Source organism: Henckelia pumila, chromosome 1 (assembly GCF_033568475.1).
Source record: "Henckelia pumila isolate YLH828 chromosome 1, ASM3356847v2, whole genome shotgun sequence".
Classification (NCBI taxonomy): domain Eukaryota; kingdom Viridiplantae; phylum Streptophyta; class Magnoliopsida; order Lamiales; family Gesneriaceae; genus Henckelia; species Henckelia pumila.
Window position 1 is genome coordinate 154,943,372 of NC_133120.1, and position 117,069 is coordinate 155,060,440.

Here is a 117,069-nt window from a genome sequence, read left to right on the forward strand (position 1 = left end):
CTCTCAAATCTATTTCAGGAAATCCAAGTAGACAATGATAATCAGGATGAAAGTGAAGACGAAGCTTCATCACCTAATAGAACACTTCAATCTCCTAAAGCAGAACTAGTGGGCCCAGTAGTTGAGGATCTTAACATTGATCAACCAGTTGATATTCACCAAACTCACACAGTTGTGGATATTGAAGAACAACTTCATGAAACTCAAGATCACCATATTCACTCTGAAGACACAGAGCATGACCAAGACAACATGACTAATCGAGATCCAGAGGCACAAGTGATTAGTGGAAATCAGTTTGATACTAGACTCAAATGGTCTAAAAAGCATCCACTCAGCTTAGTAATAGGTAATCCTACGACACCACTAAAGACTTGAGGACAAATGATTAAAGAACTTCTTCATTCAGCCTTTATATCCCAAGAAAAGCCCAAGAATGTTGAAGATGCTTTGGCTGACAGCTGTTGGATAGAGGCAACGCAAGAAGAGTTGAATCAGTTTACTAGAAATGCAGTCTAGGATCTTGTTCCAAGACCAACACATCAATCAGTAATTGGCACTCGATGGGTGTTTAGAAACAAGCTTAATGAAGAAGGAACTGTGGTAAGAAATAAAGCAAGACTAGTAGCTCAAGGATACAAGCAAGAAGAAGGAATTGACTATGACGAAACTTATGCACTAGTAGCTAGACTGGAAGCCATAAGAATATTCCTTGTGTATGCCTCTTTCAAAAACTTCAAAGTTTATCAAATAGACGTTAAAAGTGCCTTCTTGAATGGAAAACTTCAAGAAGAAGTCTTTGTTGAACAACCACCGGGGTTCACAAATCCTCAATTCCCGGTCATGTGTATCATCTAAACAAAGCTCTTTATGGACTGAAACAGGCTCCTAGAGCCTGATATGACACCTTAACCAAATTTCTTCTTGAACACAAGTTTACAATAGGCACATTTGACAAAACATTGTTCAAATTTACGAAAGATGATCATACTCTATTAGTTCAAATATATGTTGATGATATTATCTTTGGGTCAACTAACCCCAAACTTTGCACAAGATTTTCGAAGTTAATGCAGGAAAAATTCGAGATGAGCATGATGGATGAACTGAATTTCTTTCTTGGATTGCAAGTTCGTCAAATGGAAAATGGGACATTCATAAGCCAAACTAAGTACACCAAATAATTAATCAAAAAGTTTTGTATGGAAAACTGCACAGTTGCAACAACTCCCATGGGTGCATCAATCAAACTTGACAAAGACGAAGGGGGAATATCAGTTGATGCTACAATGTATCGAGGTCTAATAGTGAAACGATCCTAACTCTCTAAATATAAATAAATATGTGGAAATTTTTTTTTTTTTACACTTACTAAGTAAAAATATGTACATACATGCCCATACATATATGCACAGAATGAATAGATTTAAAAATAAATAACTTAAATAAAAATGCAACCTTTAATAAATTAAATATCTGAGTCAAACATTTAATAAAATACTGACATAAGCAAAATAAATAAAATTTGCATGCACTGAAAATATTTAAATAAAATGAGTAATAATATCCATCACTTAAAATAAATAAAATGTATGACATGATAAAAATTCAAAACATGACGTAGACTCAGACAACGGTCACGGGGTTACTGCATGTCCGCTCATAGGTCCTCGCCGCCGGTGGGTATTACGTCCTCCTCTACGTACTCACCTGCACCATATCAGTGTAGTGAGCCTAGAGGCCCAACATGCTAACATAACAAGGGTTTAAAATAATTTAAATCACTTTAATACTAATACATAACATATACATGAATGAGCATGCTTAAAAATTATCATGAACATAATATAAACTTAAATTAAACTTGAATATCATAATAATACATAAACATTGTTGAGCAAAGTATTTTCTAACATTGAAAGGTCGTCTCCATAGTGTAACCATACATACATTAAATACTGATCAGCGTGGTAAACCAACGTACGTGGCGGTGACGAATCACCTCTTAAATTGGCAGTAAACTGCCCTTCAATAGTTCACATATGGGGACGAATCCCCCTTAAATTGTCACACTACTTCAACTTCCAACATAAAATTATTTTCTTTTGCTCAACCTTAAACATTAAATCATGCATAAAAATTATTTCATGAATGCATGTACTTAAATAAAATGTGTGTCCTTCATATATATTTAATTTAATTTCATACTAACATATAAATATTAAAAATAACTTTCATGCATAAAAATAATTAAATATATATTCAGGACACATGCAATTTCTCATGGTTGTACTGAACTGCTGGCCCATTAACACTGAGACTGACCCATTAACATACTTAAGCCCATTAACACATTTCTAAGCCCAATAAATCAATTAAAGCCCATTAGCACATACTTGGCCCAATAACAACTTAATCTGGCCCAATGGGCCCAAAAGCCCAAAGACTGGCCCAATAACTTTCATGGGCTCCCAAGCCCATAAAAATTTATCGGGCTAACTTAATTTAATTTAATTCAGCCCAATAACAATTAAATTCAACTCAAATAATTAAATGAAACCCAATTAAATTTTTGGATTTAATTAGACCCATTTAACACTTAATTAAACTTAAAACTTAAAAATAAAAATACCCGAGCCCGACTCACTTAACCCAAACCCGGACCCAACTAACATAACCCATGACTTTCCAGACCCGACCCGACCCGGACCCAACTAACATAACCCATGACTTTCCAGACCCGACCCGACCCGGACCCAACAACCCAACCCGGATCCACCCAAAACCCTAGAACCAACTACAAAGATAAGTCACTAATAACCTTTAATTCTAATCACCCAAATAGATGTGCAACCTCTGGAACTCCTCGGTAAACCAACTACAAAGTCCATCGTAATATTCTCCCATTTCCATTTCGGAATAGGAAGAGGTCTAAGAAGTCCTGCTGGATGCTGATGCTCAGCCTTGACCTGCTGACAAGTCAAGCATTCTGACACAACTCTCCCGATGTCTCTCTTCATCCCGGGCCACCAATACAATAGCTGCAAATCTCGGTACATCTTCATACTTCCGGGGTGAATGGATTACGGAGATGTGTGAGCCTCTGCTAGAATCTCAGCTCTCAACTGATCGACGTTCGGTACCCACATCCTACCACGGTATTGAACAATTCCATCCACAACTGTATATAGAAGACCACCCTTGGCCTCATCTCTCTGTCTCCAACGCTGCAACTCCCCATCTGTAGGCTGTCCATCCCTGATCCGATCTCGCAGAACTGGCTGCATCGTCAACACTGACAAGCTCGGTGCATGACCACTCGAGTAAAACTCCAAATCAAACCTCTGAATCTCACTCTGCAGTGGTAACTGCACTGACAAACACGATACCACTGACGACTTCCGACTCAAAGCATCGGCCACTACATTAGCTTTACCTGGATGGTAGCTAATGTCACAGTCGTAATCCTTCACCAACTCCAACCATCTCCGTTGCCTCATGTTCAACTCCTTCTGAGTGAAGAAGTACTTGAGGCTCTTGTGATCAGTGAAAATCTTGCACTTCTCTCCATACAGATAGTGCCTCCAGATTTTCAAAGCGAAGACCACTGCTGCTAACTCCAAGTCATGTGTCGGGTAGTTCTGCTCATGAATCTTCAACTGCCTCGACGCATAAGCAATAACCTTACCACACTGCATAAGTACTGCGCCTAAACCTAGCTTAGACGCGTCGGTGTACACCACTAACTCCTCGTGTGGTACTGTCATCGCTAAAACCGGTGCAGTAGTGAGTGCTTCCTTCAGCTGATCGAAGCTCCTCTGACAGTCTGAACTCCAAATAAACTTCGCGTTCTTCTTGGTTAAGAAAGTCAAGGGTACTGCAATAGAGGAAAAACCTTTGATGAACTTCTTATAATATCCTGCCAAACCCAAGAAACTGCGAATCTCCGAAGCATTCCTCGGAATACCCCATTTCTGCACTACCTCGACCTTCGACTGATCCACTGCAATCCCATCTCTCGAAATAATGTGGCCAAGAAATGCCACCTGCTCGAGCCAAAACTCGCACTTGCTGAACTTGGCATACAAACGATGCTCCCTCAAAGTATGCAAGGCTGTCTGTAGATGCTGCCTATGCTCCTCAATGCTCCTAGATTAGATCAAGATATCATCAATGAAGACTATGATGAACTGATCAAGATACGGCTGAAAAACCCGGTTCATGAGATCCATGAAAACCGCTGGAGCATTGGTCATCCCAAATGGCATCACTAAGAACTCGTAATGCCCATAACGTGTCCGGAAAGCAGTCTTGGACACATCTGCATCTCTAACTCGCAGCTGATGATAACTAGATCGCAGGTCGATCTTGGAGAACACTGAAGCTCCCTGCAACTGATCAAATAAGTCCTCTATTCTCGGCAGTGGGTACTTATTCTTCACTATGACCCTGTTGAGCTCTCGATAATCGATGCACAATCTCATACTGCCATCCTTCTTCTTCACAAATAATACTGGAGCTCCCCATGGAGAAAAGCTAAGACGAACAAAGCCTTTCTCTAATAACTCCTGTATCTGCTCCTTCAACTCTTTCATCTCGGTAGGAGCAAGTCTGTATGGTGCCTTAGAGATAGGCACGGTGTCTGGCACTAAGTCGATGCTGAACTTCACATCTCTCACTGGTGGAATTCCTGCAACATCCTCCGAAAAGACGTCCGGAAAGTCACGAACCACCTCTATCTCTGATAATGATCTGCTAGATGGTTCTGAGGCCGCGACAATACTTTCTAGAAAACCTTGGCAACCCCGTTTCAACAGCTTCCTCGCCTGAATAAGAGATATCACCTGAGGAATATCACTGCTCTGAGATGCATGGAAGGTAAACGGGTCGCCTTCTGATGGTTTCACTGACACTGATCTCCGACGAAAGTCAATCGAAGCTCCATTGACTGTCAACCAGTCCATACCCAATATCAAATCAAATCCACTCAACGGCAAAACCACTACATCTGCGCGAATGGAGTGCCCCTGAAGCTCCAACTCCAGTTCTCGAATGACACTAGAGGTAGAAATAATCTGTCCTGACGACATAGTGACATCATAACCACTGTCAACAATCTCAGATGTGATGCCTATCCATCTGATAAACTCCAAGGAGATAAACGAATGCGTAGCCCCTGAATCTAGCAATGCAAACGTGGAGTTGCCTCCAACTAGAATTCTCCCTGCACGCAGAAGAATCCCAACAATTTCATACCACTACTAAACTTTCCCCCAAAGATAAGTCACTAATAACCTTTAATTCTAATCACAAGTAAAACATGCTTCTTATTCTAACATGCAGATAGAAAAATCCCAAATACAAATTATTTCACAAAGAAAAATCGAAATTCTTAACCAAAGGAAGAAATTATAAAATACTAGGGGTAAGATATACCGGTGATCAAGGAGGTATCTGGGTCTGCCTCCTCTGCCTGCACAACGAACACTCTACCAGTGGTGTTCTTCTTCCTCGGGCAATTAGCTATCTGGTGCTTTGGCTCTCTACAGTGGAAACAAACTCCTGCTCCCAGAAGACAAGGTCCCGAATGCATATTTTGACACTTCGGGCAAGTAGGAAAACCTCCAGTATTAGGGGCCTCGCCCCTCGGCTTCTGTGGCCTATGCTGCTGGTTCGGGCCCTTAAACGGCCCAGTATACTGCTTCTTCACAGGAGGCTGCGAAGATGGTCGCTGAAATCCAGACTGAATCTGTCTCTTCCCCTGCTGCTCTCGCTGTATCTCTCTCCTACCCTCCTCTGACCTCAGTGCTCTACTAACTGCCGCCTCATAAGTAGCGACGTCCATCATACGTACGTCATGCTTGATGTCCGCCTTCAGTCCCTCCACAAACTTCCTCATCTTCTCCGGTGGACTGTCTGAAATCAGAGGCACAAAATGACAGCCCCTCTCGAACTGTCTCACATACTCAACCACTGACCTGTCCCCCTGTCGGAGACTCATAAACTCCCGGATCATGCGACTGCGCACATCCTCCGTGAAATACTTGGCGTAGAAGAAACGCCTAAACTCCGCCCAAGTCAATGTAGGAAGATGTACTCCCCTGCCAGCACCCTCCCACCAAAGAGCTGCATCTCCCTTCATCATATAAGTCGCACAGTTCACCCTGTCCGCGTCAGTAATCCCCATGTATGCAAAGATGGACTCCAAAGAGCGAATCCACCCCTCAGCCACCAATGGATCGGTGGTACCAGTGAACTCTTTCGGTCCCTTCTTTTGGAACCGCTCAGCTACGTCCTCCTCGTGGGACAGTCTAGGACATGCAGCCTGCTGCTCCAACAGAGCAGTAATCCCTGCCATCATATTAGCATTGGCCTGCTCCAATGCTGTAAGTGGATCCTGGGGTGGAGGTGGAGATCCCCCACGTCTGTTCTCAGGTCTCGGAGGCATTCTGCACCACATATATCTCTACGTAAATCGCCATGCATAACTAAGTGTTTTAACATTAATGCTAACTTAAATTCTTAAAAGTAAATCATGCTATAAACAATTAAAATTTACAGACCGGTAGCGTGGATTTCTGAGCTCGCATAGCAGTAATGACCCCTCCAAGGACCGTGCTTTGATACCAACTGAAACGACCCTAACTCTCTAAATATAAATAAATATGCGGAAATTTTTTTTTTTTTTTAACACTTACTAAGTAAAAATATGTACATACATGCCCATACATATATGCACAGAATAAATAGATTTAAAAATAAATAACTTAAATAAAAATTCAACCTTTAATAAATTAAATATCTGAGTCAAACATTTAATAAAATACTGACATAAGAAAAATAAATAAAATTTGCATGCACTGAAAATAAAATGAGTAATAATATCCATCACTGAAAATAAATAAAATGTATGACATGATAAAAATATTCAAAACATGACGTAGACTCAGACAACGGTCACGAGATTACTGCATGTCCGCTCATAGGTCCTCGCCGTCGGTGGGTACTACGTCCTCTTCTACGTACTCACCTGCACTATATCAGTGTAGTGAGCCTAGAGGCCCAACATGCTAACATAACAAGGGTTTAAAATAATTTAAATCACTTTAATACTAATACATAACATATACATGAATGAGCATGCTTAAAAATTATCATGAACATAACATAAACTTGAATATCATAATAATACATAAACATTGTTGAGCAAAGTATTTTCTAACATCGAAAGGTCGTCTCCATAGTGTAACCATACATACATTAAATACTGATCAGCGTGGTAAACCAACGTACGTGGCGGTGACGAATCACCTCTTAAATTGGCAGTAAACTGCCCTTCAATAGTTCACATATGGGGATGAATCCCCCTTAAATTGTCACACTACTTCAACTTCCAACATAAAATTATTTTCTTTTGCTCAACCTTAAACATTAAATCATGCATAAAAATTATTTCATGAATGCATGTACTTAAATAAAATGTGTGTCCTTCATATATATTTAATTTAATTTCATATTAACATATAAATATTAAAAATAACTTTCATGCATAAAAATAATTAAATATATATTCAGGAACATGCAATTTCTCATGAGTTGTACTAAACTGCTGGCCCATTAACACTGAGACTGGCTCATTAACATACTTAAGCCCATTAACACATTTTTAAGCCCAATAAATCAATTAAAGCCCATTAGCACATACTTAACCCAATAACAACTTAATCTGGCCCAATGGGTCCAAAAGCCCAAAGACTGGCCCAATAACTTTCATGGGCTCCCAAGCCCATAAAAATTTATCGGGCTAACTTAATTTAATTTAATTCAGCCCAATAACAATTAAATTCAACTCAAATAATTAAATGAAACCCAATTAAATTTTTGGATTTAATTAGGCCCATTTAACACTTAATTAAACTTAAAACTTAAAAATAAAAATACCCGAGCCCGACTCACTTAACCCGAACCCGGACCCAACTAACATAACCCATGACTTTCCAGACCCGACCCGGACCCAACAACTCGACCCGGATCCACCCAAAACCCTAGAACCCGATCCCCCCCTCTTGTATAGCTCTCGGCCGCGAGCAGCAGCCACTCCATGGCTGCTGCCGGCCTGCTCCGGCCGCCCCTGGCCGGAGCTCCGCCGCCCAAACGTAGCCCACGTCTGGGCGGTCCTAACCTGACCACGACCCCAGCCCCATGCAGCCCCAGCCCTCATGCCGATCTCCCCTTCCTCTAAACCCTAAACTGTGCACCAATGAGACTCGATCTTGCACCAGCCCTTACCTGGGCTCGTTTGGCTCGAGCCACTCGAGCCACTCAAGCCTAGACCCACCTTAGACCTCTTACCAACCATAACCAGCAGCTAGAACAAGCCATGTCAAGGAAAAATCGTGAGATGAATGAACAACCGCATACACAAGCTTCAAACAACAAAACTGATCCTTAATCTGAAAATTTGAAGAAAAATCGATGCTACACCCAAAATACATGATATAAACTTATTTTCATGAAAAGTAGAAGAAAAACATGCCTTTCATCGATGTTTGAAGAGAAAAAAAATGAAGGTGACGATTTCGGGACGACGGGACGATGAACAACTCGAAGCTTCGAAGAAATCTCGGCTATGGAACCCTTGGAGATTGCTATCTGATGAAGAAGGCTGAAGAACAAGGAGGTGGCGGCTGAATGCTTTGGGTCGTGGGGTTTGGGGGTAGAATTAGGGTGTTTTTAATTAAAATAAAGTTTTGGAATAATTAAAAATATTAATAAGGCTTTTAATTATGAAATATATAACTTAAAAGCTCTAAATAATAATTAAAATCTGATAAAATCCCGAAATATATAATTAAGGGAATTTTAAAGATAATAAAAAGTCATTATTTTGGCTTATTTTGAATAAAAACGGACTCCTAAAAATATATAAAATTAAATACTGATAATTTTGAGGAAATAAAACTCAAAATAATATTTTTGGGCTCTAAAAATTCTCATGAAATAAATTGGATAGAAAGTTGTCATCTCGTCCGTCCACAGTCCCGTCTACGCGATAAAATAATTTAAATACTAAAAATCATAAAAATATCAAATTATGGGTTAAATGCTTGAAAATAAATCTTAAAACATGCACAAATAATTCACATCATAATTTAACCCATAAATCTAAAATTTTAAATAAATAAATTTCCTAATTATGCATGCGAATTTACGTATTAAAATATCGGGTGTTACAAATAGGGTCATTACTTTATTTAACAGCCAGTAGACCTGACATTGTTTTTGCAGTTTGTTTATGTGCAAGATTTCAATCAAATCCTAAGCAGTCCCACTTTATAGCTGGAAAAAGGATACTAAGGTATCTTAAGGGAACGCAAAATGTTGGTCTATGGTATGCTAAGCACAACTCCTTCAATCTAGTTGGATACTCAGATGCTGATTATGCTGGATGTAAACTGGATAGAAAAAGTACAAGTGGATCATGTCAATTCCTTGGGGATAGATTGATCTCATAGTTTAGCAAAAAACAAACATCCATTGCAACCTCCACAACAGAAGCTGAGTACTTGGCTGCAGGAAGTTGCTGTGCTCAACTGCTCTGGATTCAACAACAGTTGAGGGACTATGGAATTGAGGAACATGAATCACCAATCTTCTATGATAACACCAGCACAATTGCAATCACTTACAACCCCATTCTTCATTCAAGAACAAATTATATTGAAGTTAGACATCATTTTATCCGAGATCATGCACTCAAGAAGAATATCCGGCTGGAGCACATATCAACAGAGCAACAAACTGCAGACATCTTCACCAAAACACTCCCAGAATCTAAGTTTTTTTACTTTCGAAATATTTTAGGACTTATTGAATTAAATTAGAATCAGTTTATCCATTGCAACTTGTCTAAACAGTTTAGCATGACCTAAACTGAATTCTTCGCAAGGCTATTAAACTGACTTTCCGTTGATTTTCTTTGTTTGTTGCTTTAAGTTTCGATAGAACTTTTCTGCCTCAAAAGATACAAGCATACTTTCAGGGGGGAATACTGATAAACTCTTTTACAGTTTATATTCTAGTCTTGTAACAGACAAAATAAAAATATCAACATAATCAAACAAAATAACTTATTTTATTAATAAACTCATTTTACAATATCTATTTCTATTTCCACAGCCATTTTTAAAAGGCGAAGATGCTCCTCCAATGGGCCATCTTCCACCTCTTCCAGGCCATGGAAAAGGTTTACCACCCTTAATTTCTTCTTTAAAAGAAGGAGTTGTATGCCCTCACGACCAAGGACATACGCAAAGTCGTTTATTCCGAGCACTTGCATGTACTTCTCCAGATGTCGCAACTCTTCAGGATCAAGTGCATCTGGACCCCTAAACTGCATATGAATCAATTTTGCTCGCAGACGAGCAACCTTCTCCTCGATGAAATCTTCATGAGCAACTCTCCAATTCTCCATTCTTTTTACTTAAACTTAATGTTTACTTGCACTTCTTCATTTCTCTTATATATAGACTAACAGCTCAGATATCGAAGAGTTTCTCGCATTTATTACATTTTTTTTAGAATATCAAGAGTCTCTTACGTATAACTTTCTTGAAATAAGGCACTATTTATGACAAAATCTCTGAAATTTGATCTCATGTAATCATTATCTGATAACATAGATTTTCGTGCTTACTATTATTTCAGTTTATCCCTCTTTACTTAGTAGTTGCATCGACACAGTCTAGGTAAATCAGTTCATGAACAATTCAGTTTAGATAAAACAGTTTAGGTAAAGCAGTTTGAGTAAGAACAGTTTATGAACAAGCCTATAAACGAAATCTGTTTATAAAATATTCTTCCATTAATTATAAAACTTGTAGGTTACAATCACACATGCATATTTTCTCTCATTTTGAATTGCATATTATTCAATCATTTAATTGATTTAAATAATTGAATAAAAGGATGATCGATTGCCATGACCAATTTTTTAGGTGTATGCTAGGTTGTTTACATTTGGTTTTTATTATGCTGTTGGGTTTTATTAAAGGGCTTGTATTATGGCCCAATTTGATTTGTCATTTGTAACAAAAGTGAGCCTTGTTTATGGTCCATTCCCACCCTTAAAGTATGTATCCCTACTTGTCATCGAAATTTATTGTAAATTTATTATACTTAGTGGGAGATAGAGATTTGAAGATGATGGTGGGCCCAGCAGACATGATACAGACCGAAGAAATGTAAATTGGAATATCAATGTAATAGGATTGCAATGCATACTTGCATATAACCTAGGATTGGACTTAGACTCGTGATTGGCAACCATGGGTCGACTAGATCTAGGCATCGATCATCCTTTATTTAATATTTGATTTATTGTTGTATGCATGTTTAAACAAAATTGCATGAATCCTGCAAGCATACAAACTAATTAAATGATGAGACAATTTTTCAAAATTAAAATCTCTCATTTTAAATATGATTTAAAATTAATATCAAGTTTAACAAAAGGGGAAATTAAATATAGTTTATATTTTCCTACCTTTCATCAACTATCAATGCATGATGGATGCTACCCGCGGCCGTGGTCCGACATATATTATTGGGGGCCCGTTCGCCGGAAAGCTGTGCATTGAGTAGACAATCGTTGTAAGTTGGGTGGAACTCCCATGGGATCGACTCATATTATTAGGGGTCCACATGGAGACCGTCCATCACAACTTAATATTGATGGGTCAACTTGACATATCACTATAAACGGCATCATATTATTGGGCTCTTTATTGGATATGAGGTAAAAAACATGGAGGTTGCTCCATTAAAAATTGGGCTCTACCTTTTAAAGTTATAGTTGAAACATGGAGGTTGCTCCAGTAGCAATTGGGCTCTACCTTTTAAAGTTATAGTTGACTGATTTTATTCGGGACTATAATTTGTAAAATGAGCTCCATGTTCCCACTAAAGAATATGGTTTTCTCGTTTTCAATAGAGGGTGGTGAAATCGTTAAAATAGTGGGAGTGTAATTTATAAAATTAATTTCGTCTTATTTTATGTCTTAGTAAATTAATTAAACAATCAATGATTATTGTTTGTTATCTTTTCAGTATTTCATTATGATGAATTCGTGTAATCCACTGTTTTCTATTCTCGAACAAAACAAACTGACTGACGCAAACTATATGGAATGGTTCCGTAAGTTGAAGATTGTCTTGTGCTCAGAGAAGATTTTCTACGTGCTAAAAAAGGCTCCTCCGAAGGAAGCATCGGCTGATGTGAGTCCGGATGAGTTGTCCAAACTTGATAAATGGTGGGACCATGATATCAAGGCCAAATGCTACATGCAAGCTTCAATGTCTGATGAACTCCAAAGGCGATTTGAGGATGCCGTGAATTCTGCTGACATACACATGCACCTCAAGGATCTTTTTGGGGCTCAATCGAGGGCTGAGAGGTACTCCACTGTCAAAGAGTTGATGACGTGCATGCGAGAGAGGACTTCGGTCCGTGAGCATGGGGTACACATGATTTGGCTCATTGAAAAATTGGTGACCCTCGAGTTGGTGTTGGAGCACGAACTATGTGCGGACTTACTGCTTCTTTCTCTTTCTTCATCGTTTAACGGTTTTGTGGTGAACTTCAATATAAACAAGCTAGAGGACACCCTTGAAGATATGGTCAATATGCTTGTCAACTATGAGGCCACATTCAAGAAGGATAAGCCGGTTCTCTTGGTGGACAACTCTTCCTCTGCTAAGAAGGGGCCAAATACAAAGGGTAAGAAGCGTCTGCCCCACCCAAGAAAACGGGGCCCAGGAAGAAGTACAAGACCAAAGCTTCAAACATGGAAAAGTCTGAAGATGTTTGCCATCACTTCAAGAAACTCGGTCACTGGAAGCGTAACTGCAAGGAATATCTCGAGTAGTTGCGAACTTCAAAGGGTATGTTCTTTATTGAAATAAATGTCTCACTTAATACTACTTCTTGGGTATTGGATACCGGATGTGGATCTCACATTTGCAATGATTTGCAAGTGATGTCAAGAAGTCATAGGCTGAGGATGGGTGAGACCCAGTTGAGGCTCGGGAATGGTTCCACAGTTGAAGCAAAAGCTATGGGGGATGTTTGTTTAATTTTGCAGAACAATTTTAAGTTATTTTTTAGAGACGTTTTATTTGTGCCATATTTGGTTAAAAACATTATTTCTGTTTATATTCTTGATAGAGATAATTTTTCTTGCAATTTTGTGAATGTGATTTGCAATATTTACAAGAATGAATGTTTGATTGGATGTGAACAACTTGAAAATGATCTATATAACTTAAAATTAAAAGATGTTCCAGTTAATTATGTCGATAAACCGGTAACAACAATAAAAAGAAAAAACGATAGTAAAAACCCGGCAAACCTTTGGCACGCTAGGCTAGGTCATATTTCCTCACGAAGGATGAACAAGTTAGTGGGAGAGGGCATGTTTGATATGTCAGATATAAACTCTCTACCTAATTGTGAATCCTGTCTGAAAGGAAAAATGACTAAAACACCTTTTAAGAAAAAGCCTGAGCGTAGTCAAAATCTGTTGGATTTGATCCATACAGATGTTTGTGGCTCATTTAGTATTGGTACTAAATCTGGTAACGTCTACTTTATTACCTTTACTGTTGATTATTCTAGGTATGGGTATTTATATTTAATGAAATATAAGTCTGAATAATTTGAAAATTTCAAATAATTCAAGACTGAAGTAGAAAACCAGCTAGGTAAAAGTATTAAAGCACTTCAATCTGATCGAGATGGTGAATACTTGAGTACCGAGTTTTTAGACTATCTGAAATAAAATGGAATTCTTTCTCAGTGGACTCCTCCAGCCACACCTCAGCTTAATGGTGTAGCAGAGCGTTGTAATCGAACTCTGTTGGACATGGTTTGATCTATGATGACCTTCACTGAGCTCCCACCTTCGTTTGGGGGCTATGCACTTGAAACGGCGGTGGTGTTGTTAAACAATGTCCACACTAAAGCAGTGAATAAAACTCCATACGAATTATGGACTGGCAAAACTTCTAAGTATTCGTACTTGAGGATTTGGGGATGTCCTGCTTACGTGAAGCAGACAGTGGGAGACAAGTTGGATAGTCGATCCACCTTATGTTATTTTGTAGGGTATCCGAAGAATTCTATCGGATCTTACTTCTATCATCCTACTGAAACAAAAGTGTTTGTTTTTAGGAATGCCTCCTTCCCAGAGAAGGAGTTCTTACTTGATAGAAAAGGAAAAATGATGGAACTCAGAGAAGTTCGAGAAGAACCCGAGATACAAAATAACAACCCCACACCTCAAGAACCAATAAACGACACGTCACTTCTTAGAAAATCCGAAAGGGCTTCTAGACCTCCTGTTCGACTTAATATCCTACTTGTAGGGGATCAAAGTGAACCCGATATTAAATGTGATCCAAGAAACTTCAAGGAGGCAATTTCTGATGCCGATTCGAATTTATGGCTTGAAGCCTTGCAGTCTGAAATAAACTCCATGCATGCAAACCAAGTTCGGTCTTTAGTAGATCCTCCCAATGGAATTGTTCCTATAGGGTATAAATGGATCTACAAAAAAAAACTTGGGGCTGATGGTAAGGTACTGACATACAAGGCATGATTGGTCGCAAAAGGTTATACTCAAAGACAAGGTGTTGACTATGATGAAACTTTTTCACTAGTCGCAATGTTTAAGTCCATAAGAATCATAATTGCCATAGCAGCATGGTATGACTATGAGATATGACAAATGGATGTGAAGACTGTGTTCCTTAATGGAAACATTAAGGAACAGATCTATATAATGCAACCCGAGGGATTCACTTCCATGGGAAGCGAACATAAGATATGCAAGCTTCAAAGATCAATCTATGGTCTCAAACAGGCGTCAAGAAGTTGGAACCAGAAATTTGATGAAATAATAAAGGAATTTGGTTTCATCAAGAACCCGGAGGAACCGTGCGTGTACAAGAAAGTAGTTAAGGATGCTGTGACATTCTTAGTGCTTTATGTTGACGACATCCTACTCATTGGGAATGATGTAGGGATGCTGCAGTCAATAAAGATATGGTTATCAGGTAGATTTTCGATGAAGGACTTGGTTGAGGCATCCTATATTCTTGAAATACAAATCTATAGGGATAGATCTAAGAGAATGATAGGACTCACTCAAGCGACCTACATTGATACCATATTGAAGAGGTTCTCTATGGATGAGTCCAAGAGAGGACATCTACCTATGTGTCATGGAGTTTCTCTATCCAAGTCTATGTATCCCAAGACTGACGAAGAGATAGAGAAAATGACACACGTACCATATGCGTCAGCTATAGGTAGTATCATGTATGGGATGATATCTAATAGGCCTGATGTAGCCTTTGCTCTGAGTGTCACGAGCAGATATCAGGCCAATCCCGGCCAAATGCATTGGAAAGATGTGAAGGATATTCTTAAGTACTTGAAAAGGACTAAGAATATATTCATGGTTTATGGGGGAGAAGAATTGAAATTGGAAGGTTATACCGACTCTAGCTTCCAAAGCGATGTGGATGACTCGAAATCAACATCTGGTTTTGTATTCATGCTCAATGGTGGTGCTGTCTCTTGGAAGAGTTCCAAGCAAGACACCACAGCAGATTCCACCCTTGAGGCAGAATACATAGCAGCATCAGCTACTGCTAAAGAGGCGGTTTGGATGAGGAATTTCGTCCAAGAGTTGGGGGTGATTCCTGAAGCTGTTGGTTCAGTCCCGGTGTACTGCGACAACACTGTTACCGTTGCTCAGGCAAAGGAACCAAGGTCTCATCAAAGATCCAAACACATACTGAGGAAATACCACATCATCCGGGATATCGTGGAAAGAGGAGACATCACTGTCGAAAGAGTGGCATCTGCAGACAATATCTCTGATCCACTTACTAAGCCCTTGCCAGGACCCTTGTTTGACAAACATCGCGAAGCAATGGGACTACGTAGTATAACTAGTTGGATTTAGGGCAAGTGGGAGATTAAAAGAGTGGGTGCCCTTTTAGTCAACTTGTGGCTGAGGGCTATAATGACTCTTATTGTAAACAATCTTTGTTTAATGTAATTTACAGTCTTTATTGGCATTTGCTTTATCTTTTATCATATTGCTATGTTATGACGTACTATACAAAATTTAGATAAAGACCTTGAATATACTAGAGTGCATGTAAGATGCGATAGTAGATATGGATGACTATCATGAAACGCATCTTATAATCACTGTATATTCTAAAATGTTCCTAGTCGATTGATTGTTTGTAATGAGGATAAGGATCGCTTGAGTTTGAGACTAGCATTTGCGATGCCGAGTACCACGTTTCATTGGTATGGAACATGGAGATGTTCAAAGCATGCAAATGGATATTCATTGGATGAATGATCGAACTACCCTATTCGAACTTTCCAAGTGGTTCTCACTTATTGAGTGGATAAGTCCGTGGTTTTGGTTGTACACCATTAGTCCTTACTACTTGAAACATCATGGAGACTCTATATGCTAGTAGTGTACTTTGACTCGTTTACCGACTCCATGAGGGTCATCTAGTGTCGAGAGGGTACAGTTACGACACATATAGGAGTCAATGCTTTATTGTCAAGGATTCACCACACGCTTACGAGCGTGGATATCCTATGCGATCTGAGGAGATATTAGTGTGAAAAATCTCTGGCCAGAATACATGATGTGCTTTAGGTTACTTGGTTTCCTAGTTGCACATGCGATATCACTATTTGATCTTCAAGATATATTGCATAGTTATCGAATCTCGAACGAATCTCGATATACCAATGGTTGTTGATTCGATCGGGATATATGGATGAAGGGACCGTACCATACGCTAACCGAAACCCACTGGTTCTTGCAGGCACTATCAGTGATATCTAGGGAATCATGGGGCGATGTTGCTAGGCGATTTTACCATGATTCGATGGGCAAGTCGGAAATTGTTATTCCGAGTCACAAGGAGTTGTGAGTCCACGGCTAGCTGTGTCCCTGAACCATTGAGGGTCACACAAGTAATGGATTTCTAATCCCCATTGAGATAGTTAAATTTAATGAGTTAAATTTAGCGAACGAGAATTAGGACTTCTTATTGATGAATAGAGGGAGTGAGATTTTCTAAAATGACATGTGGATGCCATTTTTGGAAACCACTGATTCGGATTTAGAAAATTTATCTTGACTTTAAAATATGCAGAAAAGGTTTTTGTACACATTGGTAAAATTGGTTTATCAATTTGAGTCACGATGAATTTTATATTAATTTATGAGCATACAGGCTTTGCTTGTCAGACTTGAACTTATGACTAACGGGCCCTAAGTTGTTAGCAGCCCAGGTTATAAATAAGTTATTCTAGTACAGAAATTAGACAATAGAAGCTCATAATTTTTGAAACCTAGAGAGCCACTCTCCCTAGGGTTTCGAAAATCCCCTCCCATCACCTTCAAAAATACAGTCTGCAAATTTTCAAATTTTCAGTCTGGTTTGACAGATCAGATCTGTTAATCTCTCTTCGTATAAACTTCCGATAGACTTTTTAGTGCAGTCTGTTAGAGGGTTTAGATTTCTGTTCGTGGACCTGATTCAGGAGTTGATCGAGACATCAGTTCTTGAGATATACAAGAAGAGCAGATTTATCTGTTGGAGTCCATAACCTCAAGTTGAGACTTGAGAGGTAAAATTTAATTCTGTTTTATTTTACTTAATTGTTTTAATCATAAGGATCTGGCACCCATGATCTGGAATTGTTCTAGATTTGAAAATAAAAATTTTAAACTTTCGCTGCCATGTGTATCAGATCTGACAGATCCAAGAACGTGTTCCAACATACTAAACCAGGAATCCTCACAGAATGGCCATGGACCTGGCTTGGATACTTTAAGTTACGTACATACTCACATTTATATATAAATATATATATACTAATAATTTGTGAATTGGATTCTTATATTATTTGATTTTAATTTAATTTTTTTTGGTGTAATACTTGGTAGTGGCTCCACGGGCTGTACACAAAACATACTAGATCATAATGCTAACTTATGTTGAAGGTGTTTCAAGTTTATCGAGATTAATGTATAACTTTATTTTTTAGTGTTCATTGAATTTGAATTTGATTATTTTTAATTTTGAATGATTTATAATGTTAAAATATTGTACATTAATTTTATTTTCAAAATTTTTAATTTCAAGTGATTATAATATTAAAAATTATTGTTTTTAAATTTAATTTTTTTTGTTTTACAACTTAGAAAAGACAACGGTTTTTCACCGTTGTCTTTGCTCAAATATAACTGTTGTTTAAAGCCCGATTAATTAAAAAAAACACATTCAAAGAGAACGGTTTTAAACCATTGTCTTTGAAAAATGACAACAGATTTAAAATGTTGCAAAACCGTTGTCGTAAGCCTCAAAAGACAACTAATTTAAAATGTTGCAGAACCGTTGTTGTATGTCTTCAAAGACAACGAATATAAACTGTTGTCGTAGGGTGTACTTTCGACAACACTGAAAAGTACAACGGTTTTTTTGACCCATACAACAATGGATTATTGATAGTTACATTTTTATTGCATTTGTTAAAGTCATTTTGTTGTTGTTTTGCATTAGTTTACATGTTTTATTTATGCATTTTGTTCATTTTGCATGTTCCGTGTTTGCATGATCGATTTCCCGGTTTTTTGGTTAGGTTGTGCAATTTTGCGGATACTTGGAAGGTACTTTGGAGTCATGGAAATGATGGGAATTTCTGAAGATTTTCAGCCGCTCGATCCGCATCTCTTTACCGATCGAGCGGGCGCCTATTTTTGAAGACAGTAGATGTGAAGATTTTCAGCCGCTCGATCCGCAGACTTTTACCGTTTGAGCGGCGTACGTGTTTTGAAGTAAGTAACTTTGGGAATTTTGGCTCGCTCGATCCGAAGGATGTTGCCGATCGAGCGGACATCGCTATTCGGGAAAAATTTTATATTTTTGGAAAATTTGTTATTTTAGACTTTAGGCTTTATTAGACTCCTAATTCCGTTTTTGAAGATTATTATCAGACTTTTTGGGAGATTTCTTTGGAGGCTAGGTTTTGTTCTTCAATTTCTTTTCTAGTTTTCTTCTTTTCTTTGATTTTTTATTGATTTGGTCATGAATCGTTGTGGCTAAGTTTTAATACTTGGTTGAGGGAGACGAAACCTTGATATATTTTATTCATGAGATTTGATTTTTAGTGTTTAATCTTTATTAAGTATCAATCTTTAATCTGTTTAATTTTATGTTTGTATGCGAGATTTTAGGATTGGCCATCTTAGAATTTTGTATTGCGAGCGATAGCTAAATTAGAATTCAAATCCGTAATTGTTTGAATAAACTAATTTTCAAAGCAACTATGTTTGATATTTTCTGCTGTTGAATTTATTAAATTGTAGGATCAATTATTGACTAGGCTAAATACAACCGCTGGTGTTTGTGTTGTCTAGGTTCGTCAGTTTTACTAGTTTGAATGCTACCGTGGATTTAAATCTAGATTCTTGTTATCGGGTTAATTCATTGGTAAGGGTTAATTTAGAATGTTATTTTCTAATTAACTAAAATTATGGTGAAACAGGAATTGGATTTTCAGTGATGAATATTTAATAGGATTGATTATTTTTAGGGAATCGATGATTGAATGAATGAATATCAAGGGTGTAGTCAACCGAACCAAGTCTCGCCTCTTATTGAATTCTCCAGTTTAATTTTCATTCTTGCATGATAGTGATTTTATTTAATTTTAATTGTTTAAAAGTTTCAGTAGTTAATCTCAACTTCAAAACCCCTTTTTTATTTATTTAGAGCGCATAAAATTTACCTTTCCTCGTGGGAACGATCCCTACTCACACTACTACATTTTTAGTGATTATCTGATTGAGTTGGGTAATTTGGGCGTGACACGATTAAGCACAACCAAATTTTGGCACCGTTGCCGTGGAACGGTGTTAATTTTTTTGTGTTCATTTTCTTTTTGTCTTATTTTGTTTAATCTCACTCTCTTCTCTTTTCTGTGTTTCTAGTTCTCTCTAGTTCATGCTTTCAGGTGATTTTACTGAAGAAAACTTTCTCTACGATACGGAAATTGAAAGAACTTTGCATAGGCGAAGGAGAGAACTTCGTAGGCAACAACAAGAGGTAGCTGCTCGAGCTGCTTTTCCAGAAGAAGAGATGGCTGCTAATGCGAACCTGAGTCTTAGACAATTGGGCACTCCTGATCCCAATCAACAACCTTTATGCATTACTTTTCCTACATTAGAAAATAATGCAACTTTTGAGCTTAAGTCTGGATTAATTCACTTACTACCTTCCTTTCATGGTCTTGCAGGTGAGGATCCAAATAAACACTTGATGGAGTTTCAAGTAGTCTGCACGAGTATGAAATCCCATGGAGTGACAGAGGAGCAGATTCAGCTGAGAGATTTTCCTTTCTCTTTGAAGAGTGCTGCTAAGGATTGGCTATACTACTTGCCCTCTGGCTCCATCACAACTTGGACGGAGATGAAAAGAACCTTCCTGGAGAAATACTTTCCAGCCTATAGAGCTGCGAACATCCGGAAGGAAATCTATGGGATCAAGCAATACTCCGAGGAATCACTGCATGAATGCTGGGAGCGGTTCAAGAAGCTTTGTGCTAGCTGTCCGCAGCACCAGATAAGTGAAAATCAACTAATACAATTTTGCTATGAAGGTTTGTTACCTCATGACAGGAGTATGCTAGACGCAGCCAGTGGAGGAGTTTTTGTGGACAAAACTCCGGTACAAGCAAGAAATTTAATAGAGAGCATGGCTGCCAATTCTCAACAATTTGGCACCATCAGGAATGAGCATCCACCAAGGAAGAAGAACGAGGTAAATGTCTCTTCCCTTGAACAGCAATTAATTGAATTGACGACTCTTGTGCGTCAGATGGCTGTAGGGAATGGACAGACTGCAAAGGCATGTGGGATTTGTGCTGCAGTGGGGCACGCTACTGATACGTGTCCCACACTTCAAGAAGATTCAGTCGAACAGGTCAATGCTACTGGAGGATTTCCTGGACCACCCCAGAGGAAATATGATCCCTACTCCAACACATACAATCCTGGTTGGAAGGATCATCCAAATCTAAGATATGAGAATCCTCAAGAAAATCAATCGGGACCTCAAGCACCACCGCAAAATCAAGCTTATAGGCCACCATATCCTCAACAACAACAGCGACCTCAGATACCAACACCAGGTGAGTTTCTCGAAAATATTGTTAAGGACCTTGCCACTAACACTGTAGCTTTTCAACAGGAAACAAGAGCAAGTATCCAAAACTTGAACACCCAGATGGGACAGCTCGCCACCTCCATCAACAAGCTAGAAGCACAGCATTCCAACACCTTGCCATCACAAACAATTCCAAACCCAAGAGAAAACACAAGTGTAATCACTCTAAGGAATGGGAAGGAATTGAAGATCAAAGAAAAAGAAATGGAGGCCTCGGCCAAGGAGAAACCGCAAGAAGAGCCGAAGGCGACTGATGGAGAAGCATCCAAGGAGGAAGAGCCAAGAGGTAAGTTTCCTCCACTTTCTGAATATAAGCCTGTTGCCCCTTTTCCCTTAGCACTTAAAGAGTCTAGAAAAGATGAAGGGATAAAGGATCTATATGAGACTTTTCGTAGATGTGAGGTGAATATTCCGCTATTAGATGCTATTAAGCAGGTGCCTCGATACGCGAAGTTCTTGAAAGAACTGTGAACAACGAAGAGGAAACAGACACTGAAGGGTTGTCAAATAGTGGAACTCGGTGAGAACATATCTACTGTGATCCAAAGAAAATTGCCCGCAAAATGTAAGGATCCAGGTATGTTTTCTATCCCATGCACTAGAGGGAATGTTAGAATTGAGAAGGCCATGTTAGATCTAGGAGCATCAATCAATGTTATGCCTTATTCCATCTATTCATCCTTGAAACTTGGCCCACTGAACAAAACTGGAATTGTTATTCAGTTAGCTGATAGGTCTAATGCATACCCTAGGGGAGTAGTAGAAGATGTGTTAGCGCAAGTCAATGAATTGGTGTTTCCTGCAGATTTTTATGTGCTAGACATGGAAAACGGTGATCATACTAGTCCTATTTTGTTAGGCAGACCATTTTTGAAAACTTCCATGACAAAAATTGATGTTCACAGTGGCACACTTACTATGGAATTCGATGGCGAGGTTGTGAAATTCAATATTTATGATGCCATGAAATTTCCTGATAGTGATGATTGTGTATTTTCTGTTGATATTGTGGATTACTTGGCACAAGATTATTGTGAGCATGCAGGAAAAGATGAGCTAGAGGTAGCTATTACAGCACCCATTATGCAGACGGAAGATGGGATTCAATGCAGTCAAGAAGTGGAAGAGATTGAGAAAATTCTGAATAGTTCGCCTGAGCTACCTCGGTCAGGTAATGTCTCTTACTTATCTTTGCCAATCTCTAATACTAGGCGTCTTTCATCTGTTTTGCAGGCACCAGTGGTCGAACTAAAGACGTTTCTAAACCATCTGAAGTATGTTTTCCTTGGTGAAGGAGAAACACTACCGGTTATCATCTCCAACAGTTTGGAAGTCGATCAAGAGGAGCAGTTAGTCAAAGTATTGCAAGAGCACAAGACTGCTATTGGATGGACTATAGAAGACATCAAGGGAATTAGCTCTTCCACATGTATGCACCGAATATTGATGGAGGAAGGAGCAAACCCCTCACGTCAACCACAACGCAAACGGAATCCACCGATGATGGAGGTGGTAAAGGCTGAAATTCTGAAACTGCTTGAAGTTGGGGTTATCTATCCAATTTCTGACAGTCAGTGGGTCAGTCCGGTTTAAGTGGTACCCAAGAAAACCGGAATTACTGTGGTAAAGAATAAGGATGACGAGATGGTTCCCACCCGTATTCAAAATGGGTGGAGGGTTTGTATTGACTATAGGAAGCTGAATGCCGGAACCCGAAAGGACCACTTTCCTTTACCCTTTATTGATCAAATGATTGAAAGGATAGCATGTCATTCTTACTATTGTTTTCTTGATGGATATTCTGGTTATTTTTAGATTGCTATCGCACCGGAGGACCAGGACAAAACGACATTCACTTGCCCGTTTGGCACATTTGCATATCGACGGATGCCCTTTGGACTTTGCAATGCACCGGCCACTTTTCAACGGTGTATGGTTAGTATTTTTTCGGACTTTATTGAGCATATCTTAGAAGTTTTTATGGATGACTTCACTGTCTATGGTGATTCATTCGAAAACTGTCTGTCTAACCTTGCGCTTGTCCTTAAGAGGTGTGTCGAAACCAACCTAGTTTTAAATTCTGAAAAATGTCATTTTATGGTTGGGCAAGGTGTGGTGTTAGGTCATGTTGTGTCATCTAAGGGAATAGAGGTAGATAGGGCTAAAATTGATATCATTCAGTCTCTCTCTTATCCCACATGTGTGCGGGAAGTGCGTTCTTTTCTTGGCCATGCAGGTTTTTACAGGAGGTACATTCAAGATTTCGCCAAGATCGCATCCCCCATGTGCAAGCTATTAAAAAAAGAGGTGTCATTTGAGTTTAATGAGTCTTGCAAATCATCCTTTGACAAATTGAAGAACTCCTTGACATCTGCACCAATAATCCAGCCACCGGATTGGAGCAAGCCCTTCGAGATTATGTGTTACGCCAGTGACTATGAAGTTTGCGCTGTTTTAGGCCAAAAAGTTGGGAAAGCATCGCATGCTATTTATTACGCTTCTCATATCCTGAACGATGCCCAACGGAACTACTTCACCACTGAAAAGGAGCTTTTAGCTGTTGTTTTTGCATTAGAAAAATTTCGCTCTTATTTACTTGGTGCTAAAGTTATTGTTTACTCTGATCATGCAGCTCTTCGTTTTCTGATGGCGAAGAAAGAGGCAAAACCAAGGCTGATCCGATGGATACTACTTATGAGCGAATTTGATGTGGAAATCAAAGACAAAAGAGGGACCGAGAATCAAGTTGCTGACCACTTGAGTCGCCTAGTTCATGTTGATGAGGAACTGAATTTGCGAGAAGAATTTCCTAATGAGCAATTATTTTCAGCGAACGCCGAATTACCATGGTACGCAAATATTGTGAATTATTTGGTTACTAATGGTTTCCCTTTTGAATTTTCCAAGGCGCAAAGGGACAAAGTGCGAAGTGATGCGAAGTATTATGTGTGGGATGATCCATACTTGTGGAAACACTGCGCTGATCAAGTTATACGTCGATGTGTCCCAGCGAGCGAGGTAATCCCTATCCTCACGTTTTGTCATTCTTATGCATGTGGTGGCCACTTTGGGGCGAAAAGGACATCAAGGAAGGTGTTGGACAGCGGATTTTTCTGGCCTTCCTTATTTCGAGACGCTTACCTGTTCTGTAAGTCGTGCGCTCAATGCCAAAAGATAGGTAACATCTCTCAACGAAAGGAGATTCCCCAACAACTATTCTAGTTTGTGAGATCTTCGATGTGTGGGGCATCTACTTCATGCGACCCTTTCCGAGTTCATATGGTTATATTTATATATTACTTGCTGTGGATTATGTCTCGAAGTGGGTGGAAGCAAAGGCCACCCGTACTGACGATTCTCAAGTTGTTGCAGAGTTTATCAAGCATAACATTTTCTCTAGGTTTGGAATTCCGAGAGCCCTCATCAGTGATAGAGGTACACACTTCTGCAACCGAACTATGGCGAGTTTGCTTAAAAAGTACATGTGACGCACAGGATCTCCACTGCATATCATCCACAATCCAACGGTCAAGCTGAGGTATCAAACAGAGAGATCAAATCTATCCTAGAAAAGACCGTGAATCCTACAAGAAAGAATTGGAGCTCGTGTTTGGATGATGCCTTGTGGGCGTATAGAACCGCATTTAAGTCACCGATTGGAATGTCTCCATATCGGCTAATTTTTGGGAAACCATGCCATCTGCCAGTGGAATTGGAGCATAGAGCCTATTGGGCCATCAAACACTTTAACATGCAGATGGATGAGAGCGGCGAGCACCGAAAGCTGCAGTTGCAAGAATTGGAAGAGATCCGAAATGATGCCTATGCTAGCTCCAAGATTTACAAGGACAAAAAAAAGGCCTTCCACGACAAGATGATCTCTAGACGGAACTTCGAAGTCGGTCAGAAAGTTTTGATCTATCATTCACGACTTTGGTTGTTTTCAGGTAAGTTACGTTCGCGTTGGAATGGACCGTTTGTTGTAACTAATGTCTTTTCTCATGGTGCAGTCAAAATTCAAAGTTTGGACACATCCAAAACATTCAAGGTAAATGGCCACCGGCTTAAGCACTACTATGAAGGAGTCTAAGTGAACGTCGGAGGGGACGAGCATGATATCACTCTAGATGCTCCGCCAAATGTCGACTAAATCACGGCATGCAGTCGAGCTATAGACTGACTGCAAATTTAGCGCTGACTGGAAGGCAACCCAGTGTTTCTTTCCCTTTTGATTTTACTCGTTTTTATATTTTTGCTTTATTTTCGTTTCTTTTTCCTTTGTTTTAATTTTATTTCCCAGTTTTTCTTGTTTGTTCGAAATTTTGAAAAAGCCAAAAATATTTTATTATTATTATTTTTTTTGGCTCGCTCGATCGGCAAAATTTTACCGATCGAGCGAGCACTCTTTTACTTCGAGGCAGTGGTTTGCTATTTTTTCTCTCGCTCGATCCGCAACATCTTGCCGATCGAGCGAGAGTGTTTTACTTCGGGACAGTAAGTTGATTTATTTTTCCTCGCTCGATCTGCAACATCTTGTCGATCGAGCGAGAGCTCTTTTGTTCAGGCAGTGAGTTGGAAATTTTATTGTCGCTCGATCTGCAACATTTTGCCGATCGAGCGACAGCTTGTTTACTCTAATTAAAATGCAGAACCCCGCCTCCCCCTATCTTTCTCTCTTTTCCAATCTTTCAAATCCCTAAACCCCCAATACCTTTTCTACCAATTTATCTCCTTAAATTCATCATTCTTTCTCTTAATCTGCAGGAATTAGTCGAGGGAAGGACCACCGCACTCCGGTCGCCATCATCTCCGATCATCTTCTCCAGCCTTCTCCTTTGTCGAAAATCTCACGATCGACGCCCCATCTTCTCGCACATCGCCATCATCTCCGATCATCCCCTTAGTTCATTTGCAGGGCTTTCTAATGCTCCATCTTCCTCCTCGGTTCTGTTTAGACGCAAAATATTCTCGGAGGCACCGAATTCTTTTCGCACGCCAAGTGTTTGGAGTATTGAATCCTTTACTCTCAGCGTCATCTTCATACTTTCCATGGTACCTAAACGCATGCGCGTTCAAGGCGAGTCCTCTTCTCGAGCCGCCGATCGATCTTATGCTGACTTCACCGGGCTCTTTGTCAATGACGCCGCTCGTGATCGTTACATCACCACCAAGGTAAATCGTTCTCCCATTCCTGAACGCGGCTTTGAGTTAGAATTGAGCTATCCTGATATTGTTAGGACTATTCAAGAGCGGGGTTGGACAAAATTCTGCAAGCCACCTCCTCCAGCTGTAGTACCGATTGTTCATGAATTTTATGCGAATGCACCAGAAAGGACGGATAGCAAGGCGGTTGTTAGGGGGAAACTGATCTCTTTTTTGCCCCATGAGTTGAATGTTTTGTTTGAAATCCCGGAGGTGGACGATTCTCTCTATCAAAGCCTGCAAGCCGGCCCGGATTTGGATGAGTTGCTTGAACAACTGGCATACCCTGGAGCTACATGGGTTGACCCAGTTTCCGTCATGAACTTCAAGGAGCATTTCTTACGTGTACTTCCTGCTTCTTGGTATGGTTTTGTGATTCGGCGTCTGATGTCGGTATTACATTCAAGCGAGGTCAGTCTTGAGAGCGCTATCCTCCTTTATGCGCTTGATATAGGAGCACCAATTAATGTGGGGCGTGTTATCCATAGCGAGATACACCGGTCGATCCATAATGTCACAGTGGGCCTCTACTTTCCCATGATTATCTATTTTCTATGCATACGCGCCGGAGTTGTTATTCGTAATGATGAAGAGTGGTTGCAGCCTCAGCGACCACTCGACTCCGCTTTCATCGAAGCCAAGAGGGCATATCGTGTTAAGAATTTTATGAGGGACGACCACTTTCAACAACCGCCAGACCCCCCAAGGCCGCCTCTACCTCCTCGTTGCTCCCAAGCCGATGCCATCCTTGAGCTCACTGCCTACGCCCATCATCAGGATGCATATAATACGGTGGCGGCTCATAATTTGCAAGCTGTGGATGCTTTATTGCGAAATCTCACATTGCACTTTGGTCTTGATCCAAATGTCGTTCCGGCTGCTCTGCCGTATCCGCCGCCTTTCTCGTTCCAATATGCTGCTCCTGTCCTTCCTTCGGAGACTGAAGAGGACAATGCCGCCGACCTTTAAACCAGGGGAGATCCGTTTTTGTTTTTGCATTTCATTGTGTTTTAGTTGTTTGCCTGAGTTTTGTGTTGTCTTGCATTGAGGACAATGTTTTGTTTAAGTGTGGGGGGTGCATTCTTGCATTGCATTTCATTGCATTGTTGTTTTTGTTGCGTTGTTGCATTTAGTTCATTTTAGGATTTTAGCATTCTGTTGCATTTTGTATTGAGTTGAGAAAGAAACGGGTAGCCTGGCCAATGATGAAGCTTTGTTTGTGAATTACATGTCTATCTGACAAGTTTTTGCACTGATGGAACTCAGTAGACGAGTGAACTCTTACATACTCTGTGAATTATACTCAAATCTGAATTTTGAAACATACAAACATGGATAGGATTGAGGCATTGTTTGGATTATTTGGGCCTAAATTTTCTTGAATCTTTTGTCCTTAGATGTCCTTTTAGCTTTCACATATATATGAGCACATGAGGTGCATATTTCTGAATTTTGTGCAAAATCATCGTTTACTGTTGATGATTTCTCTTCTTTGCACTGATGAATATTTGTGTGAGTTGATTGTGAATTGAGACATGTCTAGAACTTGTTCAAACACCCCTCGAGGTGAAATACGGGTAAACTGTGGCTTAGGAGTGATGTAGGCAATTTTTCTGAATTCGTTTGAGCTTTTCAAGCCACCCACTTTATTAATTATCCCTAGTACCTTGTTTGAGCCTGATTGAAAAATGAATGGCATGCGTGCAAACGTGTGGTAAACCCTCATTCGGTATTATTTTAAGGTCCTACAACTACTACCCATAGCCTAAACATTGTTTCCTACCTTTAAGGGAGTGAGTTAAATGTTAAAATTATTTTATGCTCCTGCGTTGAATGGTTAATATGGAATGGTGTGATGATAGCTTGAAAGAAAAGAAAAAAATAGTAGTGAATAGGGGATGGAAAAAAATAAATGATGAAATAAAGTGGTGAAAAAAAAAGGAAAATTTAATGGTGAAAAGCATTAGAAAAGAAAAAATGGAGATCAATGAAGTGAAAAGCGGTGTGAGAACTGAATAAAAAGGAGTGAACTCTAAAGATAGACATAATTTACTCCCTCTTTGAATTCTTTTCCTTGTTCGTAACTATAAGGCAAGCCTACATTATAAGCCAATTAAGACCTATTGATCGAGTCACAGTCGCCCAATATACTAGTGGAGAGGGGTTGCGAGAATTTTGCCTATGGACTGTCGATTGATTGACATTATTGATGAGTATGAATTTTTCATCAAAACACGTACACACCAGATTTCTTTGTGTTTAACCGATTGTGAGTGTGTTGATTTGATTTATATTCATTGTAATCCTGTGAAACCATAAAAATTCATCATGATCTATGAATGTGTGAATTGGATTTGGAGGCGAGTGTTTTGAACTTGAGTTGTGGGGTTTATAAGTTTATGAGGTGAAATCAGTCTGGTTTTAAAATTTTCAAAACAATGTGAGTTGGAGGGATGAATGTGAAAAGTTTGAAAAATTAACTGAGGCCAGAGTTCCGTAGTATTTCTTGATTCTTGTTTGCATATTCTGTTTTGCATGACTTACTCGAGGGCGAGTAAGGATTAAGTGCGGGGGAGTTTGATAGTTACATTTTTATTGCATTTGTTAAAGTCATTTTTTTATTGTTTTGCATTAGTTTACATGTTTTATTTATGCATTTTTGTTCATTTTTCATGTTCCGTGTTTGCATGATCGATTTCCTGGTTTTGTGGTTAGGTTGTGCAATTTTGCGGATACTTGGAAGGTACTTTGGAGTCATGGAAATGATGGGAATTTCTGAAGATTTTCAGCCGCTCGATCCGCATCTCTTTACCGATCGAGTGGGCGCCTATTTTTGAAGACAGTAGATGTGAAGATTTTCAGCCACTCGATCAGCAGACTTTTACCGTTCGAGCGGCGTACGTGTTTTGAAGTCAGTAACTTTGGGAATTTTGGCTCGCTCGATCCGCAGGATGTTGTCGATCGAGCGGACATCGCTATTCGGGAAAAATTTTATATTTTTGAAAACTTTGTTATTTTAGACTCTAGGCTTTATTAGACTCCTAATTCCGTTTTTGAAGATTATTATCAGACTTTTTGGGAGATTTCTTTGGAGGCTAGGTTTTGTTCTTCAATTTCTTTTCTAGTTTTCTTCTTTTTCTTTGAATTTTTATTGATTTGGTCATGAATCGTTGTGGCTAAGTTTTAATACTTGGTTGAGGGAGACGAAACCTTGATATATTTTATTCATGAGATTTGATTTTCAGTGTTTAATCTTTATTAAGTATCAATCTTTGATCTGTTTAATTTTATGTTTGTATGCGAGATTTTAGGATTGGCCATCTTAGAATTTTGTATTGCGAGCGATGCTAAATTAGAATTCAAACCCGTAATTGTTTGAATAAACTAATTTGCGAAGCAACTACGTTTGATATTTTCTGCTGTTGAATTTATTAAATTGTAGGATCAATTATTGACTAGGCTAAATACAACCGCTGGTGTTTGTGTTGCCTAGGTTCTTCAGTTTTACTAGTTTGAATGTTACCGTGGATTTAAATCTAGATTGCTGTTATCGGGTTAATTCATTGGTAAGGGTTAATTTAGAATGTTGTTTTCTAATTAACTAAAATAACGGTGAAACATGAATTGGATTTTCAGTGACGAATATTTAATAGGATTGATTATTTTTAGGGAATCGATGATTGAATGAATGAATATCAAGGTTGTAGTCAACCGATACCAAGTCTCGCCTCTTATTGAATTCTCCAGTTTAATTTTCATTCTTGCATGATAGTGATTTTATTTAATTTTAATTGTTTAAAAGTTTCAATAGTTAATCTCAACTTCAAACCCCCCCCCCCCCTTTTATTTATTTAGAGCGCATTAAATTTACCTTTCCTCATGGGAACGATCCCTACTCACACTATTACATTTTTAGTGATCTGATTGAGTTGGGTAATTTGGGCGTGACACGATTAAGCGCAACCAATTATATCCGTTGTCGTTTGCCTTTTTTCTTGTAGTGTGCATTATTGAGTAAGGTAACTGATTGACATCTTTATCTATCTTCCAACTCCTTGACTTTTAGTCACCGGTATGTCACAACCGGCACCTTCTTGCACATTCCGGAAGATTCTAATGCATGGGGCAAGGTAAATGTTGTGCGTATTCTAGAAGTCTCTACAATATTCAAGATATAGGCTTATGTAGAACTCTCTAGAATACACTTGTATATAAATGACTTGTATAGAAACTTGTAGAAAGTAGACTCTAGATTGGTGTAGATGGAAGAATCTAGAATCATGCAGATTGTAGGAAGCTCAACTATAAAAGGGTGCAAGCCTCATTTGTAAACCACCAAGTTGGAAATCAATACAAAGCATTCTCAAAGCTCTCTTGTGTTTTTGCTCAAACACTTACACACACATTGGTGCAACAAAGGCTGCTTTGCTAGTACTCGCGAGGGGCGTAGTCAAGGAGCAAAGGCCGCACGTGATCTTAGAAGGGCTAAGTCCGTGATAGGTAGCTCCCTTTCCAAGTACTGAAGTCTTGCATTCTTTTTCCCATCAATTGAGTTGTTACCTATCCACTACCTATGATAGCCTGTAACATTAGTTATGGTCACTAACCAATATTATAACTCATCCTTACTTCTTGATTGGAAAGCCAGCTTGGAAGACACTTAATCAACAAATATAATGAACTAAATCAACAAAGTCCATAGCATTCAATTAAATGAGAAGGAAGATGAAAAATTTCTGTCTTGGAATTGAATGAATTTTTTTTTAAATACTCACAAATATGAACCTGTAGTGTACGAAATTTGGTGTGAAAATACTGTGTGGTGTGAAAATGAAAAATCCTCAAAGTTACTTGTACGTTTTGATAGGCCAATTTGGATTTCTCTCCTTAGCAGTGCATCGGTTGAATTTATTAAAGAGAACAAAAATATCGTTAAGTATTGTTTCGACATACACAAATACCTCTCCCCAGTTAGGGCTCAGTACAACATCGGCTGTTGCTCATTCGTCGTCGTGACAGCATGCATGGAGACACTGTTGAGAAAACACAAGATTGTACTGAAGGACTGGGCGAAGGCGTATTATTTGGACTTCACAGAAGGCAACGATAACATATTTAAAGAATTTAGTGGTTATCCATGTGCTGCTGATATGGAAGTTAACACGGTGGGTGGTTGTCCATAGGAATTGGTCTTGCGATACTGCCAAAAGATCGGACTTGCTGCTACTTCCGCATGTTATAACGGAAGAGAACGAAATTTGTTTCATAACTTTGATGAACGGGTAAGATTTTTTATTATATTACACAAAAAAGTAGAGTTAATTAAATTTTGTTTATGTTAACAGCCACAGGTAAAAAGATATAAGATTTTCGCTTTCTCTGAAATACCAGCCGAAATTGCCATCTCATTTATAGAAAAAGGAATACCTTCCACTGGAGCCTTTATCAATACAAAAAGGTATTAGCTATTATTTTTATTATTTTATATATATATTCTCTTTTTATTTCATTATTTGATAATTGTTTGTATACTGTATACGATGGACCGAATGAGTTTGACATAGGAAACACCTTGGCGGGCAATCACGCGGTATTATAACAATCAAAAATGGAATTGAATAACAACAACTCATTATTCTAAACAGCCATGACGATGAATTTGGACATCGAGGAATTCTGATTGTACCATTTGACTGCGTCCACACTTTCAGAAAGTTTTGGTATGTTGAGGTTGACAGGGACATAGCCTGATCAGGTATGAGTAGGTTTTGTCTTTACATTGGAAAGTCAGATGTTATGTTCATTAGTTAATGAGGACTGTGATTAAGTGTGGAACAAGATTAAGTGTTCACATATGACAAAAAGGTACGTGTATATTTAGTACTACAACACAATTCGGTACAGATGATTAGATATTTTCATTTTGTTTTGTCTTATACTTGGGTCGAGTTATTTAAAGGTTTATATTACTACAAGAGAAACGCGAATTAGAGACCAAAATATCGGTCTGTATTTGGTGTCTCTATTTACAATTAGATATCGAAATTTTTGATGCGTCATGCCAACAAAATCAGTCTCTACTTTAAAGACAAATTTTATGATATCAATCTCTAATATAGAGACGGATGCCAAAATATTGGTCTATAATTTAGAGACTGATAACGTATCATAATCGAATTTGATGTGTTTTATGAAAATAAAAATAATTATACATATAACCTTTATATGATTATTTTTGACTTTATTTTCCTAAAATAATTTTTTTTTTTTTACATATTTCAATCCTATGATTAAGGAGATGAAAATTTTATTTTCAATGAACTATTTTTGAAATTATATAAGCAATTTTTTTAATATATTTTAAATTAATTTAGTTTTTTTACATATATATAAAATAATTTTTATATTATGAGTGTGCTCAAATACTAGTTATCATTCCCTCTAAAAATGTGTCCAAATTAGTAAAATATGTTATCGTTTGACAAATTGTCAAGAACCAATGCTTTATCGAAACACCAATAACGCAAGGTTCGTCGTGTGATTTATCTAATTATTCTGGTAATGTTTACCTAATGCACACCAAATAATAGTAGTTCCTAGTTTCATCATCATTAAAAAGAATGAGTAAAATTCATTATGACATACGAACTATTGATAAAATATCAAATTGGTACATGCAATAAAAAAATGGATTAATTGGTATCCGATCCAACTAAAAAGTTGATTTTATCCTTTAGTAAAATTGTTTTTAGGTTTAATTATTTTTATTACATCAACTAAGTGTATATTTTATTTTAAAATAATTTTTATTTATTAAAAGTGTAAAACAAATTTATGTTAATTTTAAAATTATAAGAAATAAGTATCTTACTATTTTTATAATATATTTATATGTACTTATTAATATATTATTTATTCAAATATAATATAATTTTAAAATATTAATAAATATATAATAAAATGATATTTTTTCTATTTATTTAAATAATTATCCACTCTTTTTTTAAAAAAATTGATATAAAAATTATATATTAATAAATCATACTCAATAAATAAATCTACATGACTAAAATATATTTAATACCGATAAAAATATTACAAAATAAATATTTATTTATTTATGTTTAAATTTAAACACGAGTAAAAAAATACAAACTTAAAAATTATTGTTAAATTAATTGTACAAATTTTATCATAATATAATTTTAAATAAATATGATATATTTAAAATTAATCAATAAATAACTTTAAAAATAAAATTATATACCTAATAAAATTTTATTAATATTTTGGGTCACTTGACTAAATTTATGCCTTCTTGATTAGTGTTCATCATGAAAAGTGAAAACCCACGAAGTTTAGACATTGTCTATTTATAGACGTATGTATACATAATAAAATACAAGTTCTTTTTGTGAAACTTGGATATCTAACTTTAAACTGATTTATTTTATCAATAAGAAATAACTAAAGCTTATCCACATCATAAACTGAGAATTAATTGAAGTCATGAACACGCGAGACAAGCGAAGCCACCTACCAAAACACAAAGGTCTCCTTTTTGTTCTTTTATTTTTTTGAATAAAACACAAAGGTTTCCTTAATTTCCCGAAAAAAACATACACAATACAAGAAAGAAATTTCTCGATTCATATTAAATGAGCCCTGAAATAATCGGCCACTTTCTCCCGATGAGGTAGATGTTCCTTCACATAGCTAAGAGTTCTCATACTCGTCTATCCATTTACACACATTCGGGAACTCTTTGTTTGTTATGAGTTTGAGTCCCACCAATTCAACGATAAACACCGAATACCTTCACTTCTGCCATTGTATTCCTATTCCTAGTCCTATATAGATAGATTTCTTGGTGATTCTGTGTAGTTGGTGGTTGTTTTTAACTGAGAGCTTCTTCTTATAGAGAAATTTGACTTTTTGACTAAAGAAAATTGATAGAAATCGTATTATAATTGTAAAATAAAATCAGTTGGTGTTGTCTACAGTGTTACAACACCAAAGACAATACAGTGCAATGGAAAATAAATACGTAAAATAAACAACAATAAATAACACAAAAAATTACTTTTGCACGAGTTTAAAAACTCGTGCGGATGCCTTAGGGATAAATTTCAATAGAAAAAGTAATATCAGTTTTACAAAACAATACTAGTGATTTTATAAAAAAATCAATGAATCTTAAATTTCTCAACAAATTGAGAAATCAAATTTGTATCCTAAATAAATGAGAGTAAAACTGATTGCAACTCCCGTAGCCTAAATTTGAAAAAACAAAAAAAATATCTTCATTCAACACTGTTCCCACAGTGTTGTCTCCGATGTCTTCAACAGTAACGACAGCACGAGGACATGTAGTAACGACGACTACAAAATTGCTTCAAAATCTTCGAATTCTTCAATGTGATTTTATCTAAAAGCTTCTGAATTCTGCTATGAAGTTCACGTTTGTTTGTACGTAGAATCTTTTATTTATAGATGAGAGTCCAAGACATGAAATGATTTCTTTGTAGAGTCCTACACAAATAAAAAATAGTCTTTGTTAGGAATAAAAATCTTTTAAATATAATTAATAATATATTGATAATATTTGATAACAATAATACACAACAATTTTTTATCAAGATAATAATTAATCTAGGTAAATATCTATCCATTTATTTTTATAATAATATAGAATATTTAAACCTAGCATATCTCTGTCTAGAAGGTGAAACACTTGGTTCAAATCTTTTCACGATTAGGCAAGATATTTCAAGAAATTAATATTCCTTTCAATCTTCCATTTTTTGCCTTTTTGGACAAAATCAGCACAAACAATTCAAACATAAACTCCCTCTGAGTTTAAAACACTTTTCCCCTTGAATTGTAAATCTCCCCCTTAAGGTGTTGTCCCTCGTATTGGCAACACCAAGGATAACATGAAACTTGACTTAGGAATTCTATAATTCATATATCAGAGCATAAGTAGAGTAGAAGTGGTTAACCTAGTTAGAGCAAATTATAACAGTTAAAACACACAACTAGATCAAAACAAAACAGAAAATTAACGCAAAAATGAGATAAGAAAAAAATATGGGGTGACACCAATCAATCTAAAATTGATCGTTATTAGATCCCTCCTGATCTTCAGTGTCCTCATCCTCGTCGTCCTTATTGTGCATTCTATTCCCCTTTTTGGCCAGAAATGCCAAGTCTTGTATGACAGTTAGCTAACAAAGCTCCATAAAAGTCCAAGTCCTCCTAGGCTTGGGAAATCTTTTTTTCAGAATGAGCCATGAAAGCCTGAATGATAGTGAGAGAGAAATCTAGAGTGGATTGTTGAGGCACAGTTTCTTCAGGTTCTTCAGTGTTTCTTTCGTGTCCTGGAGAATTATCTAAGGTAGTGAATTTTTATCTCAGTTATTTCAGATAGCTTCCTTTGTGTTTCATCAGGGGTAGAAGGGGTGGACTTCCCAATTATACGGGCCTGACAAATACAAACAGATCTGGGCTAATGTATTTAATTAGGCTGCAACACGTAGAGATCATTCCTTTTGTTATAGATTCTTGGTGTTGACCATAGCATGATATGCATTCAGTATTCAAGTTCTCTAACTTGGAATTATATATGTTTATGCTCTGTGTCACAAAATCTTGTATAGTTAAGCAGTTGGCATGCGTTTATCAATCTACTGTACAGGCTTACACGAATGAATTGGAGCTGGAAGTAGCCCATTTTCTGGAACAACAGCAACAGGTATATAATATTGTCATCAAATTAAATTCTTGCATTAGACCTTTTCATGAAACGTATCTTTTGATCAATATTTTATATTATCGAATTATGACACTGGGTTAAGTATGAAAATATCACCTTTGTCTTTGTAGATTCCTCTATTCACTTGTACCTAATACCTCTACTGTAATTTGAATATCACATCTACGTTATCTTTTCTTTATGCCTTTTGAATGTCTAGGGATTAATGGAGTTTCTCTTCTGTTTTTTTCTCACTTAGATTGTGATTAAATTTCTGGGTTCTTCTTGTTTACTACTGTTTACACTACTTTTGATATGAATTTTCTTGGCAGTGATGTATTCAACTTTGGGTATTAACGTAATTTTATGTTTGGATGATGCAGTTTCCACCCCAATTATACACCGCAGTGGTAAGAAAAATCATAGTAGTATTACTGCCCGTTCAAGGATTGCTCGGCCTTGCTAGTGGACGAGCGGTGTGGGACGAATGAGGTTATAATGGAATCCGAATGCCCTTATTATAATGGATGATTCCCTTTTCATTTTTTGTCATGCAATTCTTTATTCCCTCATGTCTTAAATATGCATGTGGTGCTTCTTACTTAGAAATTAAAATTCTTGTTCGCTCTGAAAGATGAGGAATCCAAATTATAAACGTGATCACCAGAAAGCTCGTGGGCTAAGTGCATGGAAACGTGATAATTTCGTAATTCGTAGTTCATTTGATAATTCCAATCGCTTAGTGATAGTTTCGTCATTTGTAGTTCATGTTCTTTTACTGATAAATATGTGTTTGTTTTTACTTTTTATTTTAATCTATTCATATTTGTTTTATGTTTGTTTTTATTTTTAATAATTTACAATATGGAGATACAAATTAAAAGAAAAGAGATTGTTGCGGCTTTTATGAAAGCTTGGGACGCTAACATGTGCTGAAGGAAGGAATCAAAGTTTTTCGAGATTAATACATAATTTTTTCCAAGTGTTCATTAATTTAGAATTCGATTATTTTTATATTTGAATGATTTCTAATATTGGAAGACTCTATATTAAATTTTATTTTACAAATTTTTGAATTTTGAATGATTTATAATATTTAAAATTTGTAAATTAAATTTTTTTTATTTGGACAAAGACAACGCTTTTTTTAAGCGTTGTCTTTTATAGATACAAGGACGCTTAAAAAGCTTTGTATTTTCCAGAAACGACAACGCTTTTTATAAAAGAAGCGTTGTTTTCTTTAGATACGATAACGCTTTTTAAGCGTTGTCTTTTCCAGAAATGACAACGTTTTTTCCGTGTTGTCTTTGAGCATATATGGTCTTTTACAACACTGGCTACGACAAAGCTTTTTCGGGGACATTAACAACGCGAAAAAAGCGTTGTCTTTAGCCGTTTTTTTGTAGTATAAAATTGAAAGTGCTCCCAATCCCCATAGAAAATGACACAAACGCTTGTGGTCGAGTCACCACAGTGGAGTTTGTAGAAAGCATTCAATTGCGCACAACTGTTTTGTGTAAGATAGATTAACTAGTTCAGTCTCCTTTTATCCAGTTTAGCTTGTGAACTAGTAAGCCAGCTTTAGTTGACTTGTCCAATAGAGTAGCTTTTGTTCAGTTGTAAACAAGTTAAGTTGCCTGATGATTTTGCATGTGTAATTTTCCAACACAATTTTTCAACATTGCTCTTCCTCATCGAGGTAGTAAGCAAAACTCTCGACATCAACCCGGAGGTGTGTCTCTAATTCTAGCAGTTCACGCTTGTCTTCCTCCAAGCACACCTTATGTCCTCTAGGTTAGTATAACTCTCTTACTATCTGCTCAATGTAGTTAGCCTGGTCATTTATGTTCTACATCCAAACATGAAAGGAAAGTTAAGTTTACTTAATCACGGATCATAATATAGACAATCAGTTAATAGAATGAACTAAATCAGCAAAGTTTATAGTATATTCAATGAGAGGAGAAGGAAGATGAAAAACTTTTCTGTCTTGGAATTGCATGCATTTGATAGGTCAATTCACTTTTTCTTTGATAGGTCATCAATTCACGTTAATCTCTTTATAAATGCATTGAGGGAGTTCACTTTGAGGATGAAAAGATAGAGAGTATATTTTTGACCTACATGAGTACTTATCGCATGTACGAAATCAATACGACGCTGGCGCTTGTGGATTCGTGGTCGTGGCTGCTTGCATGGAAACACTTCACAGAAAACATAATCTTCTGCTCAAGAATTGGACCCGACCTTACTACTCTGACTATACGGAAGTCTATTGTGATGTCCCGTATTTTATTCGTTTAATGAAAATAGTTGCGAAAAATGGATGGGAAATTTTTTTTCGAAACTTAAAACAATTCAGGGAGTGTATAACACCAACTCTAAAAGAATTTAAAATCTAAATCTATAATAATAAAACTCATGACTGAACGTTCACAAAGTCAAAGAAATACCGATGCAACCCTACGACAATAATTATCTAAAATACGACACGTCAAAAACTACTAATAACATTTAAATGGAATAAGGGAATGTGAGTTCAATTGATTAATTATATACCTAAAATACATTTAAAAATAATCGAGGAATCTACACAACGATATCAAACTGAAATAAATATTTAAAAGATACATATTTGAAATTCTCAGAACTCAATAAAAAGACTGACAATAAAATGATCAAATCTAAAACCTTTTTTAAATTTAAATATAAATAATTTGACAACAATATAACATAAACATAAGAAAATCTTAAAACATCGGAGAATTGAACCTACTGTGCCTTGCAATGTCGTCGCCTCGAGACTCTTCAGACAATCTACCTGAGCTTTTAAACTAAAACATCATAATATATCTGCATTATTCAAGTATAGTGAGTCTAAAGACTCACCAAGATTAAAAACATGCATATAGATAACGTAATAGCTTCAAAATACTTTAAACGTAAATTGAATTGAACATACATAACATGATACCTTGAACTTGAAGAATTTTAACGTAAAACATCATGGTACTTTAAACGTAAAATCTTAAACATGAACTTCAAAACTCTTTAAAATATGTGAGGAACTTAATCATGGACACCTACATACATAACTTTAAAACTTTGGAATAACTTCATGCATGTCTCAAAACATTACTCTTTACATATGCACTTAAAACCTCGTGAATAGGATGAACTTGACAATACCACATAACATGAACATAATCATAAAACCTTATCATTTTGGGTGATGAAATATGTAAAATTGTGGCAACCATCATAATGGGCACATTCATCTTTCTTTCATGTTGATCAACAATCATATGGCATTACGCCTCGTAACATTCGTTCATTCATTTTCGGAGGCCCCTTCGGAGCTCATCCCAGAGTACCTAACCCGTACGTTGAACCGTATTTGGGAGGGCCCCTTCGGAGCCCAAACCGGAGTACCGTTCTCGTATTGTCACCACAAAGACACATAAGACATCAAAATATTTTCGTGCATCAACATATCATATCTTCATGTTTCATCATAACATTAATTATTTATGCTTCATCATCTTTCATTTCATCATCATATCATCGTATCATCATAAAATATCATTCATTATGAAGCATTATTGAAACATCGTAATTTTCATCTTAGCTTTCATTTCATGAACATAAACTTTACTCGATAACTTCATACATGTCATAAATGATAAAAATCATAGTTTCATATTGAACATATGTTTCATGAATGAAACTTAGACATGTACATGCATCACATAACGTAATCGATCTACGTAAGTCGTTATTTTCGTTCTTGACTTAAAACTTGAAACTTTTTACATTGAAACTCTTAAATATATTTTAGCCTTAAAAGATCATAACCATGAATTTAGGATTCAAAATAAGAGATGAAGAAAAACTTGGGCATCTTGACCGGTGCAAGGGCGCAGAAAAATGGTGCCCTTGCACCACTACTTGTGCTGGGGCACCTAAAAGTGGCGCCTCTGCACTTCAGTTGCTGCCCAAAATTTTGGGCAGAGGCGCAAAGAGAAAGAAAATGTGATTTTTGAGCTTTTCTTGATCTATTTCTTTTCCGATTCATATATGCTCAATCACAACATGAAAATTTTGATTTATATACTTGAAAAACTTCAAAACTTAAAAGGATTAGATCAAACAACAATCTTCCAAAACTTCAATCAAAACAACTCATTTTCTTGAACTTCAAACATAAACTTCCTTTACCCAAAATCCTAACTTATTTTGCATCAAAAGCTTTAAAACACCACAAGATTTCAAGATATCCAACTATACAAAACATCTATCAAGAATTAGCCAAGAAAGACATATGTTTCACGATTGCAACACAAATAAATCATGCTCTTGAAAATCATGCATAAACATTTCATAAACTTAAATTTTCATATAAAAAATATACATATATCTTGAATGGTGGTTTAAAATTATTTAAAAAAACTTGTACTTTCTTACATATACACATCTATCACATATCAAAATATTCACGATCTTGAAAAATGGTTTCCAAAACATGTAAATTGTAGCCTATATACTCTTCAAAATACTTAAAGATCTAAACATATATCATCATAAAACTTTTGATAATTATTTTTATCAAAATACATAATAACTTGAATGGGTTTCAAAAATTTTAAAACTTGAACTTGTCATTGATCTTTGAAGAACAAGATTAACTTGGACCTTGGTGGAGATCTAGCCATATTCAAACGGAATCGAGACATGCTAAAAAGGAAGCCGAAAGAAGATGAAATCCAAGAATTGGTTCAGCTGCTCCTAATCTCGAAATAAAACTTTTACATGGTGAGAAGACACCAAGAATCAAAGGCAATCTAAGAAGAAAAATGGAATAGAAAATTTGTGCAGAAACATCTTAACAAAAGGCTTTGAACTAGGCTGAAATGACAATCAAAATCCGTGATTCATGATTCAAATCAAAGCTACGGATGTAAGGAAGACAACCCTTCAAGCGGATTGAAGTTCGGACACCGGATAAAGAAGTTATGATCTATTTACGACAGCTGCTCAAGGTTAGACGAGTTTGGAAGAAAATGGAGATCGGAAGGGAGAAGAAGAAAATGAAGAGGAAGATAATGGGGGGACAAGAACGTGTGATTGAGGGGGACAAAACAAAATGGTGGGGTTGGGGTAGATAGATAGGAATCTAGGCAGAAAGACTACACTAATTCTGATTAACACACCCCCAACTCAGTCAATTAAATTCTTACTCTCTACAAATAAAATAGAATCATATCAATATTATACTCAAAATACTCGTAGAATTATTTTCTACGATATCGATCATAGGATAGACTCATTTTTCTCAGTTCAAAACAAATTCTATTAAAATTATTTAACACAAAAAATAAAACATATATTTTAATGCATGAAACATCAACTTTTAAATCATTTACACAACTCATACAAGTATTTAATTGAAAATAAACTTTAAAATATATAATAAAATACAATAACTTAAAATTCATTTAATAATCATGAATATATTTATGGATTTTTCGAATATTACACCTACGATCACATATTTAAAAAATTTAAACATTTGACCGACGCTGCTTATTGGGAAATTCAAACTAAAGGCGGTTGTCCTTTTATATACATCTTGAAATACGTTCAAAAAAAGGACTTCCCGCGACATAAGCTTGCTATAATGCAAGAGAGAGAAATTCTATGCAAATTTTTTATTATTGGGTAAGATTTTTAAATTATTTTAACCAAAAAAAATAGAGCTAATTGAATTTTAATTAACAGCTCCAAAGACATCGGATTTTAACTCACAGTGAAATAGAAGCTGTGAATGTGATTTCATTTGTAGAAAGTGGGATTCAGTGATTGCCACCGTGGCCTTCCACCTGAGCCTTGGTGGGGCCAGTAAGGTATTGGTTGATTATTTGTATTACTTTTTATATATACTAGCATGTGTGTGTGTCTATATATATATATATATATATATATATATATATATATTTCTTATTTCATTTATATGTTAAATATTTGTAGGCTATATATTAAGCACCCAATGATGATGAAAAAAAAAATGACAATCATCACCAATTACGCAGTTTTAGTGGTTGGAACCATTAAAACAAGAAAATGGAGTTGAAAAACAATACGTCATTATTCAAAAATAGGGGTGTCAATTCGGATGGATGGATCGGATCGGGTTGAAGAAAATAATTCTAAAAATTCCCTCAACCCGAACCCGAATCAACCCGAAAACGCCCAACCCAAACCCGGCTAACCCGATCAACCTGAACCAACCCGATTTTAATTTTTTATTTTTAAGAAAATAATTAAATAAAAATTCTAAACACACAATAATAATACTAATAATAATAATAATATTTAATTTAATCACATAAACAAAATCTAAGCTTATATAATTTAAATTTGAACTTTTAATTTTAAAAAATTTGAAGTATACCTATTACAAAAAATTAAAAAAAATATTTTAAAAAATAAAAATTGTACAAAATAAACATTAAATGACGAAAATATATTATATAAATATATAATTTTTTTTTTTGAAACATACAACTTATAAAAAAAAGTAGTAAATCTACTTTAATTTTATATAAAAATAATAATAATTAAAAGTTTCGGATCATTTCGGGCCAATTCGGGTTGACCCGAACCCAACCTGAAGTCGATTAATATTTTCGGGTTAGTTTTCAAGTCGATTCGATTCGACCCAAACCTAAATACCCCCAACACTAACCTGATATTTTTCGGGTTAAGTCGTGTCGAGGTGGCAGATTGGGTTGAGTTTCGGCGCGCAATTCAAAACAGTCACGACACGACATATGGATGTAATGGATTTCTGGTAGTACCATTTCATTGTGTCAATATTTTCATTAAGTTTTGGTTTGTTGTGGTTGACAGCTCAACGAAGATCCTCTAACCTGATTAGGTATGAGTAACTTTTGTCTTTATATTGGAAAGTCATTTGTTATATTCATAGATTAAAAAAATTATAGCTTGAAGATTGTCTTTGTTTAGAACTCATATATTCTATTTGTTGTTGTGTTGAGCGGTGGATAGAGATTCGTAATCTTAAAAAGTTGAGAAATTTGTTTGCAAATTCAGTAATGAGGACCGTAATTTTCACCTATTTGACTTCGATGATGATGTTCATCGGAGCATATATGTTCGATGAATGTTCCAGTTTTCGTCACCTCTTTTATTTTACTTCAACTCCTTACTTTTAATGAAATATTTTACATTCTTTTTACATTTTGGGCAAAATTTTCTTACCTGGCTTTTTTTTTTGGGGGCAAATTTGCAAGGAGTGAAAGGGGCATCTCAAGGTTTACCAGCTAACTTTAGATTCGAAGACGATCATCAAGAAAGCACAAGTCTCATTGAAGGTGCTCTGATAAGTTTCTTATTTCTGTTTTGTAGTCGGTGAAACTTGGAATTGAGTTGTACATTCAAACTTGAGATTTGCAGTCATGGATTCCCTTCCCGCGGATTCTTTATTTGGTTGTCTGTTCTTTTTGGCAAGTGACTCGCTATGGCAGCCCATCTGAGAGATGAAAATACAACAAATTTGTAAGATTTACTGATTAATTAATGGTGAATCAATAAATTCAAAAGTGGAACAAGAGTAAGTGTTCACATGCATATATATGACAAAAAGGTACGTGGATATTTAGTACTACAGCCCAATTCAACACAATTCGGTATAGATAATTAGATATTGATTGATTACTCATTTTGTTCGTCCAATACTTGGGTACGATTGTTTTCTCGGGGTCGACGTTTATAGTATTGAATTAAATTATAATGGATTTGCTGCATATGGGTTCCTAAAATCCAGAAACCATTCATCCAACCCTTTTATCAAATATTTTTTGCTTTCTACTTTCGAAGATACAAAGGTAACTGCATAAGGAAAAAATATATTTTAATCCAATATACTTCCGTAAAAGGCTCTTGTTTTTCCACGAGTATTTGATAGGAATGAATTTTTAATTAAAATATATTTGATAAAATAGGATTTCAAAACGGATCGATATTTGATAGGAATGAAATTTTTATTAAATTGATCGGATTTGAATATTTGATAGGACGTGAGTATTAAAAAAAATTATATTTTTATATAACTTATTCATGGATTTCAAGTTTTTCTTTGTAAATTTTACAAAATATTATTTATCTAAAAATTTAATATGTGTAGAAATGATCAGTGACACCCGTAAAAAAGTTATTTTTTGGTTTAAAATTGTGGAGAAAAGTTATAAAAGTTTTGTTTTGAGAAGATAATTATGTGTCATGGTAGATCCCATAATAAAGTTGGGAATTTGGTTCAGGGATGCGGGTATCCTAACTAACTCTGTGTTTGGAACCCAGTATTTTCTCTGGATTTGTAATATATTTGATAAAATAGGATTTCAAAACGGAGTGATATTTGATAGAAACAAAATTATTTTGAAATTTGTCGGATTTCATGGGATTTTAGTATTGAAAATATCAGTTTTTTTAAATAAAATTATATTTTTATATAACTTATTAATAAAATTCAAGTTTTATTTGCAAATTTTACAAATTATCATTTATCTAAATTTATATTATCAATCCAAACTATTACTATATATCAAATCCAAATCCAAATCCAATTTTAATTCCAAGTCTCATTCTTATCAATCAAAACAATCTGAGTCGCACATAAGTCGCCGGGCCGCACTACACAAGAACGGCCAACATAAAGAATCTTTATTGGAGCTTTTTGGTAGTAGTCTTGACTCATGACCAACAACCATCAGTTGTAAAGAAATTACTACTAGCTATCAAATAATCCAAAACTCAATAATTATTCTATCTTATAAATCTTGGGAATTGAAAATGACATCTTCGCTTAGATACCGATCATAGATCAAATGTACATCAGATATCATATCCGATAATAATGATGTAATTTAAATATTCAAAATCGTATAACTCAAACATTATATTTCGACCTCTCTACATATCCATCCCCATTATTTTCGCTCTCTTTTCTTATGCGCATGTGCACAAGCCATGGAGCTAAACACATTGGTATAATAACAGATAACTCATCAGCATAGTTGTCAAGGGCGCAAAGCGCACCGAGGCGACAAGGGCCCTAGAGCCTGAGCCGCAAGGCGAGGCGCGCGCTTGACCGAAGCAAGGCGCACATTTTTTTATTTTTTAAAAAAAATATATTATCTTAGAATAAATATCTTAAAATATCAAATAATTAAGTAACAATGTCACACAAAACAAAATAATAAGAAACATGATTAGAATTCTTCATCATCCCAATCAAGTTCATCTTCCCATAGCTCCAGTCAGGATCTTTTCGGTTGTCCAAATTTTTGGGGGTCTGACATTAATCTGGAGAAAAAATTGCAACCATGAATATGTATATTATATCATAATTTCAGTTATTATATATATATATATATATATATATATATATATATATATATATATATATATATATATATAATAATTAATAACAGTTCAGATTATTTATATAATAATTACTTGATTATTTGGAGTTGAAGCCTTCAGTGATTGCTGTCTTCTGCTTCTTAATCTTAATCGTTCAACTTGTTCCTGTCTAGTGTCTTCTTTTCTTACTCGATCGCATCTTCTGTTTTTGTTTTTGACTTTCTGCCGGTCATTTCTTCTGTTTCTGCCGCTCAACTGCTGGGTTTTTACTTTCTAGGATTGGGTTTGGGCTTTGGGTTTTGGGCTTTGGGTTTTTTGTTTAAAAAAAACAAAGCTTTGGCCCCTGTTTTACTAAGGCGCGCCTTAAGCACGCCTCGCCTTAGTGAATCGTTGCGCCTGGGATTCTCCCAGACACAATACCCTCGTCTGGTGGCGAGAGGCACTCGCCTTTGACAACTATGCTCATCAATACTAATTATTATTCGATGATAGTTCATGGTTGTGTTACATTAATAATCATTATTTTAATGTTGAGAGGTGAGAATAATTACATTAAATTTTAATGTAAAATGTGATTTGTCAATAAAACTTTAATGTATTATAATAACCTTTTTTCTACCAAATATTATTTATAATTGGGTCCCAATAATCATCACACATATGTCGACACCACCAAGATTAGTTTTCCATTACGTAAAACTGTACGAACAGCAGATGAATCCACTTTCGGATTCAATTTGGCGCCCAATTTTAATCAAACCACGGTTAGGTTAGAATAATAAATTCAAAGAAAAAAGCACAAATTAAAAACCAAACATATATCGCCATCTCTTACCTGGTTCGGCCATCGAAGATTACGAGTACGATTGTGTTCTCGGGGTCGACGTTTATAGAATTGAATTATAATGGATTTGCTGCATATGGGTTCCTAAAATCCAGAAAACTTTTATCAAATATTTTTTCCTTTCTATTTTCGAAGATACAAAGGTAACTGAATAAGGAAAGAATATATGTTACTCCAATATACTTTCGTAAAAAGCTCTTGTTTTTCCACGAGTATTTGATACTTGATAGGAATAAGGATGGCAATGGGGCGGGTCCACTACAAAAAAATTCGGCTTTTAGCATCGTTTTTAAGGGTCCTAAATCGTCGCTAAATTTAAAATAGCGACGATTTAGCGACGTTTTTTACAATCGTCCTTAATTCCTTCGTCGTTGGTTTTTAACGACTAAGTGTAAAAAAACGTCGCAATTAGCGACTACTAAAATTTATATTCGTCGCTATTTGCGACTATTTTTAAATTGTCTCTAACTACGACAAATATACATTTTTGTAGCTAATTGCGACGATCTTCATAAAATATTTCATCGCTAATAGTGACAATCTTCATGCATTAATTTCGTCGCTATTAGCGACGAAATTTAAAATATTACGTCGCTAATTGCGACATGTTTCATATTTATTTCGTCCCTAACAGCGACGCTTTTTTAAATATTACGTCGTTAATTGCGACATGTGTCATAAATGGACTTTAACTGTGTTCTCATCTAAAAACTGTTTGTTTCTGCACTTATTACTGTTGCATGGACAACACATTTCACCATCCGATAAACAATAAGGATGTCTTTTAGCAAATTCTATGAATGACTCTAAACCGTCAAAGAACTCATTTCTTATGTAACCATTGTGTAAACGATTGTACATCCAATCACGACTATTATCCTCCATCAAATTAAAATTTCCTATCCAAAAACAAAATTAGATATAACTCTCATTACAAACAATATCAACAAGTTTATGAACGAATACAGTTAGTAAATCAACTTTAAAAAATAATTAATAAATTAAATTCTAGCCAAGCATATATTACTAATTATATGCAATATAAACACAAATACACACATAATTAATTCTAAATTTAACTTTAAAATATATTAATAAATTAAAATCTAACCATGCATTAATAATTATAATAAACATATGGACATTGATATTTACACTCCATTTTTCGTTAAATACACTCCACATTTAAGTTTTATGACATAAATTGACAATTATATCTTTTTCTTCATTAGTCTATTTCAAGTATATATATTAATGATGAAATTAATTAATTTCTAAAGGCAAGTACAATATACATTCTATATTTAACAATTAAAATATTTTCATTCATTTACTATAATTTTCTATCATATATACATAATATTGGGGTGTAAAATTTGGAATAAAATAGGAATTTAAATAATTTTATTTATTACATAATATTAAAATAATTTTATTATTACATAATAATTTTTTCATATTTAGAAATAATTTAAACTATTGGGGTGTAAAAAATTTGGAATAAAATAAGAATTTAAATAAAACTTATTTTTTAAGTTTATATTATTTTATTTGTTTTAAAAAAAATGTCTAACGGTAAATTGTATAATTTTAATAAAATATTGGTAAAACCATTTTTTATTATAAAAAATACATACAAATATATTAAATATTTTTATTAGTTTTAAAATATAAATATATTTTACTTGAAAATTTAAATTTTTATATTTAAATAAACGGGATTATTTTTTCACTACTACATAAAATAAAACTAACATATGTACTAAGCGTTATATCTAGAACCAGTTAATTAATTTTTTAAATGCCTAGCTAATCATTAATTTATACAGGGTGTAATATTCTATAAATTTATTAATAGAATTTTAATTTCCCTAATGTCCATATTTGTCCGTTAATTAATTTTTTTAATGTCTTGCTAATTAATCATTAATTTAATTATCAATTGTGTTAATATTCTAACATAAAAATTATTAATAAAGTATAATTTCAAAAGTTTGGCATAAATCAATTTTGTTACTAAATTTATTATATCATTGTTATATGGTGATATAAGACCTCCACTACACAATCTAAGTCCATAATAAACATTCTAACACAACAATTACAATAAAACTGAACATATATACTAAATTATATATATATATATATATATGTATGTATCATATATATATATATATATATATATATATATATATATGTACCTCTATAAATGAAGATGGCAGATCCGGGAAGGGGCGGCGGCGGAGACCGCGACGGCGAATGCGGTGGCGGCGGCTGCAAAAAAATTATTTACAATTTTTGTATTTATACAAACATACAAATTAATTATACTACCTGCAATTAAAATGAATCATCCTTCAACACTTACCGCGGAGCAGCGAACGGCAGCGACAGGAGAAGACAAGAAAGTGCGGCGGCGGGAGGCCTTGCTTCGGGCGGCGACGAGCGGCCTTGCTTCGGGCGGCGACGAGCCGAGTTGGGAAACAAGTGAGGCGGCCGTGGGAAAAGATGCAAATGTAAGAAGGGAAACAAGTGAGGCGGCTAGGGTTGGAATTAATGTTAAAATTAGCGACGGGTGTAAGTTATATAGTCGCTATTAGCGACGACTTCGAATATTTGTGTCTCTATTAGCGACGAACAAGAATATTTGCGTCGCTAAATCCAGACACCGTCGCTATTAGGGACGGATAATATTTCGTCTCAAGTAGCGACGGTGTATATTATATTAGTCGCTAATTGCGATATTTTATTTAATAAGTTGGTATTAACGACAAAATTTAATTGCGTCGCTATTAGCGACATATATTTTAATTAGTCGTAAATAGAGACGGAATAATTCTTTAGTCGTAAATGCCGACTAATTTTTACATTGTCGTCCCTAATTTTAATGACAACTATTCGATGTTGTCTCTATTAGCGACGGAATTTTTAAATTAGTCGCTAATGTTGTTGTGTACAAAATTAACGACAACCTTTGTTGATAAAGTTCGTACTAAATAGCGACTAAAATTATATAATATGAACGTCGCATTTCTTTATCGCGACGTGTTTAAAAATTTCGTCGCTAAAATTAGCGACGACTATTTAATATTAGTCGTTAATTTGAATTAGCGACACCCGTCTTATAGTTAGTCGCTATTTAGCGACGGTTTTGAAAGATTCGTCGCGAAATTTAGGGACAAATTATAAAATTTCGTCGCTGTTCGGCGTGTTTTCTTGTAGTGGTCTAAACCCTGCCCCGCATTAAACCCGCCTAAGCGGGTCCACAAGCGGGTCCGGGCGGGTCTCGGGTTTGGTCAAACCCGCCCCAGACCCGCCCCGCCAAAGCATTATATATATAAAAATTTAAAATATTCCTGTATATATATAAATATAAAATATATATGTTATATTAATTATGATATGTTTAGTATAAAAATAAATCATTATAATGTTTTTTAGCTAATGAATATTAATTAATTACAAGTTAATAAATTTAAACTTGTGAGAATCATTTTTTTTGTCTTAAATATTATAAATCTATATTTGAAATTAAATTTAATGATATTTGTTAATTTTTAAAAAATTTTATTTTTTTTATTTTAATAAATTTAAAATTATTTAATTTATGGGGGGTCCAACGGGTCTAACTCAGATTGGACTCGCCGGGTTCGCGGGGCGAGGCGGGGCGGGTCCAAAGGGAGGCGGGGCGGGTCCCAGGTTTAGCCAAATCCGCCCTAGACCCGCCCCGTTGCCATTCCTAGACAAGAATGAAATTTTTATTAAAAATATATTTGATAAAATAAGATTTCAAAACGGATCGATATTTGATAGGAATGAAAATTTAATTAAATTGATCGGATTTGATAGGATCTGAGTATTAAAAAAATATTATATTTAATATAATTTATTCATAGATTTCAAGTCTTTCTTTGTAAATTTTACAAAATATTATTTATCTAAAAATTTAATATGTGTAGAAATGATTAGAGGGACCCGTAAAGAAGTTATTTTTTAGGTTTAGGGTTGTGGAGAAAAGTTATAAAAGTTTCTTTTTGAGATGATAATGATGTGTCATGGTAGATCTCATGATGAAGTTGAGAATTTGGTATAGAGATGCGGGTACCCTAACACTGTGTTTGGAACCCAGTATTTTCTTTGGATTTGTATTTAAATATATTTGATAAAATAGGATTTCAAAACGGATCGATATTTGATAGAAACGAAATTATTTTGAAATTTGTCGGATTTCATGAGATTTGAGTATTAAAAATATCAATTTTTTTAAACAAAATTATATTTTTATATAACTTATTAATAGATTTCAAGTTTTGTTTGCAAATTTTACAAATTATCATTTATCTAAAAATTTATATTATTAATCCAAACTATTACTATACATCAAAATCCAAATCCAAATTTAATTCCAATTTCAATTTTAATTCCAAGTCTCATTCTTATCAATCAAAACACTCTAAGTCGCACATAAATCGACGGCCGCACAACACAAGAACGGCCAACATAAAGAATCTTCATTGGAGCTTTTTGGTAGTAGTCTTGACTCTTGACCAACAACCATTCGCTATAAAGAAATTACTACTAGCTATCAAATTATCCAAAACTCAATAATTATTCTATCTTTTAACTCTTGGGAATTGAAAATGTCATCTTCGCTTAGATACCGATCATAGATCAAATGTACATCATTTATCATATCCGATCATAATGATATAATTTAAATATTCAAAATCGTATAACTCAAACATTACTTTCGCTCTCTCTTTTTATATGCATGTGCACAAGTCATGGAGCTAAACACATTGGTATAATAACAGATAACTCATCAGTAATTATTACTCGATGATTGGACAACATCAAACATTTTTTGCAACTCTAATTCCATCGACTAGTGGCAATTAAAAAAAAAAAAAGAACGAGAGATCAAATAAGTGAAGAAGGGAAGGTCTTGTGTTTCAACACATAATCGAATTGATGAAGTTCAGCTAAAAATCAAGCATTTCCATCACATTTTCATCCTCTTTTCCCACAACGTATTTTCCTCACTTTCACATTTCTCATCATAGTCATTCATTTAATTCAAATTTTAACATGCATTAATTCCCACAAATGTTGTTCATTAATAAAAACCAGAAAGGCCGGCAATGAGTTCTATCATTTGTATTATATAATTTAAATTTCAAGTTATTATTCAATAATTTTTAAAAAAATTAATAATCATCAAATTTTATTTTTTAAATTTAAATTAAAATATATTAATTTATATTCAACACCTCGGAGAATTAAGAAAAAATACATTTATATATTTTCATATAAAAATTATCATTAAAAAATAAATTAAATATTTATGAGCGAAAATTGTGGATTAAAGTATATATTATTCAATATAATAAAATATATATATATACTTCAATTGATTCACATCATGTTTCCAGAAATAGTGGAGTTTCTAACAATAAACTAATAAATATAATAATTTATAATTCATAATTTAATTAAACCATTAATAAACGAATTAAATAGAGGTAGATGGATACAGCTGAAAAAAAAAGTATTTAGAAATTAAGATCCAATTTTGCCCTAATACCAATCAACCCATAGGTAGCTACATATAAATTCAAAATCAATGTTTTCATAATTGGATTGGTAGTCGAACCATAAACTTTTAAAAATAGTTCACAGTGGAACCGGTTCGATCGAGCTGTCGGACCAAAATATTGTTTTATATAAAATAATAATATAATATAATAAATGATGTTTTAAATTCAAAAAACACAAATATGCATTTATATAGCAATATATATACTTACAAAAGTTTAAAATCTAAACAATATATAAATATATATATAAATGATCGAATTATGAAATCTAATTATTTATATATTTTATAAACAAAAATTATTAAAACAAAATAAACTCAAATACTATTTTACAAATATTTAAAACCAAATAATCATATACATGTAAACAAAAAATAGAAAATACATTTTTTATGGGAAATAAAATATCATTACATTTTTTTAAAAAAAATAGGTGAATTGATCGAACCAGCGTTGAACAGGTCAAGGCACGGTCGAAACGATTTTGGACCGAGTTTAACCGGTTCTGAACGAGTTAACAAATCAAAACACACTTTTTAGGTTTTGGACAGACTCCTGATCAGTTTACAGTAGAATAGGTTAAGTACTTAAAACGACGGATCCCGATTAAAAAAAAAAAACAATGTTCAAAACAGACCAGACAAAGAAGACCGTAATCTTAATTGGTGATTAGATGAAATATATTCTACATAATAAACATTATATAATAATTAAATATTTAATTCTAACAGCATTTGTGCCATGTTTGATACTTTTCAAAATCAAAAGGTGTCAAGATGGAGCAATTTTGGATTTATTTTTGAGATATTTTAATTAAATAAAAAATTTCATGAAGAGACGGATAAAACATTGCTATAATTTTATTTATTTATTATTATTATTTTTTTTTTTTTGGTTTACAAAAATAACCTCGACAATTCGACACAATTCCTCAATAAATGATAATAAGTGGGGATAAACCTAGAAAAAAACAAAAGGCCGAAGATACAACGGATGTAGTTAGTTTATAAAACGTTAATGAAATGCAATCTATTAAAATTAAATTGCATAAAATTTGAGTTCATAGCCAACTTAAAGACTAATTTACCAATAAGCAGCCGCACATAATATATTCATAAAATATAAATCTCAAAAGCATAGATACCATAAGAACATTGAAATAAAATTGTAGCATAACGTTAAGTACAACTGAAAGCATAATTATTAATATTTAAGTAAATTTAAAAGATTTTTTAATTTTTTTTGCTCGAGATAACAACGTCTCGAGTTACACTTAAATCTCATCTATAATGCGGGAAAATACGCAATTTGAATCAAGATTATAATTGTACTTTAAAAAAAAAAAAATTTACAAGTAGTTAGGCAGTGTTTGGTATAAGAAATTAAAGTGGATACGTTTGTGTGTGAGTTTTGGTGTAATCCAATGTTTTGTAATTTTTTTTTTTTTATTTATTAAAACAACCTAATTTATTTGAAAAGGACAAAGTGATATTATACTAAGTTAAATAAGGCTCCTTCCCCGTGCAGCATAGTTAGAGCAGTTAAATAAACAGTACTTTTTTCATCCTAGTATTACTCATTTTTGTCTTTATCATACTCATAAATTCCATGAATACCCTTTTCCTCCAATGGATATTTCCAAATTTTTCCATATTTGGTCGATGAATATACCATTTCGATATTTGGTCATTGAATATTTTCAAATTTTTATTTAAAAAAAATTAAAATTTTTATTTTCCATGATAAGATGAGTTAAACTAAATTTCTGACAATCAATATAAATGTTCTTTTATATTAAACATAATAATATAATATGAAAATTATTATATAAAATTAAATGAACAAAACAAGCCATGTAATCAAATAGTTTATCACTTATAATATTATATTTTTTTTGAATATTCAATATTATCTCTTTCTATAATTTTAAATTCAATAATATCTTATTTGTATTTTTAAATTTAATGATAATGTCTTTACTAGTTTCGAAAAGACTTTTGGACAAATAAATGCTATTATTTCTATTTTTATGAAATTTTTCTGCAATTACATATATATATATATAGATATAAATATAGATATCATATATCATCTCAAAGGAAGTTATAGTTTTTGAAAATTTGAATTTAACATTATCTTTTAAAAGAATTATGATGTTTTTAAATATGCTAATATATATTTTTTGACATTGTTTTAAATTTTTAGATCAAATAGTTTCACGTATAATATTATCTTATTTTTTTGAATATTCAATCTTATCGCCATCTTAAATTGAATAATATTTTGTTTTTTATTTTTAAATTTTATAATAGTTTTTTTTTAGTTGGAATAGTTTTATTATTTTAGGAAATATATTTTGGATGGAAAAATTCTTTTATTTCTATTTTAGGTTATTTTTCTATATATATATATATATTATTCAATAAAGTATAAAGTTTTTTTTAGCAAAAAATTTAAACCATTATTTAATCTTTATTTTTAAAAATCAAACCAAACACAATACTATTTTCAACATAAATTATCAATAATTATTTATCATATATTTTATTATTTATTTACCAATCATTCAATAATTTTATCAATTGAACCAAACACTGCATTAAAGTATAAACTCATATTTTTTTAAAGGTAAAGCATCTCGACCGCTCTTTCATCAAGGAAATTTCTACTGTCATATAATCCAACACTCAATAATCATTGTTATTGTCAATAAAACTTTTATGTATTATAATAACATTTTTCTACCAATATTATTTATAATCAATAAAGGAATGGATATGTGATGTTCACTTCCCAAACACGAATAAGCAACCTTGGCAATAACCTAAAGAGAAATGTTAACGCTTTGCACTAATAAACATCAACGAATAAACAACATTTCCGTCACTGTCAGATTCATTTTTCCTCACCAAAATGTGTGAAAATGGCTTCCTAAATAACACCAATTCTGGTTCGAATAAAACTTTACTTAAACCTTATCACGTTTAATCGAAAACGTAAATCGTGTTAAACCTAAGCTCATGGAAAATTGTGCTGCTGCCAAGAAAACTATAAAGTAGCTCAGAACTACATCAAATAAGCTTCTTCTTTTCAAAGAACGTTTTCAAATGCCATAGCTGCAGCCCTGCTACAGATAAGCAGATGAAAAGCGAAAGAATGCTCAACCAAGCCATTTTGGAATTCGTGGATACGTTGAGCTCCTGCATCTCCTTTTCCCTGCAATCGCGACACAAATGTTCAATATATCGTAGAAATATAAATAATACATCATAAATCAATGGTTGAGTGAAAAGGAAAGTGGAAATTTCTTCGAGGGTCTCGAAAGCACTAACCTTTCACGTAGAAAAAACATCTCCTCGTGGATGGATTGGACAACATCAAACATTTTCTGCAACTCTAATTCCATCGACTAGTGGCAAGCAAACAAAAATGAGAGATTAAATAAGTGAAGAAGGGAAGTTCTTATGTTTCAACACACAATCGAATTGGTGAAATTCAGTGAAAATAGTTCCCTAGATAAAATCAAGCATTTCCATTACAATGTCATTCTCTTTTCGCACAAAGTATTTTCCTCACTCTCACATTTCTCAACAGTCATTCATTTAATTCAAATTTTAATATGCATTAATTCCCACAAATGTTTTTCATTAATAAAAACCAGACAAGGCCATTGAGTTCTAACTAACAACCTGTCAGGACATATGCATAAAACATGACTCAAGAATATGATAAACCATGAGGAGAATCTAGGATGGATGAAACATGGCGACTTACTTCAATAGAACCTTTCTTGGCAACATTTGTCCAATCCTTGGCGGCAATACCAGATTTCCAGTCAAAGTCTACGGTGATGGTAGTTGAGGGTTTGTAATCAGCAGCAAAAAAGCAAGCCATGTAATCACCTGCCTCTGTGGCTTGAAATGCAAAATGACCTTCATGGACATGATCTGAATAGTGATAGCTGTTGCCATATGATGACGTCACCTACCATTTCGACAAAATTCTCGTAATTCACGTCTATCACCAAAAGAAAATGTCTGGAGAAAAATTCAATCAAATGCTGTTTTCTAAGCCAAAAAGCAACGAAAGAAACAACAAATTTGCCAACTAATTCTGAAAGTTGCTTATAAGGTCATGTCCTTGAAAATAAACTGCAAAACCAAAAGAACACCACAAAATAAAATGTTATTTCACAATCTAAGCATCATAGCCATATGAAGACATCACACATAATGAACATCCCCTAAATTTATTTACATTTATATGTTCCATTACAAATACTGGTAAATCTCCTTTTCTGCAATCATCATATAAAGATAAATGTACTGAAATCTGTAATATGAGAGTTAATAAACAAATAACAAAATGTTATAATAACAAAGTTAAAAGCGTGATAAAAGTGTAGGAAAGATTATCTATGTGGTTTGTTTGATCTAGAGCAAGCCCACTTTATTGAAAACAATATTATCAAATCGCCTTTAAATAATCCCTATACAACTGGCCTATAATACAAGACACAAATATCAGATTGGGATGCTGGAACATAAAAATGCCTGCCCGTACAATTGCAAAAGTATGGACACTTCAAGAGCATCATGGTGTTGTTAGAAATGGCGACACCTTTACAGAATGTTCCAATTAGCATTTAGCTGTCTGAAATTCTGCTAGTCTGCAATAACAATTCCTTTGGTAACCCCACAACCAAGACAGTTCAACATACCGCAGGTAAACAAATGAGCAAATTGTGAGTCAAAAAAATGATCGACTTTGCCCATGCCACTGCGGCAGTGCCCAAACACCTCACACAGTGTAAACTCTGATTGGATACTTAGATTCCTGCAGTGACTTGTTTAAGCAACATAAGACACTGTTCTGGAGCAAGTAGCAACAATTGTTTATGCTGGTTATCGAGGGGTAACTCACTCAACGAAAGACCCGAGCAAATGCAAGATGCTATGGACACCAAGTTTTTTGTTAGGACGGAGGCAGAGTATGAAGCAGTTTCAGTGTATGCAACATACAACAATCTTCTTCTGACAAGCCTCACTTGAAACTTGGATTCTGTTTCCATATATTGAGTTGACTATGGAGAGTTAGAGAACTGGTAAATGGTGAAGGTGATCCACTCGTACACCATTACATTCAAACCATATTTATAATTTGGTTAACTAAATTCAAGCAATACTGTGTGAAAGAATCTCTTGTATAATGAAGTTACCAAAGGAACAGTCTCGCTAGACAGTAGACATGCATTACAGGAGAGTACTTTCGTGGGAATTTCTCAACAAGTAAGATCAACATTTTAAGCAAACCCACAAATCCATCTAGTAATCTAACCCAGCAAGCAATTCCTACAAAGCGAAAGCTGAATCTTGAAGAACAAAAATCATATCTTTGGATAAATAGAACATACCCGGACGGTAATTTTGTGGGATTCAGGCAAAGGACGATCCTCACTGGGATTCACAACATGGTACTTTCCAACAGTCATGGAATTGGTCTTGATATCCTCGGCTATACATTTGGTGTGACCCGACTCCAGATCGAATCGTATCGATTCGGCCAAAATGCAAGAACCCAAAATCAAAACTAGGAAAAGACTCATTTTTTGGATTTGAATTTGAATATGCATATTTCGAAGTAATATATCAAAATAATCAAGGTTTCAAAAAGATAATCCTCTACAATGTTCTGGGATTTGTGATTCAAGGTGAAACTGTGGATTTGTATTAACTCTTTTTTATTTTTGGAAAAAGAATTGGATGGATTCTGGTCTGTGGAAACGTAGGCTGTGAGGGCAGAGAGCCTGTTGTTTTCTCGTATCTAAGCTCTGTGAAGAAGAAGGTTAAATTTCTTTAATCAGTTTATTTATTTGATTTTTTAAAAAATATTTATTAACTTTTTTTTTTACGGTAGAATATTTATTAAATTTCAATTAACTGTGAAATCAGAAAAATAAATTTACACTAATGTTCAAAAAAAAAATTACACTAAGGATATTTTTTTTTACCTAAAAAATTTTAATACTTTGTAATGTTTTATTTTTGTCGATAATTTGAAATTTATATTCTTATTTTTGTAAAATATCATTTTTAAATACAACCATATTTTTATTTATATTTAAAAATTTTATATTAGATAATATAACTTTTAAAATTTTGAATAGTTAATTCATTATTATTTTAATTCTAAAAAGAATATGAAAATTAATTAATATAATTCATGTATATGCACGAATCCACGTATATGCACGAATCGTCAATAAGATACGCTTATTATCCTTAGTCCATCATCAAACTAGATTATGCAAATCTTGATTATTTATTTTTTAAAAAACACATTCGGATTTTCTTTTTAAAATATCGAATATTTCAAAAAATAATTAGTTGATAGATTAATTTTAATTGAATTTACCTTAGTGTTTTTTAGTAGAGTGATTGTTTAAAATCACATATATGTTTACAAATTTTGACTTAATTTTTACATTTTTTCCGGTCGAGATTTAAAAATTTTGCTACGAACCCGATCCGACAAGTAAAAAATCGATCATAACATATCTCTTCTCAAAAAAAAAAAGAAAAAGATCATGACATATCGAGCTTGGTTAAAAATGATTTGAATCGAGCTAATCTCAAGATCATGGTTATATTTTATTTTAAATTAATGACACGTACGAATTATTTTTATACCAATTTATGCAGTTTTTCTATAAAATGTGTATTATTTATTGAGAAAGTGATAATATTTTAACTAGTATCCGGGAACCTATTTAGGCGCGCCTAACTACTTTTTTTTAAAAAAATAAATAAATAAAAATCTTTACCTAACCCTTATTTATATAAAAACTATGTGAACCAACTTATATTTAAAGATTCTCCAATAAACTATTGGTTACTTTAGTTATTATACATAAATCAAAGCGTGTTATTATTCTACAAATATTCTTTACATGATTGAAATCATTACTTTATGTGTTTTTGTGACAGAGTGAAATATTCGGTAAAATACATAAAACAAATTATGTATTTTAGGTCCCGTTTAGAGAATTAATTATAAAATATTGTTATAAAAGTGTTTTTTAAAATTTTTTACAAAATATTTTAAAAGTTTTTTTAAAAAAATATATGTTTTGGACAATAATTCTATAAAAAAATATTTTTACAATTAAAAAAATAGTATGTTTTGTTTTCCATAATTGTTTTCAATCCAAAAAACTTCACATCTCAACTTTTGTTGAAAAACTAAACTATAGTTGAAGAACACTCTTTTAAAAATATTTTCAAAAAAATTTTTACAAAAAATATTGTCCAAAAACATATTTAAAATTTTTTAACTATAAACACTAAAAATATTTGTCCAAACAATTCTTAATGAATAAAAAAATAATCATATATTATATATTTAGTGGGTCTATTGTGAAACCGTTATACATAAATTTTCTTGATATTTGATATGGAAAAAAAACATCCCTCTATGCGAATGACATATGGAGTAATTGATTTATGTCATTTATAGATAGTTGATTACTTTAACACATTTTCTTGATTCATAAAAATTTTTACATGTCTTCCATTTATTATGATATTTGATTCGTTACATACAAAAAACATTATTTTTATTATAAACATAAATCAATCGACTTATTTCAGAAACATAAAATTCGTGCGAACATGTTAGACGATACTTGCTAATCTTCGATAGTAAAAATTAAGCCAAGAATTTGAAATTAACGACCGTCTCTCCCGTGATTCTGATCTCTCTCTCTCTCTCTCTCTCTCTCTCTCTCTCTCTCACACAAACAGAGAGTTGAACGGAGGGAGAGTGTGAGTGTTGTTGTGTCATCATTTCCCCCAACAACAACGGGATTAGCCATCATTCTCCACACCCCAACTAGAAATCATTTGATGAAACACAGAGGAGAAATAGTTTGATTGTTTGTATGTTTTTTTTCCCATTTCTTGAGAATCACTCCTCATTAATTTCACTTCTGTCTTCCTCGTGAAATTCACCGTTATCTGTTTTAGATTTATCAGTTCATCCCTTTTTCATAGGAATCCCACCTCCACAAATCTTGTCGCGAAATTCCCCACGTATATATGGCTTTTTTCATTTAAAACATAGAAGTATATTTTTACTCGAAATTTTTGTGAATTGGGTTTTGTTCGTACTCCTTGATTTGCTAAAAATTTGAATCTTTGGCCAACCCACATTTCGAATTTAGTGATACGGGGAGGTGCACCGTGTTTTTGTGGTTAAAGACCACTTTTTGCGAAAAGAATTATTGTTACACTAGCTGCTTGAATCATCCGTGATGATTTCTTGGAGTCGGAAATGAGGGTTAAATGGAGGGCGTTAGATCGGAGAGATTTGTGGAAAAAGTGCCGCCATTACAGGGGCATGCTACGCCGAGGACGAGATTGCAAGTTTGGTTTATTAGGGTGTGTTCTAGCATTTTGATATGGACATGTTTGGTTCAACTTGTTACAGTTGGGGAGCTGTGGCACCCCCATTTGTTGGGGGGAATTCCGGGTTTCACGAAAATGTTGATTCGCGTTGAGGGATCATTGCCTTCTTCCCCCCAGCCTCTAGTTCCTGCCAGTGAGTAGTTTCTTTTAGGCCTAAATGGGTTGATTGTGGTTTTTGAGTTGGTGTATTGTTTGCTTGTTACTTGATTCTTTTGATTGAATCTGATTTGTGGTTCTTGTTTCTTGATTCTCTTTATGAATCTGATTAGTGATTGCTTTGCTATGTATGCAAGGACTGTAATGTAGAACTGTGTTGAGAGATTATTACATGTAGAACTATATTGTTGGTAGCCTGTTTTTGAAGAATCTGAATTCTTCATTAGCGTGTCTTCGCTTTTATGCAATCTTATGATTTTAGTTGTTTAGTTTAGTATTTGGTGGAGTGGTATAGATAGATTGTTTAGTTTTTTAATGGATGTGGTGAACATATCATGTTTGGATGCCATACTCGATACTTCTATGGTAATTATGAAATATGGTAGTGTCAGTGAAGCCTTTTTCCGGGTGTTAATTATTCTTCAATTATTCATCCCGAGCCTACCCGAAACAAGGAAGTGTTTTAGGTTGATGTTTTGGAAAATAAGGAACTGATGGACTATCACCAAATTAATAGTTTCTCGGTTCTTTTTGGATCTTGGGTTTTACTAGCGAAACAAAATTAATGTCCTTTTAAGAACTTTTTACTCCTATATGACACTTAAAAAGCCCTCACCTCTCCATGAATTAACAGCAAAATGTGGATGTATTCGTTACATTTTTTTTCTATGAGGAAGTTTATTTTAAACTGTCTTCATGTTTTTAAGTAGCCGTATGACTTTATACGTAAACCACTTTACATTTTCTCGTTTCAGGTTTTCTTAGCAGCAGTAAGTAGAAGGATTTCAAAATTTTAAATGTGGTTTGAACTTCAATGTGGCATATTTAGCATGTCATCGAGTTATGTGCGAGTTGTTTAACTTTATATAATATCTTGAAGGGAATTACACGAGCAATGGCTTTCTCAAAGTCTCTTGCAATGGGGGCTTGAATCAAATGCGATCCGCAGTGAGTTTTATACGCATCTTTCCCCATAATTTTACTAATTATGTTTCCTCTGGCTAATTCGCTGCCTGAAATATCAGATTTGTGATATGGTAACAGTTGCCCGACTTTTAAATCTTACATTGGTTGTTCCCGAGCTTGATAAGACATCATTCTGGGCTGATCCCAGGTAGATACCATGAAATGGAGTACTTTCTTTCATATCTATTCCATTCATGAATTTACAAACTAAGTGGTTTATTGTGCAGCAATTTTGAGGATATTTTTGATGTGAGACATTTCATTGATTCATTAAGAGATGAAGTTCGAATTATCAAGAGGCTACCAAAGAGATTTGGCCTGAGATATGGCTATCAACCACTAATGATGCCTCCAGTTAGTTGGTCAAGTGAGCAATACTACCTGCAACAGGTCAGTATAACTTGTATCATCACAAATATGTTTTATTTTCAGTCTGGTCTTTTAATAAACCATGCGAAACTGGAATGCATTTGTTGTTTTCTTTAATTACATATAAAAGATCTGAGAGCTATGCCATCTTTGCACGAGTTATTTAACTTATTTTGACCTTCATTTTGGTTTGCATGATTGCATCTGATCTATGCATGCAGTAGCCGAGGGAAACTGTCATGATCTTCTAAATTGATTGCTGGAATTAGTAACAAATGAACACCGTTGCAGGAACAATAATTTGAGCTATAAGGTAATTCTATTGAATGGAAAATGGAAAATGAAAATAACTCCCAGAGTTTCCCTCTGTACAAGTTTCAGCCCCTAGCCAAACTAGTAAACCACACTCAAAGATTAAAATTTAAAACTGAATAACCGACTAAACACGCTGAATACATTTATTCTCTCCCTCACTTGGGCCTTGTAAGGGCCTCCCTCTTTTCTTTATCAAATAGACTTGTTTTATATTGGGCCTGTCCAAGTCCCTCTTCCTTACCCAACTCCCCTTCACTCCCAACAGAAAAAAAGTGAATTTTTTTCTTTTTTGAATGTGTTTCTGGTTAAATAGGATCAGTTGCAAGCAAATGCAATTCTGAAGCAAGTGATCATCTGAAAATTATTTTGATTTGAATATTCAAAAATGCAGAATAGGGAACAATGATTTCATTTTGTTTATTATTAACTTCAATATGGAAGCTCTTTATGAGGTCGATTAAAGATACATGAACTTCTTTTAAGAACATATCAACTTTGTTTGCATTCTCATAATTTTGTTTATGCAGAAATAGAAGTTGCTTATTGGCTTTCGTTCAATTTCATTGTTTGATTTTCCATTAAATTGATGAGGTTGTCAGGTACGAGAAATTAAACATATTTGAAGATAAGAGGAAAGGGCTGTGTTTGAATTGTTAAATGTCATTTATTACTAGAGAGAAGAAATGCCGTGTTAGGAACAACAAACTAAAATTTGGAAAGAAAGGCAAATAAATGAAGACAAACTGATGAGGAAATGAAAAAACAAAAACCACTCCTGTCTCAGGAAAATTCATTTTACTTCTTACGAAAGCTTTAATACAATTACAAAGTGTGAAGACAACACACACATATAGCATCTTAGAGCTCTGTAAATTACAACGAAATTCCCCAATGACCTTTCTTATAATTTTGTCTGTGGTTGTGGCCTGCCGTACAGTTCATACTCCTTCATTTGTTTGTCTTTTCAAACTCTATCACATGTTCCCACTAAGTTTCGATCTGGGGCACACAATGGCTTAGAAAATTTGAGCTCTGTTTAAAACTTGACCAGCAGATTTTATATCAATGTTACTTTAAGAGATGTAACCTCTGTCTCTTCATGTTTTTCTTAGTAATCTTTTCACAAATTGGTTTTTAATTGGAAATTATTCATTTTTATATATAAACCATACAGCTTCTGCCTCTCTTTGAAAAGCACAAGGTCATTCAATTTAACCGAACAGACTCACGGCTGGCAAACAATGGGATCCCTCTGGAGCTCCAGAGACTTAGATGTCGTGTTAATTTTCATGCATTAAAGTTCACGCCTGAAATTGAGGCCCTGGGAAACAAGTTGATTCGTATTATTCAACAGAAGGGACCTTATTTAGCGTTGCATTTGAGATATGAGATGGACATGCTGGCTTTCTCAGGTTGCACTCATGGCTGCACTGACGAGGAAGCAGAGAATCTCAAACGACTGAGGTAACTGCTTCTAGGAATTAGACCATAATCGAGTAATTATATATGGACATACTTATGAGAACAAAATTCTGTAACATCTCTTTCACTTTTTAAAAGGTGTTTGATGTACCTGAGTTTCTTGTTTTGATTGAGGAAACTAATACATATCGTTTGGAATTTTTTCTAAAACTCAAATATAATAAATACTATCCCGATAACGGTCAGGCTCACAATACTTTCTCCACTTTTGCAATATTGTGCTATAGTGTCTTATGTAGATAATGTATTTTTGAATTATTCTACCATGTGTTTTACTGTTTCTACTGAAAAACAAGGCATCATATTGATGAGCTTTATATAATAAACAAACCTTTACATTTTGTGTAACTTGTTTATAGGCCTGGCTAGACTCTTTTCACGAATTGAGTGAGGGTGGGGCGTTTTCTACTTCCTAATGGAGAAAGATTAATAAATGGGTAAGTTTGGCAGGGGTTTGGAAAGAGAGAGAAGTCATGCAAGCTTAAGATTTACGGTCATTGACTTTGTGAATAACATCGAAAGACTTCCATAATTTAATACTTCAAGATTGCTATTTTATCATCCAACAGTGAGCTTTCTACTATTTTAAAGTATTTGAATCCATTCATGTGCTTTTGTTTCCAGACACCCTGCTTAAAGTTCTCCAGAAATAATTATATTATTCACCTCCATCATCTTGCCAATATAATCACTTTCATGGTCGGTAGATGGGTGGTTTTACCATTCCAGGATACTAAAAAACCCCCTTAGAATTTTGTTTAGTTGCAGTGGTTAGATATGCTTGTTAACTAAGTTTAATTTAGTCCAAGACCAGCCCTTTCTAGTTGTGGCAGCTGCAACTTTGATTGTCTTTTCTCTTTCCCAATGTCTTTTATTTTCCTTGGACAGGTGGTTGGTTTTATCTAGTTGTTTTGCTTCGGAGGTCAGGACCAACTTTTTCTCTCTATACCTATTTCTATTATTTACACAAAGTCTGGGACTTCCTCAACTCCAGTCTTCATAAGGTTTTAATTTTAAGAGAACACGAGAAAAAATTTGCATATAGTGTTCAATTAGGCCATTCACTTGGGAATAAGAACCTAGATATATATGATGCTCGTTCTGGTATGGGAATGACGATGATACAAATCTTGATGCTTGAACTATGATAATGGATTTTCTTAACCTATTTCTCTTATTTCTGCGGGTTTTTAGCAATGAAATTTTGCAAATCGCCCCATACCTTTGTCTCCTGCTAAAAGTTGGCAATTCGGGTTCTCCAAACCTCCTTTCCTCATCTTTTCTTTTAGCCGCCTCCTTTGATTTCTTCACGCCTTTCTTGATTCAGGTACGCATTTCCTTGGTGGAGGGAGAAAGAAATAGTATCAGAAGAGAAAAGATCTCATGGCTTATGTCCTCTTACCCCCGAAGAGACAGCTTTGGTTTTGCAAGCATTGGATTTCGATAAAAAGATTCAGATCTATATTGCGTCTGGCGAAATCTACGGTAATGAAAGGAGACTTGCAACACTAAGAGCTGCCTTTCCGAGGATTGTGAGTCATGCCATTTTCCACATCTTTTTTCTCTGTTTGTGCCTATGGAAATTAGTGCTCACATACACGTTAGGGGAGTCATTTAACTAAAAGTAGACCATGATTTACCTTTTGTGCTCTTTCTCTATCGTTTAGTTTTTCTTTTACTGAAAATTTTACCATCATTGTTAATACAGTTGAAAAAGGAAATGTTGCTAGATCCAGAAGATTTGCGGCAATTCCAGAATCATTCGTCTCAAATGGCAGCTCTTGACTTCATGGTATCTGTTGCCAGCGATATTTTTGTTCCCACATACGATGGAAACATGGCAAGAATCGTGGAAGGTCATCGTAGGTAACCGGTTTGAACCTTGAAATAATGGATACAACGCTCTCAATGAGATTAACTTGAAACCGTCTCCAAAGATATTTCTCATCCCATCTTTTGCAGGTATCACGGGTTCAAGAAAACCTTCCAACTGAATCGTACCGAACTTGTAGAATTGTTGGATTTACATCAAAACGGAACTCTATCGTGGGACGAATTTTCCTCTGCTGTTCGGCAGGCTCATGAGAAAAGAACAGGCCAGCCAATTCGTAGAAGGGTTATTTCAGACAAGCCTAAAGAAGAAGATTATTTCTATGCAAATCCTCAAGAATGTCTATGTGAAGGTACAGATTGTGGATACTCATCCAGCCCTGGCAACACCACCACGGTATAATCCGGCAAAACATGTCTGAAATTTCAAAACAATCAGAAACTCGACCTGCATATCTGCATTTAGTGGTGAAACCGAAGAAGTGATATCCTTTTTTATAAGCCAAACTAGAATGACATGGATATGAAAAGCGCTCAAGTGCATTTTAGGGAATAGCAAGATGTTTGATTGAACGTTCTTGCCCTTGCCAGGCTTCATTCACGTTCGGAGAGCCATGGAAGAAGGTAAAAGTGGGAGAAGAAGATCTGCTACTGCTTCAAGGATTTAGTGTCAGTAGCCATTTTGTTTTTTGCTTTTCTTTTCTCCTATTGCTTGAAAGCAGTGAACCCCCTTGATACCACAGCTATATTATACACTAGTTTCCTTGTAATCTGTATCATGAGAAAGTCATGTTCAGAACTAACCCATTCATCGAAAAGATGTGTTATGGAATAAACATAAATCTTGCTTTTTATTCAATTATTCTGCTCTAGTACATTGAGACGTAGGTTATTACAAACGCAAAAAGAACCTTAAAATTTCCTCATCTGTAACCATTTCACAAGAAATAAATCTCAATACAACCCAAAGAAACTATCTGCTATCTCTGGTTTCAATCCCCGTTTCTTCAATACGTCACCAAAATGTGCTGTGAAATGCTATATATATCCTGCGGTTACGCTGAAAACTTTTCACAAATTTGCGCATGCAAGCATGAATTCGCTCTTTCGGAGAAATCTTTAGATTCCATAAGAAAGTTGGTGTTGCCGCCCTTTACTTTGGTTCCCAAAAAATTATATCACCTTGCTCCCCGACCAGACCGAGATCTTTAAGTCTCCTTTCCTGGTAATATTCCAGGACATCTAATTCCAACTCCCTTTCCTTGAAGACATCATAAATTTGCTGTAATACCCTTTTCTCTCCTAATCTTACACCAACTGCCATTTGAAGCCTTGGACTAAGATTTCCTCCCTCCTTCAGCTTTTCATCCTGTAAGTTGCTTGAATATTTAGTTTTGTTCTGGAAGTCAAACTGATGAAACGAGGAGGATAACAGTGTGTTACCTCTTCGATGGTTGTATGGTAACCAGATAACGCAGATTCACATGCTCGGCAAACCGTTTGGCATATCAGCTCTTCATTTGCACGGCTAACAGGCAATTCAAGGAACCCCCAAATGTTGTTTCTGAAAATGGACTCCAGAAGAAAAGCATCAGTTCCACCAATCGCTACCAGCCGAAGATACGGAAGCATAGTCTTTGGAAGAGATTGGCCGTACTTCATGTCAAAATAAGCAGTGCCCCCTAAATTATTCATCTCAGCTATATCCAACTTGTCAGCATAAAACTCATCAGTCTCTGATATTTCCAATGTCAACGTGAAAGCATCACGGCTTGATGTTGAGTCGCAAAACCCATAGTCCAGAGCCATATCAGCATTACTCTTATTCAGATCGTACTGGATAAAAACCTGTCATGTCAAAATGGGTTACTACAGGTATTATGACATAAAGATTTAAAATATGACTCCACTGCACGAGCTCTTCCATAAATAACATGCAACCAATATTCTATGCAACCAATATTCTATGTAATGTGTAAAAATCAGGATACAATGGAGCAAGGCCTCCAACTGAGGATAAGTAGATAACTATCCATTTCAAATATTTAAATCGCATACTGGCATAAACACCAAGTGATATCATAGCAAATTCTCAACATTTGTTCCAACATGAAATTACCGGAAATCGAACAGATGCCTTGGATTCAACACCAATTAAAGACCGAGCATGTTCTGAGAAAAAATTACAAGTGATTGCAATAGAGAAACACAATTCTTTTGGATAATGAAGGCAGTCCAGATGTACAATTCAATCACTATGTCGCATATGCAATCACACGTACACGATAGCTTGGGCGGTTATTGAACTCTAACATAGAAGGAACTCAAGACTTAGAAATGAAGTTCACCTGCTCACCAGCCTTGAGTGCTAAAGGACTCCTCAACGCAAACAGGTAATCCCAGGAGAAAAGGCCTGCAGGTCCTCTAACCTCGGAGGCATGATCTTCCGTAGTAACTCTGGCATTGTGGTTGATCTGAAGCAAATAAATAACAACAAAGTAAAAATTTTAAAGTGAATGCATGAGTTGTAGAGCAGCAAATTACATCAGCTCGAGGATACTAAAAAGTACATAGTGCAGGACAGCATGAAGACCATAGGATTTACCAGGTCCGCGAAGGGGATTACTACAAGATTTTGATTACGAAGACGTGAAAATGCCCTCGATCTGAGCATTCCAAATGCCCAAAAGAAATCATCCAATGTTATGGGAAATGGAAAAAGCTTCTTGTTTGGAAGAATGACTTCTTCTGTCAATTTCCGGAATTCATTCTGAACATACTCTTTGACACCTAAAGTAGTGTTCAACAGCTGAGTTCCTGCAGAATTACAACGTTGGTTGTCCAAAGAATTAAGTGAAAAATACAAATTTAAGAAACTAATATGTATCATTCTTGATGCACTCTTGATTTTAATGCAAGAATTGTTGGATAAAGCAAGACATATTTTTTAATCCCAGAATACAAACAAGCTTAAATTTGTTTAACATTTCTCAAACACCTAGCTCAAGCATAACAAGATGCTAACCTTGAATTTCGAGAAGCTCCTCTTCTGACCTGCACTGGAGTGAAACACAAAAGAATGCTCATCAACACAAAAATTTCAAAACATTTATCCCTATCCCTAAACAAGAAATAACAAACAAATCTAAGCTACACCCACCAGTATATAGTAGAATCAGTGTAATCCGGAAGAACATCGATATAAAATTTCCACTTGGAATCCTCCCCTATAAACTTCTCCCTCAGCAAGAACAAAGCCACAGCAATCCAAGGCTTCAATCCAGAGCACACACTCCCAATCGCAGAACTCGCAACAGCGTCTGGATTAATCCAAAACCTCTTGGGAATCTCTAGAACAACCTCGTTCTTAGAAATGTCCCTTGTTGCAACAAGTCCCAGCCCTTCAGGCACCACCCCTGGCTTAACCGGAGTCTTGGCTGAAACAACCCCTTCATCTTTCAACCATTGCCAGAAAACCTGCACTGCTGGTGGGATTTTTGTGTCGGTTTCCGTAGAGAGAGCTGAGTTTACAAAGGCTGGTCTTTTCCTGTTGAATTCTTGAAGAATGGGCTTTGTTTTCAAGAAAGTGAGGTGGGTTTCTCTCGGAGTTCTGACTATGGAAGAGGAAACTGACGGGCAAAGAAAAAACAGAGTATTCATAGTATTGACGGTGGGAGTGAGGTTGCAGATGAAACCATATTGTATATAGATTCTGGTTGTGGATAAGTCGAGCGATACATTATATAGGTTAAGCTCCATAATCTAACAAATCAAGCATTTAACTTTAAAATACTTGTACATTTAATATTAAAAATTATAATCGCAATAACTGATCTGAACTCATTTCACGGATTAGATAAATAATTTTATCTGATGGATTTCAAAATCATAGAAAATATTATTTTCATGTTTAAAGTACTATTTTCACTATAAAAACATAATTTTTTTTGTTAGTTATGTACTCATGTTATGGCTAAAATATTGTATAATATTGATGATTTGAGTAAAAAATGGTAGACAAATGATAATAATGATCTCGAAGGTATATGAAGTACCACCCGCAGTAAGACACCGTAGTAAGACACATTTCTCTTTGTACTCGTGGACTCGACAACCCGATTCATCTGCGTTATCACAAATATAAAAAAATAAAATTACACTTTTGATCTAATGATAAACACTTAATCTTAACAACAACTCTCATAACGTACGAATATTTTTTAAATAAATTAAATAAAAGAAAACTAGTTTTCTGTCATGCCTTGAGCCCGAAAATGATGACACAAAAGTTGTTCTCCAATTTAAATATTCGAAAACAAGTTTTTGTAGTATAGAATTATAAAACTACTCTATTCATTTTATTCGCTTAAAAGTACCAAAAATATTTATTATCTCATCCTCTCAGTTATATATATCATTTTTTTGCGTAGTCATCCCATGTTTGTTTCATTCTTTTTGCTGATTTAATTTCATCTCATGACCGATGATATTATTGCATATAGGGGTGTCAATTCGGGTGGGTCGGGTAGGTTCGAGGTCGGGTTGAGAAAAATAATTCTAAAAAATTCGTCAATCGGAACCCGAACCAACCCAAAAATGCCCAACCCAAACCCGAACCCGGCTAACCCATCTAATCCGTTCAACCCGAACCAACTCGATTTTTTTTTATTTTTTAACAAAATAATTAAATAAAAAATCAAAACACATAATAATAATAATAATAATATTTAATTTAATCACATAATAATAAAATCTAAGCTTATATATAATTTAAATTTGAACTTTTAGTTGTAGAAAATTTAAAGTATATTTATTACAAAAAATAAAAATTATTTTTAAAAATAAAAATTATACAAAATAAATATTAAATGACGAAAATCTATTATATCAATATACAATAATTTTTTTTCAAACATACAACGTGTAAAAATGCAGTAAATCTATCTTAATTTTATATAAAAAAAATTATAATAATTAAAAGTTTCGGGTCATTTCGGGTCAACCGGGGTTGACCCGAATCCAACCCGAATCCGATTAATTTTTTTGGGTTAGTTTTCGTGTCAATCCGATTCGACCCAAACCCAAAAACCTCCAACTCTAACCTGATATTTTTCGGATCGACTCGTGTCGAGTTGGGTTGAGTTTTGACACCCCTAATTGCATGTAAGTTGGATGAGACCTCCTAACTCATACAATGATGACGTAATTGACTTGATATGAGTAAAATTTTATAAACATAACCATTTTCCTTGTAATTATTTACAATTAATAAGGATATTTTAAAAACATTAAATAATAATAAACATAATAATCCTACCAAATTAAAAACATAAAAAACAAAATATTATTCATCTCTATGTATTTATCATCCATATTCTATCATATTTTTGCTTATCTCTCATTCTCCAATCTATACTATATCTTAATTAACCACACGTCTTGTGCATTTATAACTCCTCCACTGCAGTTGTAGAAGCATTAAGAAGTGATATATATATATCTATTTTGTTGAAAATATATATAAATATATATTATTATTTATTGTTGAATGTTGAAGGTTGAAAGTTGAAAATTGAGTTGTAAAATATTGAAAATTAGTGTGTGATGATGTAATTAATGATGTATTAATTTTTGACTAATCTCCAATTGAGATCTATAAATAGGTCTCTCCATTTGTGTAGAAAAACACAATTGTGAAGAGAGAAAAATTTTATAAAGTGTAGAATTTGATAAGTTTTGAGTTTTTGAGTTTTTACTTTTTACCGTAAATTTTTACTTTTTCACAACACGTTATCAGCACGATCGCTCGAAGGTTCTCTATATTTTCCGACGCTCCAAAATACAAGAAGAAGTCAAAAATATTCAACAAGTAAGAATTTTTATTTTACTGTTTATATATTTTTATTGTGTATATATTAATATATAATATCATGTTATGAAAAAAATAGTTTTTTTTCAAAACTTGTTATAAATCCTGGGAGGATGTTAAGACGACATCCCACACTCCCGGTAAGGGATACAACAAGTATAAAAGCCTCTAAGGTTTTTAAACAATAACGTGATATATATTTATTATGTATATATATTAACTGTATTAATATATAATTTCATGTTATTATATAAAAGGTTGTCTATGACACTGACCTTATAATAACGTGATATGATATATATTATTGTGTATTTATATACTAACCATATTTGTATAATCTCATGTTATTATATAAAAGGTTGTCTACGACACCGATCTTATAATAATGTGATATGATATACTATACCTGACTTTATACTAACTATATTAGTATAATTTCACAATATTATATAAAAGGTTGTCTACGACACCGACCTTATAATAATGTGATATGATATACATAATTATTTAATTATGATTTTCATTATATGCATTGCATCATTATCACGAATTTTTATTCAACACATACTCGATTTTCTTTACCCCCAACGGTCACAAACGGTAACAAAACGGCTAGTTTTTGCCCTATAAATATGTTCACTCAAACTCATTTTCAATCACACCAAATTCATTCTTTCTCTCAAAATATTTTATCCTCGGTTTTTTCGAAGATGGAGATGATGACATTTATAAGGATATTTTTCATAACGACTATGATCATCATACTCACGAGTCTTTTACTCACCAGCGATTTTCCAACACATATTTTTTCTCTATTTGTATACGCACTTGTAATTTACGTTCTTCCATTATTTTGTATTGTCATATTTATGGAAATTAACTAATAAAATGCATTGTTATTTTCTAGTACCACCATGTCGAACTTGGCGAAACTCGAATTCATTGCACTTGATATAACCGGAAAGAATTATATGCCATGGACCCTCGATGTAGAAATGCATCTCGAGTCATTGGGTCTTAACGAAACTATCAAAGAAAATAACATATCATCCTCACAAGATAAAGCAAAAGCGATGATATTTTTACGCAGACATCTTGATGAGGGGTTGAAATGTGAATATTTGACCGAAAAAGACCCAATGATTTTGTGGAAAGGGTTAAAAGAACGTTTTGAGCATATACGGGAAGTTATACTTCCGACCGCACGAGATGAATGGAATACTTTAAGATTTCAAGATTTTAAAAAGGTGAGTGATTATAATTCTGCGATGTATCGAATTGTCTCACAGCTGAAATTTTGTGGGCATAATATTACTGAGATGGAAATGCTTGAAAAGACATTTTCCACATTCCACGCATCAAATATAACTCTACAACAGCAATATAGAGTGCGTGGATTTTCAAGATACTCAGAACTCATCGCATGTTTACTCGTGGCGGAAAAGAATAATGAATTGCTCATGAGAAATCATCAGTCCAGACCTACTGGTTCAACGGCATTTCCTGAAGCAAATGTCGTAAGTAAAAATGAAAACCAAAATCAAAGATATAGACAAGATTTTGGTCGAGGTCGTGGACGAGGACGTGGGCGTAGAAATGATCGCGGTCGTGGTCGAGGCCGTGGATTTGAAAATAAAAGAGATAGTTATTTCAATAACTCATCTCAAAGGAACGTCACGAACCACCCACAAAAGAGGCAGCATGATAATACGGGTGAAAATGAAAATCATCCAAAAAGAACTGAGAGTGTTTGTTATAGATGTGGCACTCCAGGACATTGGTCAAGAACTTGTCGAGCCCCTGAGCATCTGTGTAAGCTCTATAAAGATTCAACAAAGGGGAAAGAAAAAGAGACCAATTTTACTGAAAACATTGACCATGCAAGTGGTTCAATGAATTTAGATGCTGCCTACTTTTTGAATGATTTCGAAGATATTGATTAAATGTACTGGTGGGAAAAGAATGTAACAATGTAATTTTTATTTTATAAAACATATTATATTTTGCATGTATTGTTTGCATGTATCTTTCTTAATTCATTTTATTGCATATTGTTTTTGAAGATCATTATGGAAAATGCTATGATCAAAGATGGAAATAATGCACTGGAAGTTTGCATACCAGATAGTGGTACAACGCACACTATCCTCAGAAATGAAAAATATTTCTTGGAATTAAAACCAACAAAAACAATGGTGAATACAATATCAGGTCCTGTAGACTTGATTGAAGGATGTGGCAAAGCACAATTTTTGTTACCTAATGGTACAAAATTTTTGATAAATAGTGCTTTATATTCACCACGATCACAAAGAAATTTGTTGAATTTTAATGATATATATTCTCATGATTATGATACGGAAACAATAACCGAAGGAAATGAGAAATATATATGTCTTACTACATATAAATCAGGAAAGAAATATGTAGTTGAGAAATTATCAATGCTCCCTACTGGATTGCATTATACACATATAAGTCCAATCGAATCAAATATGGTTATTGGAAATTCTTCAATACTAACAAATTGGCATGATCGATTGGGACATCCTGGTTCAATAATGATGCGAAGGATTATAGAAAATACAAGTGGTCATCCACTGAAAGACCAGAAGATCTTTCAGAATAATAAGTTTCAGTGTAAAGCATGTTCTCTGGGGAAACTTATTATAAGACCATCACCAGCTAAAATCGAAAAGGAATCACCCATATTTCTTGAACGTATTCAAGGTGATATTTGTGGGCCAATTCATCCACCATGTGGACCATTTCGATACTTTATGGTATTGATCGATGTCTCTAGCAGATGGTCACATGTATGTTTATTGTCCACTCGGAATGTGGCATTTGCAAAATTGATGGCTCAAATAATAAAATTGCGGAATCAATTTCCCGAATATACGATCAAGAAAATAAGACTTGATAATGCTGGAGAATTTACTTCCCAGACTTTTAACGACTATTGTATGTCGATGGGAATTACTGTTGAACATCCTGTAGCTCATGTTCATACACAAAATGGATTAGCTGAATCATTGATTAAACGTCTGCAGTTGATTGCTAGACCAATGATTATGAGAACGAAACTCCCTATTTCTATATGGGGACATGCAATTTTACATGCTGCTGCATTGATTCGCATCAGGCCAAGTGCATATCATAAACACTCCCCATTGCAGCTTGTATTTGGCAAAGAACCAGATATTTCTCATTTGAGAATTTTTGGATGTATGGTGTATGTGCCTATTGCACCACCTCAAAGAACAAAAATGGGACCTCAAAGAAAGAATGGTATTTATATCGGCTATGATAGTCCATCAATCATTAGATATCTTGAGGCTCAGACAGGCGATGTGTTTACAGCACGGTTTGCTGATTGTCATTTTGATGAAAATAACTTCCCAATGTTAGGGGGAGAAAAAAACACATCGAAAAAGAAATCACATGGTATGTACCATCATTATTACATTTGGATCCTAGAACTAAACAATGTGATAAAGATGTACAGCAAATTGTGCATTTGCAAAGAATAGCAAATCAAATGCCAGATGCATTTGCAGACACAAAAGGGGTAACAAAATCATATATACCTGCTGTAAATGCCCCTGCTCGAGTTGAAATTCCAAAGAAACAAAATGAAGACATTCATGATGTCATAAAACGCCTGAAGCGTGGAAGGCCAATCGGTTCAAAGGATAAAAATCCTCGGAAAAGAAAATACATAGAGAAAAATGATGATCAGAAAATAGAAAATGGTGTTCCAGAAGAAACACACGATGATGAAAATATTCTGTCAGAACCACAAACTGACGAGAATCATGAAATCTCTATCAATTATATTAATACTGGAAAAATATGGAACCGAAAGAATGTACAAGATATTGATGAGATATTTTCGTACAATGTGGCATGTGACATCGTAAATGAAGATAATGAACCAAAATCTTTTGGTGAATGCAAAACTCGAAAGGATTGGTCAAAATGGAAAGATGCCATCCAGGTTGAATTAAATTCGCTAAATAAACGTAGTGTTTTTGGACCTATAGTCCTTACACCTAAAGGTGTTAAACCTGTTGGGTACAAATGGGTTTTTATTCGAAAGAGAAATGAGAAAAATGAAATAGTGAGATATAAAGCTCGACTTGTTGCACAAGGTTTTTCTCAAAGACCTGGAATTGATTATGAAGAAACATATTCTCCTGTTATGGATGCAATTACGTTTCGGTATTTGATCAGTTTAGCAGTGTCTGAAAACTTGGACATGCGTCTAATGGATGTTGTTACAGCTTATTTATACGGATCACTTGATAGTGATATATACATGAAAATCCCTGAAGGATTTAAGATGCCTGAAGCACAAAGTTCAAAACCCAGAGAATTTTATTCTGTAAAATTGCAAAGATCATTATATGGGTTAAAGCAATCTGGCCGAATGTGGTATAATCGGCTAAGTGAGCACTTGATGAAAAAGGGATATATAAATGATCCAATATGCCCTTGTGTTTTCATCAAGAAAACAACATCCGGATGTGTAATTATTGTTGTATATGTTGATGATTTAAACATCATTGGAACGAATAAAGAAATTCAAGAAGTTATGATGTACTTGAAGGAAGAATTTGAAATGAAAGACCTTGGAAAAACCAAGTATTGTCTTGGTTTACAAATTGAACAAAAAGAATGTGGAATTTTTGTTCACCAGTCTAATTATACAGAGAAGGTCCTTAAACGTTTCAATATGGATCAATCAAATCCTTTAAGTACTCAAATGGTTGTCAGATCATTGAATATAGAAAAGGATCCATTTCGTCCATGTGAAGATGATGAAGTTGTTCTTGATCCTGAAGTACCATATCTAAGTGCCATTGGTGCCCTTATGTATCTTGCAAATTGCACTAGACCAGACATATCTTTTGCAGTAAATTTATTGGCAAGATTCAGTTCATGTCCAACGAAGAGGCACTGGAATGGAATTAAACATATATTCCGTTATTTACGAGGAACGACGGATTTGGGACTTTTGTATCCAAAAGATACAAATCAGAGAATAATTGGTTATGCTGATGCTGGATACTTATCTGATCCACATAAGGCACGTTCCCAAACCAGATATGTATTTACTCGTGGAGGCACTGCAATCTCTTAGCGATCACAGAAACAAACACTTGTTACAACTTCATCAAATCATGCCGAGATTATTGCACTACATGAAGCAAGCCGTGAATGTGTCTGGCTTAAATCAATGACTCGGCATATCCAAACTTCTTGCAGATTATCAGTGGACAAGAATCCAATCACACTGTATGAAGATAATGCCGCATGTGTTGCCCAAATGAAAGAAGGATACATCAAAAGTGACAGAACTAAACATATTCCTCCTAAATTCTTTGCATACACTCAAGAGCTGGAGAAGAATAAAGATATTGATATCTGTTACATTCAATCAAGTGAGAACTCATCCGATCTCTTCACAAAGGCACTTCCCACGGCGATATTCAGAAAACACATTTATAATATTGGGATGCGCAATCTACGAAATATGTGAAGAATCATTCATGTTGACATCAGGGGGAGTTTACGTGGCTGCACTCTTTTTTCCTTACTATGATTTTTGTCCCAATGGGTTTTTCCTAGTAAGGTTTTTAACGAGGCAGTATACAACACGTAATGGAGATAGTCATTCTATCATGATCATCATCACAAGGGGGAGTGTTGAAAATATATATAAATATATATTATTATTTATTGTTGAATGTTGAAGGTTGAAAGTTGAAAATTGAGTTGTAAAATATTGAAAATTAGTGTGTGATGATGTAATTAATGATGTATTAATTTTTGACTAATCTCCAATTGAGATCTATAAATAGGTCTCTCCATTTGTGTAGAAAAACACAATTGTGAAGAGAGAAAAATTTTATAAAGTGTAGAATTTGATAAATTTTGAGTTTTTGAGTTTTTACTTTTTACCGTAAATTTTTACTTTTTCACAACATATTCCTATATATTATGTAACAACCTCTTTGTCTTTTGGTATGCTAATTTAAATAATTAAATAAATTTTAAAAAAAAACCCCCACACACTTAAAAAAAAAAAAAAAAAAATCACCCACACACTCAACCGCTTTTATCCACTATCTCAAAAATTTTTTTCCTTCAATTATGATTTTTTTTTCATTGATTTATTTTTTTCTCCCCAATTTTTGTATTTAATATATAATACAATAATTTTGTTCGTCGGCTTTAATTAAAATATAATTTTATTATAAAAATGGAGTTAGCACGCAATGCGTGCAATAAAATGCTAGTATATATATATAAAAGAAGCATTAAGAAGTGATTGGGCCCTAAGATTCGGCCCATATTTTTAATGTGGGCTAAGAAATTAACATTTCTATATTGGGCCGTAAGAATGGTATGGAGCCCCTCATGGATATAATTTGTGACAAATATATTCAATTTGCTACCTCAGTTATATATAGTTATATACAATCAATTTCCTGATCTTATTTTTAAAATATAAAACATATCAAGAAATTTAATAAATCACATAGAGACACAATATTTGTGTCGCATAAACACAACGCGTTGAATGAAAGAGAGTTATAAAAGTAGAATTTTTATTTTATCTGTATATTATATGATTTATTTTTCTCAAATTTCCTTCATTTAATTGCTCAGTGCTCACGTAATTTCTATATGTACTTCTCCACCAAGTTTCTTTGAAAATTATGCAAGACTATCTCTTGACTTTTAAACATACTATTGTGGACTAATGTTTCAGATTTAACAAGAATGAATGATAACATGCTTTCAGACATGGAATTTTCTTCGAAGTGGACTCTAAAATGATGGGATTAATATTCAAATTGGAGCTCAAGTAATTAATATCTTTTAACCAAAAAAATGCACTACTAGTACACTAAAATACCTTATTTTTTAATGAAAGATGTTTGTATCCAACCATTTATTGTTTGGTTAATATTGAATTATAGGTTTATGTTAAAAATATATATATAGATATAGAATAGACTACACAAATTTCAAAAAGTATTTTTTTTTTTTTTGACCAAGTGGTCTGTATTTCTCAGCGTAAAGTTTTGTCAAAAAGTTGCTGTTTTATAAGGCTTTTGAAAGTTGTCATTATTATCCATAAATAAATATATTGATAGTTTTTTCATTTATAAACTAATGTCACTCTGTCTTGTGTTTGTACTGTCTAGCTACCTTTTTTAAAAAAAATAAATAATATATATCATTTCTTTTGTTTTAAAAAAGTAGACATGAAATTTAATTTGTTCTGATTTCAAGAAAAAAAAACTTTAATTTTAATATAAATTCAATTTTTTTCTCGAGATAAAGACATGAGTGTATATGATAATGTCGTTAAAAATGATTCTGTTGGATAAATTAATAATTGAATTTTATGGTCACTTTGTAAGAATAAAAATATTTTAGGGGTTATATGAAAAACAAATCATAATTATGTTCACACGTATGGAACTATTTTACTGATTAATTTGTGAAACAAATCTCCGATGCGACTTAGTCCATAAAAATATCACATTTTATGACAGAATTATTACTTTTAATTACAAATATGAACCGAATTGATCCATCTCACTTGTATATATCTATGAGATCGTTTTACAATGGATTTACACATCTCTATCTAAGCTCGATGTTAACAAAATAGCAATGTTCTAAAAAACGGTGCCTAGGCGGTTCCCTACCGCCCCTTTAATTAATCACCATAGTATATATATATATATATATATATATATAGTTTTAAACTTTTAAAGAAGAATATTTGACAAATTTTATGAAGAATATGGCGTTTGAATTGATAACGAGGGACTACTGCAGAAATATTAAAATGAACAAAAAAAATTAGATATTCAGGTTAAAAAAACCCGTCTAATACGAATTAAATATTTAGGCTACAAACAACCCGCCTAAATGATCCCCTAAACGTCTTAGTGCTAGACGATAGATGGCCATCTATCTAACGGTAGTATTTGAAAAATAATACAAGAAGATTAAGGTATTTGCGGCATGACAAGGAACCAACTCGACAACCCTATGAAATGCCAGTAGGTCGCCATGTTATTTATTCTATGGCACGCCTAATCTGAACAGGGGACCATGTGACCTTCCAACAAGCAAGTGGCCAAAATTCACATATTTTTTATTCAAAAAAATTTATTAGTTAAATCACTGGATCAATTATTATGTCCCATGGACTCTAATAAACAAGCATATATAATTTAATCAAAAACTGAAACCTCGAAAACATAATTTAAATTAACCTTTCAAGATAATTTAACACATTCTTTCTTTCTTTCAAAAAAAATTTAATTAATTAATTTCAAGATAATATCGATCTTCAAATTTTTCGATAAGAGTACGTACTTACGGCTTGCACGAAATTATGTACTTTAGTTTACTTCCAATATTGTAGATTGATCGAGAAATTTACCAGACATGACTTAAAATAGTTAATTAGATTTTATCTTTTCTGGTCCCATGACTCAAAAATCATACTTTTATTTTTACTTTTTCCATTATTATTATTATTATTATTGAATATCCTTTGGTGAGAAGAAAAAAATTGACCAATTTGGAAACTTCTGAGTATGAACATATCGTAGAATATTTATTTAATGAATTAGACCTATACATATCATGATCTTGACCCGCCACCAGTACTGAATATGACTGAATTATTCGTACACATAAAACAACAGCTCCCTGGAATATTTTTCAAATCAAATCCTATATATAGTTTAATTAATTAAAACTCGGTAATAAGGTAGATTTTGTATATATGTCGTTTCCCGAACGATGCATATATATATTTTTTTTCAAAAAATAACGATACATGTAACATTCGTCGTTCATTTGGAAAACGCAATGGTGTCGATATATTTTTTATTCGAAAATTTTGAATAAAAACAGGAATGCTGGAAATATATGTTCATATATACTATTGTTGGTGTTTTAAATTAGTGCCTTACTTGACCTTTAATTAGTTTGGATTAGTATTTTCCAAAAGTTGGTAAATTTTCTTGTTTGTTAGAAAAATTCAAAAAAGACATGACACGTGTGGAATTTGCGGAAAAACATATCTGATACAGTGATACAAAACTTTTGCAACACACATGCATAAAAATTTTACAAAAAGATTATATATAAGTTTCAAGTTTTAATATAGAGTAGTATTTAGTTGTTTAATGCAAATACTAATTAATAAATAATTCAGTCCGTATACACGAATTTGCGTGTCAAGATCCAGCAGCCTCCAATATGTATATATATATATATATATATATATATATAGTTTTCCCAAGTTAATTGACTTTGTTGAAATTCAAAAGGCAATAGCCCTAAAACTTTGTGCCACTTTTGATTTTGTTTCTTGAGGGAAAAAAAATAAGAACTAATATTGAGAGACTTTTACATGGTTAATTGTTACTCATTCCTTCATTCTTAATTATTTATGTTTTTTTTTTGGTCTCAAATATATCAGCATATATGTATCATATTTATAATTTTTTGTTTAATTTTTTTTACTAATGTACACCTTTCTAATTGGAATCTTGTAATTAAATAACTATTGGAAAGAGAACTTAAGCTATGTTTCTAGTAAATAAGAAAAAAATTGAAAAGTTATTTGGTAATTGATATTTCTAATAAATTTTTTAATCTTTGTGAAAAAAAAACACACGTGATTATTAAATTTATATAGTTATCAGTTGATGATAATATTATTTTTTATTTTAGAAAATAATTTTACAGTACATGTTGCATTCCATACTATTATTATGTGTGATACATATTATCAAATTATAACTAGAATTGAAATATACAATATAATGTGATATTATATTTGGTATCTGCATCAGATAGATAAACATTGTTAATTATGAAGACAAATCAATTCAAGACAAAAGCACTTTACACCTTTTTATGACTCGACTCTACTTACTACATTTTATTATCATATCTGCTGGGATGGAGCCAAGAATGCAAACTCGATTAGCGGGGTAAAAAAAAGATATGTTTAAAAAATAATTATAAATATATATATTTTTAAAAAATATTGTAAACATTGATTGATATTTGATTACTAGTTATTAGTTATATCGCGTTGAATCATTTTAAGTTATGCATGACGCTTTTCATAACTTCAAATTCATCAATACTTGAATCAATAGTAAAAACTTGTTCAATTTCATTTTTATTATGCATAAGTGATTAGTTATTTTTCATAATATTAATATCAATAATATGTGAAGTCTAAAAATTTTAAAAAAATAAAAAAATTCGAAAGACAGGAATTAAATTCCTAAAAACAAATAAATATAAGTACGAGAAATGGATTGAATTGGTTTATGAGTTATATTATGTTTTCACAATTTTATCATTAATGAATTATCTAATTATTGTTACATTTATTAAACACTTTTTAATTAAACAAAATATTAGACAATTAATTCAGGAAAGAGGGAGAGGGACCCTACAAACTGTTTAATATAGAAGATTTCAATGTAGATTACATAGTTTAATTAAATTAGTAGCCGCCGTGTATGAATTTTCGGCGCGATTAATGAAATGACAAGTTTGGATTTAGTTTTTATAATTTTATTAAGAGGATATTTGACTAAGTTTATATCTGTTAAAATTCTTTTGATTTATAAAAAGTAAGGGTGTTCTTCCTTTCTTTTAAAAAAAATCTTATTTCAACATTTCATCTCTCCAAAATATCATTATATATTTTCATAAATTTTCATTACATCGTCATTAAATATTAAATATTATTTAAGAATTTTCCAAATAACATAATTTTTTAAAATTAAAATATAAAATAGTTTTATTTTAAAAAAAATATGTTTATTCTAAAAATATTTTCGTATAACTCGTTACGTTATCTTCATAGCATTATACTTTTTTTGGTAATTTTTAGTATTTAATAATTATAAAAAGATCTTGTAATATCAAATATATCAACATCTAAGTTTTTTAAAATAAGTTTATCCAAACAATTTAACAACTTATTTTTTAAAATAAGTCTTAACAGCTTATAATCTCCTAAAACAGTTTTTAAGCTCTAGAAGCTTATAAGAGATTTTAATAAAATTTTAGTGAAACACCCTCTTAGTTATTTGAATGTTTTAAAGATAAAATTATCTTAATATATTTTATAGTATCTCGAAAATACTATCGTTTAATCATAATATATAAATATATTAATATCCAATAATAGTCATTATTAAAATAATATTTATTTATTATTATTTAATATAAATTCTATTTTAATTACTATAATTTTGATTACTACTGACAAGATTTCTATTTAACCACGTACAACAGTAATTATTTATCAAAATTGCATTATAACATTATTATTCTATTATGAATATTTTTGTTATTATAATACTAAATTAAAGTATCATTATATAACTAATAATAATGACGATGCTTATGATTATTATTTTGGTTACGCTCATTAATATTATCATTAGTAATTTAGTACCATTATACTGATACTTATTATTATTATTATTATTATTATTATTATTATTATTATTATTATTATTATTATTATTATTATTATTATTATTAACAGTTACCATTAATATTATTATTATAATTAATAATATTAGATATTATTATGATATATTATAATGATATTTATAATTTTTAGTATTATATTATTCAAAAGATAAAATTATATATTATATCATGACTTATTACTTCATCAAATAAATATTACAAAGTAAAATTTCTCTTATAAATGAAAATGAGACCATTTTTTTAACGTATGAAGTCAAAAATTATATTTTATTTCGTTAGTTATATGACTGAGATAAGCTCCAAAATAATTAATGGTAAAGTCTATCAACAAAATTCTACTAGTGATCTAAATATTTTAGTAACTTATTTTTAAAATAACATCGTATAACTTACAAGAAATATGAGTGTCTTATATATAAGCTCTTTCAATAAGTTAAGCAAAACAAAAAAAATTCGACAAACATTTGAAAACAATGAATAATAAATTATCAAATCAAACTCCAATTTGCAAATAATGACGGTATCACAAAAATCTTTTAGTGATATCTACATTTAGCTAGCTTATTTGAGGTTAAATTATGGGCAAATTATTTAAAACTCCCCATTACCAAACTTCTCTTTAACTGAACTCCCTACCCACCCTTTTCTTTGTTTTCACTCCCTAATAGTCCCCATTTTTGAATATTTTTGAATTAACAATTAATTAAAACTAATCCTTTGTACGTGGCTTTGTTATACCTATCAAATCAGTCCCGATCATGCAAGACTATCGGTTATGCAAGGTTTTCAGCCGATATACTCTAGATTAGGGTCCAACATGCTTCCGTAAGATAAATTAAATTCAAATATCTCTTTGACCATAATGTCGTCGGGTCATACCTGCCGAGTTTTACGAAGTGCTCCTCACACTCCAACCACGCAGTTGCAACAGATGGTTTCTGCACAAGATCCTTCAACGACACCCAGCACAGCCTTAATTCGTTTTCTACCTTAAGGCGTATGGTATATAAATTTAATTATAAAATATGAGCATGAAAGAACAAGAGGCTTTAAAGAAATTATTCAGACATAATATTATTACATAAATCAACTCCTTTGAAGAGGAGAAGACAACTTGTTTAGCTACTCATAGTAGCTTTGTTCTTGAAATACATAAAGAAAACTTAATACAATAGAAAGAGAAATATTACAACAATTTATTTGTAAGAAAACTGAAGGGAATGATCGATGTCTTCAGCTTCCTCAAATGCCTGTATTTATAGCTGTAGTTCCACTCGTTTCACCGAGAAACTTCAGGGAATCTTACAGCTGTCTTGTATTTCTTTATGTCATTATTGATGACATCTTTTACTAGTGGAGGAGACAGCTGTCTTGAATTTTTTATGCCATTATTGATGACATCTTTTACTAGTGGAGGAATCACATGTCTGTCACTTTCTTTTGGCTTTATTCTCCTCACATGCCTGCTTTATGGTTGTCGGGGCATCTTTTGCTTTTGAAGTAGACCCCTGTGAAAACGCATCTTTGGTGGTCCTTGTCCACCTTTGCTTGTCTCGGAAAAATCCTTTCGATCCGTTCGGGGTCTAAAGGTTTTTCCAAATTCTGGCTCCTTCTGATTAGGGAATTCTGAGCAGATATTCTCTGACCATCGTTCAATATGAGCCATGTTACAAAATTTTCGGCGAGTTTCTTTACTCCCCGGCAGCTTGTTGTTCCACAAAAGATTTCTCTTCTTTTCGAAGAGTTCTTCCGCAAATGCTGTAGTTTTTCCTGTCATTGTGTTCAACAGGAACGATCCGTTCACAAAATTCTGATAAAATTTGAATGAAAACTTGACTTTGTCCATCTCAGTAAGACAGACCCCAATACCCCATGTCCTTCTGGTTGAGATCTCATTTTCCCCGAAAGTGGACACCAAGGGTATTTCTTCAGTTTTAGGATCCTTGATAAATTTATGACTGTTTATATCAGGTCTTCTCAGCTTGATAAAATGAAAGGGTTCGTGTGATCCTTTCACTGTTGGTTCTGGAGCTGCACTGAAAAAATATAACTCAAGCACATCTCCTCTGGACAAATGATCATTATTTGCTCATGTTTCTTGGACTGCTTCCTGAATCCATTTTGGTAACTGTGATATCTCCAGAAAGCTTGGTGACGTTGTATAAACTGAGGCCAAAGCCCCAAATTCATACCAGAGTTTTACATCTTTAGGATTGACATTGTTTTTTAGCCAAACCCTTGGATATATTCCTGCAACATCAACCCTGCAAGTGTTCGGGTTGATTTCATTCCTTGTATTCAATTTCTCCCACTTCTGTTGATAAACTTGGAATGGAGAAATAATAGATGGATTAGTATCAATCTTAGATTTGCCCTTGTCAGTGTTGGGCCTAAGATTGATCTCTTCCTCTTTTACCCCAGAGGCGGAGGGTTGACTTGATGAGTTATCCTCATCAATTGTTGCTTCATCCAGAACATCAAAGGATGATGATAGATTAGCGCTTGTTTCTTGAGTTTTAGATTCCTCAACATCTTGTTTCACAACCGGTGGTTGTATTTCTTGTTCTTGTAAAACCAATAGTTTTAGTATATCTTGTTTATGAGAAACCAATGGTTTCTCTATATCCTTCACAATTGGCCCTTGAATAGCAGCCCATAGTTATGTTTGAGCTTGGATACATCATGTAATTCGATTAGATACTTTGATTCGATCAGCTTGTTGTAACCTGCCGGCCATTTCAGCATTAATGGCTAACTGATTGAACTCGTTTTGAAGCAACCCAAGGTGTTCCCTGAGATGCCTCTGCATTTTCAGGATGGAATCCACGTCACTGCCTTCCATCTCTTATTAAAAAATCTGCAATAATATTTTCATGAGATTTAATAATAACAATATCAAAAATATAATTTTGACATAATGCTTGCCATCTTAATAACCTAGCTTTCTCAGGTTTAGATTCAATCTTATTCTTTAGGAAAGCTTTTACATGGGTGTTATCAACCTTCAGAGTGAATTTTTTAGCAAGTAAAAATAATGGCCATTTTTCAAAAGCCCTTTTAACCGCATAAAATTCCTTCTCGTTGATATGCCATCTAATGGCCTCAGATTCTGAAAAAAGACCGCTACAGTATCTGCATGGTATTTCCCCATCTGGAGTGATTTTGATAAGGACTGCCGCCTACCAATCATCGCTTGGCATCCATAAATAATACCAGATCATCTTCATCTACGGGTATAGCCATTTTTGGGAGATTCTTACATATCTCTTTTAATTGGTTTACTCCTTTAGTATGGTCATCGGTCCATATAAACCTAGCATCCTTTTTTAACAAAGGACTGAACACTTTTCTGTACATTGCTAGATTGTTAATGAACATTCCTACAAAATTAACTACTCCAAGAAAACTCTGGAGTTGTTTTACATCTTTGAGTTTATCTGGAAAATTATTTACCTTTTTCACTATATGGGGTTGTAGAATTATTCCAGTTTCACCAATCTCAATACCGAGGAATTCAATTTTCCTTGTTGCTATGACTGCTTTCTTTTCAGATAATACCAGTCCTTCTTGTTTACAAAATTTAGAGAAAATCTCTAAGTGTTTAACGTGTTCGTCTATATTTTTTGATGCTATAAGAATATCATCAATATAAACAAACATAAAGTTGAAATAATCTTTAAAAAGGTTATCCATCTTTCTTTGAAATATCTGGGGTGCATTAGCCAATCCCATAGGCATAACTTCCCAAATATAGTGTCCTTGTGGAGTAGAGAAGGCTATGAATTTTTTACTTCCTTCTTCCATTCGAATCTGGTAAAATCCAGACTTACAATCAAATTTTGAGAACACTTTAGCATTTCGTACAAAACTAATTAGGTGTTCTCTACTTGGTATGAAGTACCCATCAAAATCCAAGATCTTATTAATACCTTGGTAGTTGATAACTAACCTGGGTTTCCCTTTTTTTATTTCACCGTGATTTCTGACCAGAAATCCTGGGCTGCTATATGGTGAAACTCCTTCTTTGATTAGATCAAGGTCCAAATGTTCCTTGATAATTATTCTCATATCCCTTTGATCTGTTATGTTCATCGGGATAGGCTTATATCTGACGAATTCATATTGTTTGCCTTCCTTTAGAGTAAGGCTGACTTTGAGTTGATTTCTATCCCACCATGCCAAAGGATGCTCGTTGTAACTTTCCTTGAGCCTCTTTTTGACATCTTCAAGGGATACCTTATTCTCTAACTCTATATCTCTGTGATTTAGAGTTACCTTGAGAAGCTCCATATTATCCGTTTGGAGTTCTTGTTCTGTTGTTATTTTCAACATGGTTTCTCCAAACCTTCTTGAATCTTTCATTTTTGGGTGAAAAAATTGTCCTTTATCACCACGCTGGCTGCGAAATATTATCGGCAATTGTCGATAAAAAGCAACCTTGAGTCTTTGAATGATAATATTATGATCACAAATTGTAGTGAACATAAGTCTTCTTGACTCATTGTCTTGTGTGTACTTCTTAAACATTTGTAAGAAGTTATTTCCTAACAGGATATCAGCTCCTGTATTATGAAAATAAATTGGTGGTGTCTTTACCTTGTACCAAGGTGTCTGACCTGCTCCTCCCATAAGGATCTCTGCTTGTTTTATTCCTTTGCAAAGAATTAAAATTCTTCGAGAGAAATCTCGTACAGCAATTTTTGGCAATTCTTCTTCACATTCTTCAGGGAAGACTCCTCTTTTTGCTGTACAAATTTCTGCCCCTGAATCAATATAAGATTCAAAGTATTCAGCCTTATATTGTTCATATAACATTCCTATCGGAATGTATATGGACAAAGGACTTGTTGTTATTTTTTAAAGGGATTACTAAATGGCCCTGCTGTTTTTAACAAACTGTGTTGCAACTCAGTAATCCGATTAAGACTATTCACCTTTAGTCTTTCTAAAGCTTCAGAAGGTAGAGTATGGTTAATCCTTTCTACCTCTTCAATGCGTTCTAGTAAATCATGTTCATGACATACTAATTTCAACAGTTTCTTCTTCCTCTGTTTATAAACAGAGTTTTCGAATCCGATTAAGGGATTGTCCCTTATCCAATTCTCTTGGTTTTCCATCTTGCAGAATTTTTATTGAATCCTCCAAGTCTTCTCTTTTGCCATGAACTCTATTCTTTTTTCAAGGCGTTTCCATGGTTTATGGTTCTCCAGAAATTCTAGGCCAAAAATGAGCTGATCCATTTATTTTCCTGGAATTCCACAGATTTGAACTTCCAATTCTCCAATATTTATCACTCCTTGGTAAGTTTCTTTTTCTTGTTGTTCCAAATAATAAATCGAGTTACAAGGAAAATGATTCCGATGGCTTGTAATTTCGAATACTATTTTCACTTCTTTTCATCCTTCTGGAGATCTAAGTTTTCCTATTATAGAAAATTTCTTTTCTTCTGATGGAATTTCTTGAATAGGAGATTTGTCCCATCTCATACTTGTCATTCGGTCTCCTTGGAACGATAACTTTCGGGGTTCTATTTTAAGATCTCTGTATAGAACAGGTTTGTCTTGAATTTGAATGTCTGTTTCCTGAATTAAAGGAAACTCAATTCTTTCCGGGTATATTGCATGAGCAACTTTCCCAAATATCTCTGGAATTTCAATGAAATCATTTCTAATAAATAATTCAGAATGATGAGTATTAGAAAGAGCATATGAAATTTGATATGTAATAGAATATGGTCTATTACCTTCCTTCATTAGTCTTTTTTCCTTGAAGTTTTGATGTAACGTCAAGGCTCGACTAAAATCTCTATCAGCTAAATTGTAGGCTATTCTTGGATAAATAACTCCCACAATTTTTTCTGCGCACAAATTTCCCGAGATAGTTTCTAAAACCGCATCTTGTATATTCCACATCCTTTTATCGCATACTACGATGTCTATGGGTGAATCTATTCCTTCTTTAAAGGTAGCTTTGATCATAATCTGGATTGCTCCAATATGAATCCAAGACATTGTCTTTGCTACTTCTGCTTTTAATTTCTGTAATTCCTCTCGAATTTCTTCAAAGGGAATTAACTGCATCTCAATTTGATTACTGGTTAATTCCATAGGAATCGCCATTTCCCTTCTGGATATCTTATAAATCAAATTATGTCTTCTTTGTCTTAGCCCTAGGTTTCCTAAGACTCTTTCAACTTGTCTTGTCGAAAATCCTTGGTACTTCTGTAATGTTGGATTTTCTCTCATAATCCTTTGGACCATATTATGAGATATCGTGGTTTGACTAAAGAACCCAGCCAAACTTTCATGTGTTTCATGTCGAAACACCTCCTCTTTACTCTGATTCTGATTCTGATTCATCCTCAGAAACTTCTTGACTAAATAATATCTCTTCTTCGTATATGCTTTCATCTGAGGGAATATCCTCAAATTGATATACTTGAACTAGATCTTGAAAAAAAACCGCATCATCCATATCTGGTGTTGCTTCAAAGAGTTTGACTCCTTTTTTCTCATTTTCTAGACAATTTGTAGATATATGTCCTCTTGCTCCACATGTCCAGCAGTTGCAATCCTTGAAACTTTCACTTGCTCTTGTATGAGTTCTTCTGAAAGTTCTTCTTGATGGTGTTCTTCCCCTGCTTTGTGATGAGCTTGTTACTGGGGATGTTCTTGTAGGTCCACTTCTTCTTCCTGATCTATAAGATCTGGCCTTTTGTTTGGACCAAAATGTTCTTGGTTTCCAAGAACTTCTCATTATTTTATTATAGGGATTATTTCTGAATTTCTTCCTTTTAAATCCCTGTGATCTGTTTCCAATGATCGTTGGAAGATCATTTTCTCTACAACATAAAGGTGTACGTTTGTCTATACCCCTTATTTTCTTGTAGTTCTTCTGTAATGCTGCCATATGACACCATTCTGCCAATTTTCCTTTCAAAAAGGACGCGCGTCTTGCCAATGTATCAAGATGACCTGGAACGTATTCTTTAATCAACATTTCTCTCTAGGGACTTGGCATTTTTGCGAAAAATAGCTGAATAGCTACATTTTTCTCGACTCCTGAATTCCATCTATATTTAGTGAATAACATAATGTATTTATCAACTAAACAGATATCATGTAACTCGAGGCTATACAGAGCTTGAGTATATCTTCTCTTTTTCTCTGTATCTTGATTATTGAAATAGTCTACCCCTATGAATTGAGCTTTAAATAGGGTGACCATTTTTTCTCCAATCTCGCTGAGGGATTCTCCTGCTAAGATTGATTCCTTCGTATCTGGCATAGTCATCTCCCATGCAATCTTTACTGATCCCATTATACTCATTTCTAGAAGTTTAATGAATCCTTCTTTATTGAGATCTAATGTTCCTGCTGCAATTATCATAGCTGACGTCCAATCATCTATAAGATCTTCTCTGTTTTTGAAGTTCAAAACATCAAGGTTTAACATAACCCCGTAAGGATATATTGGATCTAAAACAGTTTTTCCGTAAGGAGTTTGATGGAGTGAGATTTTACTCCTTCTTGATCTGGTTCCTGCTGGATGTGAATTTTCTCCAACCTGGAACTCACTATGTGGTTCTTCTGTTTTAACCACATATCTTGGGGGATTCCCTATGGGTTGTTCACCCTCAGAAAAATTCATTTTTAGATCTACTACTTTGAGATTCGCAAAAGAATCCGCAAGATCTTGTAGATCCTCGAGATTTAATCTTTCTAAAGTAGTCATCAGATAGTGGTTTTCTCTGATACTGATTTTATAAGATTAATCATCCTTTCATCATCAGTTAAAGTTTTTTGAACCATTTTGGTTTTACCTTTCTGATGTAACAAAGGTTCGGTACCAAACGAGAGTGGTAACCTTCCTCCTGTATTACCTTTTCTAGGACCAGAAGTGTGTTCTAGATTTATGATTTTATTTTGAAGATCCTTTAGAGTCCCAATAATTTCTTCTTGTTTCTTAAGGATTTCTTCAATTTGCCGAGGTATTTCATACAACTGATTACTGTAATATTGTACCGTTTTTTGAATTTCTCTAAGATCTCCGGAGAGTTTAGAGGAATCTGGGGTAATCTCTAAAAATTTAGAGTTAGAAATCATCTTTCTATATCTCTTCAAAATTGAGAGTATTAATCACAACCTGTCGTAAGTAATCTATTGTGAACAGATTAACTTGTTTATAGGATTTCATATAAATAAAATCCTCTTGATTCAAACCTTCGTTTGAAGTCATATTTTGTAAAAATCTTCTCATCAACAAAGAAAAACATGAATTAACGAATAATATTACGTCTGAATAATTAACCTAAGACTTTGATACCATTTTTGACACAAATTCTTTGTACCATGCTTAAGCACGAAATCTACAGATTTTAGCATAAAGTCTTTAGATTTTGAGCATAAAAAAGCATAAATCCAGTACAAGAATTAAAAAATTTAAATATTCAAGTTTGGTGGTCCTAGGAAGCTATTGCAAAGAATCTTATGGATAGGGAGTTAGGGTAAAGTCAAGTTTAAGTTTGGGGATTTATCACCAATTTGCTCTTAAATTATCATATTTACAAAAAAAACCAACTATATTTAGTTAAATATCACAAATATCTCCATCGAGGTTGATGAAAAGTTACAAATAAATCCGTAAAATTTTAAATTACAAACGCCGCCTTCAAATTTGTATTTTAAATAATCATTAACTCGAGAGGGGTGATTGTTATTTGTAAAGGCATTGATCTTATTTGATATTTTTCCCAAATGAAGGTATATGTACTATTTGAAAATATCTTCTAATTTTTTCTAAATATGTCTTATACAATGTAATAGAAATTTTCTAAAATTTTTATTCAAATATATGTAATGGACTGGTACTGTACGTTGAAACTTGAAAGGTTATAATGTTCACATATATACATATAATATGATGTTGAAAAGACTTGGAAAATCGTACCGACAACGACGATCCAAAAGCAACTGAAACAGTGCTCTTACATTACATTGATGTTTTTTAAATATTTGGTAACCTTTTGAATTGTCGTACAACTCAGCTACATCTCAAAGTTTTATTAAAATAGACAAATAAGAATTATTATTTCTGATATTCTGTTGATCTTCTTGATTATAATCAAAGGTGGTCAAACTAGGACTGCTTCCGAGCTTCTTCGTTGAATCTTTTTGTGCGTGTGTATATATATATACACATACATAGAGAGAGATCCATGAACACATATAACACATATATATGAGCACATGATCGATCATCAAAATCCCATTAATTAACGAATTAATATTTAATTAAGAAAATGAAGTTTGGTAAAGAATTTACATCACAACAGGTGCCTGAATGGCAAGAAGCATACATGAACTACGGGTCCCTGAAATCTTTGCTGAAAGAGATCAATCTCTTCAAGCAAAGGAACCTCCCCGCCCCGCACAGGCCTCATGGCTTGAAACGCAACGCCACCCTCTATCGTGCCTTCAGCGGCCTTTCGCACATGGTGCAGCACCATTCCCCTCGGAACCACCACAGCCCCAGCCCCGACGTCGAAAACCAGGTCATTCTTGTGAACGGGCTCGCAGACGACTCTGCGGAGACCACGTTTCTCAACGTGCATGACGAAGGTGGAGAGTACGAGCTTGTGTACTTCAGGAGACTGGACGACGAATTCAACAAGGTGTTGAAGTTCTACAAGGAGAAAGCGAAGGAAGTGGTGGATGAGGCCGGAGCTTTGAACAAGCAGATGGAGGCTTTAGTCGCTTTTCGAGTCAAGGTGGAGCATCCGGAAGGCTGGAAGAATAGCGTCGAGGAGACCAGGCAGCTCGCTTCGGATGTTGCGGCTTCTAGAGCTGAATTGTATGCTACAGCTCCATCTGCTGTTCGAGCTAGCAGTAAGTTTGTTATAACTAATATTTCATCTCACGAGTCAAACGATGTCTTACCATTTTTTTTTTGTTTTTTTTATTGGGGGTTGGGGGCCCAATTGTGGGAGATTGGTGCCAACGATGTCTTACTTATGATATCGTTATAGCGGCCAATGCATGCATGACACTTAATTAATAGGAAAGTTTTCTCATTTTGATGCTGCAGAAAGGGCTACACTGATGGATGCAATAGATGAGGAGAGTTCAAGAAACGGAGGAGGTCTCTCCGTTGAATCGATTCGTGGCGATTCTAAAGACGACAAGGAGACGAAAACGATAACAACAAACTCGCAGCTGCAGGTTCAAGCTGATGATCAAGATGATCAGCAAAATGGTGTTAGGAGTAAGAGGCCAGCACCTTTGGAGATACTGCAATACGTGACATTCAACACACCACAAGGAACCCCTCGTTCGACTATTAAAGGAATTCTCAACATTCCTAATCAGACTGACTTAAAGTTTAGTAAGGATAATCTCAAGAAAGCAGAAGCACAGCTCAAGAAGGCTTTCGTCGAATTCTACAACAAGCTAAGGCTTCTCAAAAGCTACAGGTAGAATATTAGATGATGCATAAATTTAATTTACAACTTAAATTAATAACTATTGGTATTTCATATGAAATATTAACTTGTTAACTTTATGTTATGCGTAACAGTTTTCTCAATATCTTGGCCTTTTCAAAGATCATGAAGAAATATGATAAGGTATGTTAATTTATTTGTCAAGAATTAGTTTCTTTTTATAAGTTTTTTATATGGATGACAAGTGAAAGAGTCGGAGCATGAATACTGATCATGCATCTGATCTTGTTCTATATATATGTTAGATTGCTTCAAGAAATGCATCGAAATCGTATATGAAGATGGTCGACGATTCCTACCTCGGAAGCTCAAATAAGGTAAGCTTTATTAATCATGTTTCATTAAGAGTACATGGTTGATGATTCTCTAAAAATATGTAAGAAATGTAGAATTTGAGATGAGTTTTCATTGAAAACTACAGGTCACCAAGTTGATGGAACGAGTCGAAGTTATTTTCATCAAGCATTTCGCGAACTCAAATCGCAGTAAAGGGATGAATGTTCTGAGACCAAAGGCGAGAAGAGAAAAGCATAGAGTGACATTCTCGATGGGTATTGTGTTGATATAAATTCATACTTTTTGGAAATGAAAATTTTATGGGGATTTCGGATTATCACTTACATTCCTTTTGTTTCATGAAATTGCAGGATTTCTTGTAGGCTGCACATTTGCTCTTATAATAGCCTTAATATTAATCATTCGCGCCCGTAAAATCCTCGATAAAGAAGGCAAGGTTCTCTACATGGAAACCATGTTTCCTCTTTACAGGTGAAGTAGTAACCTTGAATCCATTTCTTGATTTTAAAATCTGCACCAAACTAAAGAATATCTATGCACTTTTCTTGCAACTTTCCATCGGTTTAATGTAAAGTAAAAAATTCGTCTTTGCAGTTTGTTTGGCTTCCTTGTACTCCACCTGGTGTTGTATGCTGGAAACATATACTTCTGGAGGCGATACCGAGTGAATTATTCCTTCATATTCGGTTTCAAGCAAGGAACCGAGCTAGGATACAGAGAGATTTTACTAGTCAGTTTCTGCATAAGTGTGCTAGCTCTAGCTTGTGTGCTTGCTAATTTGGACATGGAAATGGATCCAGTCACAAAGGAATATAAAGCCATAACCGAGCTCCTTCCTCTCGTGCTCGTTGGGGTAAGAAAACCTCGCATCCAAATCAACAAGAGTCTTACTTTTACAGCCTTTTACTGGCCCTTACTCAATCTGATGTTGCCCTTTTTCTTGCAGCTGTTACTTGCCATTATGCTATGCCCTTTCAACATTATATACCGTTCGAGTCGTTTCTTCCTGCTCGTCTCCCTGTTTCATTGCATATTTTCTCCTCTATATAAGGTAAGCGAGGTATCATCTCCTTGCCAATATATTCTTGAAACTAGTATACGATATTAATCGGCCTATTTCTGTAACGATTTCATGCAGGTTACACTACCAGACTTCTTATTAGCAGACCAGATTAGTAGTCAGGTATTCAAAACTCTGTTTGATGTTTGTGTTTGCTTTCTTCTCTTGATTTATATATAGTCCTCGAAATAAGCATGTAAAATTCTCATACAGATTCAAGCACTGAGAAGTTTTGAGTTCTATATCTGTTACTATGGTTGGGGAGACTATAAACACAGGCAAAACAGTTGTGGCGACAGCGATGTTTTCAACACGTTCTCCTACATTATAGCCGCTCTACCGTTCTGGTGGCGATGCCTTCAGGTGTATAATTCAACCATATAGAATTAGAGAATCAATCCTCTGTGGTTATGTGCTATGTTTTATATGAAAACTAACATGAGTTTCTTGATTTCTCAGTGCCTACGCCGCCTATATGACGAAGGAGACATCATGCAAGCCTACAACGGGTTGAAATATTTCTCAATCATTGTTGCGGTCTCCACCAGAACAGCATACACCCTCAGTAATGCAAACAGTTGGAAGATTATCGCCTGGATAACTTCGATTGGTGCAACGATTGTCAGCACGTATTGGGACATCGTTTTTGACTGGGGACTTTTTCAACGAAACTCTAAGAATTGGATGTTGAGAGACAAGCTACTTGTTCCACACAAAAGTGTGTACTATGCAGCAGTGGTAAGATTCAAGAAATATTGAGCTTCACAGGCTTGTTGATCCTCTGGATTCCAATTTGGTAAAAATGTAAACGAATTCGAGGTAACGGGTGTATTTTCTGATCTTATTGCAGGTGTTGAACGTGGTGTTGAGATTGGCTTGGATGCAAACTGTGCTGAACATTACAATCTTTTCCTTGCATACACAGATGATGATTGCGCTTGTCGCGATTTTAGAGATTGTTCGTCGTGGTATGTGGAACTTTTTCAGGTAGGTTCTGTGATGAATTTAATTTGTATCCCATTCTAAATATCAGCAGTCGAATTGGTTTTTTTTTTTGTACTTCATGAACTAGAGAGTTTTCATTCTCTTTCAAAATCAAATCAGCTTTGCACTTAAAGACCAGTACCACAGATCTTGTCTGAGACTCTGATGCATGTTTTTGTATGTTATTTTCTTGGATTTGCAGGTTGGAGAATGAACATATTAACAACGTTGGCAAGTTTCGTGCATTCAAATCAGTTCCATTACCTTTCAATTACGACGAAGACGAGGATAAAGACGAGTAGGAATGACTGTAATAACATGTACAGATCCTGTTGCTAGGATGCAATGAGCCATACCAAGATCGAACCCGACTGTTCCGGATCCGAAGCAACTGAAGGAATAGAGTGACGGTCCTCCTTTCCAATCCGGAAGTTTATTAATGTTTTTTTTTTTTATTATTTATTATCAATATTTAAGTATCACGAGGCCATGTAATTTCTTGTGCTATAAATGTGATTGATTTCTAAATTTTTGATTCCGAGTTATCAGATTTATGAGACAGATAATCGACAAAAAAAACAGATTTTTGGCAAGTCCCTAAATTGATATTGTAAGACAAATTAGTGAAGCAAAATAAAATAATGGAGGCCAGAAGATGGTGAGAGCATATTCTCTAACAATAACTGTTGAGAAAATATAAGAGTATATTCTATCACAATAACAACTAATTATTGGACCATGGCAAGAGGATAATCAAACATATAATTGAATAAATTCCTTCCAAACTTAACTCTAAACAAGAATAGAGGCATTTAGATTTTAGCCACCACAAGGTCCCAAAGAGTTACAGTTCAATTGAGAACCCGCTCAATAGATCAAATTTCCTGCCTACTAAAGCCGCTCATGCTGGGATTCCACTCTGGTCAGGTAAGAAAGATGATAGGACACAAAAACAGGCTCAGTCACATTGATCACCAGGATTTGGCTTCATCCCGCTGCAACAAAAGAAGTGCGGTAGCTTGACCCGACCACAAACCCTGCCAAGACACAAAAATGTCACAAAGAACTTAGTGAAGTACGGTGACAATTAATAGCGAGGATATATGTTAATTCGTGGCCTATAATGGAAAACGAATCCAGGTCTAGTGTGAGAATCTCCTTGTCAAATTATGGAAACTGAAATGGGAGATGTGACTATATTGGGAAGGTTTGAAGCATTATCCTAAACTTCCAGATGAGAAGTTGAGCTTCGCTTTTCTCTGAATCTATTTACAAGGATCAACCAGAGGTTCGTCATTTTATAATGATTCGAAATTATGAAGACTAGAAGTGTACATTTGGAGGATCACATCCCACCAAAACAAACTTGTGAGAACTTAATCGACACCTCGTTGACAGGAGCACTCTTACTAGTATACTTGAATGGAGAATATGAGTCCGGGAAATTAGGCGTTTGTGGACTTGTAGTTTGAAGGCATCGCTTTTAGATTTCTTGTAACATTGATTTCTCGAGTTTATTTTTGGGTAACTGAAACATAATAAATATCAAACAATTGATTGTACCGGTTTCCATAAGCTCGAGCTTTAGAGAAAAGCAGATTCAACATGATATCACAGCTAGGAGGTCACAAGTTCAAGATCAGTGAGTGCAAGACATATATTTCATTAAGTTGGTCTTGATAGCCTTTGTACGTATTAACTAACACCCAACGAACTTGCATACTCCGACTTAAACATGCAGTAATTGATTGTGAAGGGGCGTATTAAACATGCAGTAATTGATTGTGGCATCTCCCATGAGCTCGAGCTTTTACAACCAATGGTCTCAACAAAAGCAAAACAACTTACTTGCAACGAACTATAACTGGAACAGGTTTCAAAGCCTTTGGTCCATTTCTTATGCCTCTCTTATGTCGAGAAACCTGCAAGATGCTTTTCACTAATGGTAAACAAGTAATCCAAAATGATCACAGTTGATTGATTTTCGGTGACGGATGACACTTTTCAATTTAGGGGTTCTGAAAGCAATTATAGTGAAGGATCAGAAACCTGTAAAAATGCTGGCATGCAACAGAATCCACAACTTAAACTTAGGTGCCCCACTTTCATATCATTTCAGAGTAGAAATCAGTGAGAAATAATTAATTCAAACCCTTAAAGATTTAGTTGCATTGGCACAAGAAAAAAGTTCGGTAACAGGGAGAGGCTTCTGTGGGAAATATTTTCTCAATCAAGCAAGCTATTGCAATTCGCATTAGATTGATGAATGCAAGATCTCGAATTTATCACATATATTCTCGAGTATGCTGATCAAAAAATCACAAGGAAAAGGTGGGAGTGGGATAATAAAGACAGAGAAGGCGAAGTCATGGTGTTCGAAAATTTCGTCACACGCTCTTGTTGTTCAAAATGGTCTTCTCTTATTCTTTGGAAAAAAACAAAAAGAGATCACATAAAAACACAATGCGGTGGAATAGTTTACACAATAACAGCAAGTGATGGATTTACCGTAGTGAACATCATAAACGAATTTATCTAATAAACCCTAAACCCTAATGCAGAGACAGAGCATACACGAGAAATGAACTTGGCAAACTATCAATCAAAGTTAACAATTAAGCACTCGATCGTTAAATCTATAACCAAAAAACAATCAAGAAATCGACCTTCTTTTTGGGGACGGCCATGAGCTCCATAGACCCAGTAAAAAAAGGTAAATTAGGTGAATTTTCAGCTCCCCTCATGAAATTGTCGTCTACATTTTCCGGAAAAACCAACGGCGGCGACGTGGGGCTGATCACGTGGTCGATGGCGGTTCCCAAAGGCGGTGGTTTAGCCAGTGAGTGCGCCCACCGGCGGCAACCTACTAGAGCACAGCCCGCTTTAACTCCAGCAGTTTTTAGCGAGGCCATTTGCTTCCCACGCAAGTGAAGAGTACGCGCCGCTGCTATGTGGGCCGTAGAGTCTGAGAAATTTAGGCGGCGCTTGGCGAAAGAGAGGAGGAGCCGAGTAAAGCCAATCACGCGTACAACGGCGACGTATTGAAACCAGTAATTCTTCAAATTCTTATTTGATCCCAGAAAATAATTTATCTTCTCTGTAACAAAATATAAAATAAAACTTGAGTCATTCTTGTAATTGTTGAATCATTTTTAGTAAAGTTACAAGTTTTATTATAAAAAAAATATAAAATGAAACTTCTTAATCATTGCTTTAAAATTACAACATCATCATTCATATATACATATATATATATTTATTAAATATTAAATATTAAAAAAACACAAAATTGTAATTTATCAGCTGATCCAAATTTAATTAACGAGACCAAACATATTATTTTTTCCATATTATTACACATATATACTACGTAGTCACAATAATATTGTTTTATCTATACCATATGCTATATTATATTATTAAAATTGAAAATATTTAATGTCATAGTTTGTCATTTTATTCAATATATGTTAAAAAATTTCCTTGTTTTGATTTAACATTCATTTATTGAAAAAAAATATCACGTGTAAATTTCTCAGCAAAATGTTATGAAAACGCCTAATTAAATCATATAACAACAATCCATATATTATTTTATTTTAAGGGTACTAATTTTGAAACGTTTTACAATTTTCTTTGATTTATGCAATATCACGCATGCCAAAGATACTCGTCTATATAAGTAAATCGCAATTCGCACCAACCATGTAGTCGGTCAACTACATGGACCTAACCTAAACACAGTGGACGAAAAAATATCTAAGTTTTGGTATACAAAAGTTATCATACCAAAAAACTATTGAATTTATCAAAAATTTTGATACGATATTGAATTTTTTGGTATAATAACAGTAGGTATTTTGAAAATTTGAGTATATATAGAATTACCGAAATAAGACAAAATTAAAAAAAATATAATATTTTTAAACAATAAATTTAATTTTTTTTAACAAATATGACCGCTTATTTCGGTATTAAAAATAATTACTGGCAAGCGTACCAGGTCAAGTTATAGTAAGTGGACAAAGAGTCCAAGTATCGATCCCACAGGGACTGTTGTCAATTCTCAAGAATTAATTATTTAGCTTAATCTAGACAAAATAATAAATAGGAGATAATAAATTAAATAAAAATTTAATTATTAAAAATAATAAAAAATAAAATAGCTGAAAGATAAATTTAATTAAATTGAGACAACCAAGACACACGATGGTACCGAACAATTTATGCAAACAAGTGGCAAATCTAAGATCCAGATTTAATCTTAAATCACGGTGAATTATCCTATCTTGTTTAACAGTCTATTTCTAGAACATGTTAAACCTATTCAAGTTATGACGGATTAATTTTTATAATTTTAATCAAACATGAATGCATTCAATATTTGTGATAATTCAGTTTTCACCTAAAACCGCATACTGAAACCGAATACTATTTCTAGTCGGTTTAACCATATGTCAATTATTGGAGTGATCAAAATCAATTCCTAACCTTTCGACTCGGAATTAATTAACAAGCAAGTAAATAATTGATCAGGTTATTCACAAGACAGAATTTAAATCCAATAATCAATAAATTGAAGAAAGATCTAAAAATCTCAAATCAAAATCCACATATTCAACATAAAATTGTTCGGCCCAATCTCGCCGTCTTGGTTGAAAAAAAACTAATCAATAAACGAAAAATATAGTTCAGACAAAAGTTTAATAATCAAAAGAACAAGGGAAGAAAAACTCGAATGGAGCGTTCTTCAATCTTCAAGCCTCCTAGCCGCCGTCTATCTGATGCGATTCGAACCCCCTTTCACGTCTGACAATCTCCTATTTATATGTCTTTGAAAGCCCAAGAAATAAAGCCCGGAAACTTGAAAGTCTTAATTCCCGAAAATTCTATTTTTTCTGATTCTGCGACATGCACGGACCCTGGATAAGGGTCCGTGTCTAGGTCCGTGCATTAAACTGGAGACGCCGATTTTTTTACGAGGATGCACGGACCCTTATCCGGACCCATGCACGGGGTCCGTGCATACAACCTTGACTGCGCGCAATTTTCTTGAAAAATTCACATCTTCAGTTCTAGCCATCAGATCGAGCTGAAATTTGGACAGCAGCTTCAAAACATCTGGAATTCATTTTGAACGATAAAGATTGGATTTGGAGCCCTATAAAATTAAATTTGAATTTTTGACCAAGGCTGCTCCGTAATTAATATTTCACAAATCTATTTTCCTACAAAATTAACACCCGAGGAGTGAAATACACACACATGTACTAAAACACATAAAAGCACATAAAACAATATAAATGCATGTTGAAAACGCGGCGTCTCTCAATCACGATTGATACCCGGTGCAGCGGAAGTTTAAAAATTTTATTATGGAAAAATTCCATATTGTGGGTATCAACCGTTCAACGATTAAATTATAAGTGTGTGTAAAATTTAAATAACAATTATTAAATTTTACCTTCAATCTCGAATCGAGATTATTGGACTCCAACAGATTTCTCTGCTCTTGTTGTCTCTCCCTGGAACCGATGAACTCCTTCAATCAGGTCCACGAATAGAGGTTTAATCCCTCTGATAGATTGCACTAAAAAATCTATCAGAAGTTTTCTGCGAAGAGAATAAACGAATTTGATTCGCTATTCCAGACTGCAATTCAAAATCACAGACCGGAATTTCTCAGACAGAGAGGGAGGGTGTTCGGCCACTTTGAGAGAGAGGAGGCTAGGGTTTTCGAAAAACTGTCTCAAATTATGACCTGTTGTGTCTAATTTCTGTACTGCAATAACTTATTTATAATGCAGGCCACTAACACCTTAGGGCCCATTAGTCATAAGTTGAGGCCCGACAAGCAAAGCCCGCATGTTCAGAAATTAATATAAAATTCATCGTGACTCCGATTGATAAACCGATTTTACCAATGTGCACAGAAACCATTTCTGCACATTTTAAAGTCAAGATAAATTTTCCTGAATCCGAATTCAGTGGTTTCCAAAAATGTACATCCCTATGTCATTTTAGGAAATCCTACTCCCTTACTCTTATTTAAGAAGTCCAACTTCTTTATTCATTAAATTTAACTCTTTAAATTTAACTATCTCAACGGGGATTAAAAACTCCATTACACTGTGTGACCCTCAATGGTTCAGGGATACAGCTAGCCGTGGGCTCACAACTCCTTGTGACTCGGAACAACGATTTCCGACTTGCCCAACGAATCATGGTAAAGCGCCTAGCAACATCGCCCCATGATTCCCTAGGTATCACTGATAGTGCCTACAAGAACCAGTAGATTTTGGTTCGCGTACAGTACGGTCCCTTCATCCATATATCCCGATCGAATCAACAACCATTGGTATATCGAGAGTCGCTCAAGATTCGATAACTATGCAATACATCTTGAAGATCAAATTAGTGACATCGCATGTGCTACTAAGAAACCATTTCTTAAATCACATCAAGTACTCTGGCCAGAGATTCGTCACACTAATATCTCCTCAGATCGCATAGGATATCCACACTCGCAAGTATGTGGTGAATCCTTGACAACAATGCATCGACTCCTATATGTGTTGTAACTGTACCCAATCCCGACACCTGATGACCCCCATAGAGTCGGTAAACGAGTCAAAGCACAGTACTAGCATATAGAGTCTCCATGATGTTTCAAGTAGTAAGGACTAATGGTGTACAACCAAAACCGCGGACTTTATCCACTCGATAAGTGATAACGACTTGGAAAGTCCGGATAGGGTAGTTCGATTATTCATCCTATGAATATCCATTTGCATGCTTCGAACATCTCCATGTTCCCTACCAATGAAACGTGGTACTCCGCATCGCAAATGCTAGTCTCAAACTCGAGCGATCCTTATCCTTATTATCGGACGGCTCAATTGACTAGGAACAGTTTAGAATATACAGTGACTATAAGATGTATTTCATGATAGACATCCCCATGTTCTACCACATCTTACATACACTATAGTATATTCAAGGTCTTTATCAAAACAACAATAGTATATCACAATATAACAATATGAAGAAAGATAAAGTCATTGCCATTAATAAAAGTGTAAATTACATTAAACAAAAGATCGTTTGTACAAAGAGTCATCAAAGCCCATAGCCACAAGTTGGCTCACTGGGCACCCACTCTTTCAATCTCCCACTTGCCCTATAGCCAACTAGTCATACTACGTAGACCCATTGCTTCGCGATGTTTGTCAAACAATGGTCCTGGCAAGGGCTTAGTAAGCGGATCAGCGATATTGTCTGCAGAGGCCACTCGTTCGACAGTGATGTCTCCTCTTTCCACAATCTCCCGGATGATGTGGTATTTCCTCAGTACGTGTTTGGATCTTTGATGAGACCTTGGTTCCTTTGCTTGAGCAACGGCACCCGTGTTGTCACAGTACACCGGGACTGGACCAACAAATTCAGGAATGACGCCCAACTCTTGGACGAACTTCCTCATCCAAACGGCCTCTTTAGCAGCAGCTGATGCTGCAATGTATTCAGCCTCAGTGGTGGAATCCGCTGTGGTGTCCTGCTTGGAACTCTTCCAAGAGACAGCACCGCCATTGAGCATGAACACAAATCCAGAGGTTGACTTCGAGTCATCCACGTCACTTTGGAAGCTAGAGTCGGTATAGCCTTCCAATTTCAGATCTCGTCCTCCATATACCATGAACATATTCTTAGTCCTTTGTAAGTACTTAAGAATGTCCTTCACGGATTTCCAATGCATTTGACCGGGATTAGCTTGATATCTGCTCGTGACACTCAGAGCAAATGCTACATCCGGTCTGGTAGATATCATCCCATACATGATACTACCTATAGCTGACGCATATGGTACATGTGTCATATTCTCTATCTCTTCATCAGTCTTGGGACACATAGACTTGGATAGAGAAACTCCATGACACATGGGTAGATGTCCTCTCTTGGACCCATCCATTGAAAACCGTTTCAATATGGTGTCGATGTAGGTTGATTGAGTGAGTCCTATCATTCTCTTAGATCTATCTCTATAGATCTGTATCCCAAGAATGTAGGATGCCTCACCCAAATCCTTCATCGAGAATCTACCTGATAACCATATCTTTGTTGACTGTAACATCCCTACATCATTCCCAATGAGTAGGATGTCATCAACATAAAGTACTAAGAATGTCACAGCATCCTTAACTACTTTCTTGTACACGCACGGTTCCTCCGGGTTCTTGATGAAACCAAAATCTTTTATTGTTTCATCAAATTTCTGGTTCCAACTTCTTGATGCTTGTTTTAGACCATAAATTGATCTCTGAAGCTTGCATACCTTATGCTCGCTTCCCATGGATGTGAACCCCTCTGGCTGCTTCATATAGATTTCTTCCTTAATGTCTCCATTAAGAAAAGCAGTCTTCACATCCATTTGCCATATCTCATAGTCATACCATGCAGCTATGACAATAAGGATTCTTATGGACTTGAACATTGCAACTGGTGAAAAGGTTTCATCATAGTCAACTCCTTGTCTTTGAGTGTAACCTTTCGCCACCAATCGCGCCTTGTAGGTCAATACCTTACCATCAGGCCCAAGCTTTCTCTTGTAGATCCATTTACACCCTATTGGAACAATTCCATCAGGAGGATCTACTAAAGACCAAACTTGGTTTGTATGCATTGAATCCAATTCAGACTGCATAGCTTCAAGCCATAAATTTGAATCCGCATCAGAAATGGCTTCCTTGAAGTTTCTTGGATCACATCCAATGTCGGGTTCATCTTGATCCCCTTCAAGAAGAAGACCATATCGAACAGGAGGTCTAGAAGTCCTCTCGGATCTTCTAGGTTCAGGCGTGTCCAGTAATGGTTCCTGAGGCGTAGGATCGTTATTTTGTATTTCGGGTTCTTCTCGAACTTCTTCGAGTTCCATCATCTCGCCTTTCTTATCCAATAAGAACTCCTTCTCCAAGAAGGTGGCATTCCTAGAAACAAACACCTTTGTTTCAGCAGGATAATAGAAATAATATCCGATTGAATTCTTCGGATACCCTACAAAATAACATAAGCTGGATCGACTATCCAACTTATCTCCCACTGTCCGCTTCACGTAAGCAGGACATCCCCAAATCCTCAAGTACGAATACTTAGGAGCTTTGCCATTCCATAACTCGTATGGTGTTTTGTCCACTGCTTTAGTGTGGACGTTGTTCAACAACAATACCGCCGTTTCAAGCGCATAGCCCCAAAACGAAGGTGGAAGCTCAGTGAAGCTCATCATAGATCGAACCATGTCCAACAAAGTTCGATTACGACGCTCCGATACACCATTCAGCTGTGGTGTCATAGGAGGAGTCCACTGAGAGAGAATCCCATTCTCTTTTAGATAGTCCAAAAACTCGGTACTTAAGTATTCTCCACCTCGATCCGATCGAAGTGCTTTAATACTTTTACCTAGCTTGTTTTCTACTTCAGCCTTGAATTCTTTGAACTTTTCAAATGCTTCAGACTTATATTTCATTAAATATAAATACCCATACCTTGAATAATCGTCAGTAAAGGTAATGAAGTAGGTGTGGCCATATTGAGTCCCAACTCTAAATGGCCCACAAACATCTGTATGGATCAAATCCAACAGATTTTGACTACGCTCAGGCTTCCCCTTAAAAGGAGATTTAGTCATTTTCCCTTTTAGACAGGATTCACAAGTAGGTAGAGAGTTAATATCAGACATATCAAACATGCCCTCTCCCACTAGCTTGTTCATCCTCCTTGAGGAAATATGACCTAGCCTAGCATGCCAAAGGTTCGCCGGGTTTTGACTATCGATTTTTCTTTTGTTTGTTGTTGCCGGTTTATCAATATAATTTATTGGAACGTCTTTCAGTTTTAAGTTGTATAGATCGTTTTCAAGTTGTCCATTTCCAATCAAACATTCATTCTTGTAAATATTGCAAATCCCATTCACAAAATTGCAAGAATAACCATCTCTATCTAGCATAGAAACAGAAATAATGTTTTTAATTAAATCCGGAACAAATAAAACATCTCTTAAAAATAACTTAAAACCGTTCTGCAAAATTAAACAAACATCTCCAATGGCTGTAGCTTCAACTCTGGAGCCATTCCCGAGCCTCAGCTGGGTCTCACCCATTCTAAGCCTGCGACTTCTTGTCATCACCTGCAAATCATTGCAAATGTGAGATCCACATCCGGTATCCAATACCCAAGAAGTAGTATTAAGTGAAATGTTTATTTCAATATAGAACATACCCTTTGCAGTTCCCAACTGCTCTAGATATTCCTTGCAGTTGCGCTTCCAATGACCGGGCTTCTTGCAGTAATGGCAAACATCCTTGGATTTTCCATTGTTTGAAACCTTTGTCTTGTGCTTCTTCTCGGGCTCGACTTTCTTGGGTGGGGCAGAACATTTCTTGCCCTTCATACTTGGCCCCTTCTTAGCAGAAGATGAGGAGCCCACCAAGAAAGCTGGCTTATCCTTCTTAAGTGTGGATTCATATGTCACAAGCATATTGACCATCTCTTCAAGGGTGGCCTCTATCTTGTTCATATTAAAATTTACCACAAATCCGTCAAACGAAGAAGGAAGAGACAGAAGCAGTAAATCCACGTTGAGTTCATGCTCCAACACCAAATCAAGGGTCGCTAACTTTTGTATGAGCCAAATCACTCGTACCCCATGATCACGGACCGAAGTCCCTTCACGCATGCGACACGTCATCAGCTCCTTAACAGTAGCGAACCTTTCAGCCCTCGATTGAGCCCCAAAAAGTTCCTTGAGTTGAGCGTGAATGTCAGCAGCATTCACGGTGTCCTCAAATCGCCTCTGGAGTTCATCAGACATCGAGGCTTGCATATAGCATTTGGTCTTGATGTCATGGTCCCACCATGCATCAAATTTGGCCAATTCCTCCGGACTTACGTCAGCTGGTGCTTCCTTCGGAGGTGATTTCTCTAACACGTAGAGCATCTTCTCCGAAGTCAAGACAATCTTCAACTTCCGGAACCATTCCGTATAGTTTGCGCCAGTTAACTTGTTTTGTTCGAGGATCGAGAATAAAGGATTACGCGAATTCATCGTATGAAATACTGAAAAGAAAAACAGACATATATCAATGATTGTTTAAGCAATTTACTAAGACATAAAATAGGCGAATTTAATTTTATGAATCTCACTCCCACTATTTTAACGATTTCACTACCCTCTAGTGAAAACGAGAAACTTTTTCCTTAGTGAGAACATGGAGTCCAATTGACAAACTTATGGTCCCGAATAATATCAGCCAACCATAATTCTCAAAAGGTAGAGCCCAATTGCTTCCAAAGCAACCCCCATGTGTTTACCTCATGTCCAATAAGGGCCCAATAATATGACGCCGTTTAAAGTGACATGTCAAGATGACCCATCAATATTAAGTTGTGATGGACGGTCGCCATGTGGATCCCCCAATAATATGAGCCGATCCCATGGGAGTTCCACCCAACTTACAACATTTGTCGATCCAATGTACAGCTTTCCGACGAACGGGCCCCCCCAATAATATGAGCCGGACCGTATCCGCGGGTAGCATCTCATACATTGACCGTTGATGGAAGGTAGGAATATTTAAACAAATTTAAATTTCCTTTATTATCTTGATATCAATTTTAAATCATATTTAAAATGAGGGATTTTTAATTATAAAAATTTGTCTCATCAATTTCAAATTATTGCATGCTTGCCGAATTCACGCAATTATGTCTAAAACATGCATACAATAATAATATCATATATTATATAGGATGATCGATTCCATTTCTAATTGACCCGTGGTTGCCAATCACGAGTCTTAGTCCAATCCTAGGTAATATGCAGTATGCAATGCAATCCTATTACATGTGCTTCCATTTTACATTTCTTCTGTCTTTATTGTCTGCTGGGCCCACCATCTTCAAATCTTGATCTCCCACTAAATCTAATGTATTTACAATAAATAACAATGACAAGTAGGGGATACATTTTTAGGGGTGGGAACGGGCCATAAACCAAGACCACTTTTATTACATATGACATTCATACTGGGCCATAAACCAGGCCCATTAATAAAACCAACAACAATAAAAACAAATGTAAATTCCTAACATACACCTACAAAATTGGTCATGGCAATCGATCATCCTTATCCAATAACATTTAATTCAAAATTAATTTATTGGATAACATGCAGTGGCAATTCAAATTTAAACAGAATAAAATCATATTTTATATATAAAATCTCATTTTACATATAAAATCATATTTTATCTCTTTATCAAATAAAATCATATTTTATCTACAAAATCCAATTTTATGGATAAAATCATATTTTACTCAATATATTCATAAGATCAAATCTTATCATCAATTGTACCAAAAATAATTGATTTCAAAATTCAATTTAAGGATAAAATATTAAAATTTTCCAAAAATTCAAATTTATCCAAAAATCAATTTTAAAGTTTACGGACTCGAACAATTCGATCCGAAATCTCGTGAACCAATCAAAAACAATTTTTGACCGGACCAAAAAATAAAATTTTAACACATTAAAATTAATTTTAAATAAAAATTTAATTTTTCCCGCGGGCCGCCCGGGATATTCCCGGGCCGGCCCGCACCCGTGGGCGCGGGCCGGGGCAGCCCGGCTGCCCCTTTAGGGCAGCAACAGTTGCTGCCCTGGTGGCGCCTGGCGCCGCCCTGGGCGGTGCCGAACGTCGCCCATGGGCGGCGCCGTGCGCCGCCCTGGGCAGCGCCCAGCGCTGCCCTGCGCAGCGCCGAGCGCTGCCCTGGCGGCGCTGAGCGCCGCCCCGTGCGCCCCCTTTGGGCGGCGCCGTGCGCCGCCCGGGGCAGCAACAATTGCTGCCCCACCGGGCAGCGATCCAATCGCTGCCCGGGTTTTGCCCCGAATTTTTTTTTTTTTTTTATTTAAAAATATTTATTTTGTTTCAAAAACCGAGACTCAAAAATTTTTGTACAATCGATTAATTTAATCGTTTGATCTGAGCAACCTGGCTCTGATACCACTGTTGGAAAACGCGGCTCTCAGATCACGATTGATACCCGGTGCAGCGGAAGTTTAAAAATTTTATTATGGAACAATTCCATATTGTGGGTATCAACCGTTCAACGATTAAATTATAAGTGTGTGTAAAATTTAAATAACAATTATTAAATTTTACCTTCAATCTCGAATCGAGATTATTGGACTCCAACAGATTTCTCTGCTCTTGTTGTCTCTCCCTGGAACCGATGAACTCCTTCAATCAGGTCCACGAATAGAGGTTTAATCCCTCTGATAGATTGCACTAGAAAATCTATCAGAAGTTTTCTGCGAAGAGAATAAACGAATTTGATTCGCTATTCCAGACTGCAATTCAAAATCACAGACCGGAATTTCTCAGACAGAGAGGGAGGGTGTTCGGCCACTTTGAGAGAGAGGAGGCTAGGGTTTTCGAAAAACTGTCTCAAATTATGACCTGTTGTGTCTAATTTCTGTACTGCAATAACTTATTTATAATGCAGGCCACTAACACCTTAGGGCCCATTAGTCATAAGTTGAGGCCCGACAAGCAAAGCCCGCATGTTCAGAAATTAATATAAAATTCATCGTGACTCCGATTGATAAACCGATTTTACCAATGTGCACAGAAACCATTTCTGCACATTTTAAAGTCAAGATAAATTTTCCTGAATCCGAATTCAGTGGTTTCCAAAAATGTACATCCCTATGTCATTTTAGGAAATCCTACTCCCTTACTCTTATTTAAGAAGTCCAACTTCTTTATTCATTAAATTTAACTCTTTAAATTTAACTATCTCAACGGGGATTAAAAACTCCATTACACTGTGTGACCCTCAATGGTTCAGGGATACAGCTAGCCGTGGGCTCACAACTCCTTGTGACTCGGAACAACGATTTCCGACTTGCCCAACGAATCATGGTAAAGCGCCTAGCAACATCGCCCCATGATTCCCTAGGTATCACTGATAGTGCCTACAAGAACCAGTAGATTTTGGTTCGCGTACAGTACGGTCCCTTCATCCATATATCCCGATCGAATCAACAACCATTGGTATATCGAGAGTCGCTCAAGATTCGATAACTATGCAATACATCTTGAAGATCAAATTAGTGACATCGCATGTGCTACTAAGAAACCATTTCTTAAATCACATCAAGTACTCTGGCCAGAGATTCGTCACACTAATATCTCCTCAGATCGCATAGGATATCCACACTCGCAAGTATGTGGTGAATCCTTGACAACAATGCATCGACTCCTATATGTGTTGTAACTGTACCCAATCCCGGCACCTGATGACCCCCATAGAGTCGGTAAACGAGTCAAAGCACAGTACTAGCATATAGAGTCTCCATGATGTTTCAAGTAGTAAGGACTAATGGTGTACAACCAAAACCGCGGACTTTATCCACTCGATAAGTGATAACCACTTGGAAAGTCCGGATAGGGTAGTTCGATTATTCATCCTATGAATATCCATTTGCATGCTTCGAACATCTCCATGTTCCCTACCAATGAAATGTGGTACTCCGCATCGCAAATGCTAGTCTCAAACTCGAGCGATCCTTATCCTTATTATCGGACGGCTCAATTGACTAGGAACAGTTTAGAATATACAGTGACTATAAGATGTATTTCATGATAGACATCCCCATGTTCTACCACATCTTACATACACTATAGTATATTCAAGGTCTTTATCAAAACAACAATAGTATATCACAATATAACAATATGAAGAAAGATAAAGTCATTGCCATTAATAAAAGTGTAAATTACATTAAACAAAAGATCGTTTGTACAAAGAGTCATCAAAGCCCATAGCCACAAGTTGGCTCACTGGGCACCCACTCTTTCAATGCACACAAAATAAACATAAAAAAATCACGAACTAATGCATACAAAATGTAGTTATCAACACCCCCATACTTAACTCTTGCTCGCCCTCGAGCAAGACATGCAAAAATAATATGCAAACAAAAACAAAAGTAAGGATGATTCATAAATGTGCACAGCCTCCGAGAAGTTCAATCACAAAACTAAAAACACACACATGCTCTCAACTTTTCATAATATACTTTTGGTTTAACATGAACGTGTGTGTGTGAAATGTCATTCCGGTTTCATGCAACTTAGATCGAATTCGTCTCAAATCTGTTTAGGGACCTATGACAAATCAGTGCAAGTATCACAATCTAGTGCCCATTCCTTCCAACGACCTCTAGACTAAACACACCTCCCTTGAGATAATGAATTACACACCTCCTGATTTTGCACCCGGTATTGCTTTAGCCCCAATAATTACCCGCTGACTTAGCTATAATTTGCTAGGATACGAAAAATCATTCTATTTTTTCTTTCTAATCCCCTCGTCTATAGCCCGGATGGAGCATCAATCCCATTTAACCCGCATACTTAGACTTAAATTTAAGTTTTTATAGAATTTTAATCCTTTCAAGGCCCAGATGAAATTGAATAATTTTTTTTTTCTAGGTGCACCCAAGATCATAAGTGTCTTACTAGAGCCTCATCAAAATTCATAGAACACAATTAAGATCCACAAACCACCTATTGCCGTGCAATGGTCAAACAGACAGAAACTTCATCAAATCTTTCGCTACAATTCACTGGTCTAACATTAGTGTTTAAAAATATTCACGGTTCAACCTACAGTTTCTCATGTCCAGTCAAGAGCAAATTTTTTCAAAAAACCATTTTTTTTTCAAATAAACTTCATTATCATTGACTATTATGACTCATCCAACTCATGCAAGACAACACAAATGAACAAAAACAAACAATATGAAAACAAACACGAAACATAACAGATGCAACATAAAAACATAGATAATAATGCAATAACTAATCTACCCCCCCATACTTATCCAAAGCATTACCCTCAATGCTCCAGAACAATAAACAAAATGCAAGACAAAAAAAAAACACAATGAAAACAAAAATAACACTCCCCTGGTTTTTGATTCATCCTCTTCCTTCTTGACAGTATCCGCTGGAACGGTATCAGCAGTCTAGATTTATCGGCGGGCACGGCAAACTGGCATGAGAAAGAAACAAAAATCAAATAAAAACAAAACAAAAACAAAATAAAAAGCAAAAACAAAAACACTGTGTTGCCTCCCAGTCAGCACTAAATTTATAGTCTATAGCCCGACTATGCATAAGCCACCATCAAAGAGCGGCTGCCGCCCATAGTAAGAATCATATATATGACTCTACGTATGGGTCTTGATTTCCTTCGCCCTCAAGCTTGGCGTGATATATACTTTGTAAGCTCGTCGGTTCAACAACACTTGGTCTGAAATTTTTCTTTTGGAAGGAGACTCTGAATCTAGCCTGAAGCTCATAGAGGATGGAATATGCTGGAGGTGGCGTCAATGGCAAGAAAGAATCTTCTAACGGTGTACATGGAACGACCATTGACGAGGTAAAATATGTAGCCTTGTATGTTTCTTCCTCCTCCAAGTCCACTATTGGCTCTTCTTCACAAGAAAATTCCTCAAAAATTATTTCTTCATGCGCTGGCTCAGTTACTTCACTCTCTTGGCAGATCTCCAAATTTGGTTCTCTAAGAAGCGCAATCTGTTCATCCAAAAGACCCCAAGACTTGATACGACTTTCTAAGAATTGATTTGTCTCTGTCTGTTGCCGCAAAAGATTCTCCAACTGAGCCACATGATCCTCAAAATACCCTATACACTCTTCTTGACGCTCCGATGGTTGGTTCGAAAAATTTTTAGAGTCGATATCTGGAGGATATTGGTGACTTCAACCCTGTAGTGAAGGATCACAATGCCAATGGTAGTCGAAATCTTCCATATCATTTAACAAGTGCATCACACTGTTTTCATCTCTGCTGAACAAGTGACTGTCAGTGGCCAAAGCTTCATAATCTACCCAACGTCTTGTTAGCTCATCCAAACCACCATAAAAAATTTGAACTGAAGTGTAGTTCGAAAAATCATGACCTCTAAGTAAGAAAAAAAATAATTAATAATTAAAAATAAAAAAAAATGCAAGAAAAAAAAAGTCTAGTCTCAAGCAAATAATCTATCCTAATATTAACTGAACAGTCCCCGGCAACGGCGCCAAAAACTTGACCGCTTATTTCGGTATTAAAAATAATTACTGGCAAGCGTACCAGGTCAAGTTATAGTAAGTGGACAAAGAGTCCAAGTATCGATCCCACAGGGACTATTGTCAATTATCAAGAATTAATTATTTAGCTTAATCTAGACAAAATAATAAATAGGAGACAATAAATTAAATAAAAATTTAATTATTAAAAATAATAAGAAATAAAATAGCTGAAAGATAAATTTAATTAAATTGAGACAACCAAGACACACAAAGGTACCGAACAATTTATGCAAACAAGTGGCAAATCTAAGATCCAGATTTAATCTTAAATCACGGCGAATTATCCTATCTTGTTTAACAATCTATTTCTAGAACATGTTAAACCTATTCAAGTTATGACGGATTAATTTTCATAATTCTAATCAAACATGAATGCATTCAATATTTGTGATAATTCAGTTTTCACCTAAAACCGCATACTGAAACCGAATACTATTTCTATTCGGTTTAACCATATGTCAATTATTGGAGTGATCAAAATCAATTCCTAACCTTTCGACTCGGAATTAATTAACAAGCAAGTAAATAATTGATCAGGTTATTCACAAGACAGAATTTAAATCCAATAATCAATAAATTGAAGAAAGATCTAAAAATCTCAAATCAAAATCCACATATTCAACATAAAATTGTTCGGCCCAATCTCGCCGTCTTGGTTGAAGAAAAACTAATCAATAAACGAAAAATATAGTTCAGACAAAAGTTTAATAATCAAAAGAACAAGAGAAAAAAAACTCGAATGGAGCGTTCTTCAATCTTCAAGCCTCCTAGACGCCGTCTATCTGATGCGATTCGAACCCCCTTTGACGTCTGACAATCTCCTATTTATATGTCTTTGAAAGCCCAAGAAATAAAGCCCGAAAACTTGAAAGTTTTAATTCCCAAAAATTCTATTTTTTCTGATTCTGCGACATGCACGGACCCTGGATAAGGGTCCGTGTCTAGGTCCGTGCATTAAACTGGAGACGCCGATGCATGGACCCTTATCCGGACCCATGCACGGGGTCCGTGCATACATCCTTGACTGCGCCCAATTTTCTTGAAAAATTCATATCTTCAGTTCTAGCCATCGGATCGAGCTGAAATTTGGACAGCAGCTTCAAAACATCTGGAATTCATTTTGAACGGTAAAGATTGGATTTGGAGCTTTATAAAATTAAATTTGAATTTTTGACCAAGGCTGCTCCGTAATTAATGCTTCACAAATCTATTTTCCTACAAAATTAACACCCGAGGAGTGAAATACACACACATGTACTAAAACACATAAAAGCACATAAAACAATATATGCCGATACCATATAGAAATCTCGATACACTATACCGTATAAAGTTTCGGCACAATCAATAATCAATATGCTGGTTATATGTGCCGATGGTACGATATCAGTATAAAATTTTATTATATTGTACGTAGTTTTTAATACGATAGACGATATGCAGTTTTTGTTATGAGACGGTAAAGTATACCACTCCTACCTAAAAATGCTTGGTTGAAATAATATGATTACAAAATAATAAATTATAACGTGATTATCCAAATTGATGCGATAGAATTAGAAATAGTCCTATAGCCCACCGTTATGAAATGTATATTACTGTTTTTCGATGTGCATAGAGTAAATCCTAAACTAAAATAATAAGCTACAAGTCATGCTAGTGAGGGAAAATCATGCATGTACGAGACAGGTTAGCCTGAGATAGTGGTAATAGATATTGACTATTGATCACGTTCACTCACTTCACCAACTTGTTACTTGTATACACTTCTCGTGAGCTAAGACGATGCGTTCTCGATCTCAATATATACACATAAATACATGCTTCGAACCAAATAATAGAGTAATAAACAATGTATAAAGATTATACATAGATCCCACTATACAATGCTCTTAAATTCCACTTCTACTCATCCCAAAAACAAACAGACAAAACTTGGCATTCTCGAATACAAATTATGAGCTGCGCGGTTGAAAGTTAAAAATATCCTGGGGATTGTACAGAAGGGACGTAACTATTGTAGAGTTAAAAAAAGGACACCCGTACTTATAAATTGGCTAATACACACGAAATAAAAAATAAAATAATAATGTACAAGAAAGGAATAATATTTATTGATGCAAAAGATTCCAATAAATGGTGTTGCCCGCTTATTCTCCAAGCATTCCCTTTCGGGCGAAATCGTCGGGACGAGTCTGTTATTGTTGTAGCTTCTATCGCGTACAAGGAAAATGTTGGAGAATTCGACGGATGGGGTTCGGCTAGCTCCGGCCAGGTGAATTTGGACGACATGGTGTAACTGATCAAAATTGTGTTGGAGTACGTACATATATCATGTGATGTTAGTCAGAGGGAATTTAATTGCAAAGAAGTAATCGATAACCTGGTGCGAAAGAATCTGATGATGAAGACGAAGTCTCCGAGGATCATCATAATATATATCAGTGTGCTGCTTGTGATACAACGACATAAACCTCGCTCTGTCAATAATACGAGACATGTCTGTGTGCATGCATAATTTCTTTTCGTTTTCGGGGTTTAATTTTTTTTTGCCCGCATTAAAAATTCAAGATTATGCTGTATCTGTAGTAGGCCGGTATATTTTGCTTAGTCAAGTATCGTAACTTACTGAACATTTCTATTGAATTGCATGTATTGTGTATTTACTTATATATATTAGCCATTGCGTCTGCATGTAAATAGCTGGGAAGAGTCCTAAAATATAGGGAAAATTTTGAAATTACTCACATCTTCTCTCTCAATATGAATTTGAAAAAACTTATAACATTATTACTATTATTATTAAATTATTTTATATATAACTATTTAAAATGTTCCAAAATTTCACTTTTGAAGTTCTTAAATAAATCCTAAAGATAAGCATTAGGTTTTAAAGATTTTGAGTTTTATTATATGTTCATTAACTTGGGTCTAATAGAGACAAACAATTTAGGTAGTGTTTGTAACCTTTAAAAATAAGTGATTATGGATTTTTTTTTGACAAATTTGTTAAGAAAAAAATCCATAATCACTTATTTTTAGGGAGTGTTTGCAATAGATTGTGATTTTGTAGAAGTGATTAATTTATAAATTATAAAAAAGTTAAAAAAAATCAAAAGTTGGTAGCGTTTGGAAACAAATGTTAAAATCTAAAAATCAAAGTTGGGTAGTGTTTGATAAATAAGTGATTAGAATGATTTTAGCAATGACCTTCTTATTAGAATCACTTTTGAAAAATCATAATCACCGCATGACTAGCTTTTGGATTTCAATTAACTTAAGCATAAGCTAACACATAATCTAGGTTTGAGAAACACATAAGCCAAAAGCTAACAATCACTTTTTTTAAGTGGTTGCAAACACTCCCTTAGAAGTTGCAATTAACACTCTTTTAGTTTCATGATATACGTCTTTATTTTCAATATATACCTAATTTATCATTATTCATTTTGATATTTTACCAAATTTACTCTTATAAATGTCGATAATTACAATCTTATCTTATTTTATAATATTAATCCAACTAATTACAAAATTTTATTAAACTAAGAAAAAACTTGTTTAAAAAAAAACTACACTAATACGCAACGTATGTATCAAGGTTTTAATATATATGCGTAATGCAAGATGTACACCATCTTACTTATTAATTACAAAACTTTCCTTGACGAACGAGATATTTATTTCTTATTATGAGTAGTTTTGTATTTAATGAGGAGAATTGTAAATTGATATAAATCAAGGTGTACATCTAGTATTTTTCTATATTAATTATAGTAGTAGAGATATTCCTTGAGTATTCGTATT

The 117,069-nt window shown here is 34.7% G+C and overlaps 5 protein-coding genes and 3 long non-coding RNA genes across 8 annotated transcripts; 4 read left to right on the forward strand and 4 right to left on the reverse strand.

The window, feature by feature from the left end:
- Positions 1-30,825: 30,825 nt before the first annotated feature.
- Positions 30,826-32,590, forward strand: LOC140876158 (uncharacterized). The gene is made up of 3 exons (XR_012148689.1): positions 30,826-31,038; positions 31,406-31,820; positions 31,884-32,590. It is a non-coding gene; the product is annotated as an uncharacterized lncRNA (long non-coding RNA).
- A 10,560-nt stretch (positions 32,591-43,150) lies between these two features.
- LOC140876134 (uncharacterized) lies at positions 43,151-43,923 on the forward strand. Its single transcript, XR_012148684.1, has 2 exons — positions 43,151-43,229; positions 43,606-43,923. It is a non-coding gene; the product is annotated as an uncharacterized lncRNA (long non-coding RNA).
- A 1,353-nt stretch (positions 43,924-45,276) lies between these two features.
- Positions 45,277-49,241, reverse strand: LOC140874655 (uncharacterized). Its single transcript, XR_012148180.1, has 4 exons — positions 48,949-49,241; positions 48,782-48,854; positions 45,830-46,664; positions 45,277-45,676 (listed from the first exon to the last, which is right to left on the reverse strand). It is a non-coding gene; the product is annotated as an uncharacterized lncRNA (long non-coding RNA).
- A 5,784-nt stretch (positions 49,242-55,025) lies between these two features.
- Positions 55,026-57,999, reverse strand: LOC140874582 (transmembrane emp24 domain-containing protein p24delta9-like). The gene is made up of 4 exons (XM_073277890.1): positions 57,591-57,999; positions 55,952-56,161; positions 55,510-55,586; positions 55,026-55,393 (listed from the first exon to the last, which is right to left on the reverse strand). Exons 1-4 carry the CDS (start codon positions 57,807-57,809, stop codon positions 55,249-55,251), a joined length of 651 nt encoding a protein of 216 aa, XP_073133991.1. The 5' UTR covers positions 57,810-57,999; the 3' UTR covers positions 55,026-55,248.
- A 1,880-nt stretch (positions 58,000-59,879) lies between these two features.
- On the forward strand, positions 59,880-66,619 carry LOC140860369 (rhamnogalacturonan I rhamnosyltransferase 1). The gene is made up of 8 exons (XM_073263398.1): positions 59,880-60,775; positions 61,679-61,746; positions 61,824-61,912; positions 61,992-62,154; positions 63,623-63,912; positions 65,258-65,462; positions 65,639-65,796; positions 65,893-66,619. The coding sequence occupies exons 1-8, from the start codon at positions 60,520-60,522 to the stop codon at positions 66,161-66,163; spliced, it is 1,500 nt and encodes a 499-aa protein (XP_073119499.1). The 5' UTR covers positions 59,880-60,519; the 3' UTR covers positions 66,164-66,619.
- Positions 66,593-69,485, reverse strand: LOC140860438 (ribulose-1,5 bisphosphate carboxylase/oxygenase large subunit N-methyltransferase, chloroplastic). Its single transcript, XM_073263471.1, has 6 exons — positions 68,921-69,485; positions 68,786-68,814; positions 68,366-68,577; positions 68,109-68,234; positions 67,204-67,608; positions 66,593-67,129 (listed from the first exon to the last, which is right to left on the reverse strand). The coding sequence occupies exons 1-6, from the start codon at positions 69,418-69,420 to the stop codon at positions 66,914-66,916; spliced, it is 1,488 nt and encodes a 495-aa protein (XP_073119572.1). The 5' UTR covers positions 69,421-69,485; the 3' UTR covers positions 66,593-66,913.
- Positions 69,486-92,444: 22,959 nt separating this feature from the next.
- On the forward strand, positions 92,445-96,626 carry LOC140876468 (phosphate transporter PHO1 homolog 3). Its single transcript, XM_073280438.1, has 13 exons — positions 92,445-93,090; positions 93,290-93,674; positions 93,779-93,827; positions 93,950-94,021; positions 94,126-94,255; positions 94,352-94,472; positions 94,596-94,854; positions 94,948-95,052; positions 95,140-95,184; positions 95,275-95,424; positions 95,521-95,799; positions 95,912-96,048; positions 96,248-96,626. The coding sequence occupies exons 1-13, from the start codon at positions 92,505-92,507 to the stop codon at positions 96,345-96,347; spliced, it is 2,418 nt and encodes an 805-aa protein (XP_073136539.1). The 5' UTR covers positions 92,445-92,504; the 3' UTR covers positions 96,348-96,626.
- A 135-nt stretch (positions 96,627-96,761) lies between these two features.
- LOC140876469 (uncharacterized) lies at positions 96,762-99,150 on the reverse strand. The gene is made up of 3 exons (XM_073280439.1): positions 98,712-99,150; positions 97,894-97,967; positions 96,762-97,082 (listed from the first exon to the last, which is right to left on the reverse strand). Exons 1-3 carry the CDS (start codon positions 98,955-98,957, stop codon positions 97,004-97,006), a joined length of 399 nt encoding a protein of 132 aa, XP_073136540.1. The 5' UTR covers positions 98,958-99,150; the 3' UTR covers positions 96,762-97,003.
- Between the last annotated feature and the right edge of the window lie 17,919 nt (positions 99,151-117,069).

Coding starts and splice junctions, on each gene's coding strand:
- LOC140860369 (XM_073263398.1), top strand. CDS start 60,520: ATGGAGGGCGTTAGATCGGAGAGATTTGTGGAAAAAGTGCCGCCATTA. Junction 62,155..63,622: donor AGCAATACTACCTGCAACAG/GTCAGTATAACT, acceptor TAAACCATACAG/CTTCTGCCTCTCTTTGAAAA. Junction 63,913..65,257: donor GAGAATCTCAAACGACTGAG/GTAACTGCTTCT, acceptor TTCTTGATTCAG/GTACGCATTTCCTTGGTGGA.
- LOC140876469 (XM_073280439.1), bottom strand. CDS start 98,957: ATGGCCTCGCTAAAAACTGCTGGAGTTAAAGCGGGCTGTGCTCTAGTA. Junction 97,968..98,711: donor TGGCCGTCCCCAAAAAGAAG/GTCGATTTCTTG, acceptor AGCATCTTGCAG/GTTTCTCGACATAAGAGAGG. Junction 97,083..97,893: donor CCAGTTATAGTTCGTTGCAA/GTAAGTTGTTTT, acceptor GTGTCTTGGCAG/GGTTTGTGGTCGGGTCAAGC.
- LOC140860438 (XM_073263471.1), bottom strand. CDS start 69,420: ATGAATACTCTGTTTTTTCTTTGCCCGTCAGTTTCCTCTTCCATAGTC. Junction 68,815..68,920: donor ACTGATTCTACTATATACTG/GTGGGTGTAGCT, acceptor ACTCCAGTGCAG/GTCAGAAGAGGAGCTTCTCG. Junction 67,609..68,108: donor CACTCAAGGCTGGTGAGCAG/GTGAACTTCATT, acceptor TTGACATGACAG/GTTTTTATCCAGTACGATCT.
- LOC140874582 (XM_073277890.1), bottom strand. CDS start 57,809: ATGCATATTCAAATTCAAATCCAAAAAATGAGTCTTTTCCTAGTTTTG. Junction 56,162..57,590: donor CCCACAAAATTACCGTCCGG/GTATGTTCTATT, acceptor TCGAAATGGTAG/GTGACGTCATCATATGGCAA. Junction 55,394..55,509: donor ATGTTTTTTCTACGTGAAAG/GTTAGTGCTTTC, acceptor TCGCGATTGCAG/GGAAAAGGAGATGCAGGAGC.
- LOC140876468 (XM_073280438.1), top strand. CDS start 92,505: ATGAAGTTTGGTAAAGAATTTACATCACAACAGGTGCCTGAATGGCAA. Junction 93,675..93,778: donor AGGCTTCTCAAAAGCTACAG/GTAGAATATTAG, acceptor TATGCGTAACAG/TTTTCTCAATATCTTGGCCT. Junction 95,185..95,274: donor CAGACCAGATTAGTAGTCAG/GTATTCAAAACT, acceptor ATTCTCATACAG/ATTCAAGCACTGAGAAGTTT.